General features: G+C 37.4%; 11 protein-coding genes and 1 pseudogene across 12 annotated transcripts; 10 read left to right on the top strand and 2 right to left on the bottom strand.

Annotated features, from left to right (window-relative positions):
- The first annotated feature begins 7893 nt into the window (after positions 1-7893).
- Positions 7894-8850, top strand: LOC123600516 (olfactory receptor 5F1-like). Its single transcript, XM_045482552.1, has one exon. It carries the CDS (start codon positions 7894-7896, stop codon positions 8848-8850), a length of 957 nt encoding a protein of 318 aa, XP_045338508.1.
- Positions 8851-19699: 10849 nt separating this feature from the next.
- Positions 19700-20540, top strand: LOC123602666 (olfactory receptor 5F1-like). Its single transcript, XM_045487129.1, is given in 2 exon segments — positions 19700-20503; positions 20505-20540. Coding segments are annotated over 2 exon segments (840 nt in total).
- Positions 20541-32816: 12276 nt separating this feature from the next.
- Positions 32817-33773, top strand: LOC123602665 (olfactory receptor 10AG1-like). The gene has a single exon (XM_045487128.1). The coding sequence runs from the start codon at positions 32817-32819 to the stop codon at positions 33771-33773; it is 957 nt and encodes a 318-aa protein (XP_045343084.1).
- A 6441-nt stretch (positions 33774-40214) lies between these two features.
- LOC123600515 (olfactory receptor 5T1-like) lies at positions 40215-41222 on the bottom strand. Its single transcript, XM_045482551.1, has one exon. The coding sequence runs from the start codon at positions 41205-41207 to the stop codon at positions 40215-40217; it is 993 nt and encodes a 330-aa protein (XP_045338507.1). The 5' UTR covers positions 41208-41222.
- Positions 41223-52034: 10812 nt separating this feature from the next.
- LOC123602664 (olfactory receptor 10AG1-like) lies at positions 52035-57730 on the top strand. Of its 2 annotated transcripts, XM_045487127.1 has the most exons (2): positions 52035-52056; positions 56820-57730. In XM_045487127.1, the coding sequence occupies exon 2, from the start codon at positions 56837-56839 to the stop codon at positions 57728-57730; it is 894 nt and encodes a 297-aa protein (XP_045343083.1). In that variant the 5' UTR covers positions 52035-52056; positions 56820-56836. The 2 variants fall into 2 exon arrangements, with proteins under 2 accessions (XP_045343083.1, XP_045343082.1); XM_045487126.1 differs by lacking the exon at positions 52035-52056 and having other exon boundaries at positions 56789-57730.
- A 9071-nt stretch (positions 57731-66801) lies between these two features.
- On the top strand, positions 66802-67770 carry LOC123602663 (olfactory receptor 10AG1-like). The gene has a single exon (XM_045487125.1). It carries the CDS (start codon positions 66820-66822, stop codon positions 67768-67770), a length of 951 nt encoding a protein of 316 aa, XP_045343081.1. The 5' UTR covers positions 66802-66819.
- A 14632-nt stretch (positions 67771-82402) lies between these two features.
- On the top strand, positions 82403-83371 carry LOC123602662 (olfactory receptor 10AG1-like). Its single transcript, XM_045487124.1, has one exon. The coding sequence runs from the start codon at positions 82421-82423 to the stop codon at positions 83369-83371; it is 951 nt and encodes a 316-aa protein (XP_045343080.1). The 5' UTR covers positions 82403-82420.
- Positions 83372-95320: 11949 nt separating this feature from the next.
- Positions 95321-97730, top strand: LOC123600514 (olfactory receptor 10AG1-like). The gene is made up of 2 exons (XM_045482549.1): positions 95321-95434; positions 96765-97730. The coding sequence occupies exons 1-2, from the start codon at positions 95321-95323 to the stop codon at positions 97728-97730; spliced, it is 1080 nt and encodes a 359-aa protein (XP_045338505.1).
- Positions 97731-99575: 1845 nt separating this feature from the next.
- Positions 99576-102568, bottom strand: LOC123600513 (annotated as a pseudogene).
- Positions 102569-106207: 3639 nt separating this feature from the next.
- Positions 106208-107176, top strand: LOC123602661 (olfactory receptor 10AG1-like). Its single transcript, XM_045487123.1, has one exon. It carries the CDS (start codon positions 106226-106228, stop codon positions 107174-107176), a length of 951 nt encoding a protein of 316 aa, XP_045343079.1. The 5' UTR covers positions 106208-106225.
- Positions 107177-128366: 21190 nt separating this feature from the next.
- On the top strand, positions 128367-129311 carry LOC123602660 (olfactory receptor-like protein OLF1). The gene has a single exon (XM_045487121.1). It carries the CDS (start codon positions 128367-128369, stop codon positions 129309-129311), a length of 945 nt encoding a protein of 314 aa, XP_045343077.1.
- A 6178-nt stretch (positions 129312-135489) lies between these two features.
- On the top strand, positions 135490-136422 carry LOC123602659 (olfactory receptor 5W2-like). Its single transcript, XM_045487120.1, has one exon. The coding sequence runs from the start codon at positions 135490-135492 to the stop codon at positions 136420-136422; it is 933 nt and encodes a 310-aa protein (XP_045343076.1).
- The last annotated feature ends 322 nt before the right edge of the window (positions 136423-136744 follow it).

Here is a 136744-nt window from a genome sequence, read left to right as displayed (position 1 = left end):
TAATTTTAAATCTTAATCAAAATTATGTTTGAGCCTCCAAATGCAATTTATCTGGCTTGTCTTGTACCATTGTTACAATAAAGGAAGATACAAAAAAAAAAAAGGAAAGAAAAAAAAACCTTTTCAATGATAAATCTTTTGGAACAAAAATTCAAGGAACTAATCATACACTTTTAGCCATTAAATTGCAAAGGAAGACATGCCATTAAAGGTGGTTGTCCACTATTTTCAAAAGCATTATCATTTCACTTTTTTAAGCCACAAATTTGCAGCGCTGATGTTATTACCTTTTGAGAAAGATCAACCTTTCAAAATTAATGCCCAATGGATCTCATCAACAATAACCTTTGGTGCATTTTTTAGCTTAAATTTAAGGAGCATACAGTTCAATTACTACTGAAGGGATAAGTACCATGGTGGTGAATATCATGAGAGAAAAATAATTACTATAGGATAAGAAAATGAAGACTCCTTACTAACTGTTTTTACTATAATGTAATAAATCCCTTTGAAAATTGTGAATTACTACCTTTTGCATTGGGAAAAATATAAGGCTCAACATCAGAATGCTTCCTAATTATGTTATTTCTTATTGAATCTCAAGAGAAATTAATAGACATCACAGTTACTTAATGAATCAACATATTTTTCATTCTTCTAAGTATAAAAAAATCCACTCATGAATTTCAGCAACAGAAATGACTAAATTAATAACCAATTTTCCTACAATATTAATGCACAATTTATTATGTGTATTTGCTTTATTAATTTGAATAAAACTATTATAATAAAATATTAACATTTTGATCCTTAAATTGCACAGATAAACATGTTTACAATCTAGGAAGTGATGAATTATGATTCTAATTATGTACAAAATGACTTAAAGATTTATAATTTTGCAGTTTAAAGTATAATCAAGTCTATTCAAACTTTTTTTATTTCTCTAAAATACTTGTTGAATGTCTACTATATGACGGACACTGTTCTATTAACCTGTCAATATTATAAAGCTTTGTGCTCCCAAAAAATGTTAGAAAAGTAAAAAAGAAAAAATACATAAACCAGTAACTGAAAATGATAAATTTTGTTATTAATATGTCCTGAGAATATAATTGAATGAACTTTAATAATTAAGGGCTTTATTCTACCTTCGATGTTGAAGTTTTAAAAACTATATAAATATCACAACAATCTTATGTAATAACGTCAAGATATATAGAAATCTGAATCAACATAAATGAATACCCTCCTCATCATGTAACTGAATGAATAACAAAAATATTTAGCTTACTTAAAATTATCCTTTCAAACTCCATTTTTATGTCAACCTTTTTGTTTGGTCATAACTGAGTAAATGACATGTGAAAACACAGGACTTACCCTACATCTCATAAACTATAATGGCCCTTTGATGAGTCCAATTTATACTGAGTCAAGAGATAGCAATTATCAAAACACTAGAGTTTATTTCCTAGACACTTTCTGTGAAAGTCTGTAAGAGAATCAGAAGGAATCAAATACAAGTGAATATATCCACACACTGAAAGTTTTCACAGATGTGTAGAATTCTTCAGAGACATTATTAAATTAAAAAGTAAAATAAATCCATTGGATGTAGCAAAAAGCAAGTCACTGATGGCATTGAAAAGAAGGCCACAGTAGCAAAGATACAATATGCAATGTAAGGGTCTCAAACTCTATGATGTCTCTGCTCAAGGATATATTACCCAATCCTCCCTACTTATGGGAAGTAATTCTAACAAACTCAATATTTTAGCCCTTAATTATTTATGTGTATGTAATGGAAATGAGTACATTATAAAAGAAATAACCAAGAACATCATCAGGATTCTAAGCCTGCCTGAGCAGCTCTAGTGTTTTCTGTTTTTCCTGTATTATTACAAGAGGAGTCATCTGTGGCAGGACAGAAAAGTTTGCACCTATGAACATTTAACCCTGTTAAGAAAATGATGCCATGAGAAATTCCCTTTAGGTCTAACCAGGTCATAAAAGTCATGGCTACTTTGACTAGTTACTGTGCAAAAGCAGGCGAATGCAAGCACCACACCACTTACATCAGATTAAAGATCAGGATTTTGGCAAAGTTTATAACACAGAGGTCTTCAGAAAGTAGACCAGACCTATCCCTATCATCTCCTTATTATTCTATAGGGACATGGAAAGCCTGCTAGATATATAGTGAGCTTGACTTCGGGAAGACAGCCCTATCCCTGCGGCTTCCTCTTTTTATGGATTCAGTGTGTGTGTGTGTGCGTGTGTGTGTGTGTGTGTGTGTGTGTGTGTGTGGCCTTACCCCTGAGTGACAAATATTATCAACTCAGGTGCCAAAGCCTGGATTTGAGTCAGTTGTTCAGAGGAGTGCTGAGAAACACCAGTTTCCCAGAACTTGATGACCTTGGAACCCAGGGAAAGATTCAACCCACTGGTTGATCAATTGGACATTAATTCACAGGAAAAAAAATACAAAAAGGAAAGAAAAAGAAAAAGCAATAAAAGAAGGAGAGGAAATGAGAGAGAGAAGGAAGGAAGAAAGGAGGGAGGGAGAAAGGAAAACTATGTCAAACCATATACCCAAGTCAAGGGAAAAGTGATAGACCTGAAGTAAAATTTAATTTAAAAATTCTGGAACAAAACACAGGAGGAAATAATTTCACCTTGAGTTAGGAACATTTCTCTTAAATATTGCACAAAAAGCACAAACACAAATAAATTTAATAAGCTGTACTTAAAAGTATAATTTGTTTTCAAAAAGACACTATAAAAATATAGTTTATTTTAATACAAATATATAATATTATACACTATATAAAATAATATATATAATATATTTTATTATAAGTGGTATTTTATATTTTTATAAAAATATAAAGAGTCAAGCTACAAACTAGAAAACAAATATTGGCAAGTGCATATCCATTTAAAGACTTGTATCCAGAATATATAAGGAATTATTATAACTCAGTAGCAATAAAACAAGCAACCAAATAATAGAATAAGCAAGAGATTTTCACAGATATTTCACAAAGTAAAATAAAGGTAGAAATATGCCCATGAAAATGTTCAAGATGATTAGTCATTAAGGAAACAAATTAAAATCACAATAAGAAACACATTCATAACTATTAAAATGGCTAAAACTTTAAAAAAGAAAAAAAAAAACAGAAAGAACAGGCCAGGTGCTAGAGATTATTTAAAGCAACAGAACTTCTCAGAAGTTGTTGGTGGAAATAAAAAGCAACACGATAATTTTGTTAAAGTTTGTCAGTCTTTTAAACACTTACTATGGATTCTAGCAATTTTATTATTTACTCAGGATAAAAACATAGGTCCACAGGAAGAGGAGCTTTATACATAAGTGCTCTAAATTGGAAACAGACTCAATTGCCATCAATGGATGATGCATATATAGAAGGGACTAGCTTAGTAATATAAGGGGGAACATGGATAAAAGTAACAACATTGTTGAATCTCAAAAGTTACAATGAAGGACAGAAGCCATACTCAAAAGGCTACATTGCTAGGGTTGGTTTGCAAATTGGCCCCAAGCATGGATGGCAAAGAGAAACCTAAGAAAGAGGTAGACCACTCCAGATTGGTGGCAGGTTTAATAAGCAAGACAAATAGGTTGCTACACCTGCTCACCGGAAATTTAAAAGTTTATACAGAGGCCTTACCTGGATTTAGTCATGTTTTCAGTCCAGAAGATCTCAACATCACCTTACTCTCTCAAGGCTACATCCTTGTCATGGCTGCTAACATTGGAATAATGGGTAGAACATGCATTTCAAGGACAGGAGAGGAGTAAGGAGCCTCTGATTGCCTAAGTTCAGATCACAACTCAACTAGAGGTCGCATCCTCTCAATGACCTCCTCCAGCATGATTCCATTTAGATCATAGCCTGCAGAGGACAAAAAGCATGAGATAAATCACATCAATGGTTTCCCCTTGGTTGTCAGAGATTGGAGAAAGGGATGGAATTGTCTATAAAGGGGTATAATGGAATTTATTAGGCTAGCAGCAATATTCTGTCTTGATTTTGCTGGTGTTTGCAAGACTTTCTTGGTCAAAAATCATGAAACTGTGTACTTAAACATGGTGATAATTTCCTGTAGGAAAACTGGTACAGTAAACCTGACTTTAAAAATCTGACAGCTTCCAGGGACATCTGGGTGGTTCAGCCAGTTAAGCATCTGACTTCAGCTCAGGTCATGATCTTATGGTTCATGGGTTTGAGCCTCACACTGGGCTCTATGCTGAGAGTTCAGAGCCTGGATCCTGCTTTGGATTCTGTGTCTCCCTCTCTCTCTGGCCCTTCCCCCTTCACACTCTCTCTCTCTCTCGCTCTCTCAAAAATGAATAAAACACTAAAAAACAAATTTAAAAGGTCACAGCTTCCAACTCATTATTTTACCATTTTTAACCATGTTTTAAATGGAAACATTTTTAAAATTTATTGTCCTTTCTGCTTTTTCTCCAATGAAACTCAAGATTTTCTGTTATAATCTCTTGTTCAATAAATGTCATATATTTTTTAATTTTTTTAACATTTATTCATTTTTGACAAACAGAGGGAGACAGAGTGTGAGCAGGGAAGGGGCAGAGAGAGAGGGAGACACAGAATCCAAAGCAGGCTCCAGGCTCCTAGCTGTCAGCACAGAGCCCGATGCAGGACTCGAGCTCACAAACCGCGAGATCATGACCTGAGCTGAAGTCGAACTTTTAACTGACTGAGCCACCCTGGTGCCCCATTTTAATATTGGTTTTTGGTCTTTGTTTTAAGTTTGGTTGAATAATATTGATCTCTTCTTTGTTCATAACATTATCTCCTTCCCTTGCTCCCATGATAACTCATATACATTTTAAATAAATATTATGGGCTCACCTGGGTGGTTCAGTTGATTAAGCATCTGACTTTAGCTAGGTTAATGATCTCATGTTTCAAGCCCTACGTCGGGCTTTCTGCTTTCAGCATGGAAAGCTTTCTGCTTTCTTCTCTCTCTTCCCCTGCCCTGTTCTCTCTCAACAATAAATAAACATTACATATATATACATATATATACATATATATACATATATATACATATATATATATACATATACATATACATATACACATATACACACATATATACATATACATATATATACATATATACACATATATATGTATACATATATACATATATACATATATACATATACACATACATACGTATATATGTGTATATATATACATATACATATATACATATATATACATATATACATATATGTGTGTGTATATATATATATATATATATATATATATGAATTAGGAGGTAGTTTTTAATGGCATGAGGATGACATCTTTACATCAAGTTATGTTTTCAAGCAATATATTGCATGATGTTAGAGACCTTTTTTTAGAAGTATTCTCCCTGGTCTAATGATTGGAAGATTCTATATTCTGGAAGATACATGCAACATATGTGTGCAGTATATATGTGTGTGTATATGTACATATATGTGCATTTATTTATTTATTTATTTATAATGTTCTAAGTGACTATGATAAAAAGGAACAAGATAAGAAAGTTAGGTAGCTGAATATTCTTTCTGTTGAAAATTGTGATCAAATTGATCCCCCCACTTTCTAACCATTTGTCTACTGAAAAGTCATTTAATAGCTTGAAACCTCAGCTACAAAATGTGTAAAATAATAATGTGAACCTCAAAGACTGGTGTGGAGGACTAATTGGGAATTTAAGTGGACAAATGTAATATATTTCAAGTTCTCTATGCAAATAGACTCTGTGCATACGGATGCCCCATGTATTTGTTGGCCATCTTGTTTTCTTTATATTTAGATATGGAAAGTTGTTTTTTTAACCCGCATCTAGGGACAGAATCACAGACAATAATTGCAAAAAGCCAACACAACTCTAAAATCATAAAAAAGAAGTTAAGTTTTCTCATCTATTGCCTCATTTGCTCAGGGCGTAGTAATTCTTTAAACATGGTATAATGGATTTAGTTTCTCATTGTTATGAAATTCACTCAGGACTCGAGTTGGGTTGAAGGATAAAACTTGCCCAAAAGGAAAAAGTGTGTGTGCTTGTACACATGCACACACACACATACACACATCACAAACATGTACACACAAAGAGAAAGGAAAAGAATAATTCTTTCAATTTTTAAAAAGGCAAGGAGGGGTGCCTCGGTGGCTCAGTCGGTTGGGCGTCCGACTTCAGCTCAGGTCACGATCTCGTGGTCCGTGAGTTCGAGCCCCGCGTCGGGCTCTGGGCTGACGGCTTAGAGCCTGGAGCCTGTTTCAGATTCTGTGTCTCCCTCTCTCTGACCCTCCCCCGTATGCTCTGTCTCTCTCTGTCCCAAAAATAAATAAACGTTAAAAAAAAAATTAAAAAAAAAAAAGGCAAGGGAAGAATAATAAATTGGCGGTTGACCATGTACCCATTTGGGATAAACTACCAATACATAGAGAGAGGAAACAAATAACCAATTAATTTTTTTTTTTTTTGGCAAATGACAATTTTTCAATTTCTTTAAATTCCAGCGTAGTCAACATACAGTGTATAATATAGTGATTCATCAATTATTTTGGCAAGCCCTTAAAGTAACATAGAGATCAATAAGTACTCTGTGGTGAAGGGTCCCACATAATGTTTGAGCCCATAGATCTGCATGTGATCATATTGTGTTCTCCTTTAAGACGGGAGTTTCTGCCTTTAGGGGATTGACTAACAATGAAAACTCATAAATTGGTTCCAATGGTTACCCATTTCTCTTTATGAAAAACAATATAAAAGCATGGAAATGTGTATTTTTCCAGGTGTCTTAAATTTTAACAAAGAGTTAATTCAAATTTGGATTGCATTGCATTGCATTTTAAAAATGAAAATGTTCTTCTTTTCATTCGGAGCTTCAGCTGAGAACTCCTAATAAAAAAGAAAATACTACACTACACAGGTAAGACATGAGGAAGGAATTTATCAGGCTTTGGCACCGTAATGCACTGAGGTGGACAAACAGCATGCCTACTACTGGAAGATGCTAACGGAGGGTGTACTTTGTCACAAGAACAATTGTTTGATTCACTTTTATTTTTTCTTTTTTTTTAAGGTTTATTTATTTTTGAGCGAGAGAGAGAGAGAGAGGGAGAAGGAGAGGGGCAGAGAGAGCTGAAGACACAGAATCTGAAGCAGGCTCCAGGCTCTAAGGTGTCAGCACAGCCCTATGAAGGGCTCAAACCCACAAACCATGAAATCACGACCTGAGCCAAAGTAGGACACTTAACCAACTGAGCCACCCAGACATCCCTCGATTCACTTTGAAAACACTACAAAATCATTCTTAAACTTTTATAAGAGGTTACAACCTATTGGTTGTTTGCAATGGTCAATATATTTGCTCCTTGGGTAGACAAGAATGATTTCTGGCAGGCAATGAATGAATTTTGGTACTAAAAAATATCCAGAGTGGGCCTGAGTGGGAAAAAATACATCTGAGTTAAACTCCCATAAACGTTCACAAAATTAGAGAGTTTTCAGCAAGGATATATTTATCAATTGAATTCAGCTATTAGCTGGAATGAAAGAATAGACCAACACAGATGGCTTTTACAGGAATTGAGTGACATGTCTGTGGCCTTGCACTAGTGACATCACACAGACAATTGCTCATAAAGCTCACCTCTTTGTCTCCCAATTTTCCACTTCCTGTGTCACTCTATTTACTGTGTTGTACTACCCTCGGTTGTTTTTTCCTTTCCGATGCATGAATAACCCCATTCACATTTCTATTTCCCATAAGCAATATTGGCAATATCGACACCTAATGCAAGTTTCAGCAAACTGTATTTGTAACACATGAGCGGCGAGAACGACACTTCGCTGGAGGGGTTCATCCTGTTGGGATTAGCAGACACCATGGAGCTACAGATCATCCTCTTTCTGCTTTTCTTTGGGATTTATGCCCTTACAGTTTTGGGGAATGTTGGGATGATCCTCTTAATCGGCACTGATTCCCGACTTCACACACCCATGTATTTCTTCCTGGCTAACCTGTCCTTTGTGGATGTTTGTTATTCCTCCGCCATCACCCCAAAGATGCTGGTAGACTTACTGTCAGAGACGAAAACCATCTCCTTCGCAGGCTGCTTCCTGCAATTGTACTTCTTTATCGCCTTGGCCACAACCGAAGCCATCCTCTTTGGCTTAATGGCCTATGACCGTTACGTGGCCATATGCAACCCCCTCCTTTACTCCTTGATCATGTCCAGGACAGTCTGCCTCAAAATGGCAGCAGGGGCTTTTACGGCAGGATTCTTGAATTCCATGGTTAACACGAGTTATGTAGGCAGCTTGCCATTCTGTGGTTCTAATGTCATTCACCACTTCTTCTGTGACAGCCCTCCACTCTTTAGACTCTCCTGTGCTGACACACACGTGAATGAAAGTATCTTTTCCACGTTTGCTGGTGCGAATCTGGTCGGGACTCTGCTGATCATCCTCACCACCTACTCCTACATTCTCTTCTCTGTCTTCCACATGCATTCAGGGCAGGGGAGGCACAAAGCCGTCTCCACGTGTGCCTCTCACTTGACAGCGATAACTCTGTTCTATGCCACCGCCATCTATACCTATCTGAGACCTAGTTCCAGCTACTCCTTGGGTCAGGACAAAGTGGCTTCTGTGTTCTACACTATAGTGATCCCCATGTTAAATCCTCTGATCTATAGCCTCAGGAATGAGGAAGTAAAGAAGGCTTTATGGAAAGTAAGCACCAGGACAAGGATCCCTCCATTTTTATGGTTGTTTAGTTGATTCTCTGAACAAAATTGAGTATTTCATTGATTTTCAGAGGCTGCTTCAAGCCTACAGGTTTTTTTTAGAATATTTTCTGAGTAATTACAGTCTATAGTGTTCAAATATATGTAACCATTGAGGCATAAGGTAAATTACCAAACTTACATAAGGCCATAGAACTTCCTTGTAATTATTCCATATTTAACTTCCTTTCATCTCAAAAATTTCCAGCCCTTTTCCCTCTTTGTCTCGCTTTCACTGACACATCAACAGAATAACACATACACACATTCAGCTGCTATGTATTTTAATCCACACATAGTTACAAAGGGAGAGATCAATATTCAATATTTAAATCTGACATATTTTCTTTCCAATAAGCTCATGGATTTCAGCTCAAAAATGTGTCTATCTCTTGCCAATGAAATTAATTTAACCTAATATTTGAAAGTAAGCATTATTAGTATGAAGGCAAACAGGGAATTGGCTACTTAGAAACTGATGGGTGCCAATGCTTGCATGGGGGACGGCCACATGGATAATCTTCAGACAGAGATTACCCATGGCCTTTACCCTTGCCACTAAAGTTGTACATGATAGAAGTAGTGATGTCCATGATAACTGGGACATCACATACATTGTGTCCTGTCACAAACAGGTCATCCCGCTTGTATTCCAATGTTTCCTATGATCCACGTAAGTGACCTTGCCCAGACAGGCATACATGGAGTCATTGGTATGGTCTCTGCACCCATGCACCGAACTCTTCCTCTCCAGGTCTGTAGGGGTTTCCTGGCCTAGGGCACTCTTCAGACAATGACCACATTGTCCTCAGACATAATTTGCTCCTTGACTGAGCAGTTTGATCACATTCTTCTGCACCAGCTGGCTGCTCATTGACTGGACTCTTTCTTTTCTCTGCCCTGGATATTTGGTAGATCCATAGATCAGACAGAGATGTTGCACAAGTAAATGATAATAGTATATTCCTTTCCTTAAATGCTTTAATTTCTATTAAAACTTAGAAATTGAAACAATGGGAGATAAAGTCCAGTTATCATGAGATTTGGCATTTATCTGTCACATTTATACGCATGTGAGGCCATGTGCTCTGCTCTCCAATTCGCCCTTCCTATGTTTCTTGAATCTTCTTCACAGTGTCTCCGAATGCTTGCAGCTTTGGGAAGGATGATAACTTAATTATCTTGCCTGCTTTGTAATTCATTGACTATCTGTTTCCTATCTAAATCTTGATTGCTTCATTAGTTCGAGTTACTTGTAAAACATGTTTATAAATTATTCTAGTTTCTTGCTTATTATTTAATGCATTTATGTAAAAGTGTTCCAAATATTATATATTTTACTTAGCTCAAAATAAATTTAAACTGTAAAAGCATTGAGTCTTCTCATTATTCTACTGAGTGTGTTTATCGTTCCATTTTGTCTTATGTCCTTGACAATATTTACTATATCCTTCTTCGTGAATGTAATATGCTTTTTCCTTGTTCGCTATATACTCTCCACTTTTTCTATTTTTTTTATTTCCCTCAGACTTTTGTTTCAGTTCAATGTTTAATTCAAATTCATTATATAAAAACACAGATGTAATCCTATATTTTGCCTTATTCGATGTTTTTTTTTTTTTTTTGAGTAAGTCATTTACTAAAATTAATGAAGGGTATTTGAAGTGTATGTATTTGGGCTTTGTTTTGGTCAATATTTTCATCAGTGATGAGGTGAATGAATTCAAATAGAACTACCCTTCAAAACCTATGAGCATCACAAAGTTGGAAAAATAAACAAACAAGTTGAAAGGAATGAAACATCAATATTCAAGAATCACATATATCCAAGTAACACACACAAGTAATTTTGATTTAGTTTGTGAAATGTACACTAACATACATAGTGTAATTTTCATTGCTGTAGTAAATATATATATATATGTATATATATATATACATATATATATATGTATACACACACACATATATACATATTTGTTATCTTCTTTTTTTTTTTTTAATTTTTTTTTCAACATTTATTTATTTTTGGAGCAGAGAGAGACAGAGCATGAATGGGGGAGGGGCAGAGAGAGAGGGAGACACAGAATCGGAAACAGGCTCCAGGCTCTGAGCCATCAGCCCAGAGCCCGACGCGGGGCTCGAACTCACGGACCGCGAGATCGTGACCTGGCTGAAGTCGGACGCTTAACCGACTGCGCCACCCTGGCGCCCCTTTATTTGTTATCTTCTAAGTGACAAGCATAAAATAGGATGGGATGGGAAGTTAAGTAGCTTGGCATTATTTTCCTCCAGTATAGCTTGTACTCAAATTGATTACCTTACTTGCTAACGGTTTTTCTATTAAAAAGTCATTTAATAGTCTCAAATCTCCACTGCAACATGTGTAAAATAATAATGAGAACCTCAAAGATGGGTGTGGAAGATTAATTGAGGTATTAAATTGAAAAGAGTAACATGTTATGAGTTCTGTATGCAAATGGGCTCACCATGCATAGGAACACCCAATGTGGTTTATTTCACTTTGCTTTCCTGGTGTGTGTGTGTGTGTGTGTGTGTGTGTGTGTGTGTGTGTGTTTATGTATTTTAATTTTAGAGATATATTGAGTGCGAGCAAGGGAGAGTGGTAGAGGGAGAGAGGAGAGAGTCCTAAGCAGACTCCACACTCATCCCAAAGCCCATTGCGGGCTGGATCCCATGACCCTGGGAATATGACCTGAGCCAAAATCAAGAGCCGGACACTCAAATGACTGAGCCACCCAGGCATCCCTTTTCTTGTGTTTAGATCTGGAAAACTTGTCATTTCATCCCATTTTAGTATCTGAATAATAGACAACAATTGTACACACCAGCACAATTCTGGAATTAAAAAAAAAAAGTTTCCTTATCCATTTTATTATTTACCCAGTGTTTAGTATTTATTTAAACATTGTCCAGTGTAGGAATTTACCGAAGGGATACAGGAGTAATGATGCATAGGGGCACTTGTACCCCAAGGTTTATAGCAGCACTCTCAACAATAGCCAAATTATGGAAAGAGCCTGAATCTCCATCAACTGATGAATGGATAAAAAAATTGTGGTTTATTTTTTTTTAATTTTTAAATTAAAAAAATTTTTTTTCAATATATGAAGCTTATTGTCAAATTGGTTTCCGTACAACACCCAGTGCTCACCCCAAAATGTGCCCTCCTCACCCACCCACCCATCACCCACCCTCCCCTCCCTCCCACCCCCCATCAACACTCAGTTTGTTCTCAGTTTTTAAGAGTCTTTTATGCTTTGGCTCTCTCTGACTCTAACCTCTTTTTTTTTCCTTCCCCTCCCCCATGGGTTTCTGTTAAGTTTCTCAGGATCCACATAAGAGTAAAAACATATGGTATCTGTCTTTCCTGTATGGTTTATTTCACTTAGCATCACACTCTCCAGTTCCATCCATGTTGCTACAAAAGGCATATTCCATTCTTTCTCATTGCCATGTAGTACTCCATTGTGTATTTAAACCACAATTTCTTTATCCATTCATCAGTTGATGGACATTTAGGTTCTTTCCATAATTTGGCTACTGTTGAGAGTGCTGCTATAAACATTGGGGTACAAGTGCCCCTGTGCACCAGTACTCCTGTATCCCTTGGGTAAATTCCTAGCAGTGCTATTGCTGGGTCATAGGGTAGGTCTATTTTTAATTTTTTGAGGAACCTCCACACTGTTTTCCAGAGTGGCTGCACCAATTTGCATTCCCACCAACTGTGCAAGAGGGTTCCCGTTACTCCACATCTTCTCCAGCATCATAGTCTCCTGATTTGTTCATTTTTCCCACTCTGACTGGCGTGAGGTGATATCTGAGTGTGGTTATGATTTGTATTTCCCTGATGAGGAGCGACGTTGAGCATCTTTCCATGTGCCTGTTGGCCATCCGGATGGCTTCTTTAGAGAAGTGTCTATTCATGTTTTCTGCCCATTTCTTCACTGGGTTATTTGTTTTTTGGGTGTAGAGTTTGGTGAGCTCTTTATAGATTTTGGATACTAGCCCTTTGTCCGATATGTCATTTGCAAATATCTTTTCCCATTCCGTTGATTGCCTTTTAGTTTTGTTGGTTGTTTCCTTTGCTGTGCAGAAGCTTTTTATCATAAGGTCCCAGTAGTTCACTTTTGCTTTTAATTCCCTTACTTTTGGGGATGTGTCAAGTAAGAAATTGCTATGGCTGAGGTCAGAGAGGTCTTTTCCTGCTTTCTCCTCTAGGGTTTTGATGGTTTCCTGTCTCACATTCAGGTCCTTTATCCATTTTGAGTTTATTTTTGTGAATGGTGTGAGAAAGTGGTCTAGTTTTAATCTTCTGCATGTTGCTGTCCAGTTCTCCCAGCACCATTTGTTAAAGAGACTGTCTTTTTTCCATTGGATATTCTTTCCTGCTTTGTCAAAGATGAGTTGGCCATACGTTTGGGGGTCTAGTTCTGGGGTTTCTATTCTATTCCATTGGTCTATGTGTCTGTTTTTGTGCCAATACCATGCTGTCTTGATGATGACAGCTTTGTAGTAGAGGCTAAAGTCTGGGATTGTGATGCCTCCTGCTTTGGTCTTCTTCAAAATTACTTTGGCTATTCGGGGCCTTTTGTGGTTCCATACGAATTTTAGGATTGCTTGTTCTAGTTTCGAGAAGAATGCTGGTGCAATTTTGATTGGGATTGCATTGAATATGTAGATAGCTTTGGGTAGTATTGACATTTTGACAATATTTATTCTTCCAACCCATGAGCATGGAATGTTTTTCCATTTATTTATATCTTCTTCAATTTCCTTCATAAACTTTCTATAGTTTTCAGCATACAGATCTTTTACATCTTTGGTTAGATTTATTCCTAGGTATTTTATGCTTCTTGGTGCAATTGTGAATGGAATCAGTTTCTTTATTTGTCTTTCTGTTGTGTCATTATTAATGTATAAGAATGCAACTGATTTCTGTACATTGATTTTGTATCCTGCAACTTTGCTGAATTCATGTATCAGTTCTAGCAGACTTCTGGTGGAGTCCATCGGATTTTCCATGTATAATATCATGTCATCTGCAAAAAGTGAAAGCTTAACTTCATCTTTGCCAATTTTGATGCCTTTGATTTCCTTTTGTTGTCTGATTGCTGATGCTAGAACTTCCAACACTATATTAAACAACAGCAGTGAGAGTGGGCATCCCTGTCGTGTTCCTGATCTCAGGGAAAAAGCTCTCAGTTTTTCCCCATTGAGGATGATGTTAGCCGCGAGCTTTTCATAAATGGCTTTTATGATCTTTAAGTATGTTCCTTCTATCCTGACTTTCTCGAGGGTTTTTATTAAGAAAGTTGCTGAATTTTATCAAAGGCCTTTTCTGCATTGATTGACAGGATCGTATGGTTCTTATCTTTTCTTTTATTAATGTGATGTATCACGTTGATTGATTTGCGAATGTTGAACCAGCCCTGCATCCCAGGAATGAATCCCACTTGACCATGGTGAATAATTCTTTTTATATGCTGTTGAATTCGATTTGCTAGTATCTTATTGAGAATTTTTGCATCCATATTCATCAGGGAAATTGGCCTGTAGTTCTCTTTTTTTACTGGGTCTCTGTCTGGTTTAGGAATCAAAGTAATACTGGCTTCATAGAATGAGTCTGGAAGTTTTCCTTCCCTTTCTATTTCTTGGAATAGCTTGAGAAGGATAGGTATTATCTCTGCTTTAAATGTCTGGTAGAATTCCCCTGGGAAGCCGTCTGGTCCTGGACTCCTATTTGTTGAGAGATTTTTGATGACTGATTCAATTTCTTCACTGGTTATGAGTCTGTTCAAGCTTTCTATTTCCTCCTGATTGAGTTTTGGAAGCGTGTGGGTGTTTAGGCATTTGTCCATTTCTTCCAGGTTGTCCAGTTTGTTGGCATATAATTTTTCACGGTATTCCCTGATAGTTGCTTGTATCTCTCAGGGATTGGTTGTAATAATTCCATTTTCATTCATGATTTTATCTATTTGGGTCATCTCCCTTTTCTTTTTGAGAAGCCTGGCTAGAGGTTTATCAATTTTGTTTATTTTTTCAAAAAAACAACTCCTGGTTTCATTGATCTGCTTGCTCTACAGTTTTTTTAGATTATATATTGTTTATTTCTGCTCTGATCTTTATTATTTCTCTTCTCCTGCTGGGTTTAGGTGGTCTTTGCTGTTCTGCTTCTATTTCCTTTAGGTGTGCTGTTAGATTTTGTATTTGGGATTTTTCTTGTTTCTTGAGATAGGCCTGGATTGCACTATATTTTCCTCTCGGGACTGCCTTTGCAGCATCCCAAAGCATTTGGATTGTTGTATTTTCATTTTCATTTGTTTCCATATATTTTTTTAATTTCTTCTCTAATTGCCTGGTTGACCCACTCATTCTTTAGTAGGGTGTTCTTTAACCTCCATGCTTTTGGAGGTTTTCCAGACTTTTTCCTGTGGTTGATTTCAAGCTTCATAGCATTGTGGTCTGAAAGTATGCATGGTATGATTTCAATTCTTGTAAACTTATGAAGGGCTGTTTTGTGACCCAGTATATGATCTATCTTGGAGAATGTTCCATGTGCACTCGAGAAGAAAGTATACTCTGTTGCCTTGGGATGCAGAGTTCTAAATATATCTGTTAAGTCCATCTGATCCAATGTCTCATTCAGGGCCCTTGTTTCTTTATTGACCGTGTGTCTAGATGATCTATCCATTTCTGTAAGTGGAGTGTCAAAATCCCCTGCAATTACCACATTCTTATCAATAAGGTTGCTTATGTTTGTGAGTAATTGTTTTATATATTTGGGGGTTCCTGTATTCGGCGCATAGACATTTATAATTGTTAGCTCTTCCTGATGGATAGACCCTGTGATTATTATATAATGCCCTTCTTCATCTCTTGTTACAATCTTTAATTTAAAGTCTAGTTTGTCTGATATAAGTATGGCTACTCCAGCTTTCTTTTGGCTTCCGGTAGCATGATAAATAGTTCTCCATCCCCTCACTCTCAATCTAAAGGTGTCCTCAGATCTAAAATGAGTCTCTTGTAGACAGCAAATAGATGGGCCTTGTTTTTTTTATCCATTCTGATACCCTATGTCTTTTGGTTGGCGCATTTAGTCCATTTATATTCAGTGTTATTATAGAAAGATATGGGTTTAGAGTCATTGTGATGTCCGTAGGTTTCATGCTTGTAGCGATGTCTCTGGTACTTTGTCTCACAGGATCCCCCTTAGGATCTCTTGTAAGGCTGGTTTAGTGGTGACGAATTCCTTCAGTTTTTGTTTGTTTGGGAAGACTTTTATCTCTCCTTCTATTCTAAATGACAGACTTGCTGGATAAAGGATTCTTGGCTGCATATTTTTTCTGTTCATCACATTGAAGATCTTCTGCCATTCCTTTCTGGCCTGCCAAGTTTCAGTAGAGAGATTGGTCACGAGTCTTATAGGTCTCCCTTTACATGTTAGAGCACGTTTATCTCTAGCTGTTTTCAGAATTTTCTCTTTATCCTTGTATTTTGCCAGTTTCACTATGATATGTCGTGCAGAAGATCGATCAAGTTAGATCTGAAGGGAGTTCTCTGTGCCTCTTGGATTTCAATGCCTTTTTCCTTCCCCAAATCCGGGAAGTTCTCAGCTATTATTTCTTCAAGTACCCCTTCAGCACCTTTCCCTCTCTCTTCCTCCTCTGGAATACCAATTATGCGTATATTATTTCTCTTTAGTGCGTCACTTAGTTCTCTAATTTTCCCCTCATACTCATGGATTTTTTTATCTCTCTTTTTCTCAGCTTCTTCTTTTTCCATAATTTTATCTTCTAGTTCACCTATTCTCTCCTCTGCCTCTTCAATCCGAGACATAGTTGTCTCCATTTTATTTTGCAGTTCATTGATAGCACTTTTTAGCTCCTCCTGGCTTTTCCTTAGTCCCTTGATCTCTGTAGCAATAGATTCTCTGCTGTCCTTTATACTGTTTTCAAGCCAAGCGATTAATTTTATGACTATTATTCTACATTCACTTTCTGTTATATTGTTTAAATCCTTTTTGATCAGTTCGTTAGCTGTTGTTATTTCCTGGACGTTTTTCTGAGAGGAATTCTTCCATTTCGTCATTTTGGATAGTCCCTGGAGTGGTGCGGCACTTCCCCTGTGCTGTCTTGAATAACTTGTGTTGGTGGGCGGGGCCGCAGTCAGACGTGCTGTCTGCCCCCAGCCCACCGCTGGGGCCACAGTCAGACTGGTGTGTGCCTTCTCTTCCCCTGTCCTAGGGGCGGGATTCACTGTAGGGTGGTGTGGCCTGTCTGGGCTACTTGCACACTGCCAGGCTTGTGGTGCTGGGGATCTGGTGTATTAGCTGGGGTGGATCAGCAAGGTGCACAGGGACGGGAGGGGCAGGCTCAGCTTGCTTTTCCTTTGGAGATCCACTTCAGGAGGGGCCCTGGGGCACCAGGAGGGAGTCAGACCAGCTGGAGGGAGGGATGGATCCGCAGAAGCACTGCCTTGGGTGTTTGCGAGGTTCAAGCAAGTTCCCTGGCAGGAACCGGTTCCCTTTGGGATTTTGGCTGGGGGATGGGCCAGGGAGATGGCGCTGGCGAGCATCTTTGTTACCTGCCAAGCTGAGCTCTGTCGTCCGGGGTTCAACAACTCTCCTTCCCGTTGTCCTCCAGCCCTCCCGTTCTCTGAGCAGAGCTGTTAGCTTATAACCTTCCAGATGTCAAGTCCCTCTTGCTGTCGGAACACACTCCATCTGGTGCCTCCACTTTTGCAAGCCAGACTCGGGGGCTCTGCTTGGCCAACAGGCCGCCCCTCTGCCCCGGCTCCCTCCCGCCAGTCCGTGCAGCGCGCACCGCCTCGTGGCCCTTCCTACCATCTTCCGTGGGCCTCTCATCTGCACTTGGCTCCGGAGATTCCATTCTGCTAGTCTTCTGGCGGTTTTCTGGGTTATTTAGGCAGGTGTAGGTGGAATCTAAGTGATCAGCAGGACGCGCAGTGAGCCCAGCGTCCTCCTACGCCCCCATCTTCCCAGGATTCCCAAGAAATTGTGGTTTATATACACAATGGAGTACTACGTGGCAATGAGAAAGAATGAAATCTGGCCCTTTGTAGCAACGTGGATGGAACTGGAGAGTGTTATGCTAAGTGAAATAAGCCATACAGAGAAAGACAGATACCATATGTTTTCACTCTTAGGTGGATCCTGAGAAACTTAACAGAAACCCATGGGGGAGGGGAAGGAAAAAAAAAAAGAGGTTAGAGTGGAAAAGAGCCAAAGCATAAGAGACTCTTAAAAACTGAGAACAAACTGAGGGTTGATGGGGGGTGGGAGGGAGGGGAGGGTGGGTGATGGGTATTGAGGAGGGCACCTTTTGGAGTGAGCACTGGGTGTTGTATGGAAACCAATTTGACAATAAGCTTCATATATTGAAAAAAATAAAAAATAAAATAAATAAATAAATAAAAATAAAAAAATAAACATTGTGCAGTGGAGTTAGTTTTTCCTTCTTATATATTCTACTCAAGACAGAGTTGAATGGAAAGTTACACTTAACCAGACAAAGGAAGGGGGACATGTGTATATGCCTATGACATACACACCCACGCACACGTGCCCCCCCCCCCATACACACATAAATGCACAAAACACAATTTCACACAACAGGGAAAGAAAAGATTAATGATTCTTTCCATTACTGAGATGGCAAGGGAAAAATAATACTTTGGTACTGAGATATGTACCCATTTGGAGTAAGCTAAAAATAAAAAGGGAGAGGCAATATAAATATTCAATGAGAAAGTATGATTTTTCTTGGCAATACTTTTTTTTTTAAATAACGTAGAGGTCAGAAAGTACTTTGTGATTCACCCCCACACATGGATTCCGTTTATCAGCTAGTGATCATATTGAGTGAGCTCTGGAGACTGCACTGTCTCCCTCTGGAGGACTGACTCACAATTAGCCTATAATCTAGCTCCCAAGGTTACCCACTCCTCCTTCTGAACACAAAATATAAGGGCAGTGATACGTATTTACTCAGAAGAAATCTCAATTTTTGCAGAGGGGTAAATTGAATTAGTATTGCATTTCATTTCCTTTTCAAATGAAAAATTTTTCCTTTTTCTGTAAGCTCCATTTGATTTGAAATCTCCTAATAAAAAAGAAACACAAGACCACACAGGTAAGGGGCTGGGAAGGAAGTGATCAGGATTTCATGCTGTCACTCGCTGTTGGGGACAGCATGTCTGCTCCTACAGGATGCTAATTCGACAATGTTCTTTCTAATGAGAACAATATTGTGTTCCACTTTTAAAACACTACAAAATCATTTCTAAGGATACGATGGAGTCTAAAAATTGACTATTAGAAATGGTCGTGATTGTTGCTGTTTGACATACATAAGAGTGATTTCTGGGAGGCCATGCACAAGTTAGGAGTTGAGGAATGGTCTTCAGGAGAAATTCATAGTCTGGAGGAGAAAAAAACTGAGTTAAACTCATTTACCTGTTCAGAGAATGAGAGGGACATCAGCAAGGACACTTGTATCCTTTGGATTTGGGCACGGACTGTAGACAGAAAATAGTACAACATGTATTGCTTTTACATGAATTGAGTGACATGTCTGTGGCCTTGCACTAGTGACATCACACAGACAATTGCTCATAAAGCTCACCTCTTTGTCTCCCAATTTTCCACTTCCGGTGTCACTCTATTTACTGTGTCGTACTACCCTCGGTTGTTTTTTTCCTTTCCGATGCATGAATAACCCCATTCACATTTCTATTTCCCATAAGCAATATTGGCAATATCGACACCTAATGCAAGTTTCAGCAAACTGTATTTGTAACACATGAGCGGCGAGAACGACACTTCGCTGGAGGGGTTCATCCTGTTGGGATTAGCAGACACCATGGAGCTACAGATCATCCTCTTTCTGCTTTTCTTTGGGATTTATGCCCTTACAGTTTTGGGGAATGTTGGGATGATCCTCTTAATCGGCACTGATTCCCGACTTCACACACCCATGTATTTCTTCCTGGCTAACCTGTCCTTTGTGGATGTTTGTTATTCCTCCGCCATCACCCCAAAGATGCTGGTAGACTTACTGTCAGAGACGAAAACCATCTCCTTCGCAGGCTGCTTCCTGCAATTGTACTTCTTTATCGCCCTGGCCACAACCGAAGCCATCCTCTTTGGCTTAATGGCCTATGACCGTTACGTGGCCATATGCAACCCCCTCCTTTACTCCTTGATCATGTCCAGGACAGTCTGCCTCAAAATGGCAGCAGGGGCTTTTACGGCAGGATTTTTGAACTCCATGGTTAACACGAGTTATGTAGGCAGCTTGCCATTCTGTGGTTCCAATGTCATTCACCACTTCTTCTGTGACAGCCCTCCACTCTTTAGACTCTCCTGTGCTGACACACACGTGAATGAAAGTATCTTTTCCACGTTTGCTGGTGCGAATCTGGTCGGGACTCTGCTGATCATCCTCACCACCTACTCCTACATTCTCTTCTCTGTCTTCCACATGCATTCAGGGCAGGGGAGGCACAAAGCCGTCTCCACGTGTGCCTCTCACTTGACAGCGATAACTCTGTTCTATGCCACCGCCATCTATACCTATCTGAGACCTAGTTCCAGCTACTCCTTGGGTCAGGACAAAGTGGCTTCTGTGTTCTACACAGTAGTGATCCCTATGTTGAATCCCCTGATCTACAGCCTTAGAAATGAGGAAGTAAAGAAGGCTTTATGGAATTTCACTACCAGGAGGAGGATCCTTCCATTTGTCTGATATTCTTTGTAAATTTTTTGAACTAATTTTTCTGCGGGTTGATTGAAGTCTACACTTTTCATGAAGATATTTCTAAGTAATTGCTTTCTGTTAATACTGAAATACATGTCCCCAAATTGGTATAATGTAAATAGTCCATCTTCTCTCTGGACTCAGGACTTCGATCTAATTATTCTCTAATTTTGCTGGGTCCTCAAACATAGGTCTTATTTCTGATAAAATCTTGGTTACAGGAGAAAGGGATTCAGTATTTAGAGTCAAAAGTTACCAAAGTTACAATATCACATGAAATTAGCCACATACAATATTTGTAATTGTTCTCTTGTTTTTTTCCTATGCATTTTTATCCCACCATTTGTGATTTTTAAGGTATCTTTTATATCACCTGTTTAAGACACTTTAAATTTTAAGTAGATTTTCATCGTAATTTATTGGATTATCTTCCAGCAGGATATTTAAATCAAATTTCAAGGCTACAATTTTAATTGCAGTATAAACTCTCCACCTCTTTGTGTTCTGTATCCATCTCCGTGTGCACATATGTATTCACAAATAAAATAAAGGTGAGCTTGAGCAAAAGCACGCTATCAGAAAAGTGCCATGTCATTAGACTACACCAATGACAGCTCTCATATTCCATTCTCTTGTCTTCCAAATTCCTAACCATCCTCTCCTTTTCTGTCTCTTGGACTGACACATACCAGAAAGGCACACACACACATGTCCACGTGTTGCAGAGTGTAACCAGTGCATCGTTCCAAAGGAGGTGGATCAGTTGTTCAGCACGTGAATCTCACATATACTCTTTACAATATGCTCATGAATTTCCTGCTTCTAGGTGTTTATAGGTATCTATCATTTGTTCAGTAAAAATCAATGGAAATTACTCTTAGAGCTAAGCTTTGCTGATATGGAGGTAAACGGGGAGTTGGCTTAGTAGAACTCAGCGGAGACTGAGTGGGGGCTAGCATTTTCCAAAGAATCGACCACACTTAGAGTTTTGGGGGAGAAATTGCCCATGGGCCTTGCTCTTGCAGCTGACTTTGCACCTAATAGAAGCGATGTCCGTGTCATCTGAGATACATCTCCATACATTGTGTCCTGTCACAAAGAAGTCATCCAGCTGGTACATTTAATGTCTCCAGTGGTGTCTGTAGATTACCCCGCCCAGACAGGTGTTCATGAAGTGATTGGTTCTGTGTATGCACCTGTGGGTTGTATCCTCACTCCCCTGGTCCCACGATGGTTACCTGGCCTAGATCCCTTACAGCAAAATGATGGTTTGTTCTCTGAGATAGTTTGTTCTTTCACTGAGTGCCTTGCCTACCTGCCCACTGGTTGTATCCTTTCTCCTTTCCTTGTCCCTACTATTCAGTGGAATCATATATGGGACCATGATATTTCACAGCGAAATTGTAATAATGTATCCCATCCATTAAAAGTTTTATTTCCTAGTAAAATTTAGCAAAAATGTTTGGGAGATGAGTCCAGTTATTCTGAGATTTGGGTTTGAGATGTATCTTATTTGAGGCCATGTTCTCTGCACCCTAATCAACCTTCCTACATTTACTTAATCTTGTTTACAGGGACTACAAATACTTCCAACTTTGGGAGTGATTATCACTTAATTATCTTGTGCGCTTTTTTAATTCCTTAAATGTGTATTTCCTATATAAATTTTGACTCTTTCTTTAACCTATGAACTTGTAAAAAACATTTTTTAAATTATCATAATTTCTTGTTTAATATACAATTCACTTATGTGAAAAATGTCCCAGAAATTATTTATCTTCTTTAACTCAAAATAAATTTTATCTGTGAAACCATTTATATTTCTAATTATTATATTGAGTGAACAAACAAGTTGGAAATAATGAAAGAATCAATATTCAAGAATCACAGAGCTCCAAATAAACAACAAAAATATTAATATTGAAATCCTGAATTTAGGGAGAAATAAATTGATATTATACATTAAAATAATTTTGGATTTAGTTTGTTAAGTGGAAGTTAACAACGGAAACATGTAATTTCCATTGGTCTATTAAAAATGGCAGGTATACCTTTATCAACAATAAGTAAAGGCTAGGTACTGAGAGTACATGAAGTTATCATCACTCTTAATTTCACAGTGCTCAAATGAAAGAAAAGATAGTATGTTAACTCATAATAAGCATCTTTCAAAGAATATAGACAAGCAAAATTTTGTCAAGAAGATGATACCCAAGTGGTTGGCTGTATGGGAAAAAACGGAGATACACATTAGTTGAGTTGATGTGAAAATGTGTAATCTGTAGAAAAGGAATGTACAAAGAACTGTATGGAATGAAAATATAGCTTTATTAAAATATATAGCTTTATAGAAAGAATCTTAAATAGCTCTATGGAAAAATATGTAACACACGTTAAATAGGATGGGTGGCAACACAAAGCAGAAATTGCATTGTTGCTAAACTTAGATATAATCTACTACTTTGGCTGGGAAGTTGGTGCATATTGTCTTTAAGGTTCTCTTTAAATTTTGTGATTTGAATATTAACGCGAAAACATTGCATGCATTCCTGTACCATTCCAAAGTATCAGAAGAATTTTTGGTATATTCTCAGCCACTTAATCAAAATTTTTACCCTCAGATCTGCTACTAAAAAGGAAGGTTCTGAATATTGGCTAAGTAATTTTGAGGTTTTGAAAACGGGAGATCAACCAGATGAATACCTATGTCAAAAACCGAGTTCCTGAATTGTGCTCTGAACCCTCAACCTCCTGACGTCTTATGATCACTTTAACCATGTGTTGTAACCAAACAAAATCAATAAAATATAATGTATTTGTTAAGTTTGTGTTGAAGGTGTGTCAGATTCACTTATACACTGATGAGAGAAACAGAAAGATGAAAAGAAGGTACAGACTTAGAAAGTGTATGGAAACAGAAGTTTTATTTAGCTGGGAAAAAGTAAGCAGTGTTAAAACCATGTGAAATAAAGGTTGAGGTTTGATCTTCCAAGCCAGAAAATTATCATGCCCAAATTGTGCATTACAGAAGTGAACTGTGTGTTAGAATGACCTGAAATGCTAGATTCGGTGAAAGTGGTCAACGGGAACCACACATTTAAGGAGCACATGCTAAAGATATTATCTATGGCTGATTGCAGGGACACAGTTTTATTCTCCAATGGCTGGGGTCAATACAGATGACAAACAGAGTAAAGACTGTGGCAACAGAGATCAGAAGCAGAGTGACAAGACACAAGTTTTATCTTTAAATGGCTACGGCCAGTAACTTTTTTTCTAAAATGTAAACAAAATTGCAAAATATACTGTTTTCTTATTTCTTAATTTTTTTTTTAATTTTTTCCCCTTTAAAAATTGCATGTGTTTTAAATTATCCCATGAGGATTGGCTGATAACCTCATGTGAGACCCGTATGAAGTCGGTATCTACTATTGATCTGTTTAGGTGAACAGATCGTGACAGATTTGAAGTGAAAAAAATCCCTAGTTCCTACCATGATTCTTCAATGGAAAAAAAAATTAATATTTCACCATTTAAAAAGCAATGTTTTAAACTGTCACCAAATAAATGAATAGAAAATCTTACATCCCAATAATACAAATATTGAGACATTTTTAAGGATGATTACTGAGTTGTCCATGGCTTCAAAGCTATAAGGATCTATGTGATAATGAATGATATTACTAAGGAATCCAGGGGTGTCTGGGTGGCCCAGTCAGTTAAGCATCCAGCTCTTGATTGCAGCTCAGGCCATGATCTAATGGTTTGTGAGTGCGATCCCTGTGTTGGGCTTTGTGGTGAGTGTGGAGCCTGTTTGGGATTTTCTCTCTCCATCTCTCTCTGTAATAAATAAACATTTAAAACTGTTTATTAAACACAAAAAAATGTCCTTCCCTCCCCCACTTGAGCTCTCTCTCTCTCTCTGTCTCAAAATAAACAAACACTTTAAAAAAATAAGTGATCAGGATATGTTTTAATGAAAAAAATGAGAAATGGAAGAAATGTGAAGGACTTCTGTAATGGGAGGACCTCTATGAATCTGTCTTCAATAAATCAAGGTAAATACTTTGAAATGATTAAGTCAACTTTTTTCAGAGCTCAGGATATCAACCAAAGGTTTGATACAATGTGAAGAGCATTTACTCAATAAGAATTGATGAATTTTGGTAAGAAAAACAGAATTTATGGTATTGTAACTTGACCTAATCCCATCACAGTTCCCACAGCTATGCAGTAGCCATGAAAACCAGCAGCTTGACAACAATGTGAACAGTTGTGTAGACACTGGATTGTGTAGACTGAATTTGGACTCCTAAGGATGTCCCAACCTCAGATCAATCAATACATCCTATGAAGCATAAGGAAATACAGGCTTTTATATTGCATTATAATTAGATGAAAAGACATTACTAACAATGAGAAATCCCATCTACGTGGATATTAGAAAGTTATCAAAATAATGAACCCCCAATGACAAATTAAACTGTAAATACTGGATCATGCAAACTAAAAAATAAATAGATAAGAGAAATAAATAAACAAATATATAAATAAATATTAAAAGTGATCTAATGGCTGCAAAAGTCTTCATTCCTCTCCCGAAACCATTATTCCACTGTATAACTAACTTGGATTTAAATTTTAGTCCCTGCAAACAATTGGAGAGAACACTATCTATGGTTAGTGACTTGGGAAGGTTAAATGATACAGGTGTGAAATGCTGAGTCCCTAAAAAGCCCCAGAGGGTTATATGCAGCTGGCTCCATACTTGGAGCTGGAGGTGTACCAGTGAACAACACTAATGTCCTGAATCAAGGAGCTACCGATAAGAAGAGAAGGCCAAATTATGGAATAAAAATTAAAGCATAACATCATAAGGGGTGAGCTAAAAGTTTATGGAGGAAGGATGTGAGAGCCTTACAGTAGAAATAGTTAGCTTCACCTGCAGGAATAATGGGTCACTTGTCATGGGATGTGAAACACCAGCTCAGTTCAACAGAGAAACCAATATATGGCAGAACAATCTATAGAGTACGAAGTTTTCTGTGCCTCCTGTAGTATATAGCACAACACCTTATATAGTTAGATGCTTGTTGAATGCTTTAATAAATAGAGAAAAGATGAATGCATTAATTAGTTATTTTGCAGAATTTACCAAAGATTTACAGCCGCAATAAAAATTCACTCTACCTTCCTCTCCTAATAGTGTTAAAGCCCTCATAATGTCACTTTCCCATCTTCAACTTCACAATGCAGAAAACTTGAAATTCAGTGTACTCTATCTTCTTGTCCACATTCTTTTTTGTTCCTTATGTAAGTGTGTGTAACTACAAAAACCCCAGATGATGATGCATGAGCTCTAGACAGTTTCAAAATTGCATTGTTTGAGGCTAAGAAATGGTGTTTTAATACTTTCAAATTTGGTATCCTCCACTTTCAGACATACATACAGAGCAAATTTAACACTGTGAATGTCCTAGCAGGGGAGTTGTTCTATTCTCCAAAGATGGACAGAATGGGGAGAAAGGTAAAGAGGAATAGCCAGGAGGCTCCCGTTCCTTGGACCATACTCCACAGGGAGAGAATCTTCAAGGCAGCGCTGATCCAACCAGAGACAGCCTTAGTTATTTTCTTAGTTACCACCCGGTAAACAGATTATTGAGTTTAAAAACGCAACATCACAGAGAGAAGATGCCCCTGCAATGAATAAGGGGCTCTTTTTCAACCAAAGGCGCACGGATCAATATAAGTAAAGTACAAGTTTCACAGAAAAATAAGAATGGCTGGAATCTGTGCCTTGAGTAATTCAAAACCAAAATTTATATTACATAAGACCACAGTCTTTATAAAAGAGTGACCCACAGTGCTTTCTCCATAATATAAAAAGGTAAGCAGTAATTATTTTACCCTGCTTATTTTATTGCACTGTATTTGTGTAATTTAAGATTCAAAAGTCATTGGGGCGCCTGGGTGGCTCGGTTGGTTAAGTGTCCGACTTTGGCTCAGGTCACGATCTAACGGTTGGTGGGTTCAAGCTCTGCATCGGGCTCTGTGCAGACAGCTCAGAGCCAGGAGCCTGATTCAGATTTTGTGTCTCTTTCCCTCTTTGTCTTACCCTACTCACGCTCTGTCTCTTTCTCTTTCTCAAAAATAAATAAACATTAAAAAATTTTTAAATAAAAAGAATCAAAAGTCATAAAGCAAAACACTTTCTTCTAATCAGATCCCTTTATGAGATAAATCTTCTGAATTTGAAATATAATGACAAGAAGAAGAGTTCTAATTATGGAATAAAAATTAAAACATAGTATCATAAGCGTCAAATTAGTTTATGTAGGAACTATACAATCTATATGTAGGAACTATAGTTTATGTAGGAACTATACAATCTATAACTACAAGTAATCAATCCTTCATTTTCATAACAGAAAGTGAGATATAAAATGGACAAAATCCTCTCGCCACTGTAAAAAGTTTTCTATTTCTTAGTTGTATTTATATTATTAGAATATTAAATTCAAAACTGTGTTTCCTAGAGAATGTTCTATGAAGCCCATTGAGGGTTTTTTTTTCTTCTTTTCAGTATAGTTGCCATACAAATGCACAATGTTGCATTAGTTTCAAGTGTACAACATAGTGATTCAACAACTCTATACCTTATGCTCTGCTCACCACAAGTGTAGCCACCATCTGTCACAAGACAATGCTGCAAAGCCCATTCGTTTTGATTAAGAGAATGGACTCTGGCATTATATGGGTGAATTTGAAGTCTGGTTGCATCCTACCTTCCTGATATTGGGCAAGTTACTTAACCCCTCTATGCCTCTGCCTCTTTAAGCAACATGTGAACAATAACAGTGCCTATTTCATTTAGAATGCAATAAAATGAGAGGCACCCGGGTGGCTCAGTCAGTTAAGCATCCCACTTTGACTTAGATCTCACCATTGGTAAGTTCGAGCCCCACATCAGGATCTCTGCTGTCAGCTCAGGGTCTGCTTTGGATCCTCTGTCTCCCTCTCTCTCTGCCCTTCCCCCCCCCCCAGCATTCTCATGCACTCACTCACTCTCTCTCTTGCAAAAATAATCATTAAAAAATTTATAGAATGCAATAAAATGAAATTACGTGGGGAAAGCCATTAACAGGGTGGTTCACACATAATAAATGTTCCAAACTTGTTAACAGTAAAAAATAGTTTCAAATAATCAGGACTCTCCACTCTGCATAGCTATGCTCATTCCTGCTAAAATAGAAACGTTGGTAAAGGAAGAACTGAACTTCCCATAATAAGACTGCAAAATACCATTACTTGTTTTTTTTTTTTTTTTTTTTTTTTTTGCTTTATTTATTTTTCAGAAGAGAGAGAGAGAGAGAGAGCATGAGCTGGAGTGGGTGGGGGCAGTGCAGAGAAAGAGGGAGGCACAGAATCGGAAGCAGGCTCCAGGCTCTGAGCCATCAGCACAGAGTCCGACCAGGGCTTGAACTCACGAACTAGAAGATCATGACCTGAGCTGAAGTCGGACACTTAACTGACTGAGCTACCCAGGCGCCCCTACCATTAATTGTTAATAAAGAGAACATATCAGTTTCAGAAAGGAAAATAATCAAAGGAAGTTATCTCTGAGGATGCTTTCATATATTAAATAGGATTTGAGTTAGGCTTTCACATTTAATTTTTCTCCTGTATTTACATACACAAGTCTACTTCACTTATTTGCTTAAAGTACAGAACCCTGGAACAGATGGGGGAAAAAACTAAAAATGAAAGCCCATTAAATTAGAATGTTTTTTAAAAATTTTTCCAGGTTTTGCTGCTGGTTTAGATCTATACAGCAGGAAGAGTTCACTAATTTCAAACTCAGTTTTCCTGCCAGAACACTACCCTGTACATTCATTCTCTCCCCCATTAGATTAAGAAAAGATTATTTCAGGGCAGGACAGAAGATGAGCAAAGTTCAAAAGAAAGAAAAAGGATGTATGTTAAAATCATAATAATGAATACAATAAGTATGATCATTATCATAAAAATGCTTAATCAAACTATCACTTATTTTAAGTACAGTGATTAAACTATGTTACTTCATCCACAAACAACCCTTCAAGCTACATGATATCATTACAGCCTATATTTCCAACCAAGGAAAGTTGAGCTCTGATCCTTTATTTTATTTTTTTTTTTTTTAATTTTTTTTTCAACGTTTATTTATTTTTGGGACAGAGAGAGACAGAGCATGAACGGGGGAGGGTCAGAGAGAGAGGGAGACACAGAATCGGAAACAGGCTCCAGGCTCCGAGCCATCAGCCCAGAGCCCGACGCGGGGCTCGAACTCACGGACCGCGAGATCGTGACCTGGCTGAAGTCGGACGCTTAACCGACTGCGCCACCCAGGCGCCCCGAGCTCTGATCCTTTAAATAAAGACATATCACCAGACTATATCAAATTTGAATTGTAGGGCACTCAATATCAAGTTCTTTTTTCAGTGAACTTGAATCTAGTTGATTACAGCTTGCTGAAATCAATGGGAAATCATTTTTGCCATTACCTGTGAGGAAGTATTTAAAAACCATTCACCCATGTAAGCCCTTGACTAGCTACTGGAATATGAAACTGAATAAGCACACGAGGGCATCTTGTTCCTAGAGTGTTTTATTTATTTTTTTCTTAAAAGTAAAAATAATGCAATGATTCTATGATACCTCAAAATCTGATGAGCTCTCACATTGGATGTCACTTCCTTAAGAAATTGTTGGGGCACCTGGGTGGCTCAGTTGGTTAAGCATCCGAATTCGGCTCAGGTCATGATCTCACGGTTCGTGAGATCGAGCCCCGCATCAGGCTCTGTGCTGACAGCTCAGAGCCTGGAGCCTGCTTTGGATTCTGTGTCTCCCTCCTTCTCTGCCCCTCCCCTGCTCATGCTCTGTCTCTCTCTGTCTCAAAAATAAAAACATGGGCACCTGGGTGCCTCAGTTGGCTGAGCGTCCAACTTCGGCTCAGGTCATGATCTCGCAGTTCATGAGATCAAGCCCTGCATCAGGATCTGGTGCTGACAGCTTGGGGCCTGGAGCCTGCTTCAGATTCTGTGTCCCTCTTTCTCTCTGCCTCACCCCTGCTTGTGCTCTGTCTCTGTCTTTCAAAAATGAATGGACATAATTTTTTTTATTTAAAAAATATAAATAAACAAAACCATTAAAAACATTTTTAAGAAATTGTCTTTCACTCTCCTAACACCTCATACTTCTCTCTACATAGATTGCACATTCCCAGGAACACCTGACTGCTGACTTCTGTAGGCTCTGTACAGACGGAAACTGAGCTCATGTTATTTACCATTAGTATCCTCAGTATACTTTGTATTGAATACACTCAGGATTTATTCATAATAAACCACACACACACACACACACTATTATATATATATATATATATATATATATATATATATATATTTGTTCCTGTGTATATTTGTTCCTGTATATATTTGTTCCTATATAATATATGTTCATCAAACATATCTGGGTCACTGAAAATTCAATTCTTTTTCCATTGCAATTTTTTCTGAGGAACTTCTGGAGAAAGAAATATATAAGAAAGATGATATCAAATCATGAAACTTTTGAGAAGATATAAAACGGGGGAGATAACTGCCAAAGTTGTGAAAAGAGGAGAAAACAAAGAAAGAGAGATCAACAAAACAAAGGTAGAGATGATGGCAAGAGAGGATGTGGGGAGCATGTGCTCAGTCCCAGTTTATAGAACATATTATTTGAACTGAAACGTCCAGGTCCTTGTCCCTCCTCTTGACCGCTCTGAGCCATAAACAGAGAGGAACCAGGAGAGGGCTTTTATCTTCAGGGTATGCCGTGAAAAATTAAAGTCAAAATAGAGGATTCACTGAACTAAGGAGGGAGGCACTGAGGACGTGTGAAAAGTCAGATAGGCCAAGCATAAATTGTAAATTGCTTCAGTCTTGTGGGATCTGTCCGAGGTGGGAGGAGCCGGGTCTTAAAAGAAGAAAGGGGGGTTGTATTGGAGGAAAAGCAAGGCAAATTTGGAGTCTGAGAAACTGAGGAAGAGACTCAAAACTCATGGCAATACGGGTCTCGGAGTCTGTGACCATCTACGTAAAAGGTCACAGTCTGGCATTAATGAAGGCTAGCTGAAAATCACAAAAAGTGATGCGGTGTCTCTGGATGCAGGTTGGTGGCAGAGAGAGCAAACTTAGGTGGTCTAAAAATGCTTACTTACTGAAGAAGCGGGGTAGAATCCATCTACAGCGCATTTAGTGCTGTGCTTCCCAGTGGTTAGTCAGCTGTAGATATTTAGAAGACAGCTGACCCCTTGAATTACAGTTTGAACCGCATGGGTCCACTCGTTCACTGTATGTGGGGTTTTTTTGCAGTAGATGCTATAAATGTGTTTTCTTTTTCTTCTGATTTTATTTCTCTAGCTTACTTTATTTTTTAAAATACTTATTTATTTTTGAGAGACAGACAGAGAGTATGCGCGAGGGGGAGAGGCAGAGAGACAGGGAGACATAGACTATGATGCAGGCTCCAGGATCTGAGATGTCAGCACAGAGCCCGACGCAGGGCTTGAACTCACAAACCATGAAACCATGGCCTGAGCCAAAGTCAGACGCTCAACCAACTGAGCCACCCAGGCGTCCCTCTCTAGATTACTTTATTGTATGACTACAGTATATAATACCTATAACATACAAAACATGAGCTAATTGACTGTTTATGTTAGTAACTAAGTTGTGAGGGAGTCAAAAGTTATACCCAGATTTTTGACTGCCTGGGATGGGATTGGTGCATTTTTCAAGGGTCAACTGTATATATTCATAATACACAGTATTTATTCAAAGTAAGCTATAATATATATTAAAAATATGTATCGATTAATATGTTTATAATTTATATGAAAAGTATATTGTATATTAATTATATATTCAGAAACGCATCCTTAGAGGTAAAAGTAAGGTATACAAAAACAGATTTCACATTTTGTCTGGCATTAGATGTGTCAACCCCAAGATCAAATTCCCTCACACCTTTTATTTTCCATTTTCCTTGTTTAATTACTCCATAAAAGCCCTAAACTTATCTGATTATTCCTAAAGTCCTAACATTTGGAATATAAACAGAATTATTAAGATTTTGGAGAGGGGCATGGTAGGGTTAAGGACGTATTACATCAAAATCTTATATAATTTATTTTACATTCCGAACATATGACAGTTACTATGTATGGTACATGATTTCTAACACAACTGTATATGGTATGTTAAATGAAGTCTTTTTCTCTGATGGAATCTGGGCAATATTCCCTATTTTCCTGATCAGATTCTAAGTCTCTTTCCCAGTTAGCGAGCAGCCAAGACTGACCTGAGGCAGGGCCTGGCTATGCAGTCCTACTGACCACCTTGCCCTGTGGTTATCTGAGATGGAGTTCACAGAGGAAACGTCAAACCAAACACGAAAGAATCATACAAATTGACTGGAAGTTAGAAGGTGCTAGGCAGGGACACCTGGGTGGCTCAGTCGGTTAAGCATCCAACTACAGCTCAGGTCATGATCTCGTGGTTTGCAGGGTCTAGCCCCACATTGGGGCCTCTGCTTTCAACATGGAGACCACTTCAGATTTTCTGTCCCCCTTGCTCTCTGCCCCTCCCCCGTTTATGTGTGTTCTCTCTCTCTCACTGTCTCTCTCTCAATAATAAATAAACATTAAAAAAAGAAGGTGTTAGGCAGAAAAAATACAAATAAAGTATGTAGATACCAGATCAATCAGGAAAGAGACACATTCCTCATTAGAGAACGTCCTGTGTTAATTAGTGCAGTTCTTATCCTAAGAATAGGCTACCTGATGCCTTTTGTTTTTATTTTATTGTTGTTTATTTTGCAGTGTTATCCATTTATATATGTTATTAACAGCAGCAGGAAGATTAGTGTTTAAGATTACTTTCTGTTTTTATATACTGGAATTTGGAGATGTTGGATTTGAAATATATCACCAACAATAGAAAACAAAAAACAGAAAAAACTGGATATCTATCCTGTGTCAGTGGATTTGAAATCATCTATTTAATATGTCCCATTCTGCAATGGGCCCAGCAGTTGAAGAGAATTCTAAGCCTTGAAATCATTTTCTTTGTAGATGGAATCTAAAGGACAATATCCTCCACGAGGGAATCACACTACATTAATGGATTTCATCCTGCTTGGCTTTTCTGATGTTCCTGACCTCCAAGAGTTTCTTTTTGGGGTGTTTTTGATAATTTATGTGATTATTCTGATGGGAAATAGCCTCATTATCATAATAACCCAGATTGATCCCTCCCTCCGGACTCCCATGTATTTTTTCCTTGGGAACTTTTCTTCCTTGGAAATATGTTATGTGTCAGTCACTGTCCCCAGATTATTAACAGATCTTTGTAGACAAAGTAGAAGCATTTCCTTTCTGGCCTGTGCTACACAAATGTATTTCTTTCTGGTCTTTGGAGCCACCGAGTGCTTTATTTTGACTGCAATGGCTTACGACAGGTATGTCGCCATTTGCAACCCCTTACTCTACCCTCTCATCATGAACAGTAGGCTGTGTATCCAATTGGCAGCTGGCTGTTGGATCACTGGAATTCCAGTACACATAGGGTTCACTTACCTAATCTTCTCTCTACCCTTCTGCGGGTCCAATCAGTTGAATCACTTTTTCTGTGACATACCTCCAATACTTAAGCTTGCCTGTGGGGATACTTTTACGATTGAGATATTGGTTTATACAGTTGCTGTTCTAGTTGTCACTATTCCTTTTATGTTGATTCTCGGATCTTATGTGAAAATAATCTCAACCATCCTGAAGCTGCCATCAGCCGCTGGGCGAGCCAAGGCATTCTCTACGTGTTCTTCCCACCTTGTGGTTGTGGCTTTATTCTTTGGATCAGGCATCATTTCGTATTTGAGACCAAAGTCCAGCCATTCAACAGGAATGGACAAAGTTCTTTCTCTCTTTTACAGCATTGTGACACCAATGTTTAATCCCATAATATATTGTCTGAGAAACAAAGATGTTTTGGTGGCACTCAAAAAATTCTTACCAAAATGGATTGTAATATGACTCAAAAACATAGCTTTGTAAAATCTATTTTCTTATTTATCACAGTCTCCATCCATTCATGTTGTTTCGTCTCCAATTTTTCCAGGACTCTTAATTATTCTATTGAAATGTTGCCATATTCTTGTCTCATATTAAATAAACTCAGCAGTTATTTTTTAATGTTTATTTATTTATTTTGAGAGATAGAGAGAGAGAGAGAGAGAGACAGCATGAGTGGTGGACAGGCAGAGAGAGAGAGGCAAAGAGAGAATCCCAAACAGGCTCTGTGCTGTCAGCCCCAGAACCTGATGCTGGGTTCAAACTCATGAACCATGAGATCATGACTTGACCCAAAATCGAGAGTCTGACACTTAACCTACTGAGCCAACTAGGTGCCCCACAGTTGTTATTTTTAAACAGTATATTAATCCCACATTTAATCCAAAGTATTGAAATATTTAAAACAACACATAGGAGTTAATAAAGGTGCTGTTGCTGCTGCTTTTTGGTAAGATTCCAGAATATGGCCAACATTTTCTGTTTCACAGAAAGATTATTCATTTTTCTATCTCCAGTCCCAACATATTATATGAAAAATATGAGACATCTAGTTAACTTTGTTACATGGAAAGGATGACAAATAATAAAAGTTGAACTACTGATATTTTATCTGCTCATGATTAGTAATCACCTTCTAATCAGGTGAGGTCATGTAAAGAAAGGAAGGATTTGAATCCAATGGTACTAAGTACAGTTGACGTGTTACAGATAATTCACATTCAATCTGTTTTTTATTGGTGAGTCATCAGCTATTCCCTAAAGCTGAATTCACATATGGAAAAGGGGGCCACATTATCTCCTTTCCAGGATCCAGTCTTCCTCCAGAATGTTACCTAATCTACTTTACTTTTGTCATGTTAATTAGAAGACTTGGTGGTAATTTGGACATATAGATTTTAAATGTATAGAAATGATGCAAATGTGGGGAGAAAGAGATAACAGTTTTGGGTAATTGAAATGAGTTTTATATAAAACTATCAAAATGTTAGCTCTGGTGGGGCACCTGGGTGGCTCAGTTGGTTAAGCATTCAACTGCAGCTCTTGTCATGATCTCATGGCTCCAGAGTTCGACCCCCACGTTGGGCTCTGTGCTGACAGCTCAGAGCCTGGACCCTGCTTTGGATTCTGTGTCTCCCTCTCTCTCTGCCCCTCCCCGACTCGTGCTCTGTCTCTGTCTCTCAAAAATAAATAAACGTTAAAAAAAATGTTAGTTCTGGGCTGTGTGAGTTACATTTCTTATCTCTTCCTCCCTTCTTGAAGTAGAAATCAGCAATTTCCCTCCTTTCTTTTTTTAAAAGAAACTTTCCAGTGTCTTAATGACAAAGAAATAGCTGTGTAGGAAGACAGGAAAGAGTAAATCTGAACATTAAAGAAGCAAAATTTGATAAAACTCCTATTAGTCAATACTGTTCTTCCCATATCTGTTTCCTCCACACCATTCCGGATTCTGTAAACCTCTGGGCACCAACCATTCCAGGCCCTTGGGTATTCCCAGCAGGCCTCCCATAATATTCCTTTGAAAATACAGAATACCTTCACTCCCCCCTTCACCTTCTCCATTACCATACTGCATTTCTCACCAGAGTTCTTTAGAAGGAATAAAAGAGAATATATAACACAACTTCCCTATGATTCCTCCCTGGCATAGAACTTCAACTTAAAGGAAAAAAAGAAAAGAAAAGAAAAGAAAAACAAATGCTAAGAAACAATTATCAAGGTCATCATCGTATAATTTTAACAAAGCTGGGTCACATTTTGGTAACTCTCACAATATTTCAACCTTTTTCATTATTATTACACTTGTTATGGTGATCTGTGGTCAGCGATCTTTGATATCTTGGGGTTCCATGACTGCACTCATGTAAGAAGACAAGTTTAACCAATGAATGTACTGTGTATTCTGAAAACTCCACCGACTGGTCGTTCACGTCTCTCTCTTCCTCTCCTCAGGCCTCCCTATTCCCTGAGACACAAGAACAGTGAAATTAAGCCAGTTGATAATCCTACAATGGCCTCTAAGTGTTCAAGTGAAAAAAAAAATCACACTTTAAATAGAAAGCTTAGAAATGATTCAGCTTAGTGAGGAAGGTGTGCTTAATGCCAAAAATAGGCTGACAGGTAGGCCTCTTGTACCAAACAGCCAAGTTTGTAAATGCAAAAGAGAAGTTCTTAAAGGAAATTAAAAGTGTTTCTCCATTGAACCCAGAAATGATAAGAAAGTGAAACAGCCTTATTGTTGACGTGGAGAAAGTTTTAGTTGTCTGGATAGAAGATCAAACCAGCCACGACATTCCCTTATCCCAAAGCTTATCCGAGAGCAAGGCTCTGACTCTCTCCAGTTCTATGAAGGCTGAGAGAGGTAAAATTAGAAAAAAAGTCCGAAGCTAGCAGAGGTGGGTTCATGAGGTTAAAGGAAAGAAAACGTCTCCATAACATCAAAGAGCAAGGTAAAGCAACAGAAGCTGATACAGAAGCTTCAGCAAGTTACCAACAAGATCCAGCTAAGATACTAATGAAGGTGGCCTCACTGAACAACAGATTTTTCACCGGAGATGAAACAGCCTTCTACTGGAAGAAGATGCCATTTGGACTTTCACAGCAGGAGAGGAGAAGTCAATACTTAACTTCAAAGCTTCAAAGGACAGGCTGACTCTATCTCATTAGGGGCTAATGCAGCTGCTCGCTTTAAGTTGAAACCAGTCCTCATTTACCATTCTGAAAGTCCTAAGGCCCTTAGGAATTATGCTAATTATGCTAAATCTACTCTGTGCTCTAGAAATGGACAACACAGTCTGGATGACAGCACATCTGTTTCCAACGTGGTTTACTGACTATTTTACGCCTACAGTTGAGACCTATCACTCAAAAAAAAAAAAAAAAAGATTTCGTTCAAGCTACTACTGCCCATTGACCATGCATCTGATCATCTGAGAGTTTTGATGGAGATGGACAAGATTAGTGTGGTTTCCATGCCTGCTAAGACAATTTAGCAGCTCATGGATCAAGTAATAATTATAACTTCCAAGTTTTATTATCTAAGAAATGCATTTTGTGAAGTGATAGCTGCCGTAGATAGGGATCCCTTTGATGGACCTTGGAAAAGTAAACTGAAAAACCTTCTGGAAAGGACTCACCATTCTGCCTTTAGTGGAGGAAGTAGTGGGATTCAAGACTTTAGTGTAGGGGGCCACCCAGATGGCTCAGTCGGTTGAGCGTCCAATTTCAGCTCAGGTCATGATCTCATGGTTCATGAGTTCAAGTCTTGATTTAGGCCCTCTGCTGTGAGTGCAGAACCCACTTTAGATCCTCTGTCCCCTCTCTCTCTGCCCCTACTCCATTTATACATGTTGCATGCTCTCTCTTCTTCTCTCTCTCTCTCTCTCTCGCTCTCTAAAATAAATAAACACTTTAAAAAGAAAAATTTAGGGGCACCTGGGTGGCTCAGTCTGTTAAGCATCTGACTTCAGCTCAGGTCATGATCTCGTGGTTTGTGAGTTCTGGCCCCTATGGAGCTCTGTGCTGACAGCTCAGAGCCTGGAGCCTACTTCGCATTCTGCGTCTCCCTCTCCTTCTGCTCCTTCCCCGCTCATGTTCTGTCTCTCAAAAATAAATAAACTTTAAAAAAATTTTAGGGGCGCCTGCGTGGCGCAGTCGGTTAAGCGTCTGACTTCAGCCAGGTCACGATCTCGCTGTCCGTGAGTTCGAGCCCCGCGTTGGGCTCTGGGCTGATGGCTCAGAGCCTGGAGCCTGTTTTGGATTCTGTGTCTCCCTCTCTCTCTGCCCTTCCCCCGTTCATGCTCTGTCTCTCTCTGTCCCAAAAATAAATAAACGTTGAAAAAAAATTTAAAAAAAAATTTTAAAAGAAGACTTTGATGAAGGAAGTAACTGCAGATGTGGAGGGAATAGCAAGAGAGCCAGAATGAGAGGAGGGGCCTGAACGGGTGACTAAATTGCTGCCATCTCATGATCAAACTAACGAATGAGGAGATGCTCTTCATGGATGAATAAAGAATGTGTTTTGTTTTGTTTTGTTTGAAATGGAAGCTACTCCTGGTGAAGCTTTAGAGATTGTTGGATTGACAACAAAAGATTTATAACAGTACATAAACGTAGGTGATAAAGCTACAGCAGGTTTTGTGAGGATTAACTCCAATTTGGAAAGTGGGAAAGTGGGTAAATGCTACCGAACAGCATCACGTGTGACAGGGAGATCATTACTGAAAGAAAGAGTCCATCGATGCAGCAAATGTCATTGTTGTCTTAATTTAAGAAATTGCCACAGCCACCCCAGCCTTCAGCACAGCACCCTGATCAGTCAGAAGCCATGAACACTGAGACAAGAATCCACCAGCAAAAAGATTATGGCTTGTTGAAAGTTGAGATGATGGCTAGCATTTTTTAGCAATGAAGTATTTTTATTATTATTATTTTAATATTTATTTAGTTTATTTTGCTTTACTGCAATATTCAATTCATTACTGTGGTCTGGAACTGCACCCACAATGTCTCTGAGGTGTCTCTATAATTAACTTTGGAGGAGATCTATCCTTGCAATGCAAATAAAGCCTGCTGAAAGCAGGGCTAAACAGGTGCATGGTAGAGACTCTCTTCTGTACCTTGGATCTTGGGCCCGGGCACTGAGAGGTGGCGGCATCTTCAAGGCCATCACAAGGTGGTAGGAAAACAGAGCCAAAGCTGAGTCTGAACCAAGCCTCTAGGGAAACCTATTAGGATGGGTTGGGGCTTAGTGGTGTAAACAGCCAAATCTGCCAGCTGGCTGTATCTTATCCTGAATGGTGCCTGTCTTTTGTCATTCTTGAGTTTAGGTATAATTTTGATTAATGCTAGTGTCTGCTCTCCGTGTTCCATAAGGAAGCAAAAGTAGATTTATGTCCATGCTCTGCATGACGTACTAAAAGGCGGAGAAATGCATCCTCACACACAGCATGGTAGTGCCACCAGGGATTTGAACACATTAGCTGTGGTCCTGGAATCATAGGCTGGGATTAGATTGCCGCCAATGGACAGATTTAAGGTTAGATCAGTGTGCTTGATCTGGACTCAGATGCAAATGAATCCTTGAAAAGCAGATTGGGATTATGCGAGCCGTGGTTTTGCTATGAATAAGGCGGCATTTGCTCAAGCTTGTCAGACAGAAGTATAATGTTTGCTTATAACTGAAACTATGACAGATTATCCAATTTGCATTATAGGGAGAAGGAAGATAATATTATACAATTTAGTGTAAAGATACACATACATGGGATCCATGAGTGTGCACACATATGTGTGTGTAAATAAACCCAATATTTGTATGTTGAAATCTTATCTCCTAATACTTCAGAAGGTAACTGTACATGGAGACAGGATCTTTGAGGAGGTAATTAACTTAAAATGACATTGTATTGCCTATGACTGTTAATCTTACAGGAAGAGATTAAGACACTGACATGAGAAAAAAAAATCACAGAGACAATGAATGAATGAAAACTGTCCACCTACAAATGTAGGAGAGAGGCTTCAGGAGAAGTCAACCCTGGCATCACCTTGACCTTAGGCTTCTCATGTCTGGAGCTGTGAGAAAATAATATATATATATTTTTTTGTTTAAGCAACCTGTCTGTGGTACTTTGCAACGCAGCCCTAGCAAAACAATACAACCAATATGGCATATATACGTGTGTTTACATGCACATATGTGTTTTTCTGTGGATATATACGTTTAAACATAGTGTAATATATATATGTATAATTTTATTAAGAAGTGCTAAACTTAAAAATAAAACAGTCAATTATTTTAGTTGCAAAATGGGTTTATTCAATGTAGCAGAGAATTGTACTTTGGGCCATGCAGGCTATGGTAAAAAAATATTGGTAAGTCCAGAGAAAGAGGAGAAGGACAGCTCTTTTATAAAAGACAGAGAGAGTTGGGAAGGGCTCTTGTAAACAAAAGTCTTTAGGAGTAAGTTGAGAGTTCAAGTATAGTGGCTTTGCATTGTGTGGGTTGTGACAGTCCTTGGCTGGCTGGGCTGTAGTCAGGGGAGGAGGAAACCTTTCTTCCTCTTGGTGGGGTAGTAAAGTCTGGAATTCATCCTTTTGGGAATACAAGATACATCTCTTCCTTTGGGTCTGTTGACCACAAGTGGAAGGACGTAAGTGCTCTCCCTGCTGGCCTCTTGATTCCCATCTTAAATGAGTTTCCCTTTATTCAATTTCACAGAAGCAAATGGATGACAGTTTCTGCTTGTGTAAAAACTGCTTTGGTGGTGAGTTGACTATGATCTTTATTTAAAAATGTCCCAAAATAACAGAAATACACTAATTAATGAAAACAAATCACTTGAATCATAGCTTTTTGTCTGAAGACAGTTCCATTAATTTTCATTTCTTTCAATTTAACATTTAGTGTGAAAAGTAGACTTTATTGGCAAACCAGCTTTTACCAAACACTCTTTTCATTGCATCTTTCACATCTTTGTTCCTCAAACTATAGATGATGGGATTCAGCATAGGAATCACAATCGTGTAAAATACTGACACTATCATATCATGATCCAAAGCATAGCTGGAATTAGGTCTCACATACATGAAGAGAACCGTACCATGAAAAATTGATACTCCAGTTAGGTGAGAGCCACACGTGGAAAAGACCTTCCGCCTCCCTTCAGCAGAATGCATCCTCAGAATGGCCAACAGAATAAAACCATAGGAGACCAGGACTATGAGGATAGTGGATATCTCAATAGATCCCGCAAAGTAAAAGACTAGCAGTTGGTTTATGTGAGTGTCAGAACAAGAAATAGCGAGAAGAGGAGGGATGTCACAAAAGACATGTTTAATTTCATTGGATGCACAGAAGGATAGACGAAAAGTAGCCACGGTGTGTAAAGTAGCATGCAGAAAGCCACCAACATAGCAGGAAATTATGAGCGGCACGTAGACCCTGGGTGACATTCTAACTGAATACAGGAGAGGGTTGTAGATTGCTACATAGCGATCATAAGCCATTGCAGCTAAGATAAAACATTCCGTGGTTCCGAAAGTAACAAAGAGAAACATCTGTGCTGCACATCCAAGGAATGAAATGGCTTTATTCTCTGACAAGAAATTGACTAACATTTTTGGGGTGACAGCTGAAGAGTAGCAGGCATCCAAGAATGATAAGACACTCAGAAAATAGTACATAGGGTTGTGGAGCCGAGAATCCCCAATGACCAATAAAACCATTCCCAAGTTTCCCATCATCGTAAAAAGATAGATTGCCAGAAATAGGAAAAATAGGAAAACTTGCAGCTTAAAATCATTTGTGAAGCCCATCAATATAAATGTCGTGACTTCAGTCACATTTTCCATCTGAATCCTGTATAAATCTAAATCTGATGGCACTGCTGACATTTCAGATTTTATTTATAGGTTTTAAAGACAATACGTCTTTTTTTTTTTCTTGGAAAATGCAATCTACTCAATCACAGCCTCATGTCTATTTCTTAGAAGGACATATTGATACCTTTGGCAGTCAAGGAATAGGCAGCAATGAAGAAGTTGGGTCCAAGTGGATGCATCACCCTGTTCAAACAAATTAAATAAATTATTTCATTTCATTGTTGGCTACACTTGCCATGTGAAAAATAGTGGCACTTCTTGTGCTTTGATTCCTAGTTTATTTTCTGCTAAATTTAATGCCCCTTAGTTTCATATTACATCATCTTAAAATTCAGAAAGATAAATAAATATAGGAATTTTGAATACAAAAAATATTATAAGACGAAGCACAGAGCTGAGTACTCTGAGTACTGATCCCAGATGTTCTACGACATGTATGGAATGCCTTTCCTTAATGTGCACAGTTGGTAAAATGGGAGCAAATACACTTATATCACAAGATTGGATTGGGTTTGAATGACAAAATCAATGACAAAATGTTTCCAGATTACCAGAAAATGGGATAAGTTGGACTTATCCAATTTGTTAGATGAGGCAGCCTCTTCCAAATAACTATTTGATGTTCTGTTTTCTAACTGTTATCTCATTTCATTGGTATTTCTAGAATAGTAGTGAACAGAATGGAAGATCTAATGGAGCTACATGCACTTTGTTTGCAAACAAAACCAGAGTCATGTTGTTGTTGTTGTTTCCTTGTTTGTTTACAGTTTCGTTTCTTGAAACACCTGACAGGAAGTTGCCCAGGTTTGGCTTCCATAGTTTATTTTACTGTTATTGTTTTTCAAATTTTAACTTAATGTTAATTCAAGACTTTTCTCAACACGTATAGTTATTATCCCTGCAAAGTCCTGGAGTTGTGTTTTGAGACACATTCCTATGAAAACTAATTCATGCCCATTCCTTTACCATGTTATAGTTGCTTACATGGAGTCTCTATATTTACTCTAAAATAAATATCAACTGATAATAGATAATAAAATTGTTTATTGAAGTTATTGCTAAGAGAATACAATCACCATGTAAGCCAAAATCTTGTGTTTTATTCCTGCTCTATTTTTCTATGCTGTCAAACTGTTTCTCATTCAGTGAAGTATGAAGAAAGGAAAGTGTAGAACAAACAAAATGCTGAAGAGTCATCAGTATCTGGACTGAAAACCTCCATCACTGAAGCAAAATGAAATAGTGCATCTACCATATTTAGGAGCAAGATTTCAGGATGGTGACTGTTGTTTTTCCTCAGCGTGTCATAGACCAAAATTGATAAAGGAGTGAAAACTCTGTGGTGCAAAGGACTAGGTTGAATTCAGTGACCTACAAATGATCTATATTCCTAACATAAAACACACTATATTTTTGTTATGTTGAGACTATATTATATATTATTATATATTATATCAAGAATATATACTGTATAGTATATACAATATACTATATTATATCAAGTAGAGAATGATAAAATTAAAAGTATCATCAGAAGGAAAAGAAATCTAGATTTCTTTATTTTCCTTAAAGAAATTCCTCCCAGATTCATGTGGAAAAATTGCTTAATACATAGAATGAACAGCTTTTTAAGTGTGGAATTATCAGGGCTGCCTGGGCGGTTCAGTTGATTAAGCATCCGACTTCGGCTCAGGTCATGATCTCATGGTTCATGCGTTCAAGCCCCACATCAGGTTCTGTGCTGACAGCTCAGAGCTGGAGCCTGCTTCAGATTCTGTGTCTGCTTCTCTCTCTGCCCCTCCCCTGTTCATGCTCTGTCTCTCTCTCAAAACTAAATATTAAAAAAATTAATAAATGTGGGTTTACCAGACCAAATATATACACACACACACATATATATACACATATATATGCATATATATATACTTGATATATATACTTGATATATATATACATATATATGTATATATATATGTGTATATATATGTGTATATATATATATATATATATACACACACATATATATATGTACTCGATCCTTAGAGAAATAAAGAGCAAAACAATGTAATTAAGTTAAATATTGACTTCTGTGTTAATTCATACAACTCATATATTACTCATGAAAAAACACTTATGTAGGAATTAAGCAGATAGAAGCATGGTGAAAAGAAATTAAAATACGCAACCAAATTTAGAAAAATGTACGAATAGGTGGTCTAGTAAAAGAATCTATTAAAAAATACATGTTGACCTGACATACATATGGGAAATTCCAACTTCACTACAATTCTAACCTTTACCTATGTGTCTGAAATACCACACTTATGGAAGATAGAGAACATTATATTTGCTTGGACTCTAAAACCCTGAATTAAAATCTCAGATTTAACACCTAGTAAGACCTTAGACAAGTAACTTTATCCTCCTGACTGAAGAATAACTAAGATTGACCAAAATTTCTGTGGCTGTCTTGTTCAACTACATGAACATGATGTGATTGCAGAGTGCTTATGTATAAGATGCACTAAGATATATTTTATTAAATTCAAGTGTTATATGTGAGAGATGCATACATATGAAATATGACTTCTAAATTTTATTTAACTACAGAAAAATAGAGAGCTATAAAACCATTTTTTTTACATTTATTTAGTTTTGAGAAACAAAGTGAGACAAAGCACGAATGGGGGAGGGAGAGAGAGAGAGAGAGAGTAGAGACACAGAATCCGAAGCAGGCTCCAGGCTCCGAGCTGTCAGCATAGAGCCCGATGTGGGGCTCGAACTCACAGACCGTGAGATCATGACCTGAGCCGAAGTTGGACGCTCAACCGACTGAGCCACCCAAGTGCCCCTATAAAATCATTTTTTATCAAAGCATTGAGCAATGAAAGGATCCTGAGTATTTCTTCTTTTCTTAGGCATATATGTGTTATATGACACTTACATATTAAAATACCATTCTCAGGGACGCCTGGGTGGCTCAGTCGGTTGAGTGTCTGACTTCGGCTCAGGTCATGATCTCACGGTTCGTGGGTTCGAGCACCGCGTCGGGCTCTGTGCTGACAGCTTAGAGACTGGAGCCTGCTTCAGATTCTGTGTCTTCTCCTCTCTCTGTCCCTCCCATGCTCATGCTCTATCTCTCTCTGTCTCTCAATAATAAATAAACGTTAAGAAAAAAAATTAAATACCATTCTCATAAGTCTAACCCCAATGAATGCCAATATTCTATGGTATCAGACATCTTAAAATGCATCTCTGTCACTACATTGTTTTTGTTTGTTTCTTTTAAAGTTTATTTATTTTTGAGAGACAGAGAGCACAAGCAGGGGAAAGGAGAGAGAGAGAGAGAGAGGGAGACACAGAATCTGAAGCAGGCTCCCCACTCGGAGCTGTCAGCACAGAGCTCCACATGGGGCTCAAATCCATGAAGAATAAGATCATGACCTGAGCCTAAGTCAGACACTTAACCAACTGAGCCACCCGGGTGCCACTCTGTCACTGCATTCTGACTTTGAGCATATCAGCAAGATAATTGTATGCTGACAATAAATCCCCCTCCTAATTTTGTCCATAATAATTTTCCATAACTCTTGATATCTGATCACATGTGTAGGACAAGTAGGTAGTTTATGAATGAAGTTATATCTTACTCCAAATAATGCTCCATTAGAGCAATTATGTACTTCACCGTAGGGAGCTGGAAGAATGATGGGCAAAAAAATACGAGGTGCATTTACTTCATCCAAGATGGCTCTTCATCAAACAGGCCTTCTGTCAACTATTATTTAAGGAAATAAGAACTGATTGTTTTTACATTTAGCTGATTTCACTTTGAGAGATAGAAGCTTAAAAGACGAAAATATTGGTCCCAAATTAAAAAAAAAAAAAAAAAAAGTCAATCTGGGAAACCAAAATCATGCCATGATCTCACTGTTCATGAGATAGAGCCTCAGGTCCAGCTCTACACGAACAGCACAGAGCTTGCTTGGGATTCTCTCTCTCCCTCTCCCTCCACCACTCCCCTGCTCATGCTCTCCCTCAATCTTGCTCTCTCAAGGTGAATAAATAAACTTAAAAATTGTAGAATCTGGTTTGAGATTTGAGTTCATACCTTCTAAAATATTTTGCAAGTGACGAAAAACTTTTCCTCTTACCTGAGCCGCTCACACAGTTAAGGTGTACTATAAATATCAAGCCTTTGGATTTGTATACCCGGTTCTTGAGCCTTTTTTGAAGTCCACAGTGATGCCCTAAGGACAAAACACACTAATTCTCTTCTGGGACAGAAAAGTAACAAGATGACTTAATTTTTTCCATAATGAACAAGTGAATAGTTTTGGAGTAATTAACTACATGAGAAAAATGATTATATGAATGCACTTTGGCCTCTGGTAAACATCATCCTCAGTGGAAAAAAAAAAATACGCCTAGAACTGGAAAGGAAATCAAATACTACAGGATGTAATCCTGGCTCTGATACTAAATAGCTATGTGCCATTGCGTGGATGACTTACATTCTCTGAATTCCAGTTCCCTTTTTCTGGGAATAACACCTGTTTATTTCTCTCAAAATTCTGTAATATGTACACCATGAACTGATAGAAAGGCACAACCTATAAGAGACTTCGAAATCATTTAATAAAGCTTACTATACTTATTTAATTTTAAATGGTATACTTCTAAGTGGTACGAGAGATATACATGAATAGAAAGTAATTACAAAAGATATGGTGGAGTGTGCAGACAGACCATCTTTTACACAGTATAACATTAGAATATTAGAGATCTGACAGAGATACATGTCGAATTTCTTGCGTTGTTTAATATAATGGTCTTGCATTGTATTGGGGATCCCATATACTAATCTATATATTAGGACCTAGTTCTTTACTTAAAATTTTCTAATTGTAAACCATATATAGATGCCTGAACTGCACACTCAGAGGTTCTAAATTAGTAGTTAATGAATGTTGGCCATGGAATCTGGGTGAGAGAAGGAAAGAAAGAAAGAAAGAAAGAAAGAAAGAAAGAAAGAAAGAAAGAAAGAAGAAAGAAAAGAAGGGAGGGAGGGAGGAAGGAAGGCAGGGGAGGGAGAAAGGAGGAAGAATTTGTAGGCATTCCAATGGAAAAGATGGTATCTTTAGCCAGCCCAGTTATGAACAAAGAATCTATTAAGTAAATGCAATTCCAAAATATCCACACATTCAATGTAACTCTAATTAAAATGAAAAAGGCATTTTTGCAGAAATTTACAAGGTAATTCTACAATTTACACAAAAAGGCCAAGGAAATCAGGTAGTCAAAACAATTTTGAAAAAGAACAGTAGTGTTGGATAGATCAAGATTTATCAAGAAGCCAAATTAATAGACGGTGGCGCTGGTGAAAAGAGAGACATACCCTTGTCTCAAAATAGATTTTAGACCTTAATCTAAAATCTAATACTACAACATTTGTAGAGAGAGCATAAAACATTTGCGTGACCTGTGTTAGTCACCAATCTGTATATAAAACACGAAATTCATAAACTGTAAGAACGAAAAATGATAAACTGTTCATTACAAATAAAATTTTCTGGGGGCGCCTGGGTGGCTCAGTCGGTTAAGCGTCTGACTTCAGCTCAGGTCACAATCTCGCAGTCCTTGAGTTCGAGCCCCGCGTCGGGCTCTGGGCTGATGGCTCAGAGCCTGGAGCCTGCTTCCGATTCCGTGTCTCCCTCTCTCTCTGCCCCTCACCCATTCATACTCTGTCTTTCTCTGTCTCAAAAATAAATAAACGTTAAAAAAATTTAAAAAAATAAATAAAATTTTCTGCTTAGTGGAAGACACTGTTGAGGGAATGAACCAGCCACAGACGTGTACAAAATATTCGCTAGACAGCTACCCAAGAAAGGATGTATATCCAGAATATGTAAAGAAGCCTAAAAAGCCAATAATTTGAAAACAAAGGAAAAATAAACAATAAAAAAGGATATAAACTTAAACACATCATCATAGAAGATATATAGATGTCAACTGAGTGTATGAAAAACTGTTCAACAGCATTTGAGATTAGAGAAATATAATTTAAAACCACAATGTCATCTCATACACCTACTAAAATGACTCTAAATTTTTAGAATGATTAGAATTTTTAAAGTGTGAAAAGAAATGACAAGGGCAAGTACTTACAAGGATACAGAGAAAATGGAGTTCTCATCCATTGCTAGTAAGAAACAAAATGGAAACAATCTTACAATTTCCAATGAAGTGAAATATACACTTATCATATACCCTGGAAATCTCACTCTGTGTTATTCACCCAAGACCAAAGAAAACATACGGACACACAAAGCTTTACCGCAATATTTATAACAGCTTTATTCACTCTATTCCAATAGTAGAAATAATCCAAATGCCCATCAGCTAGTGAATGGATAAACTGTGTACATCCGTTATCCTTACTCATTTCTGAGTTTCTTGTTTTATGCTGGACTTTCTGATATATCCACAGTGGTTCTGTTGCCAATAACAAATGAATTTTTTATCAAATCTCATATTTAGTGAACTAGTCTACTTCCCCCAACAAATTCACTGGTGAGTAGGGACTGTTGTACTGAACAATAAAGTCTCTCTTGTTTGATAGTTAAGGTCCCCATACTATTTCCCTAAAAAATTCTTGTGAATATCCATGTTCCTTTCCCCCTTTACTTAGCTATCATGTACTTTTTATTCGTTTCAAAAAGACATCAGCTATTAAAGAACATTGTATGGTAAGCCTTTGGAAAGTAACCTCTGAATGATTCTAGCTTATACTTTTATAAGTTCTACCATTCCATAAATGGATGTTGCCTCTTTCTGCAGTCAAATGCTGTCTCCCTGAACTATACCCCCAGGAAGATGTTACCTCTTTTTGATTTAAAATTTAACTTGTAATTAATCTAAGAACAGATTAACAATAGAATCTTCACAGAAAGCTATTGTAGAGGTTTTTCAGTGTGGTGATGTATCTTTTAAGTTTTCCACCCCCTAAGACTTTAAAGTAGCTGAGATGGATGGCCCTTAGGAAAAATTGGAACTAGTTACCTGAGCAGGTTCAGGATTTTTTTTTTTTGCATCTCTTTCTTCTGTTTCTGCTTCTCTTTAGCCTTGTTTTCTGTTTATAGAAATGGTTTGACTATATGGCTGAGTCATATTAGTGACATCCCCAGAGATTTATACCTTATTCTGTACTAATGCAAAAAAATATGGGTGCATCCTTGCTTTTGCAGATAAATAATATGAAGAGAATTTAGTTATATTGCTCAAATATGGAATCACCTGTTCTCTAAGATTTCTTGACTTAACTGTTAATTCTTTTGGTGCAGGATATTAATAGAAATTCAAATGAATGTGCTAGAAACTTTCATTGCATTCATTTTGCCAGGTCTTCCGGGTTAAGAAAGATGATACTTGAAAAGAGAATCGTTATGGTGTCTAAGCAAATAGCAAGACGTTATCGTTAAAAAACCAAGTTTAGTTTGTTTCTTTGATTGATTGTATTCCTTCAAATGTTTCCCAGTAAATACCAGCAACTCATTTTGATCCATTTTCAATAGTACTGGATTAATTGATGAGTACTTGTTTGAACTAGTTATTTTTGACACACCTTGATTTGTCCATCTGGGTCTTTTAAAATCTAAATAGGTATGATTCTAGAAATACCATCTTACAAAAACAACATAAATGAGTGAAGACAATAATTTAAGAGCTCAGAATGTTAAAAGATAGTAGCTGATTGTCAAATGTCTATACATGGTGCCAACCTAGAGAAATAATGGAAGAAAAGCTACCAAGAAAGTGGGTTGGGCGTCCAGCTCTTTATTTCTGCTCAGGTCGATTCCAGAGTCCTCAGATCGAGCCCCACACATGGCTCCATGCTGAGCATGAGAGTACTTGGGATTCTCTCTCTCTCTCTCTCTCTCTCTCTGTCTCTCCCCCTCTCTTGCTCATGCACTCTCATGATGTACACTCTCTCTTCTCTCAAAATAAATAAACTTAAAAAAAAAGAAAGTGGGTTTTGTAACAATTATGAAATGCCTCTGTTCCAGTATTCCAGTGCTACATAATAAATTACTCCAGACCTTTTAACATGGAATAACATAACTTTATGGTTTCTCGTAAATGTATTGGGTCAAGAATTCAGGTAGGTCCTATCTAGGTGATTATTTTGTCTCATGAGGTATTGACTGTGGCCATTCAGGGATATTCAGAGGGTTATAAGCCTAACCTAGAATGCATAAAATGACTTGACAAAAATCCAGCTTTGTGTAGCTTTTATTCTATTGTGGAAAAAAAGTTAAAATTAGAAAAACACATTTGTTAAGATCATTTAAGATAAAGTCATGAAATACATCAAATGCAATCGTGTGCAAGATTGTACTTGCAATATTGGGCTGGTCTTTAATTGGATAATCAGAGGTTAAAAAAATATTTTTCATCAGAACTGGCACTTTGCATGTCATTTATCTCACCAATGAAACTTTTACCTAGAGAACAGAATTTTACATGTAACTACATTTTTTAAAAGGAAAAGAAAGGGGCGCCTGGGTGGCGCAGTCGGTTAAGCATCCAACTTCAGCCAGGTCACAATCTCGCGGTCCGTGAGTTCGAGCCCCGCATCAGGCTCTGGGTTGATGGCTCAGAGCCTGGAGCCTGTTTCCAATGCTGTGTCTCTCTCTCTCTCTGCCCCTCCCCCATTCATGCTCTGTCTCTCTCTGTCCCAAAAATAAATAAAAAATGTTGAAAAAAATTAAAAAAATAATAAAATGAAAGGAAAAGAAAAAAAAAGATAATTAAAAGAGGGGAAGCAACATTCTATTTTTGACATGAGAAATTGATCCCAAGCCAGGATTTTTTTGAGAGAGAGAGAGAATGAGTGAGTGGTAGAAAGAGAGGGAGAGAAAGAAAATCCCAAAGTGGGGCTCAAGTTCATCTGATGTGGGGCTTGAAGTCACCAACCGTGAGACCACGACCAGAGCCAAAGTCAGATGCTTAACCAATTGAGTCACCCATGCACACCTCAAGACAGGATTCTTAAACAACCTCAGTTTTGGAAACCATTGTCTTTTCCAGAATGAAAGCCTAAAAGACACCAACTCTCTTCCTGGCATCTTTCCCACTCCCTCAGTTAGAAAATTTAAATAATTTATTATCCTATAACATGTTTGGTAGTGTTTCCACTTAAAAGTGGGTTCACACTTGAAAAGAAATTAGGGAAAGATGTCAAAATGTTGTACTAAAAAGATATTCCCCCTATCAATACTCATATTGGTTCCAAAATTAATTTTTTAAACCAGGTGTAATACAGCCAACATCTAGCTCTCAGCCTGCCTTGGTGCTCGTGAAAAAAAGTCAATAAATTATCAGTGTTATATGTTAAAATACTATTTGTCATCAGGACATTTATGATTATGACATAGGCAGAACGCTGAATATAGATGAAAGGATCTACTATAGCCAAGAGTCTTAAAAAATGGTTCAAAAAAAGAGTGATGGGAGCTAGTTTAATAGAAACGGAAGCTCAGGATGGAGTGTTCCTAGTAGAGTAGGAGTTGGCTGTGTGTCAATTTTGGATGATCCCAAATGATGTTGCTCAGCACCATGTTCATAGGTAAGAAATAAGATGTGTTACACACTCTATTCCATAGAGAGGTTGAAGAGAAAGCGTTTTGGGCAGGGTGAGAGTTTTTGGAAAAAAAAATAAATGTAATAAATCACATAATGCCAAAGTGGTGCTTTTAACTAAAACTTTAAAAGTGTCTGCTTGGAGAGATCCAACAGGGTAAACACAACTTTTACTTAAGGAGCATTTTATTTCAGAAAGAACAGAACAACTGAAAGGCAGTTGAATGTCTTTGATGGAATAAGTGATTTCACCTAAAGTAATATAAATATTGAAAACCCTCTACAGTGAGAAAAAAAATCAGCATCATCCTAAATGAGAAAGGTAAATATGTGTTATTTCCTATTTTTATAAGTTTTAGTTCATCATATACTCAAATTTAAAACCTAATATTTAATATATGATAGCAAATGTGTCATATTAAAACAACTATTATATAGATTATATAGTTCTGATATTAAATATAATTTACAGTTGAATAATAATATTAAATAGTAATATTAAATCTCTTTGAAATACTGAAAACTTCAATAACAAATATATAAGTATGGTAAATAAATAATAGAGAAAACATCATTTTGAACCAAGAGCTAGTAAGGAGTACACATTTATTCTTTAAGTTTGGTCTTGGGAATATTTTAATAAGACTTAAAATAAAACAATCCAGAGGCATCTGGGTAGCTCAGTCAATTTCCATACTGACAGCATGGAGCCTGCTTGGGATTCTCTCTCTCTCCCTCTCTCTCTCTCTCTCTCTCTCTCTCTCTCTCTCTGCCCTTCCCCTACTTGTGCCCATATTCTCTCAACCCCACAAAATAAAATAACCATTTAAAATAAAGCAATAAATTGGGGCATCCAGGTGGCTCAGTCGGTTAAGCGTCCGACTTCGGTTCAAGTCATGATCTCGCGGTTCGTGAGTTCGAGCGCCGCATCAGGCTCCGTGTTGACAGCCCGGAGCCTGAAGCCTGCTTCGGATTCTGTGTCTCCCTCTCTCTCTGCCACACCGAGCTTGAGCTCTGTCTCTCAAAAATGAATAAATGTTAAAAAAAAAAAAAATTAAATAAATAAATAAGTAAAACAATCCAGTTAATAAAATTACAACTTTAGAGGAATCCAATGAACATTTTACTCTTTAAAATAAAGAAACATAAATGTTTTTAAAATTAATTACAAGGTTTAAGCTGCTAATTAACATTAAATATACAAACATAACTGAAGAAGGTATGAAAATGTTGATATGACCAATATCAAACTGATTTAGAATAATATCACCCAGTCTCTCAATCATTTGGATTTTTCCAGGGAACAGAGGCTTGAGTTTTTAAAAAATAGCTGTATTAGAACATTTTTATTTTTCTTGTGTAAATACTTAAATATTTACAAGAAAGAAGAATAATATAGATAATTTTGTGAGAGCACACAGCGTGAAAATTTGCTCTTTCTACTTTGTTCCTTTATGAGAATAACGTGAGCAAATCTTACATGTTTCATCTTTTACCTTGATGACTGTCAAAAAGTTGGGTTTGTTCAACTAGAAATTATGTTTTATTCAGCACTGGAGGGTGTGACATTAAAGTCATTAGAGTGAAATTATTTTTTTTTTTTTAATTTTTTTTTTCAACGTTTATTTATTTTTGGGACAGAGAGAGACAGAGCATGAATGGGGGAGGGGCAGAGAGAGAGGGAGACACAGAATCGGAAACAGGCTCCAAGCTCTGAGCCATCAGCCCAGAGCCCAACGCGGGGCTCGAACTCACGGACCGCGAGATCGTGACCTGGCTGAAGTCGGACGCTTAACCGACTGCGCCACCCAGGCGCCCCTAGAGTGAAATTATTTAAACTAAATACTGTCATTCTTAAAAGTGATACATAAACCTTAGACTCGTTTGTTCTTTCTTGTACTAATTCTCCCTACCGCCCCCCCCCACCTTTAAAACTGATTGTTCCATTTAGAATTAGTTCATTGTCGAATCAAATGATGAGCCCTATGTTAGGTATATTGTATTTTTGTTAGATCGATATGGATCCCAAGTAAGAAAATAATTACAGCCCTTACTGCTCACATAATTTAGTGTCAGTGAAGGAAAGAAAACGAAAGGAATTTAGCAAATTACATAAGAGAGACATTAAGTCTTGAACAGTGATGTGTCCTGTAGGTAAAAATAATAGTACAAAAAAAATATATTGGCAGAGAATTCACGGAGCGTTTACAACTTGAGTGTTGAATGGTTTGGGATTTTTATAATATTTGATGACTGCTTTAAAATCTCATCGTGTTTGTATAATAATTGTGTGATAATAGAGAAGGTATTCACAAGGTATTTCTTCAAGTTGTGCAGAACTCGGAGTAAAATTCAGTAGAATAAAACTTCGTTTTTAATTATAAAAATCATCACTAGCACTTGTGTAAACTTGTAAAAATACCCAAAACTTGTATAAATGTATAAATGTGTAAACTTGTATAAAACTGCTTAAAGTTTTTACATATATGAAATGATTTGATTCGCATAACCTGAAGCATTGGGACAGCAACTGCCTCACTTTTAGCTGAGAGAACTGAGAAACTGGCCTGAGGTCACACAAGTAACTTCAATCCCTTCCACCTGCGGAGGACTGTACTCCTTACCTACATCATTGCCCTGATGCTAAATTTGGTAGGTAATGTCCAGTCCCATTAGGATGGAGACATGAGAACGGGCTGGGTGGGACTCGTGGTGAGCCAACAGACATGGGGGTATGATATCCAAGGAGACACTCACATGAGATATATCTATACGAGCTCAGGGTCATACCTGAGTATGATGGATCCCCTCTTAAATTCACTCTCTAGAGCCTCCTTCTCTTCACTAGTCCTGGCTCCAATGAAAAAGAAGAATGGACAAAAGTGACCACCAACAAAGGGACACAATAACGCTATTACATATCATTTTGCTAGGCAATGCACTATAACCCTGGAGAGTACAAAGAACAAAATATAATCATAATTGTAATCATTTAATCCTAGCTAATAAGTGATCAGTGTGAGTTGATAGGTAATAACGTTATCAATATTGTCCCATTCATTTCTTTAAAAATGAAGCAGCAAAAATTAGAAAGTTTAAATAATTGTTTAATATCATGCAGATAATAACTCATGGAGGGCACCTGGGTGGCTCAGTTGGTTAAGCATCTGACTCTTGATTTGTGCTCTGGTCAAGATCTCAGTCCCTGAGATGAAGCACCATGTCAGGCTCTGTACTGAAAGCATGGATCCTGCTTGGGATTCTCTCTCTCTCTCTCTCTCTCTCTCTCTCCTGCTCTCAAATAAGTAAATAAACTTTAAAAAGTTTCATGAAAATAGCATTCAGACATAAAAAAAATTGCTAGCTTGCAATCACAAACATTTGTGCAATTGGTCAACTATCTACCTTTTCTGAGATTTGATAGCCTTATCGTTAAAGAATGGTGAGTTTAAAAACAGTGATTGAAGAGTATGTTTTGGAGGAACAACAAAGAGAGTGGAGGGTAAAACTAGACAGACAACCAACATCTTTTCTCTCTGCGCCCACACACCTTGCATACTACGGGTAACGAACACACTCTTGGTTGTCCCGATTTCCCAGGGTCAACCTGCTTTAGAGTTTTGTTTTGTTTTGCTAATCTGAATCAATGTTCTCAAGTTAATTTTTCTGAATAAAACCCTCTCACGTTTTCCACGTAGTAACCTTCTAAAGGATATTCTTATGGGCACGATAACAATTCTAACATATCTTTAAAAACCATATAGTGATTTGGACTGAATAATAGGGACATTTATGCTCAAAATCAGCAAATAAGGACAGAGGAGTGAAAACCTGAAGTAGGTAGCTGAAAATATATGTGAAAAGACGCTTTAAGATAAAGTGCTACTGCATGGAGAATTCGTGGAATGTACAAAGGGTTGTGAAGAAGTACAGTTAAGTAGAAAACCAAACGTCAAAGTAATAGGTCTGTCCTCAGTGTAGTCAATGTTCCAGAGCCTGTGCTGAGTGGGGTATAATTTTTTTTATCCTGGGCTGTGTTCAGAAAGTATCATGGAATGGCCCTGAAGCAAATTTCAAGGGAGTTTGACAGTGATAAGCCACAGGATCTAAACTGGAAGCATGGGACACATATAAATGGTAGCATCCTTAAATTGATAACAATGGCAATGATCACGAAAGCCCATCTGGACATTTTGAGTCAGTCTAAAGAACAAGCAATGTCAAGGCAGGCACAGTAAAAAGCACAGGCTAGATTTCTCCTTCCACAGGTGAAACACCAAGAAAAATGCCCAGACAAAAAAATCTAACCAAATTAATGGAATGTGTTCTCTTGGATTTTGCAGCTATCCCCATCTCCAGTGGTTTCTATTTGGATTGTACTTGGTTGTCTATATCATTATACTGATGGGCAATGTCACCTTAGTTCTGACAGAATTGGATCCTGATCTCAACTCCCATGTAGCATTATATTTGCTTGGCAGTTTTTCCTTCTTGGAAATCTGCTATACAGTGTTATCTATTACCTTCCCCAAATGCTTATGAATCTTAGGACCCAAATAGAACTTTTTTTTTATAGTTTAGTCATGCAAATCTTTGATCCTAAGTACCTCCATCTATAATATACCATGAAGAAATCGACACTCAATTCAAGAAGATTATTTTAGACTAAATGAGAAATCTTATTGCAAGCACTTGATCAACACAATGATAACTTAGTTAAAATCATTTTTGTCTTTTGTTTTTCCAGACATTATGTAATGGTATAATTGCCTTTTTTTGTTTAAATTTCTATATTGTCCACCTATATCTCAATACATGAATAGATAATTGAGTCTCTGTAGGTCTCATTAATTCCTCATGATCACAATGTACTTGCTCACTTGCTAGCTAAAATATATATTCTCTGCCTTTGATGTTTCTGGAAACTGTCTCACAATGATATTTTACAATAATCTATAGTGTTCTATTATGATTTTTGTTTTTCAGTTCCGATATATTATTAAAATGAGAATTTTTCAATGAAAGTGACCAATGGCAGTGAGCAAGTCATTTGAGGATAAATTTGCTAGGCAGAGTTTCAGAAATCATATTATCCATGTAATTCCTTCAATATTGCCATTATTAATAAGGAATAGTTCAGAAAGCATTTATCAAATATCTACTACATGTTTGGACAAGATAAAGAAAAGATCTTGCATTATAACATCTGATGACCATGTTGTTTATTTTATATTGATAAATAAATGAAACCAGAATGGTTTCAAATAAAGTGCATACACAAACAGTAAGAGCTACAGCTGTGAGGTATGGAATGGAAGGCAAGCTTGTACTTATAAAAAGCCACATGGGGGCATCTAAGTGGCTCAGTTAGTTAAGCGACTTACTCTTGACTTTGCCTCTGGTCATGATCTCACAGTCTTGAGATAGAGCCCTGCCTGGGTCTCCACGTTGGGGCATGGAGCCCACTTAAGATTCTCTTTCTCTTTCCCTTGGTCCCTCCCTGCTCATGCTCGCTCTCTTTCTCTCTCTCTCTCTCTCTAAAAAAAAAAAAAAGGCTTCCTGGAAGAATTGAGAAGTAACAAAAAAATATATCTCAAAATTTGGTGGTAACATACCACAAGGAAAAAGTGATGTAAAGGTTTTTGTCTCAGGATTCTGTTTGTCAACATATAAGGGATAAAATGGATTAATTTGCTCTGGACACAAACATACAAAAATTGAAAATTAACAATTCTACAACACATCATTTTCAGTCAAATTCTAACCTTGTATTACATATTAACTATGTTGATATATTTCAAATTTCTCCATTAGTTGTGTTCTTTATGCCCAGGATATGAAAAGCTGGAAATTAGTAAACAATAGAAATTTTATGTACTAATTTCCCCTAAGTTCCTTTGGTCCATAAAATTAGAAAACAGCCCCCAAAAGATAAATAACTAATTTCACTATTTTCACAGATGGAGAAAAAAACAGCAGAAGTAAATCTCACTTCAGTGATGGAATTTGTTCTTTTGGGATTTTCTGATATTCCCAATCTTCAAATGTTTCTTTTTGTAATATTTTTCTTTGTCTATGTGATAATTCTGATGGGAAATGGCATCATTGTTCTCATAGTCAGGGTTGACCAGGCTCTTCAGACGCCCATGTATTTTTTCCTTAGTAATTTTTCCTTCTTGGAAATCTGTTTTGTATCTGTCACTCTTCCCAGAATGCTCACAAACCTTTGGACTCAGAAAAGAAATATTTCTTTGTTTGCCTGTGCAACACAAATGAGTTTTGTCCTTACGCTTGGAAACATAGAGTGCCTCCTTCTGACGGTGATGGCCTATGACCGCTACGTGGCCATTTGTAACCCTCTGCACTATCCTTTAGTTATGAACCACAAGGTCTGTGTCCAGATGGTAGTGGCCTGCTGGATCACTGGAGTTCCAGTGGAGACAGGGCAGACATACCAAATTTTCTCTCTGCCATTTTGTGGGTCTAACCAAATCAATCACTTCTTCTGTGACATCCCTCCACTACTCAAGTTGGCCTGTGGGGACACATTCCTGAATGAGATGTTAGTCTTTACAGTCGCTGTGCTGTTTGTTACGATCCCCTTTCTGTTGATACTTGGATCCTACATCAAAATCATCGCCACCATTCTGAGGTTGCCATCAGGAACAGGACGAACCAAAGCTTTCTCCACCTGCTCGTCTCATATCACAGTTGTGGCGATGTTCTTTGGATCTGCAATCATCACATATTTACGGCCCAAGTCTAAACATTCTTCCAGAGCAGACAAGTTTCTCTCTCTTTTCTATACCATTGTCACCCCAATGTTTAATCCTATGATATACACTCTGAGAAATAAGGATGCCATGATGGCCTTGAGAAAATTGTTACCTTAATGTTCAATGTATTAGCTTCCGATTTGAGCTCATTTTCTGTTTTCTTATTTAAGTCTGCCATATTGTAATCAAAAATTAATGTTCAGTTTGCTTTCCTACATTACTATACATTGATTATGTTTACTCATTGCTGAGTTTGTTTTATGCTGGACTCTCTGATATCAGGATTGTATCCACATGGTTGCCCTGCTGATAAGAAATTAAGAAGCTAAGTATCCATCCAGCCAATCCCACAAGGCACCACTTTACTTCTCCCCCGGAGTTACTAGTGATGGCACTTTATATTTTTCTATAGCTGACTTGAGCAGTAGTTATAGGATGTTTGCTTTGTAAGGACTCACATGGCTGATAATTTATAAATTTTTCTGCAGGCATAGGATTTAAATCAAACACAACTATGTTTAAAAAGATGGAAGAAATACATCAAAATGTTCACACATGAGAGACAGTTTTGTTGTTTTAGTTTTTTTACTCTTTTGTCTAAATGTTCTTTAGTGAACACATTTTGCTGGTAATGAAAGCAAAAAAAAAAAAAAAAAATACTGCTTTTTATTCCTTTAATGTCATCCTTCTGTTTTAACCTGAAAGCAAGCCAGTAAAATCAATCACTCTTTGCTTCAAAAAATAATTGACCAAAAATCATGTGATCCAACACTGGAGATACCACTGAATTGTTTTGGATAAATGACTCAAACAAGTATAATGGGCATACTTAAAACACAGTCACAGGGGCGCCTGGGTGGCGCAGTCGGTTAAGCGTCCGACTTCAGCCAGGTCACGATCTCGCCGTCTGTGAGTTCGAGCCCCGCGTCAGGCTCTGGGCTGATGGCTCAGAGCCTGGAGCCTGTTTCCGATTCTGTGTCTCTCTCTCTCTGCCCCTCCCCCGTTCATGCTCTGTCTCTCTCTGTCCCAAAAATAAATAAACGTTGAAAAAAAAAAAAAACACAGTCACATATGATTTCCAACATTTAAAACAAATAAAAAATAATCTCCATTTCTGGTGATAATGTACATGGTCACAGCAAGCCCATTTTCCTGATGAAACCACTAAAATTTGGGTAAACTATAAAAGTCCTCTTTGGAATGCATCAGATAGCTGTGGAAGGAAAAAAGAATAGATGACAATATCAAAATGAAGGCTCATTAAGTCAGAGTGAGACAACCCACATGATCCCATTTAGTTGGCTTTCTTTTGCAAGTACAATGGTGTTATCAAACTCAAAACTGCCTAAACTCAGGGCACCTGGGTGGCTCAGTCAGTTAGGTGTCTGCCCCGTCCCAGTTTATGATCTCAGAGTTGGTGGGTTTGAGCCCCACATTGGGCTCTGTGCAGAAAGCTGGAAGCCTGCCTGGGATTCTCTGTCTCTCTGTCTCTGTCTCTGTCTCTCTCTCTCTCTCTGCCCCTCCCCTGCTTGCACTCTGTCTCTCTCTGTCTCTCTCTCTCAAAACTAAAATAAACATTATTTTTTTAAACTGCATAAACTCATACACATGCAAGCTGGTTTGATTCACCATGAACACAACTGAGTTAGGGGTCAATGGCTGGTTCCTGTCCACAGAACTTGTGCATTTCACCTGTACAATCAGTGTAAATAATGTGTTGTCCTAATTGACTGCATAAAACTGTCAAAAAAATTTTTTAATAAACTGAATCTCTACAGTTTAGTTTTTTTTTTCCTTTTTCATAAACAAATTTGACCACCTTCTTATACAGTTAGAAGACGTTTCTTCATCTAGTTGGCCCATTTTTTCTTTGCTGCTGTTTTGTTTTTTTGTTTTTTTTTACTTCTTGATATTTGAAATACTGAAAACTTGAATACTTGATGAATTTTTGTCAAATAGTCAATAATGAAAGAGGAAAACTTCATTCGGAGCCAAGATTGTAACAAATAAGCATGATATTTATTCATTTTCCTCTTAATGATATTTCAAGAAGAGACCTAAAATAAAACAATCCAGGGGTTCCTCGGTGGCTCAGTCGGTCTGGCTCTTGGTTTTGACTCAGATCATAATCCCAGGGTCATGGGCTCAAGCCCCATGATGGACTCTGCACTGAGCATGGAGTCTGCTTAAGATTCTCTCTCTCCCTCTGCCCCTCTCCTTTGCTTGGGATCTTTCTCTGTCTCTCTCTAAAATAAAAAATTAATTAATCAAAATAAAATAAAATAAAACAATCCGGCTAATAAAATCACCAACTCTTAAGAAATCCAAGAAGCATTTATAAAAAGAAAATAAAATATTTTATGAAGTTAAAGTTGTGTAAAATAGCGAAAGTGAGTTTTCAGTGTAATATTGGTTTTGAAATAAATTCCGAGGGGCGCCCGGGTGGCGCAGTCGGTTAAGCGTCTGACTTCAGCCAGGTCACGATCTCGCGGTCCGTGAGTTCGAGCCCCGCGTTGGGCTCTGGGCTGATGGCTCAGAGCCTGGAGCCTGTTTCCGATTCTGTGTCTCCCTCTCTCTCTGCCCCTCCCCCGTTCATGCTCTGTCTGTCTCTGTCCCAAAAATAAATAAACGTTGAAAAAAAAAATGAAATAAATTCCGAGGTTTCAGTAGCTAATTTATATTAAGTATACATCTTCATGGCTGAAGATTAGGTCCAGATGTGGATAGTGACTAGTATCTAACTGATTTAGAATATTGTTACACATTCTGTTAATTATTTGAGTTTTCCCAGTAATTGATGCTTGAATTTAAAATAGAAATATTAGCTTACTAAATTTTATTTTCCTAGATTAATAAGGACTTCAACATTCAAAAGAAAGAATAGTAATATAGAAAACTTTGTGGCAGCACTCAGGATAAGTTTGCTTTTTCCACCTCATCTTCATGTGGAGAAAAAAATACACAAATCTTATGTATTTCATGTCATACGTTAATAATTTGATTACCAAAAACTGGATACAATTACATTTCATTTAAATATTTTTTCTTTCTCTCTCTCTTAAAGAGAGTGAGAGAGAGAGCAAGCAGGCAGAGGGGCAGAGGGAGAGGGGGAGATAGAATCTCAAGCAGGCTTCATGCTATCACCAGAGCCCAAAGTGGGGCTCAATCCCACGAACCGTGAGATCATGACCTGAGCTGAAATTAAGAGCCAGATGGTTAGCTGACTAAGCCACCCAGACACCCCACAATTACATATTATTTAACATCAAGCACTATTTTATTTAATTATTGAGTGAAACTATTTATCTTAAATGCTACCATTCCTAAACGTGATCCATCAAGACGATTTTTTCTTTCGAATATTAATTTTTTCCCTTCTAAGAACCAGGATTATCAATTTAAGAGACTTTTATTTTAACTCACTTCAGAATCAACCTGAGCATTGTATTAGGTGAAAACATTCACCATATGTACTTTTGACAAGGAATTTGTATCCATAATACGTAAAGAATACTTGCTATCCAATAATACTGACAACCAAGGAGCGGGGAGAAGAGCAAATGGACTGAATGAGCACTTCATCAAAGAAAACCTACAAACAGTCAATAATAACATAAAAATAGGCACATACTTAGTCACAAGAGAAATGCAAATCAAAACCATAACGAAAGACCACAACCCATCCATTAGTACGGCAAAAAGTGAAAACTTCAATGATGCCAAATGTTGGGGAAGGTCAAGCTATTATCCTTCCCCCACACTGCTGGTGGAAGTGCAAAATGTTGTAACCATTTTGGAAAATATTTTTACAGTTTCTTAAAAGGCAACATCACACCTACAACCCAACCCAACCATTTCACTCCCATTTACTCCAAATGGAAATATACGCCCTACTCCAAACTTGTTCAGAAATATGCACAACTCTCTATGCGATAGAAACAACTAAAATCCCATCCCCAGATGAATGGATGAACACACTGAAGTGTATTTATCCAAGGGGAATTCAATTCTGCAGTGAAAATCAATGTGATATATACAACACAGATGAATTGAATCTTAAAGTTTTACACTAAGCAAAGACTCCAGTAAAAAACAGAGGACATTCGAATTGATTATGAATGATCTAAAGCTACAGAAATCTGATCAGTGGTTCCCTGGAGTTGGAGGTGAAAGGAAAACAGATTGTGAAGCTGCACAATGGAATGTTTCAAGATGATGTGAATGTTCTGTATCTTGATTGTGGTAAGAGTTTCACAAGAGTATATGCTCATCAGATTTCATCAAATTTCAAATTTCATTGAATGTATTTTAGAAGTTGTACTTTATTTTATGTAAACTATGCCCCAATAATGTTGCTAATTTAAGAATAAAATTGGGGTGCTGGGGTAGATCAGTTGATTAAACATCCGACTTATGATTTCAGCTCTGATCATGATCCCATGGTTCCTGAGATTGAACATTGAGTCTGCTTGGGATTCTTTCCCTCCCTCTTCCTCTAACCCTCCTCCACACTTTCTCTCTCTTTCTCTAACTCACTCATTATCAAAATAAACGAATAAACATTGGAAACAAAGAATAAAATAATATTATATTGGATTAGACATAAAATATATCTTTTTAAAAAGGTAAAATATAGATATGTACCACCAATAATTACTGTTATGTAAATGTCATGCTAGAACTTCAGTCTAAAGGCTTACATATGGAGGTATCTGGGTGGTTCAGTTGGATAAGCATCAGACTCTTGATTTTTGGCTCATGTCATGATCTCAGGGTTGTGAGATCAAGCCACACTTCGGGCTCCACACTGAGTGTGGAACCTGTTTAAAATTCTGTCCCTCTCCCTCTGCCTCTCCCCCCTGACTTGCATGTGTGAACTTTCTCTCTCTCCCTAAAATAAAAAAAAAAAAAAAGATTAAAGGTTTACAAGTTATAGCATGATACAGCACATTGTTAGTGTGAACACTGTGGCAGAGCCTGGCTTATTGCTTTCCAAATATATTCCCATTTCTTTGATATATGATAAACAGTATTCCCTAGCCCTCTCATATCTACATTAGACCATGTGATTAGTTTCTACAATAGCACAAGGAGAGAAGTGATGCGATTATTCTGTGTTGAGACTCTTAAGAGTTTATTTGTTTCCTTATTTTCTGTATATCTTTAATTCTCAGCTGTGTGAATACTGAAGATCCAATAGGGAACTCCAAAGATAAACAAATTAGGGGGAAATGGGATTCATAGATAAAAGGAACCAGCTTCTTCTTTTTATTTTAAGTGTATTTATTTTGAGGGAGAGAGAGAGAGAGAGAGAGAGAGAGCAAGTACATGAACAGGGGAGGGGCAGAGAGAGAGGGAGAGAGAAAATCTCAAGCAGACTCCATGCTGTCAGTACAGATCCCAATGTGGGGCTCAACCTCAGGAACCATGAGATCATGACATGAGCTGAAATCAAGAATCACATGATTAAGGGGCGCCTGGGTGGCGCAGTCGGTTGAGCGTCCAACTTCAGCCAGGTCACGATCTCGCGGTCCGGGAGTTCGAGCCCCGCGTCAGGCTCTGGGCTGATGGCTCAGAGCCTGGAGCCTGTTTCCGATTCTGTGTCTCCCTCTCTCTCTGCCCCTCCCCCGTTCATGCTCTGTCTCTCTCTGTCCCAAAAATAAATAAACGTTGAAAAAAAAAATTAAAAAAAAAAAAAGAATCACATGATTAACCAACTGAGCCACCCAGGTGCCCTGAGGAACCAGAGTTCCTCAATTCCTGACCACAAAATTGTACTGTGGTAAGAGTGGAAGATGCTTCTTTATTTTGTTAAGCCACTGACATATCTACGGCATTGTTTCAGTTTTAAATTAAATTTTTGTGTGTGTGTGATGATGATATTTAGTTGAATAAAAAAGCCCTCAATTCTCTGTCTTAAGAATAAGACAGGATAGGGATTAAATTGGTCTACTCCAATAGGAGACACAGATTCAATTCGTCCCAGCCTATAAGTAACTGACATCTTATTTGAGGCAAATCATGAATGGACGTCCTATTTGTATATAAACATGAAGTCCCTCAGCTATACCAAATCAGTTACAATAATAGGTACAGAGGGTTACTGTATAAGAAGCATGCCATAGTGAAGATAAGCAGGCTTAAAATACGGAAACAAAATGCAGTTTTGGAAACGTACTATTTTGACAAATAGAAAAGCACTATTTTGACACGTAGTCGAAAAGCTCCGCAAAGGAAGAAACAAACGTAATTGCAAGTACAAGCAGATATTGGATTTGCAACTTTATGCATGATAATTTTATTGTCATACCTACCTAGAAGTAGGTGAAATAAGAAAACGATTTTGACAGGAAATTTTGATTTTTTTCTCTTTCTTTCCTAAATAATTTAGTTGAAAATGATTATTTTTGAGGTGGATCCCATTTGGAAGTAGCTAGATACTTTCCCTGATGTCTGAGTGGACACCATAATATGAATCGAACCATCTAGATTTTTGTCAGCAGACAGGACACGCTTCAGTTTCCACAAAACTTAATCCAGGAACCGAGCTCTCCACTCCTGAAAAGGGATCGCACCACCTAATGTATTTAAGAACCAAGCATACCATGGTCATGTGATAAAATATATGACAGATTTTTCTAAGGCTGTGGATGATCCAGATTTGAGTGAGTTATGGGAATAAAGGTAAGAAAAGCAAATCCACACCAATTATGAAGGATCTGAAATGCAATAGATAGAAAGATTTTTTAACTTTTTTTTTTCCTGAAAGTAATACTAAACAAGTAAGTGGAATTTTTCCACCAGGGGACTCCCCCTTAGCGAGGGAGCTTTGTGCCAAAAAGGGTTATCTACAGAGAAGGAAAGAGAAGAAAGGGTTATCTACAGAGAAAGTTAAAAAAAAAAACAAAAAGAACTATAATGACCGCAAAGCAGAAGCAGTCTCCTAGAAATCAAAATGATACACGAGAGATGTCCCCCAGGACGAGCATGACTGCTTCCTATTTAAAAGCACCTAATGTTGGAAGGTAGCAAGAGTACTGGAGAATTACAGCCACTTACTGGCACAAAAGAAGAGCTGAAAACATTTACAGTTTACAAAACACCTAGAGTCACATAAATAGCCTCATGAAAATCCATAAAGGTAAGCTATAATTGTGCTACTAGACTCTTTTATTTAAGGATACTTCTATTTTTTTTTTTGACATTTATTTATTATTGAGAGACAGAGTGTGAGCAGGGGAGGGGCTGAGAGAGAAGAAGACACAGAATGTGAAGCAGGCTCCAGGCTCTGAGCTGTCAGCACAGAGCCAATGTGGGGCTCGAACTCACAAACCGCAAGATCATGACCTGAACGGAAGTGGGAGGCTTAACCGACTGAGCCACCCAGGTGCCCCATTAAGGATCCTTCTAAAGTTGAGGCTCAAGATACAAAGAACAAAAATAGGAAAGCATAAAATTCTGAGATTTTCATCTGAAAATCAGCTAACTGCTCTTGGAGAGGAAATATCTTCCGTACACTTCAAGATTCTCCTGGCTGGTCTAAGCATTAAATTAACACGACACAGATTGAGAGAAGAAAATGAAGTTTAATTATGTGTGCACAGAGGCCCGATAAAAAAAATTAAGACTCAAAAAAAAAACATAGTCACATTACTTTTATACATTTTTAAAAATGTTTTACTTTTATTTATTTTAAGAGAGAGAGTGAACACAAGTTGGGGAGGGAGAGAGAGAAAGAGAGGGAGAGAGAGAATCCAAAGCAGGCTCCATGCTGTCAACGTGGAGCTGGATATGGGTCTTGATCCCACAAGTATGAGATCATGATCGGAGCTATAATCAAGAGTCAGTCACTTAACAAACTGAGCCACTCAGTTGCCCCATTTTTATACATTTTAGACAAAGGAATTCCAAACAGTATTTGGGCTCGGGTAGTGAATTGCCAAGTGTAACAAGGTTTGTTCAAATAGATTCACTGTGCCCTGAATTTCCTATTTCTGAAGACAGGAATGTCTCTCTAACTTTTTGTGCAAGGAGGGTAGCTTTCACATCAGAAATGTATTTCCTAATGTCTAGAGACAAAAATAGGGGATTTCAGCCAAACTATTAAGGCAAAACATCAGCCGACAAGGATATAAGATGGAGATGGGAGTAGTAGATGTGATGAAGTAGGAAAACACATCATATTTGTTTTCAAAAGTTGGAGAACAAATATCAATAATATGTAACACAATTGTTAAGCAATGTTGACTGCCTGATGTTAGATGACATATTAAGTGAAGTAAGGCTGTGTGTGCATATGTGGTGTGTGTGTGTGTGTGTGTGTGTGTCCCATTATTGTACTCTAGCCATTTGCATGCCCTGAATAAAAAATAATTAGGTTTAACCAAGGTTGCACTTTAATAGGTAAAATTAAGAAAATAATATAAAGAAAGGGAATTGCAATTGACTGCAATGAAATTAATGACAGTGGATCATAGACTCTTACTTAGATAAAAAGGAATATATGGAAAATACTGTGAGGAATGGGGGTTACTTTTCTTGATTGAATTAAAGGTTAAGTGATACTTATCATGCATTGCATAGGATGTCTTAATAGGGAAAGTTATGGATGGGATGGGATTAATGCTTTCAGTATTTAGCAGTATTTAATGGGAAAGGTACATAAAGTAGAACAATAACCTCACATATATTTGTTCCCACAGGAACAAGGATTGGTTTAACTAATTGATTCTCATTAGAATAAAAATGGGAAGACAATACTCATTTTGAATAAGAATTAAACAACCTTTTAAGGGGAAAGGCTTGAATTGAAAGAAGATGGAACAACCCAACCAACACAGGGGGAAAAAAAATGATCCAGTCAAAAACAATAGAAAAAGCCTGTCTCATAATTCTACTCATAATAGGGGTGCAATAATACATATTAGTTCTGCATGACATACTAAAGAATCAATGCATATTTCTCATTATCTCCATTATTACATGCAAGTATAAAACATATACATTAAGATTGTCCTTCTTGAATTGATTTTAAGTGCACATCAATTCATTTTTGGGATTTCACATCTCATTTTCTGGAAACAGAGTCAAGAAATAATTTAAGAGATTGCATAAATACATTAATGCATCTACTGCAGTTAACAGGAAGGAAAATGTGGTTGGAAAATGTTAATGGACTAACCCTCTTTCATTTACTATGTCTGCAGATGGAGAATCGATTAAAAACAAGAATTTCAAATGTTACTACACTGATGGAATTTGTTCTCTTGGGGTTTTCTGATATTCCCAATCTCCACTGGACTCTTTTTGGGATATTTTTAGTCATCTACCTAACTATCCTGATGTGCAATAGCATCATAATATTGGTAACAAGAATTGACTCTGCTCTCCAGACGCCCATGTATTTTTTTCTTGGCAATCTCTCCTTTTTAGAAATCTGTTATGTAACAGTCACTATCCCCAGAATGCTCATGGACTTATTGACTCAGAAAGGAAATATTTCTTTCTTTGCTTGTGCTGCACAAATGTGTTTTGTCCTTATGTTTGGAGGCTCAGAGTGTCTTCTCCTGACAGTGATGGCCTATGACCGCTATGTGGCCATTTGTAACCCTCTGCACTATCCTCTAATCATGAACCACAAGGTCTGTGTCCAACTGGTGACTGTCTCCTGGATCAGTGGAGTCCCAGTTGTAATTGGGCAAACATGCCAGATTTTCTCTCTGCCCTTTTGTGGGTCTAACACAATTAATCATTTCTTCTGTGACCTCCCCCCAGTACTCAAGCTAGCTTGTGGGGACACATTTGTGAACGAGATAGCAGTCTATGTAGTTGCAGTGATATTTGTCATGGTTCCATTTCTGTTGATTGTTGTCTCCTATGGCAAAATTATCTCCAGCATTCTGAAATTGTCATCAGCCAAAGGGAGGGCTAAAGCCTTCTCCACCTGTTCTTCTCACCTGATAGTTGTCGTCTTATTCTATGGAACGGCTACCATCACGTATTTACAACCCAAACCAAATCAATCTGAAGGAGTTGGGAAATTGATCTCTCTTTTCTACACCGTTTTGATCCCAACTTTGAATCCCATTATATATACTCTCAGGAACAAAGACATCATGGTGGCACTGAGAAAATTACTAACGAAGATTTTAATATGACTCAAACACTTGAAATTGTGGAAAGAACTTGCTTATATGCTTGTCATGCAGAGACAACAGAAACATGTCTTCTAGTTTTATTCCTCAATAATGTTCATTAATAACATCAATGCAACCTCACACTATGTTAAGGAATCTTAGTTTCATAGGATTAACTTAAGGACTTTTGTAAAAAGTACAAATTATTCCAACTGCAGCAATCCAATCTGAAGATCCATCTTTCCTCTACTGTGAACTAGTGAGTTAAGAGATTGCCTGAGTAGGGGCGCCTGGGTGGCTCAGTCAGTTAAGCGGCCGACTTCGGCTCAGGTCATGATCTCACAGTCCGTGAGTTCGAGCCCCGCGTCAGGCTCTGTGCTGACAGCTCAGAGCCTGGAGCCTGTTTCTGATTCTGTGTCTCCCTCTCTCTGACCCTCCCCTGTTCATGCTTTGTCTCTCTCTGTCTCAAAAATAAATGTTAAAAAAAAAAAAAAGAGATTGCCTGAGCAATACGATGATAGTTTAACGCGGTGTATCTTATAAACAGGGATTAGAGCCATGTGTTGCGATCAGTTTTTTAACCTTCCCATTTCTCCAGATATATTTGCTGCCCTTCTTTGTACCTGTGTTTGAATTTAGCCAATGACAAACACCAACAGCAGGCAAGATGGAGGAAGCAGGAGTATCTTCATGTTTTCTTTGCATTACTGTTTCTTTCTATCATTTGTCACTGGTCATGCTGCTTTAAGACTACAAGTCCTAAGAATCTCCCCTTTACCATCCCATTACCCACTGTTTTCTGGTGACATCATTCCCTCCCCTGGTAGCTTCAGGTTTTTCTCTGTTAATATCCATTCAGTATTACATTTGTCTGGAATTTTCACTGTAAACTATCAACATTAATGTGTAGCAGGTTGAATGTGGGTCCATCTAAAACATATGGCCGTTTAGAATCTGCAAATGTGTCTTCTTTGGAAAAAAAAATACTTTGTAGATGTAATTAAATTAAGGAAATGAGATCATCCTGGTGTAATGTGGGCACTATATCCTCTGAGCAGTGTCCTTATGAGACAGAATGCTAAGAGGACGTTTAAAAAATAGATAAAGACGCTGAAAATAACATCTTTTAAAGGTGGAGACAGAGGGGCGCCTGGGTGTCTCAGTTGGTTGAGCTTCCGACTTCGGCTCAGGTCATGATCTCACTGTCTGTGAATTCGAGCCCCGCGTCGGGCTCTTTGCTGACAGCTCAGAGCCTGGAGCCTGTTTCAGATTCTGTGTCTCCCTCTCTCTCTGACCCTCTCCCGTTCATGCTCTGTCTCTCTCTGTCTCAAAAATAAATAAATATTAAAAAAAAAAGGTGGAGACAGAGACAGGAATGATACAACCAAGAACAAAGAAAGGTCAAGAGCCATTCAACACTGGAAGAAGCAAAGAATGATTCTCAGAGGCCAGAGTGAAGAGAGGCTGACAACATTGTGACTTTAGACTCTGGATTCTAGAGCTGCGAGAGATTCCGTTTCTGTTGTTTTAAGCCACTCAACTTGTGCTATTTTGTCACAGCTGATCGAGGAGGATAATGCACCACGTAAATAGTCTTTTCATTGAAGTGCTTCTATTTGAATCCTCTGAAAGAAATTGTCCTTCTCAGGCAGTAATTTGGCATTTTTTTCTTTTGATAGAAATTTCATAACGCTTTCCCTTTTATTTTAAAAACTGTATCAATGAAAACTCATCTCGTAGAAATATTTGTCCAAGAATGATTATTACCTGTGTTTGTTTAAGAATTTTTATTAACTATGTTTGCGCAAGAGTGTTCTTTTCACAGTGCAAAAGAAAGCAGGAAGCAAAGGGAAGGCGCTGTCAGTCGGCACATATTAAGACAACGGAGCACATCAACACCATATAATGCAGCACAGCCACTCAAGACGATGTTTTAGAGCCCCTTCACTGAAGAAATTCCAAGCTTTCCAGACATGTGAGAGAGAAAGTAAATCTATGTATAAAATGTAGCTAGGCTTAGAAAAGAAATATTGGCTTCCTGACGGTGTTAGGATTTCAAATGATTTCAGATTTTTAATTATTTTTTTGTAGTTTGGATTTATTACAAAAAGAATGTATCACGTAAATTACAAGAAATAATAACTTCTTAGGCAGAAAACATAAATGTTCCCAGTAAAGAACATTCTTGAATCACTCCCTTTCTTATTGTTACCGGATGTCAAATAGAATATGTATCAGCCAGCAGAGAAATTTCAATATCTGCCAAATCATCTTTTATTTTTGATATGTACGTGATGCATCACTAAATTCTATTGCTGAAACTAATAGTACACTGTACGTTAACTAACTGGAATTTAAATGAAACATGAAACAAAAAAGAAAAGAAAGAAAGAAAGAAAGAAAGAAAGAAAGAGAGAGAGAGAGAGAAAGAAAGAAAGAAAGAAAGAAAGAAAGAAAGAAAGAAAGAAAAGATTTTTGTTATGAACTAAAAGGAATCGGGAGGCGCGCTTGGTTGGCTCAATTGTTGAAGGTCTGATTTGGGCTCAGGTCATGATCTCAGTGCTCCTGGGTTTGGGGTCTGTGCTCACAGCTCAGAGCCTTTGGCCTGCTTAGGATTGTGTCTCCCTCTCTCTCTACCCCTCCCCCTGCTCATGGTCTGTCTCTCTCTACCTCAAAATTAAATAAACATTAAAAAGAATAAAAATAAAAGGATTCAGGATATATAATATTTAGAGTAATTTCTTCATAAAACTAACTAAAAGGCCTTGGGACACCTGGGTGGATCACTGGGTTATTTCTGATTCTAGATTTTGGCTCGGGTCAGGATCTCATGGTTTCTGAGTTTGAGCCCCATGTTGGTCTCCATGCTGATAGTGTGGAGCCTGCTTGGGAGTGTCTCTCACTCTCTCTCTCTCTCTCTCTCACCCTCCCCTGCTGTCTCTTTTTCTCAAAGTAAATAAATACACTTAAAAAAAACTTATTAAAAATAACTAAAAGGCCTTCAACAATAGACACAAAAATGGATAAATTTAAGATTATAAAAGTGGACATAGTTAAAATGAATGCCTGTCAGTGATTATTGAATGATGGTAATCTTCAAAAGCAAAAAGGAAGGAAAGAGAAAAATGTCAATGAGTGTAGAATTAATGAATGGATTCTAGGATTTGACAAATCAGAAAGATAATATAGAATATAAAAAATATACAAATATTGATGAATCGGATTTTTTTTGGATTTTACATATTAAATTAAAAAAAGAATGTGCATGATTATCAGATTTATGTAAATGGCAAATTTATAAATTGGGCATGTCTCTCTTTCAATTCCAAAAAGTATGTATAAAGATGCTTTTACTTACTTGCTGACAATATTAATCTACAAATTAAAAAATAACAGAATAAAAAAGCAAAAATTTAAATACTTTAAAAACACAGAAATTTAAAAACACAGAAAATGTTGGAAATTAAATCCCATTAAGTAAGGCTTACATGAAATAAATGAAGATAAATCCAAAGTTAACTGTACTAAAATAAATAAGTTAATATTTGAAATTTCACCATATTGATCCAATTATGAAAATATATATGTCTGAATAGGCCAAATCATTAATCAAATATGTTCTACCTATTAAAAATAGTATTATTAATCCTAAAAGAAAATAAACACATTTGCATTGTTTTCTCCAGTTTCATTTTGGAAAAATTGATCAGACGCCACAGAATGTGCTTCCACAAGGATTTTATTTAAGGCAACTTAACACAAGTTTATTATTTCACAGTCTCTATTTTTTTGTTTATTTATTTATTTTTGAGAGACAGAGAGAGAGAGAGAGAGAGTTGAGGAGGGGAAGAGAGAGAGGGAGAGACAGAAAATACCAAGTGGGCTCCACACTGTCAGCATGGAGCCCATCGTGGGGCTCAAACTCACAAACCCTGCGATCATGACCTGAGCTGAAATCAAGAGTCAGAAGCTTAACCGACTAAGCCACCCAGGCGCCCCTATCTCCCAGTTTCTCTAGGTCTGAAGCCCAGCATGGTGTGGCTTGTTTTCTCTGCTGAGAGTCCCAGAGGCTGAAATTCAGGTACTACCTGGGTGACATTCTTGTCTGAAGCCTCCAGAGAAAAATATTTGATTCTAAACTCTATTAGGCTACTGGAAAAATCCAGCTTTTGGTCATTGTGAGTCTCAGGTCCATCTTTCCTTACTGCGTGTCAGCTAGGAACAACTGTCAGTTTCCAGAAGCCAAAGGCAGTCCACACTCTCTGCCTTCTTCCACTTCACTCACCTCGAATCTCTGATATTTGTTTCTGTCTCTGGCTGCTCTACATACATACATACAATATTTATGTCATTAGGTCAGGCCCAGCTGAGCAACCTCCCTAATTTAAGGTCAATAGTCAACCCCTAATTATATCTGCAAAATGCCTTTACAGTTACTTTAGGGTCTTAATGATTAGTTTCTTGCAATAATAACACAAAGAAATAGGCAAAAGATTTTATTGAAAAATATTGAAAGTCGGTTGAAACTATATCTTGCTTTCATTTCAAATCTTAGAAACTAGGGGCACCTGAGTGGCTCAGTCGGTTAAGCGACCGTCTTCGGCTCAGGTCATGATCTCAGGGTTTGTGAGTTCCAGCCCCGCGTCGGGCTCTGTGCTGACAGCTCAGAGCCTGGAGCTTGCTTCCTATTCTGTGTCTCCCTCTCTCTCTGCCCCTCCCTGCTCACGCTCTATCCCTGTCCCTCAATAACAAATAAACATTAAAAAAACATATTAAAATCTTAGAAACTGAGGCAAGCCTGGGGAGTTAGAGAGAGAGTGAGCAATGGGGAAAAAAAAAAAAAAAAAGAAAAGGATCAGTGAACCAAACATTTCATTGCAAATCAGAGTGTGATACAGGGGTAAGTTTGCACATCTCAGTTATAGCTACCAAACAATTTTCACAGGGATTAGGGAAGTAGACTGGAAACAATAGCAGTCACTGTAGGGTTTTCTAATTCCAGTCTGATATATTTTCCTTGTAAAATATTTATTTTGAACGTAGATTTGAGGTATTACTTGCAATCGATCCCATTTTGTCTGATGGCAATTAAAAAAATTAATTAATATTCCTTTCAGGATTGTGTTAGTGTTAAAAATTAAAAAAAAAAAAAAGGAAAATAAGCAGATCACAATAAAGAAAGCCTGCACGTGTAATGATGATAGAAGTCTAGGGTTGCTACATTCAAAGTCCCAGGTGGAAGATAGGAGAGAAATCTTAAGGAAAGTGGAGATAGGAAAGGGTCCCACGTGCACTATTTTCTGTTTGGATTTTCTCCAGTAATATTGGGAGACAACTATTGCTGCTTTCTCAAGAGCATTGTTGCTTCCTGTCCAGATCTGATGTGGGAGGGGGGTGAGGTGGATGACCAGGGGACCTGAATTCCATAGGGTGATTGTCCTCAAAGATGTTCCAGAATGTCTGGAAAAACACAGAAGAGAATGAGTGGCAAACAGAGGCATAAAGTTGAGGTGATACATGGAAAAGAAATAAAACCAGTAGAATCGGGGGGATATTTTCATTTGAAGGGAGCTTGCTATTTTTAAGGCATATATTTTGAAATAAATATGACTTTCCATTATGAAAAAATATCAACTTGTTTTCTTTTCTCAATGTTTATTTATTCTCAGAGAGAGAAACAGAGACAGAACATGAGTGGGGGAGGGGCAGAGAGAGAGAGGGAGACACAGAATTGGAAACAGGTTACAGGCTCTAAGCTGTCAGCACAGAGCCCAACGCGGGGCTCAAACCCACGAACAGGAGATCATGACTCGAGCGGAAGTCGGATGTTTAATCGACCTGAGCCACCCAGCCCCTCAATCTCTTACTAAAACAAAAGTTTCTTGCACATATGATTATATAATCGTTGTATATAGAAATATATGCATATTTATTGTACATAAGCACTTGTACTTACACTGTTCTACAGAGGGAGGAAAAACAGCTATAACACAACCCAGAAGAGAACGCAAGAATTATTTTATGTTAATATGATTTTGTGTTAATATTCTTCACTTATTTTAGAACACTGTAAAATTCTGAGAACCAAGACTTGAGCAATAGTCAACATGTACTGAAGAGTTTTTTAAGCACAAAATTTGCACTCCTGTCAAAGCCTAGAATTTGTATTTGTCACTTTCATCATGGTAGAGAAAATTGAAGCAAAATTGGTAGTAAAATACTTTGGAGATCACAGAACACTACATAAGTACAGCATGTTTATGATAATAATCCGTGACATAAATAACTGAAGTATATTGAAAATAAACCCTTTTTAATGAGCAAAGTACTGGTTTATCTTAATATATATGCTTCTATGACTCACTGTAGAAAAAGATATACGCTCTGTTAAGGGAGATTACATTTATAATTTTTCCTTAAAGCATATAATTTCTTAGAACTGATTTTCTCATTAAGAACTGTCGAATTAAAATAATAATCTTCAAACATGAGACTTCCCACATTTAGTTATTAAAAAAATATTTTTCTCCTCATAAGATGGTTCTTTACATCTTAAAAGGAGAACTAAAACTTTTTTTATTATTTTTATTATTTATTTATTTTTGAGAGAGAGAGTAGTGTGAACTGGGGCAGGTCAGAGAAAGGGACAGAGGATCCCAAGTGTGCTCTGTGCTAACAGCAGAGACCCTGATGCAGGGCTGGAACTCACGAACCGCGAGATCATGACCTGAGCAGAAGTCAGACACTCAACCAGCTGAGCCACCCAGGCACCCCAGAGAACTGACAACTTTAAGCTAACACCTCACCATCTGCTATTTTGGGTCAGTGTCTAATAGTTATATGACAATAATTTAGGCTATGAAATTTCCATAAGCTTCATTCCAGATATATTATTAAAATAAGAATTTTTAAATGAGAACAACAAATCACAAATCACAGATAGCAAGACACTTTGAGTTATATGAGGTAGACAGAGTTCCAAAGAGCATATTATCTATACGATTTATTTCATAAAGACATCTTTAATTAACCAACCAATGGTTTGGAAAACATGAATCATGTATCTGTTGTATGGTGGGTTATGGTAAATGAAAGATCTTGAAAGATCTGGTAATAATGATTTTGATTTTGATAGATCAATTAAACAGGAATAAATTTCAAAGCAATGGAACACACACACACGTACTCAACCAGAAGCAAATTTCACTTCAATGATGAAATTGAAAGTTTCAGAATTTTCTCATATTTCCAATATCTGAATGGGTTTTTTTTGTGATATTTCTCTTGTCTGTGATAGTCTTGACTGGAAATGTCATCATTGCTCTCATAACTAGAGTTGAACAGGCTCTTCAGACACCCATGTGTTTTTTCCTTAGTAATTTTTCCTTCCTGAAAATCTGTTATGTATTTGTATTCTCTCTAGCATACTCCTAAACTTTTGGACTCAGAAAAGAAACATTTATTCTTCTACCTGTGCTACAAAAATATTTCCTTCTCTTTATGCTTGCAAACAGAGACGATTTTCTCCTGACAGTGATGGCCTATGATCACCACATGGCCATTTGTCATGTTCTGCATTGTCCTCTAGTTATGATACTTGGATCCTGCAGTAAAATTGTCTCCGCCATCTTGAAGTTGCCATTGGCAACAGGACCAGCCAAAGCTGTATCCACCTGCTCATCTCACATCATAGTTGAAGCTTGATTCTGCAGATCCAAAATCATTACGTATTTTTTCACCCAAATCCAAACATACTTTTCAGAACAAATTTATTTCTCTTCCTTTACGAGTGTCATTCTGATGTTTAACCCCATGATATACAATCTGAAGAATAAGGATATCATGATGGTCTTGAGAAACTGGCTACCTGAAAGTTTACTGCATTAGCCACTGATTTGAACTCATCTCTTTTTCCACTTAATTCTGCTGTTGTCTAATCTGAGGTTGTTTTGCAGTTTTCTTTCCTGCTTGAATATGAATTGATTATCTTTACTTATTCATTAACTTGCCATTTTATGCTGGACTTTCTGGTATCAGGATTATATCCTGAGTGACTGTATTCAAAACAAGAGAGTGGAGTACCTGGGTGGCTCAATCAGTTGAGCATCAAACTCTTGATTTCAGCTCAGGTCATGATCTCAGGGTTTGCGATATTGAGCACAGAGTTTACTTCAGATCCTCTCCCACTCTCTCTGCCCCTCCCCACCTCTCTGAATAAATAAATAAAATTTTTAAACAAACAAACAAAAAACAATAAAATAATATATTCCACCAGACATAAATGTATCTTTTTTAAAAAGCTAAAATATAAACATGTACCACAAATAATTACTGTTATGTAAATGTCATGCTACATCTCCAGTCTAAAAGGTTTACATGTTGGAGCATTTGGGTGGTTCAGTCCTTTAGTGTCAGGCTCTTGATTTTGACTCAGATCATGACATCAGGGTCATGAGATCAAGCCCCAAGTTGGGCTCCACATGGGCATGTGACCTGTTTAAGATTCTCTCTCTCTCTTTCTCTCTCTCTCTTTCTCTCTCTCTCTCCCTCTGAAATCAAAAAGAAGATAAAGATTTACATGTTATAGCATGCTATAAAACACTCTAGTGACTGAAAATGAGCTCTGTGGCAGAGTCTGGCTAGTTGCTCTCCGAATATATTTCCATTTCTTAGACATACAGTAAACAAAATTCCCTAGCACTCCCATATCTACATTAAACCATGTGATTAGTTTCCACAATAGCACAAGGATAGAAGTGATGTGCCTATTCTGTGTCGAGGCTCTTAAGATTGATTTTTTCCCCTTATTTTCTATTTCTAATTCTCAGCTGTCTGAATACTGAAGGACTGATAGGGAACTAGAAAGATGAACACACTAGGGGAAAATGGAATTCTTAGATGAAAGGAACCAGTTTCTTCTTCTTTTTCTTTAAGTTTATTTTCAGAGAGAGAGAAAGAGAGAGCATGAGCAGGGGAGGGGAAGAGAGAAGGGGAGAAAAGAAATCCCAAGAAGGCTCCATGCTGTCAGTGCAGAGCCCAATGTGGGGCTCAGTCTCAGGAACCGTGAGATCATGACCTGAGCTGAAATCAAGAGTTAGATGGTAAACCAACTGAGCCACCCAGGTGCCCTGAGGAACCAGGGTTCCTTAATTCCTGACCACAAAATTGTACTGTGGTAAGAGTAGAAGATGCTTCTTTATTTTGTTAAGCCACTTATATATCTAGGGCATTGTTTCATTTTAAAATTAAATTTGGTTGGGGGGAAGGGGGGCGCCTGGTGGCTCAGTCAGTTAATTGTCAGACTTCAGCTCAGGTCATGATCTCACAGTTTGTGGGTTCAAGCCCTGAGTTGGGCTCTGTACTGACAGCTCAGAGCCTGAAGCCTGTGTCGAATTCTGTGTAGCCGTCTCTCTCTGCCCCTACCCCACTTGTGCTCTGTCTCTGTCTCTGTCTCTCTCTCTCTCTGTCTCCAAAAATAAATAAATGTAAAAAAAAAAATTAATTAAATTTGGTTTGGTGATGGTGATATTTAATTAAATAAAGAAGCACTCAATTCTCTGAATTAAGGAGAGGATAGGGTTTCAATCAGTCTACTCCAATGGGGGGTGGACATTCAATTTGTCCCAGCCTATAAGTAACTGACATCTAATTTGAGGCAAATCATGAGTAAAGTTCCTATTTGTATATAAACATAAAGGAAGTCCCTCAGCAATACCAAATCAGTTACAATAACGATTAGAGGGCCAATTTATAAGAAGCATGCTATAGTGAAGATAAGCAGCCTTAAAATACAGAAATGAAATGCAGTTTTGGACACATCCTATTTTGACAAATAGAAAAGCACTATTCTGACAAATGGTCAAAGAACTCCAAAGAGAAAGAAGCAAATGTAATTGTAAGTACAAGTAGATACTGGGTTGGCAACTTTATGCCTGATAATTTTATCGCCATACCTACCTAGCCATAGTTGAGATAGGAAAAAGGATTTCAACAGGAAACCTTCCTTTTCCTTTCTTTCCTACATAATTTTTTTTTTCAACGTTTATTCATTTTTGGGGAGAGAGACAGAGCATGAACGGGGGAGGGGCAGAGAGAGAGGGAGACACAGAATCCGAAACAGGCTCCAGGCTCTGAGCCATCAGCCCAGAGCCCGACGCGGGGCTCGAACTCACGGATAGCGAAATCGTGACCTGGCTGAAGTCGGACGCCTAACCAACTGCACCACCCAGGCGCCCCATCTTTCCTAAATAATTTTGTGGCAAATGCTTATTGTTCGAAGTGGTTTACATTTGGAATCAGCTGGATACTTGCCTTGATGCCTGAGTGGAGACCATAACATGAACAAAACCGTCTAGATACTTGTCAGCACACAGGACATGCTTCAGTTTCCACAAAATTTAATCTAGGAACCCAGCTCTCCACTTCTGAAAAGGGATCTCACCACCTAATGGGTTAAGAACAAAGCAAACCATGTTCATGTGATAAAATATAGGGCAGATTTTTCTTTTTTTTTTTTTTTTTTTTAATTTTTTTTTTCAATGTTTATTTATTTTTGGGACAGAGAGAGACAGAGCATGAATGGGGGAGGGGCAGAGAGAGAGGGAGACACAGAATCGGAAACAGGCTCCAGGCTCTGAGCCATCAGCCCAGAGCCTGACGCGGGGCTCGAACTCACGGACCGCGAGATCGTGACCTGGCTGAAGTCGGACGCTTAACCGACTGCGCCACCCAGGCGCCCCTAGGGCAGATTTTTCTAAGGCTGTGGATGATCTAGATTTGAGTGAGTTATGAGAATAAAAATAAGAAAAGCAAATTGACGCTAATTATGAAGGATCGGGAATGCAATAGAAAGATTTTTTTAACTTTTTTTTTTCCTGGTAGTAATACGGAACAACTAAGTGTGATTTCTCCACCAGAGGACATCCTCCCACCCCAAGTGCCAAGAAGGGCCTAAAGAGAAGGAACGTTTATCTACGGAGAGAGTTTTTGAAAAAAAGAACTGTAATGACTGCACAGCAGAAGCAGTCTCTTAGAAATCAAAATGATGCATGAGAGATGTCCCCCAGGACAAGCATGACTACTTCCTATTTAAAAACAGCTAATGTTGGAAGCTAGCAAGAATACTGGAGAATTACAGTCAATTACTGGCACAGAAGAAGAGCTTAAAACATTTAGGTTTACAAAACATCTACAGTCCCATAAATAGCCTCAGGCAAATCCATAAAGGTAAGCTATAATTGTGCTACTAGACTCTTTTATGTAAGGATACTGTAAATTTGGGGCTCAAGATACAAAGGACAAAATAGAAAAGCATAGAATTCTGAGATCTTTATCTGAAAACCCGCTAACTACTCTTGGAGAGGAAATATTTTTCTCTACCCTTCAAGATTCTTCTGGCTGGTCTAAGCATTAAATTAACAAGAGACAGACTAAGGGTAGAAAATAAAGTTTAATTTTATGTGCACAGAGGTCCGATAAAAAAAAAATTTGAGACTCAAAGAAAACATGGTCACGTTGCTTTTACATATTTTTTAATTGTTTTATTTTTATATATTTTGAAAGAGAGAGAGTGAGAGAGAGGGAGCACACACACACACACAAGCATCAGAGGGACCAAACAGAGAGAGAGAAAGAGAGAGAATCCCAAGCAGGCTCTACACGGAAAGAAGTTCACAACAAAACATGAGATCATGACCTGAGCTGAAACCAAGAGCTGGTTACTTAACCAACTGAGCAACACAGGCACCCTGCTTTTACACATTTTGGACAGAGGAATTCCAAATAGAATTTGGGCTGGGGTAGTAAAATAGCAAAAGGTACAAGGTTTGTTCAAACAGGTTTATTCCACCCCGAATTCTCGATTTCTGAAGATAAGAATGTCTCTCTATCTTCTGGTACAGGGAGGGTCACTTTCACACTGGTAATTTATTTCCTGTTTCTGGAGACAAAAGGAGGAAGTGTCAGAGGGTTATTCTTGCACTGGCTGGTTCTTTTTTTTTTTTTTAATATAACTTATTGTTAAGTTGGCAAACATACAGTGTACACAGGGTGCTCTTGGTTTTGGGGGAGATTCCTGTGATTCATCGCGTAAATGCAATACCCAAAGCTCATCCCAACAAGTGCCCTCCTCAATACCCATCACCCAATTTTCCCGTCTCCCCCGCCCCACCCCCACCACCATCAAGCTTAAGTTCCTTCTCTGCACTGAATAGTTTCTTACGGTTTGTCTCCTTCCCTCTCTGTTTGTAACGATTTTTCCCCTTCCCTTCCCTTCCCTTCCCGTGGTCTTTCTGTTAAGTTTCTCAAGTTACACATACGAGTGAAAATATATGATATCTTTCTCTGACTGACTTATTTCATTTAGGATAATACCCTCCAGTTCCATGCACGTTGCTGCAAATGGCAAGATTTCATTCTTTCTCGTAGCCAATTAGTATTCCATTGTATATATAAACCACATCTTCTTTATCCATTCATCAGTTGATGGACATTTAGGTTCTTTCTGTAATTTGGCTATTGTTGAAAGCACTTCTGTAAACATTGGGATACATGTGCCCCTACGTGTCAACACTCCTGTGGCCTTTGGATAAATTCCTAGTAGTGCTATTTCTGGGTCGTAGGGTAGTTCTATTTTTAGTTTTTGAGGAAGCTCTACACTGTTTTCCAGAGTGGCTGCATCAGTTTGCATTCCCACCGACAGTGCAAGAGAGTTCCTGTTTTTCCACATCCTCACCAACATCTGTTGTTTCCTGAGTTGTTAATTTTAACTACTCTGACCAGTGTGAGGTGGTATCTCAATGTGGCTTTGATTTGTATTTCCTTAACGATGAGTGATATTGAGCATCTTTTCATGTGTCTGTTGGCCATCTGGATGTCTTCTTTGGAAACGTGTCTATTCATGCCTTCTGCCCATTTCTTCACTGGATTATTTGTTTTTCATGTGTTGTGTTTGGTAAGTTCTTTATAGATTTTGGATACTAACCTGTATCCAACATATCATTTGCAAATATCTTTTCCCATTCCATCAGTTGACCTTTAGTTTTGTCGATTGTTTCCTTTGCAGTGCAGAAGCTTTGTATTTTCATGTGGTCCCAACAGTTCATTTTTGCTTTTATTTCCCTTGCCTTTGGAGAAGTGTCGAGTAAGAAGTTGCTGTGGCCGAGGTCAAAGAGTTGTTACCTGTTTTCTACTCAAGGTTTTGATGGTTTTCTGTCTCACATTTAAGTCTTTCAACAGTTTTGAGTTTATTTTTGTGTATGGTTTAAGAAAGTAGTCCAGTTTCTTGCTTCTGCATATTGCTGTCCAGTTCTCCCATTTGCTAAAGAGACTGTCTTTTTTCCATTGGAGACTCTTTCTTGCTTTGTCAAAGATTAGTTGGCCATGAATTTTGGGGTCTAATTCTGGGTTCTCTATTCTATCCCATTGGTCTGTTTGTCTGTTTCTGTGCCAATACCATACTGTCTTGATGACTATAGCTTTGTAGTAGAGGCTAAAGTCTGGGGTTGTGATGCCTCCCACTTTGGTTTCCTTTTTCAACATTACTTTGGCTATTCCAGGTCTTTTGTGGTTCCATACAAATCATTCTTTAGGAACTTTAATACAAAATCATCATTTTACCATTGTGGCATGTTTTGAGGCAGACTGCCCTGAACCCTTGCCCTACTGAACATAATCCATATAGTTCTTGCCTTTCTTAATGATAAAGGAAAGTAAAATTAGACATATGTCAAATAACAATAATATTGATACTTATAATAAAATGATTCACTTAATGTCATTTTGAAAACTGTTTCTATTATTAGATTTGATGAAGTAGGAAAACATAATATTTTGGGGGGAAATCTGGAGACCAAACATCTATAAAGTATAGTAGAATTGTTAAGCATTGTTAACTGCCTGATGTTAGACAACAATATTAAATTATATGACAGTGGATCATAAAATCTTACATAGATAAAAAGGATTATATGGAAAGCAGTGTGATGACTGGTTTATTTTTCTAGATTGAATTAAAGGTTAATTGATATTTATCATGCATTGCATAGGATGTGTTAATAGGGAAGGTTATGGATGAGATAGGATTAATGCTTTTAGTATTTAGCAGGAGTGATGGAAGAGGTACATAAAGTTGAATAATAATAATACATATATTTATTCCCACAGGAACAAAGGGTTGGTTTAAGTAATTGATTCTCATTGAAATATAAATGGGAAGACTTAAAACTCATCTGAATGAGAATTAGACAACATCTTAAAGGAAAAGATTTGATTTGAAACAAGATGGAATACACACACACACAAATGAACCCAGACAGAAACAATAGAAAAAAGCCTGTATCATAATTCACTCATAAGAGGGGTGCAATAGCTACATATTGTTCCTGCACAATATGCTATAAGTCTCAATGCGTACTTCTCATTGTCTCTAGGATTCGTACATGCAAGTATAAAATATGTATGCTTGGATTTTCTTTCTTGAATTGATTTTACGAGATTATAGGTTCATTTTTGAGATTTCACATATCATCTGCTAGAAACAGAGCAAAGCAATGGCAGAAATAACTTAAGAGATTACATAAATACATTAATGTATCTACTGAAATAAACAGGAAGGAGAATGTGGTTGGAAAATGTTGATGGACTAACCCTCTTTCATTTACTATGTCTGCAGATGGAGAATCGATTAAAAACAGGAATTTCAAATGTTACTACACTGATGGAATTTGTTCTCTTGGGGTTTTCTGATATTCCCAATCTCCACTGGACTCTTTTTGGGATATTTTTAGTCATCTACCTAACTATCCTGATGTGCAATAGCATCATAATATTGGTAACAAGAATTGACTCTGCTCTCCAGACCCCCATGTATTTTTTTCTTGGCAATCTCTCCTTCTTAGAAATCTGTTATGTAACAGTCACTATCCCCAGAATGCTCATGGACCTATTGACCCAGAAAGGAAATATTTCTTTCTTTGCCTGTGCTGCACAAATGTTTTTTTTCCTCACATTTGGAAGCTCAGAGTGCCTTCTCCTGACAGTGATGGCCTATGACCGCTACATGGCCATTTGTAACCCTCTGCACTACCCTCTAATCATGAACCACAAGGTCTGTGTCCAGCTGGTGACTGTCTCCTGGATCAGTGTATTTCCATTTGTAATTGGGCAAACATGCCAGATTTTCTCTCTGCCCTTTTGTGGGTCTAACACAATTAATCATTTCTTCTGTGACATCCCCCCAGTACTCAAGCTAGCTTGTGGGGACACACTTGTGAATGAATTTGTGGTCTATGTAATTGCAGTGGCAGTTGTCATGGTTCCATTTCTGTTGATTGTTGTCTCCTATGGCAAAATTATCTCCAGCATTCTGAAATTGTCGTCAGCCAAAGGGAGGGCTAAAGCCTTCTCCACCTGTTCTTCTCACCTGATAGTTGTTGTCTTATTCTATGGAACGGCTACTATCAATTATACACAACTGAAATCAAATCAATCTGAAGGAGTTGGGAAATTGATCTCTCTTTTCTTCACCGTTTTGATCCCAACTTTGAATCCCATTATATATACTCTGAGGAACCAAGACATCACGGTAGCACTAAGAAAACTACTAACGAAGATTTTAATATGATTCAAATACTTGCAACTACAGAAAGAATTTGCTTATATGCTTGTCATGTAGAGACAACAGAGAAAAGTGTCTCCTAATTTTATTCCCTAATAATGTTCATTAATATCATCATAGCAACCTCATATCGTCTCAAGGAAACTTCATTTCCACTGATTAAGTTGAGAGCTTCTGACAAATCGAAGCGCAAATTATTTCAATTGCGACAATCTCATTTATAATATTAATCTAATTTGTAATTGATAATCTGATACCTGTGTTTGTTTACGAATTTTGGGGAAACAGGTTTCTTCAAACGTGTTTCTTAAAGGTTTCTTCACAGTGCAAAAGAAAGCAGGAAGCAATGGGAAGGCGCTGTCAGTCGGAACATATTAAGACACCGGAGCGCACCAACACCATACAGTACAACACAGCCTCCCTAGACCATGTTTTAGAGCCCCTTCACTGAAGAAATTCCAAGCTTTCCTGACATGTGAGAGAGAAAGTAAATGTATGTATAAAATACAACTATTTTTGAAAAACAGAGAAGGTAAGCATTTCGTAATGTCATACAACAGTTTGCATGTGCCAGTGGTAGTGATTGTGATGCCCATTAGCCCACTTAGTATCCAGGAGGCTGTGGAACAGAAGAAAATATTGGTTTCTTGACAGTGTTAGGATTTCAAATGATTCCTGAGTCTTAATCATTTTTTTGCAGTTTGGATTTATTACAAAGAGAATGTATCATGTAACTTACAAAAAAATAATAACTTTGTAGGCAGAAAACATAAAAGTTCACACAAAGAAAATTCTTGCATTACTCCCTTTCTTATTGTTACCGGATGTCAAATAGAATCCAGCAGAGAAATTTCAATATCTGCCAAATCATCTTTTATTTTTGATATGTAAGTGAGGCATCACTAAATTCTATTGCTGAAACTAATAGTACACTGTACGTTAACTGACTGGAATTTAAATGAAACATGAAACAAAAAAGAAAAGAAAGAAAGAAGAGATTTTTCTTATGAACCAAAAGGAGTCGGGAGGGGTGCCTGGGTGGCTCAATTGTTTGAATGTCTGACTTGGGCTCAGGTCATGATCTCAGTGCTCCTGGGTTTGGAATCTGTGCTCACAGCCCAGAGCCTTTGGCCTGCTTAGGATTATGTCTCCTTCTCTACCCCTCCCCTTGCTCAAGGTCTGTCTCTCTCTATCTCAAAATTAAATAAAAATTTAAAAATTAAAAATAGAAGGATTCAGGATGTATAATATTTATAGTAATTTCTTATAAAACTAATTAAAAGGCCTTGGGGCACCTGGGTGGCTCACTGGGTTACTTCCAATTCTAGATTTTGGCTCAGGTCAGGATCTCATGGTTTCTGAGTTTGAGCCCCACGTTGGTCTCCATGCTGATAGTGTGGAGCCTGCTTGGGAGTGTTTCTCTCTCTCACCCTCCCCTGCTGTCTCTTTCTCTCAAAGTAAATACACTTTAAAAAAAAAAACTTATTAAAAAGGCTTTCAACAATAGACACAAAAATGGATAAATTTAAGATTGTAAAAGTGAACAACGTTAAAATAAATGCCTGTCAGTGATTATTGCATGATGATATCTTCAAAAACAAAACTTGTGTCGGTAGTCAGAGGCAGAGATCAATATGTATTTCTTATTCATATCATAATGTCACAATGATACACTCATCAAAAAGACAAAAAAAAAAAAAGACTAATTCTGTCCCATGTGTAGAATATGTGGAGCCATGGGACCTGTCACCCGACGCTCAGATGCGAATGGGTCCACTATTTTGTCAGACAGCTAAAGAATCCTTCTTGGAGAATTGTACCCCTAGGTGTGTACCAGCAAAACTCCAACCGTATGTGTGCCAGGGAACATCTCCAAGAACGCTCATCTTTGGGGCGCCAGAGTGGCTCAGTTGGTTAAACGTCTGACTTTGGGGCAGGTCATGACGTCACAGTTTGTGGGTTTGAACCCCGCATCAGTGCCTTTAGCAACAGCGTCTGTGCTGTTGGCAAGGAGCCTGGAGCCTGCTTCAGAGTCTGTGTCTCCACCTTCCTCTGCCCCTCCTCCACGTGTGCTCTCACCCTCTCTCTCTCAAAAATAAATAAACTTAAAAAAAAAAAAGATGCCCATCTTTGCATCATTCATAGTAGCAAATTCTTATCAAATTAAATTGAGAAGTGATTCTGATTCTTAACACAGAGGTAAACTAGAAAGAGATAAAAATGAATAAAACACAATTATATACAATACTGATGAAGGATATTGCGTAAAACCAGTCGTAATCATTTCCTATACAACGTTTTAGTTAAGGTTAAAAGATAGTACTTAGGAAGCCCATCATTGTTTTTAATGTTTTTTTAAGTTTATTTATTTGTTTGTTTATTTATTTATTTATTTATTTATTTATTTTTAAATGCAATTTATTGCCAATTTAGCTATCATAAAGTGTATACTGTGTGGGCTTAATTTTGGTAGTACATCCCCGTGATTCATTGCTTACATACAATACCCAGTTGACAACAAGTGCCCTCTTCAGGGCCCATCACCATTTTCCCCTCTCCTACACCCCCCCCACCAACCCTCAGTTTGTTCTCTGTGTTAAGAGCCTCTCATGGTTTGACTCCCTCTCTGTTTGAAACTAATTTTCCCCTTTCCTTCTCCCATCATTGTCTGTTAAGTTTCTCAAGTTCCACATATGAATGAAAGCATATGATATCTGTCTTTCTTTGACTGACTTATTTCACATGGCATAATACCCTCCAGTTCCATCCACATTGTTGCAAATGGCAAGATTTCCTTCTTTCTCATTGCCAGGTCATATTCCATTGTATATACGAGTCACATCTTTATCCATTCATCTGTTGATAAACATCTGGGCTCTCTCCATGAGTGGCTATTGTTGAAAGCACTGCTGTAAACATTGGGGTACACTTGCCCTTATGAATCAGCATTCCTCTGTCATTTGGATAAATTCCTACTAGTGCTATTGCTGGGTCGTAGGGTAGTTCCATTTTTAATTTTTCAGGAACCCCCACACTGTTTTCCATAGTAGCTCTAACAGTGTGCATTGCCACCAACAGTGCAAGGGGGTTCCCATTTCTCCACATCCTCACTAACGTTTGTTGTTTCCTGAGTTGTTAATTTTAGCCACTCTGACTAGTGTGAGGTGGTGTCTCAATGTGGTTTCGATTTGTATTTCTCGGATGATGAGTGATGTTGAGCATCTTTTAATGTGTCTGTTGGCCATCTGGATGTCTTCTTTGGAAACCTATCTATTCATGCCTTCTGCCCATTTCTTCACTGGATTATTTGTTTTTCATGTGTTGAGTTTGGTAAGTTCTTTATAGATTTTGGATACTAACCCTGTATCCGATATGTCATTTGCAAATATCTTTTCCCATTTGTCAGTTGGCTTTTAGTTTTCTCTATTGTTTCCTTTGCTGTGCAGAAGGTTTCTATCTTAATGAGTCCTCAATATTTCATTTATGCTTTTATTTCCCTTGCCTTTGGAGATGTGTGGAGTACAAAGTTGATGCAGCTAAGGTCAAAGAGATTGTTGTCTGTTTTCTTCTCTAGGGTTTTGATGGTTTCCTGTCTCACATTTAGGTCTTTCAACCATTTTGAGTTTATTTTTTGTATGGTTTAAGAAAGTAGTCCAGTTTCATTCTTCTGCATGTTGCTGCCCAGTTCTCCCAGCACCATTTGCTAAAGAGACTGTCTTTTTTCCATTGGAGAATCTTTTCTGCTTTGTCAAAGATTAGTTGGCCATAACATTTGTGGGTCTAATTCTGGGTTCTCCATTTTAGTCCATTGGTCTGTGTGTCTGTTTTTGTGCCAATACCATACTGTCTTGATGATTACAGCTTTGTAGTAGAGGCTAAAGTCTGGGATTGTGATGCCTCCCACTTTGGTTTTCTTTTTCAACATTACTTTGGCTATTCAGTGTGTTTTGTGGTTCCATACAAATTGTAGTGTTGTTTGTTCTAGCTCTGGGAAGAATGCAGATGCAATTTTCATGGGGATTTCATTGCATGTGTAGATCACTTTGAATAGTATGGACACTTTAAAAGTATTTGTCCTTCCAATCCATGAGCATGGAAAGTTTTTCCATTTTTTTGTGTCTTCTTCAATTTCTTTCGTAAGGTTTTTTTATATAAATTTAAGCACACAAATCTCTTACGTCTTTTGTTATGAATATTTCCTGGTATTTTATGGGTATTGGTGCAATTGTAAATGGGATCGATTTCTTGATTTCTCTTTCTGTTGCTTCATCTTGGTGTATAGAAATGCAACCAATTTCTGTACATTGAATTTATATCCTGTGACTTTGCTGAATTCATGTAGCAGTTCTCACAGATTTTTGGTGGAGTCTTTTGGGTTTTCCATGTTGAGTATCATGTCCTCTGCAAAAAGTGAAAGTTTGCCTTCTTTGCCTATTTGGATGCCTTTTCTTTCATTTTGTTGTCTGATTGCTGAGGCTAGGACTTCCATCGCTAAGTTAAACAACAGTGGTGAGAGTGGACATCCCTGTTGTGTTCCTGATCACAGGGAAAGCTCTCAGTCTTTCCCCATTGAGGATGATATTAGCTGTGGGCCTTTCATATATGATTTTTATGATGGTAAGATATGTTCCTTCTATCCCGACTGTCTTGATGGTTTTTATTAAGAAAGGAGGCTGTATTTGGCCAAATGTTTCATCTACATCTATTGACAGGATCATGTGATTCTTTTCCTATCTTCTATTAATGTGATGTATCACATTGATTGATTTGTGAATATTGAACCAGCCCTGTAGCCTAGGAACTAAGAAATAGTCACGAGTAATTAAGAAATAATGTAAATGAGATGCAAAATAAAATGAGGTGCAGTGACATCAAGGATGGAGGAAGCAGAGGGGAGAATAAGTGAAATAGAAGATAAAATTATGGAAAATGATGAAGCCAAGAAAAAGAGAGATAAGAAAATACTAGAACACGAGGGAAGAATTAAAGAACTAAGTGATTCAATAAAACATAATATTCATTTAATAGGAATTCCAATAGAAGAGAGTGAGAAAAGGACAGAAGTTTTACCTGAACAAATTATAACTGTGAACTTCCCTAATCTGAGGAAGAAGCAGACATCCAAATCCCCGAGCCACAGAGAACTCTATTCAGAATCAATAAGAATAGGTCTCCACAGTATCTCATAGTGAAACTGGCAAAATACAAAGATAAAGAGAGAATTCTGAAAGCAGCTAGGGAAACAAGGGCCTTAAACTACAAGGGTAGACACATAAGGGTAGTAGCAGAACTATCTACTGAAACTTGGAAGCCAGAAGGGAGTGACAGGAAATAGTCTATGTGCTGAATAGGAAAAATATGCAGCCAAGAATCCTTTATCCAGCAAGGCTGTCATTCAGAATAGAAGGAGAGATAAAGGCTTTCCCAGACAAACAAAAACTGAAGGAGTTCATGACCACTCATCCAGCCCTGTAGATCCTAAAGTGGCTCTGTGGGTGGAATGCTGCAAAGACTGGAAAAGCCTAGAGGTATCACCACAACCTCGATACCTACAGATAACACAATGACATTAAGTCTGTATCTTTCAAGAATCACTCTGAATGTAAAAGGACTAAGTGCCCCAGTAAAAAGTCATAGAGTATCAGAATGGATAAAAAAAAAAAAAAAAAAAAAAAAAAAAAAAAAAAAACAAGATCCGGGGCACCTGGGTGGCTTGGTCAGTTGAGCATCTGACTTCAGCTCAGGTCATGACCTTGTAGTCCATGAGCCTGCTTCAAACTCTGTGTCTCCCTCTCTCTCTGCCTGCCCCACAGCTTGTGCTATGTCTCTCTCTGCCTCAAAAATAACTAAACATTAAAAAAAGCCAAGATCCAAGTATATGCTGTCTGCAAGAGACTCATTTCAGACCTGAGAACACCTTCAAACTGAAAGTGAGAGGGTGGAGAACACCTAACATGCTACTTGAAATCAAAGAAAGGTAGAGTAGCCATACTTACATCAGACAAATGAGATTTTAAACTGAAGATTGTAACAAGAGATGAAGAAGAACATTATATCATAATTAAAGCATCTATCCATCAAGTAGAGCTAACAATTGTAAATGTTATATATTTAGGGAGCACCCAAATATATAAATGAAGTAATCACATCATACACATACAATTACCATGGTAATTGTAGGTGACTTACAATTATTCCACTTACAGTGGAGTGACTTACTCCACTTACAACAATGAACAGATCATCTGTGAGAAAATCATAAAGGAACAGTGGCCTTGAATGATACACTGGACCAGATGGACTTGACAGATATATTCACAATTTTTCATCCAAAAGCAGCAGAATACACATTCCTCTCTAGTGCACATGGAACATTCTCCAAGATAGATCACATACCAGGTCACAAAAAAGTCCTCAATAAATATAAAAGAATTGAGATCATACCATGCATATTTTCAGATCCCAATGCTATGAACCTTGAAAACAACCACAAGGAAAAAAGTTTGGAAAGTCTCCAAATGCATGGAGGTTAAAGAACATCCTACTAAAGAATGATTGGGTCACCCAGGAAATTAATGAAGAAATTTTAAAATATACAGAAGCAAATGAAAATGAAAGCACAACAGTCCAAAGCCTTTGGGATGCAGAAAAGGCAGTCCTAAGAGGAAAATACGTTGCAGTCCAGGACTGTCTAAAGAAACAAGAAAAATCCCAAATACAAAACCTAACCTCACACCTAAAGGAACTAGAAGCACACCAGCAAAGAAACTGCAAAAACAGCAGAAGAAAAATTGTGAACATTAGAGCAGAAGTAAATAATATAGAATCCAAAAGAACAGTAGAACAGGTCAATGAATCAAAGAGCTTATTTTTTAAAAGAATAACAAAATTGATAAGCCCCTAGCCAGACTTCTCAAAAAGAGAAAAGAGAGACCCAAATAGATAAAATCACGAATGAAAGAGGGGAGATCACAACCAACACCACAGAAATACAAACAATTATCAGAGAATACTATGAGAAATTATATGCCAACAAACTGGACAACCTGGAAAATGTGGACAAATTCCCAGACACCCACACACTACCAAAACTCAAATGGGTAGAAATAGAAAATTTGTAGAGAGCCATAACCAGTGAGTACATCGAATCAGTTATCAAAAATCCCCCCCCCAAAATAAGAGTCCTGGGCCAGATGGCTATCCAGGGGAATTCTACCAGACATTTAAAGCACAGTTAATATCTATTCTTCTCGAGCTGTTCCAAAAAAATAGAAATGGGAGGAAAGCTTCTGGACTCATTCTATAAAGCCAGCATTACCTTGATTCCCAAAACAGCCAGAGACCCCACTAAAAAGGAGAACTACAGGCAAATACCCCCAATGAATAGGAATGCAAAACTTTTCAACTACATAATATCAAATTGAATTCAACAGTATATTAAAAGAATTATTCACCATGATTGAGTGGGATTCATTCCTCAGTCAACACTTCTATAAATAGAAAACCAAGCCATGTACAATTTCAAATGCTGAAATCAAATAAGTAATTTCCCTTCCTGTTTAAGATGTGATGGGTCACAGCAGGCCAGTCTTGTAGCCAGCCCTGGAAAAAAATGGATACATTATAAAATTCATATTTTAGATGCATCATAGAGTTGTGAGAGAAAAAACTAGAGGAAAATATCAAAATTAAGTCTCCTTAAACAGAGGATAACAACTCAGAGAATTATTCACACTTAGGTGGCTTACTGTCTTTTGCAAGTACACAATTGTTGCAATATCATGCTATTGTGTAACTCCATGTATGTACATATATTGTTGATTGATACAAAAAAGAAACACAGTCATGTTGTGGGTCCATGGTGCCCATTTCCTCTCCATAGATCAATGCATAGGAAGATGTCTCTAACTTTTTAAACTAAATCATTATTTAAATTAATTTTTTTCATAAATGAATATATATCCTTGTTTAAGGTATGTTTTTTTCCTTTCTTTATTACTTCATCGGTTTAGTATAGTTTTCTAATTATATTTTGGACTTTTTTATTGATATTTAAGAACAAAACAAGAGCACTTCATTTGAGACATCATGTGTAATTATTTTTCTCATTGTATAAATTCTATTTGAATTTACTTTGGGCTCTTGTTTCTTTTATCATGCAGAATTATTTATTTTGATAGAGTATTTTTTTCTATTTTTGTGTCCTGCATTTTAAAGTTTGAGTCGTGAACTTTCCATTACTCCAAAACATAAGACCTTCTTCTCAGAATGCTCACCTCACTTCACTCTCTTAAGTACTTGAACCTGGATAGCATTGGGAGTTTTCTTGCTGTAATGTGCTTTTGACAAAAGTTAAACTTTTTTTTTTCCTCTATGGCTGCCTAACTGTTCCAAGAGCATTTATATGTCCATATTTGGCCAATGTGGTAGACTATCTTTACTGAAAGACAAATTATCATTTGCATTTGAGTATTTTTTTTCCTCAAGATTCTACTTAATGGCATCAGATCTCTACCCATGCCTAGTACTCCGCCTTACTGATGATGAGGCTTTAAAGTCCTCAGCAGATGCTTCTTGGATGCACATCCTCAGGAACTCCAGCCTGGACTGCCTCTCACTCCCTTGCTGAGCTCTGTCACATCCGGCTCCCCTGTACATTCTCTTCCATGACCTTGGGCACCTGCTCCTGATATATTGTAATTATCTTTCCTAATCACTCCCTGTTATCACATTGCTGTAGGAGTTTCTTATCTCAGAAATATTTTGTCTTCCTAATCATCAACCCCTAGTAATCACTATTTGCTAAATAACAGGAAGCAATATCCTCTTTTTGACATAAGAAATTGATCCCAAGCCAAGATTCTTAAACAGTCCTTTGGGGGTGGGTGTGGGGGAATGCCTTTCCCAAAATTGGAGCCTAGAATTCACAGACCATTTGCTCAAAGTCTTTCCCATTATCTCAGCTGAACTTATTTCAGATTCTCATTTGATCCTAAGTAAAGCTTGAAAATATTCACACTTTGAAAATGTGACATGAAACTGGGAAAAGACAGTGAGGGATATGCTGCAAAAGAAACAGTTCCCCCACTTCAGATTAACCTTGGGCTAAAATTTTAATTTTTGAACCATGTGTAGTGCATTCACCTGCTAAATCTCAGGTTGCAAAGGTGGCCATGAAGAAGTAGTATAGTAGTTTTGTATGTAATTGTAACACTTGTCATCAGAACACTTAATACAATGGTCACATAGGCCAGCCTCTAAGTAGTGACCAAGGAAGTTATTCTACAGGAGAACACAAGATAAACAGTTCAAGATCTCAATCTAATAGGAACAGAGGCTCCATACAGAGCATTTATAATAGATCAAGTGAGAATTGGATATGTGTCGATTTTGGGTGGTCTCAGGTGTAATGCTCAGCACCCTGTTCATGTCTAAGAAATCAGATGTGCTATGCACACTATTCCAAGGAGCTGTTGAAAAGAAGGTATTCTGGGTAGACTAAGAGCTTTGTGGAAAAAAATAAATATAACAAATCAGAGAGTGGCAAAGTGATGCTTCTAATTAGAAATGTAAGTTTTCCAGGTGGAAGAAATCCCTGGAGTAGAGATAACTACTTTTATTTAAAGAGAGTTTGTATTTAGAAAGCACAGAATATTATAAAGGTGGCTTGAGTACCTTTGATGAAACAAGTGGTTTTCAACCACAGCAATCGAGTTGAGTCATTAAACCCTCTACAGTGAGAAAAGTCAACATCCCAAATGAGAAAGGTAAATGTAAACTAATTTATACTGATATTAGGCTTTAGAACCTACTTTTAAACATAAAATTAGTATTAAAGTAGCAAATATGTCATTTTATTAGAGTGATTATTTTATATTTCTGATTCTATTAAATAAAATTTACAATGAAATGATGATAATAAATAATGGTATTCAGTCACTTTGACATACTGAAAACTGTAATAATTGAAGTATTTTTCTAGGTATAGATAATATTATAGGAAAATTCATTTTGAGCAAACACAATGAACAAATAATTGTCACATTTACATATTCAACCTGATACTGTAATCAGAAATGTGAAGCAAAACAATCTATGAAACAATGTTATAACCACTGGGGAATCCAAAGAACATTTATTTTAAGGAAAAATGATAAAATTAAGAATTAGTAAAATAATGAAAAAGAGTTTTAAATTCAATATTGTTTTTAAATTAATTTAAGGTTTAAGTAGCTAATTTATATCAAATACACACATATAGCTGAGACTTGGTTGGCTCCCAATATTTAAATGACCTAGAATGTTGTTATACATTTTCTTAATCATTTGAAGTTTTTCAGAGAGTAGAGGCTTGGATTTAAATAAAACCGTATAACTACATTAAGTTGTATTTTCCCTTTATCAATAATAATGTAAACGTTTACAAGAAAGGAAGTATATAATTTTATGAGAACACCCAGCAGAGCAAATCTCTGCTCTTTCTACCTTGTTCCACTCTTGAGAAATACATGCACAAATCTTACTATTTCATGTTATGCATAGATGATATCATCACCAAAATGTTGGGTTTGAACAATTAGGAAGTATATTTTACTTAACACTGAAAGTAATTTTATTCTAATAAGAATCATGGGAAAAAAAGAATCATGAAATAATTTATATTAAATATGTGCCATGTGTAAAAAGTGACACATGAAGACTGGACTTTTGTATATTAATCTGTTTCTCCCCTTTAAGAGTAATAACTTTATTTGAAACATGTTTGCTGCCTTACTTAATTTCAGAATCAAATACTAAGCACCACCATAGGTATACAAGCATTTTATAAGATTTATATTGATCCTAACTGGGAAAATAGTCACAGTCCTTACTTCTCAAGAGTATTAATGAAAGAAAATGCATATGAAAGATATTTAGCCAAATTGCGATGCTTTTAGTTGAATGCTGATATGCATTCTTGGCATTAGGTTCACAGAGCAGAGATAATAATGTAAACACAAATATTGGCAGAGAATTCATGGAGAATTCACACCTTAAGTGGGTGACATTTTTATTACATTCTGTTGATTGCTTTTTTTTTTTTTAACATTTATTTATTTTTGAGACAGAGAGAGACAGAGCATGAACGGGGGGAGGGTCAGAGAGAGGGAGACACAGAATCTGAAACAGGCTCCAGGCTCTGAGCTGTCAGCACAGAGCCCGACGCGGGGCTCGAACTCACGGACCGCGAGATCATGAGCTGAGCTGAAGTCGGCTGCTTAACTGACTGAGCCACCCAGGCGTCCCCTGTTGATTGCTTTAAGATCTCATTCCATTTCCACATTAGTCATGTGATACATAGAGAAAGTAAATTAGAGAATTTTTTACATGCCGCATAAAACAGAGAGTACAATTTAGAAGAATAAATTTTAATTTTCTTTTTTTTTTTAACTTTTTTTAACGTTTATTCATGTTTGAGAGACAGAGACAGAGCATGAGTCGGAGAGGGGCAGAGAGAGAGAGAGACACAGAATCTGAAGCAGGCTCCCGGCCCTGAGCTGTCAGCCCTATGGTGGGGCTCAAACCCACGAACTGTGAGATCGTGACCTGAGTGGAAGTTGGACGTGTAACTGACTGAGCCACCCAGGCATCCCATAGAAGAAATAATTTCAGTGTTTAGTAACAGTAATAACTGCAGCCTTTAAAGACACTTTTACGAGCTCCAGAACTTCAAGTTGTTTGACAGATATGAGATCAATTAATTAATATAAAAATCCGAAGTGTTGGTGCGGTATTTAGCCAATCACGGAGTTGACTGAACCACAGCGCAAGGAGATTAAGCATCTCTCATGAGGTCACATGGCTCGCAGGTGGTGGAGCCATAATTTAAATCTGGCCCATCTTGGCAGGACTGTATTTTTTATCCATGATACTATATTATGCTGTGTTTGGTGGACAAAGTCTAGACCCACCGGAATGGAGAGGCGAAAGGCATGGCTCGGACCCATCTTGAGCCAAGAAGTTCCAAGGGTGCAATATCGAAGGAGGCATTCACTTTCTGGATTATGCAACACAGAATCACCCCTGAGAGTGAGTGAATGCCTCTTAAATTTTGTACCTGAAGAGTCTCACTCACTTTACCTTAGTAGTCCTGACCCTGATGAAAGGAAAGAATGAAAACATAGCAGCGATCACCCACAAGTAACTCAATAATTCTAATGAATACCATTTCTCTAAACAACGTGGTACAGTCCTGGGGACTAAAGACTTAAGAGCATAATATCATATCCATAGCATTTTCCTGATTACAGTTATAAAACCGTAACTAATAAACAAACCGAATAAAATTGTTAGGTAATTTTACCAATATTATCTCATTTAATTATGACAAATAAGGAAGCAAACCCTAAAAATTTTGAACAGTTGCTTAATGTCACACAGATAATAAATCATGCAGTCAGGATTCAAACGTAAGCCCAGTAAAAAAAAAAAAAAAATAGGCAATAACTTGTAATCACAAAACCTATGTGCACATGATCAAATTATCAATCACTGGTAAGTCGCGATGTTCTTGCCTTCAAGAGAAGTGAGTTTAGAAACTGTTGCTTGAAGCGTTTTGTGAGGAACAATAGAGACAGTGGAAATACAAGTAGCACACAGAATCGTTTCTCCCCCTGCCCACTCACATACCCACAGGTAATGAACACACTTCCCGCCATCCCTACTTTCCCAGGGTTCACCGCTTGGCTGTTTCTCAATCTCTATCTACACTCCCAGGCAACTTTTCCCAAATAACCGTGCCCCCCGCCCCACCCCGCTCTCTCCACCTTGTTCCACTCTTAATGTTCCCCACTTAGTATCTTACCAAAAGGTATTTGTTGCATTCCCCTATGTGTGATAAAATATTCCTTTTTGGGGGTAATTTGCCTAATAATGTGAACTGTATAATAAGAAAATGTATGATCAGGATCAACAAGTATTGTAGGGTAACGACAGTGTTCAAGCAGGCCGTTGAAAACGTACGAGGAAGACAAAGTCTGATAGAGTACTATTGAATAGTGGTGGAGAATAATCATAGAGAACAATAGGACTGCCAAGGAATGAAATGAAAAGTGGGACCAAATGGCAAAGCTGGAGATCTGTCTTCAGTGATTGCCAATTTTTCCACTGTCTGTGCTGAGTAGGGCATAGTTTGGTTTATCCTGGGCTGTATTCAGAAAGTGTATGGAAGAATCTTCAAGGACGTTTGAAGGGAGTGTATACAGTGATAATCCATAGGATCTAAACTGAGAAAGTGAGAAATACACAGATAGTAACATTATTAAATTAGAAACAATTACAATGGTTAAGAAAATCAATATAGATATCCTAATGCAATTTAGAAAACAGGTATTGATTTGTTAAGGTAAACTAAAAGTAGAAGCTAAATTTGCCCCTTTCGCAGACGCAACACAAAGAAAAACCACCAGAAGCAAACCTAACTGAACTGATAGAATTTGTTCTCTTGGACTTTGCTGATGTTCCCCATCTCCGGTGGCTTCTATTTGGATTATTCTCGGTCATCTATATCGCTACTGTGATGAGTAATGGCATCATATTTCTAATAACAAAATTGGATCCTGCACTTCAGACTCCTATGTACTATTTCCTTGGCAATTTTTCCTTTTTAGAAATCTGCTATGTGTCAGTTACTCTCCCCAGAATGCTTATGAACCTTTGGACCCAGAGAAGAACAATTTCATTAGTTGCCTGTGCCACACAGATGTGCTGTATTCTTGTGTTGGGAGCCACGGAGTGTTTCCTGCTGACAGTGATGGCCTATGACCGCTACATGGCCATCTGTAACCCTCTGCACTACCCTCTAGTCATGAGCCATAAGATCTGTATCCAGCTGGTGGCTGGCTCCTGGATCAGTGGAATTCCAGTCCAGATAGGGCAAACGTTCCAGATTTTCTCTCTGTCCTTTTGTGGCTCCAATTTAATTGACCACTTCTTCTGTGACATCCCCCCAATCCTCAAGCTTGCTTGTGGGGACACATTTGTGAGTGAAATGTTGGTCTACATAGCTGCTGTGTTGATTGCCACCATTCCCTTTCTGTTGATACTTATCTCCTATAGCAAAATCATCTCCACAGTCCTTCAATTGCCATCAGCCACAAGTCGGGCCAAAGCCTTCTCCACCTGTTCTTCTCATCTTATTGTCATGGCGTTGTTCTTTGGATCAGCTGTTATCACTTACTTAAGACCCAAACACAGTCACTCAGCAGGAATTGACAAAGTACTTTCTCTTTTCTACACAATTGTGACTCCCATGTTTAATCCCATGATATACAGTCTAAGGAACAAGGATGTCATCATGGCATTGAGAAGATTGCTATATAAGTAATTCACTTCATTAAAAATGTTATACTTATAGGAATTCATTTCTTATATATTGGTACTGCAATTTCAACAGATATTTATATCAAACTGTAATATTTGTCTATACGGTGGTAGCTTTTTTCCAAATTAAATATTACTTGTAATGTGTAATGCATCAAGTCATAATGTATGTATGTGTTATCAAATAAAAAATAATTCTATTGGTAATTTTATAGTTTCATTGTGTTTTATTTTCCTCTCTCAGTAAGAACTCTTGACAAAGATTGATATCATAGACTTAAATGTAATATAGACACAGTTATATCACTTATTGGAACCCATGTCATTCATTTATATAGAATTGTAACAGTCATTTTAAGAACCAGGTTGACAATTAATATTAATATATATATATATATATATATATATATATATATATATATATATAGCAACGACTCTACAAGAAATAATTTCTTAAGGAAAAAGAGCATCTTTCACTGAAAACATAGTTTTATAAATGATTTTGGTACACTAATACCAGTCAATAGTAAGCATGATATATACTAATATCAGATTAAATATATGTATATAGTATAGTCCTATGATTTGACAAAAGTGAATATTATTATTAAAATGTTTGCTTCTAATTAAAAGAGGGGAGAAAGTCATAAGAATGTATTTTTAATATACTTTTCTAGAGATGATAGTGTGATGGGAAAATTAGGGAAATGGAAATAAAGTTTCACAAAATATATGTACTATAAAAACACAGACATTGCACATATAACTAGTATGCCACATACACACAGACCCTGCAAATGATCAATAAAAATATGATAACCAGTGTCAACTGTGGATATCTCAGAGAAAAATATTCTATCATTTTCTCCTTCGTTTTACTGACAGTTACAGTTTATTGCAATAAGTTTGTGTTGTTTGTATAATCATGAAAATTGCATATGTATTCATAAATATGTATTTATTATGTATCAAGATAATCATTATGATCAGTTGCTTGTGTTGTTTCTCTGTTTGTACTTATACAAATAACTTTATTGATTTTCAATATTTATGCCTATCTAATAAATCCTTTGTAAATGTAGGCAACGGATCTCTAAAGAACCATTACCTGTCAGAAATGCTTCCTTCTGATTAAAAAATATGTGATGAAACTTGCACCTTCTTAGCCCATAAGTCAAAAAGTCTGTTCTACTCACTTGCATATGAACATATCAAAACTATAAAAATATAATAGAAATGAAATGGAAATTTAAAAAAATAGAAACACAGTACCAACAATAAAAAATAATCCCAGGAAAATTTCCAAGCAGAAATCAGATAATTCCTGAAGCTATTATACACAGAATGGAATGAGACAGCTATAAAAAATTCCCTTCATTTTCATTGTCCCTCCTGCCTAATAGAGAAAAAAAAAGTTGAGATAGAAGAGATAACTAACAAGAGGAAAAACATGTAAACCTGTTAACATGTCTAATAGATGTCAACTCATCTAACTTTTGTAGAATGGAAAATAAGAGATATGTTTTGGAGCACCATGATTATTTTTAGCTAGAAAATGATGTTCTAGGGGCACCTGGGTGGCTCAGTCGGTTGAGCCTCCGACTTCGGCTCAGGTCATGATCTCACGGTTCATGAGTTCGAGCCCCGCGTCGGGCTCTGTGCTGACAGCTCAGAGCCTGGAGCCTGCTTCAGATTCCGTTGTCTCCCTCTCTCTCCCTGCCCCTCCCCCATTCATGCTTTGTCTGTCTCTGTCTCAAAAATAAATAAACATTAAAAAAAGAAAGAAAGAAAAAAAAAAGAAAATGACGTTCTACACTCCACCCCCAAAATCTGTGAAAAGTATTAACAATCATATTTTCACATATGAGTCAAGAATCAGTAGAAAAGGAATCATGGCAAATAATAGAGCCGCCAAACAGACACACATTTCATTCCGTGATGTATTCCCACAGGCCAGCTTGCTCAATGTGGGGATGTCACTGAAGAAGCGGTTGATTTGATTAGAGCCCAAGAGAAGCAGCGAGAACACCTGGCATGTCTGCCCTATCTCGACTGGAATCCCACCGAGCCAGGCACCAACAGCCATCTGGAAGCACACCTGGCACATGGCTAGAGGGTAAGGCAGAGGTTACAAAGGGACACAGAGCGGTCATAAGCCATCACTGCCAGAAGAAATGCCTCTGTGCCTCCCAGAACAAGGAAGAAGCACATTTGAGCGGCACAACCCAACGAAGAGATGTTTCTATCCTGAGTACAATGATTAACCAGGATCCTGGGGAGAGTGGCAGACACATAACAGATCCCAGAGAGGAAAAATTTGCAAGAAAAAATACATGAGTGTCTGAAGAACACAGTCTACCCTCGCAATCATTATGACAAGACTATTTCCTGTTAAGATGAATAGGTAGATGAGAAAGAAAATTCCAAATGGAAGTCCCTGGAAGTTTGGAAGGTCAGAAAAGCCCAGGAGAACAAATGCCGCGACTGAAGATAAATTGCCTTCTCCTCTTTGGTCTCCAGGTAACACCTGTGAAAATAAGGTCTTGTTTAGTTTTTGTCGTCTTTTTTTTTTTTTGTAGTAGATACGACTTTCCTCATAAAATGGTATGAGGAAATCATTTTAAGAAGAGTTTGTGAGGGGGGACGCCTGGGTGACTCCGTTGGTTGGGCGTCCGACTTCGGCTCAGGTCATGATCTTGCAGTTCATGGATTCGAGCCCTGCATCGGGCTCTGTGCTGACAGCTCAGAGCCTCCAGCCTGCTTCGGATTTTGTGTCTCCCACTCTCTCTCTACCCCTCCCCTGCTTGCACTCTCAAAAATAAACAAACATTAAAAAATTTTTTTTTAAAGAAGAATTTGTGAGGGATTGGTATTATTATCATTACTACTACTATTATTATTATTTTATTATTTTTTTTAATTTGGTAGAGTTCACCAGTGAAGCCATCTGGTCTCTAGCGTTTTGTGCGTGTAGTGGTATTCAAACTGCTAACCCAGTTACTTTAATCATTATAGGTCTGTTTAAATGTTACATTTTATTTTGTGTGTCACCTGGGGTGTTAACTCTTTCTGGAAAGGCTTCCCTCTGTCTTGTCTGCGTCTAATTGGTTGCTATAAGTAGTTCATACCGTCCGTTGTAATTATTTTCCTTTCCTTAGGATTCATCATATGAGCACAAAAATACAGTTTTTTATTATTATCTTTAACTTTTTTTTAGTTTATTTATTTATTTGGAGAGAGACAGAGACTGCGTGAGCGGGGGAGGGGTACAGAGAGAGAAAGAGAGAGGGAGAATCCCAAGCAGACTCCACGCTGTCTGCCCGGAGCCCAACGCGGGCCTGGATCTCACAAAACCTGAGCAGAAACCAAGAGTTGATTACTTAACCCACTGAGCCACTCAGGCCCCCCTAATTATTGTTTTTAACCTGTTGTCTTAAATATTTGTCCCTAAAATATTTGAAAAGGAAGATAGAAAAAAATATATAAATTTGTACTATGTTATACAGTTATCTATGCAATCACTCTACTAGGGCATCTGTTAGATTTTTGCGAATTTGTGTCACTCTATGGAAATCTGTGCCATTGATTTTTGACAAAAATGCAAATGATTTTCAGCGGAAAAAAATGTTTGTTTTAACAACACTGGAACAGTTGAACAAACATCTAAAGTACTCGCACCTCAAGTTCATACCTTCTACAATCATTTATTCAAAATGGACCATAGACTTAAATGTAGAATGCTAAACTATATAATTATTATAATAAAATATAAGATAAAATCTTTGTGATCTGGGGTTAAGCAAGAGATCTTAAATATGTCATAAAAAAAACCAGAACCCATTAAAAAAAAAGTTTGTAAATCAGACTTCTCTGAGATTGACATGTCCAGAGAACTAAAACACAAGCCAAAGATGGAAAGACTTGCACATCACACTTCCAAAAAGAAAAAAAAAAAAGGTTTGAGAATATACAAAGACCTCCCAAAACTCAATAGTAAGACAAGAAACAGCCTAATTAACAAATGTGCAAAAATTTGAATATATATTTTGCTAAAAGGGATATACAGAACTCAAATAATCATGCAAAAGGTGCTCACCATCCTTAGCTACTATTAAAATGCATCTTAGGGGTGTCTGCTCTCTCTCCCTCTCTCTCTCTCCCTCTCTCAAAAGTAAAACAAAATTAGATTAAAATTAAAATGCAAGCTAAAACCACAATAAGAGTATGCTACACATATATTTTAATGGCTGGAATTGAAATAAAAATATAACTCAAAATTGGTGAATAAATATATAATCCTTGAAAATACGAGCTTTTATTTTCTTGATGTTTCTTTATTTTTGAGAGAGAGAGAACATGAGTGGGAGAGGGACAGAGAGAGAGAAGGAGGCACAGAATCTGAAGCAGGTTCCAGATTTTGAGCTGTTAGCAAAGAGCCTGACACAGGGCTCGAACCCACAAACCATGAGATCATGACCTGAGCCACAGTCAGACACTTAAAAAACTGAGCCATCCAGGAGCCCCAGATAAGAGCTTTTCAATGCACAGGACTTGATGTTTCCAAAATCTGTTTTCCATCCCTCTATTCATTAATATTCATAAACATATGAATCTCCTGCTTCCTTTAGGGGGACCTAATACCCCTTCCAATGTATTTTGTGAATGTGTGTCTATATGTGTTTGTTTGTAGCGGGTGTTATAAAATGTTTTCTCTTGTTTTATAATTACTGCACTGAGAGGAGCCACAATGAAAATATCCTTGGTTGAGAAGCGGATGCCGCAACTCAGCATTTTAGGTTTTGACAACGGAGGGGAGTTGATGATAGTCTTAGCTTGTCCCATGGCAGTACCTAGAGAAATATTTTCTAGCTTCTCTTCCAGTTTGGAGAAGGGGTGTCTTATGACTAAATTTGACATAAGGGATTATGCCTGGAAATTCTGCATGGAGTTTTCAGTTTGCAAGTCTAAAAAGGAGTGAGTGCTTACCTCCAGCCCCCTGCCCACCTTCTGCAGTGTGGGAGGAGGCGACGCGGCCTACTTAGCTAACTTGAACATAGAGATGGGAGATTCACGCTGCAGGTGACATAATGGTCCCCACAGCCCTTGACTTCTTTCTTCTGAATTTTTATTTTTATTTTTTTAAGTTTATTATTTATTTTGAGAGAGAGAGAGGCAGAGAGAGACAGAGAATTCCAAGCAGGCTCTACACTGAGAGCTTAAGGGCTTGAACTCACAAACCATGAGATCATGACCTGATCTGAAGTCGGACGCTTAACTGTGTGAGCCACCCAGGCCCCCCTTAAGCTTGCACCTTTATTAGAACATCTTCGTTTATAAGCAATATGTAATTTATGTAATTTAATAAGTATAATTTATAATTTAACAATTTAATATTACATATTTAAATAAAATTATATTCATATAAATAAATATTTAAATGAATAAAAATATTTAAATATTTATATAAATAAATGTTTAAATATAAATATTTATATATTTATATAAATAATACTTGAATACAATTATTAAATATTAACGATTTAATAATTTATGTAAATTTCTGATTGTACAATGCTTATATTTCTTAATGATGACAAAAAAAGTAAGAGACATTGAGAATTTAAAGAAAGAGTAATGTGGCCAGATATGCTTCTGGTTATTGTACCAAATTCCTTGAGTGGCGGGCAGAATGGTTTAGTTCAATTAGAAAGTGACACGGGAAAGGAACTGATCCCAAGGGCAAAGAATGAGTCCTCCTTAAAGAGCACAAGGTGTTGTGACAGTAGACATATTTTACCAAGTGGTTGACTTCGGTTTCAAGTAAAAGTAAATTACCTGCCAAAACTACCGTTCTCATTCTCTCTCTTTTTCAGTCAATAAAGGTAAGCATTATATTTAACCTCAATCCAAACAGGTAAGCATGAATTTTTGTCTGATACTAAGTTCAGCTTTACTAACAATTGTATTTTTGGGGCATCAGCAAACACTGATTTAAGAAAATTTAAAAAGGAATCTGTTTTTGTTATCGCTACTGTGGTTTAATTACAAAACATTGATTCAGATAGTCTGTTTGCTTTTCTGACTTTCATTATTGTAATAGAAAGGAAAATGCAAAGTGCTTTGTAACATAATGGACAAATATACCAGAGATGATTGACCTTCTATTATCATCAACATAATCATCACTGTTACCATCTTGGATGCCAACATGTAAAACTACTGTGTGTTAAGCATGTATTTAAGTAGTTTGAATGCATTAAACCTGGAAATCATATCCCCTGAAAATTTAATTATACATAACTAAGGAACGAGATAGTAACTGGACCTTATGGAAATGGGTTTACATCCTACTAATACCAAAGGTATTCTTTGCTTGTTAAGAGTTAGGTTCCATGATAAATGAATCTGAAGATGCTACAGAGATATCGGCATGTTTTCACTTTAATCTTTAGAGACTTCTAAAGGAAAAAGCCTTCTGAATTGCATTCACCAAATTCTGATTGTTTCTTACCTCCCATTTGATTTTATAAACTTGTTCTGCATATAAGCATTACATACATTGCAATGATAGTTGTAATTGATATCACGAGCTCTCTATTAAAAAAAAAAAGTCATTATTTCAGTGGGAAGACCAGAGAAAGAAACAGAAAACGTCTGAATTAAAAACAAAGTTGGCTAGGGGGCACCTGGGTGGCTCAGTTGGTTCAGTGTCCAACCTTGGCTCAGGTCATGATCTCACGATTCGTGGGTTCAAGCCCCATGTCAGGCTCTGTGCTGACAGCTCAGAGCCTGGAGCCTGCTTCCGATTCTGTGTCTTTCTCTCTCTCTTTCTCTGCCCCTCCCCTGCTTATTCATTCAACAAACAATTTAAATAACTGTTCAAATACTGGATTGGACTTTATGTTGACTGAAACAGGTGAATAAAATATGATTTGTGGTTAAAGGTGTGTAGGATGGCATAGTGAAGACAAACACACACACACACACACACACACACACACACACACACAAACAAACCCTGGCTGTGTCATCTTGTATGCCACCTAACAGCTACTAATTTCTGACCATCTTACAGACTCACCTATAGCATTTTTATATTCCTTGGAACCAAATTTACATTGAGAGAATTGTATAATAGCAGGGCAAGGTCTACACGCCTTTATCACTTTAAACATGTAGTTTGGAATATTGTAGATTGTAAAAGAAATTATCATTTAATTTTCCTTTTCTCAGCCACAGAAAATCCTCAGTATTGTCAGGTTTTGCATGGACTATTGTTCCTGCCCCATTTCTGCCTACATTTTTGTACTGACATTTTGACTATTGTCCATATTCAATACCCTTAGATTATGGTTATAGGTGTGTATTTTCTTTGCAACGAGTTAGTCTCTATTGGCTTTCAAATTAGTTAACTCATTATATGGAAGTTATCTAGGACACATTGAAAACAATGAAACAATTTGCTATTTCTACAAGACTGAATGAAAAGAGTATAATTCACACACACACACACACACACACCACAGAAAACATGCTTAATCTATATATACCAGGAGGGAGAGAGGCAGGGGAAGTCTGCATTTTGGGTAAGAACCCATGCTTACACCGGAGAGGCTATTCCAAAGAAACAACCAATTTGACTCCTTTGTATTGGAATCAGCAGAATAATTGCAATTATTGAGGATATGGGTAATTTAGAGAGATCTCAGAGATGAGTTTTGATCGATATTTCTTTTATATGGGAAATGTGTGAGGGGTATACATTGTAATTGGGATTGCTTTTTTGAACAAAAATGCCTCTGAGTATTTCTGAACACATAGACGATTTTAGACCTCATTTTCTCTCCACTGCAAAATATGAAAAAAAAATATGACTGCTTATTTCGTGGATCTTACACCGAAACACACATTTTTAAAGATTAAATAACACCCCATAATATTTAGCGGTCAGCTCATCAATTTTGTCTTATAGTAAAACACCTGAAATATGCAGAATGTCAAAGTTAAACCCACAAAAACCCACTACTTTGAAAAATGAACTACATTCGTTCATAAAACCTATTCAGGTGACTTACAAGATATTGACTTGTGAAGTGAAATTAATTTTGAAACTGATATTCACAGAAAACAGATTTGAGAGGAAAACACAATAGAGTGAAAGCATGAAATCATTGTCAGGATTGAAGATAAATTCAGATTTTGCAATTTCGAATGTTCAGATTGAGAGCAAAATTACAATGACATATCTTCAGAAACAAAAAAAAATGATAATTCATAGCAGAAAAAAAAGACTAGGGGGATTTTTCTTCTTACAAATACATTTAATAATAATGAAAAATATACCTCACCACACTTTAGAGCGCTGGAAGTTATAGATTTGTTTTAATAGGTAACTGGGAAACTTGGGAAGCATGCCATCCATCCTCTTTATGTATCAGAAGAAAACAAGAGCCAAAGGAATCGGAGTGACCTGTACTTCTGATTAAATCATTCCCACAGATGAAATGTGAAGAGGTGAAAGCAGATGATAATACTTCCACCATAAAGCAGTTTGTGCTCTTGGGATTTTCTGACCTTCCAAACCTCCAACGGTTACTATTTGGAGTGTTCTCCACCATTTATGTTACTATCTTAATTGGAAATAGCCTCGTAATAACAATAACCAGGCTTGACAAGGCACTACAGAAACCCATGTATTTTTTCCTGGCGCATCTTTCCTCGTTGGAAATCTGTTACGTGTCCGTCACTCTCCCTAGGATTCTGGTGAACCTTTGGACTCAGGATAGAAGCATTTCTATGCTGGGCTGTGCCTCCCAGATGTTCTTCTTCCTTGCGTTGGGAGCCACTGAGTGTTTCCTCCTGGCAGTAATGGCCTATGACCGCTACGTGGCCATTTGTAACCCTCTGCACTACCCTCTAGTCATGAACCAGAAGATGTGTATCCAACTGGCTGTTGGCTCCTGGATCGGTGGAGTCCCAGTCCAGATAGGACAAACATGTCAGATTTTCTCTCTGCATTTCTGGAATTCTAACCAAATCAACCACTTCTTCTGCGACATCCCCCCCATCCTCCAGCTAGCCTGTGGGGACCTCTTTGTACATGAGATATCGGTCTATGTAGTAGCTATGTTGTTTGTCACACTTCCTTTTGTGTTGATACTTGTCTCTTACAGCAAAATCATCTCCACCATTCTCAAGTTGCCAACCGCCAGGGGACGGGCCAAAGCTTTTTCCACCTGTTCTTCCCACCTGCTGGTCGTGTTTTTATTCTTTGGATCTGCTACCATTACCTACTTAAGGCCCAAGTCCAATCATTCCGCAGGAACTGACAGACTGCTCTCTCTTTTCTATACCACAGTGACACCAATGTTTAATCCCCTGATATACAGTCTTAGGAACAAGGATGTGACTGCAGCCCTGAGAAAACTATTACTTAAAAAAATGGTGTGATGAGTTTAGCTGTCCACGTTTTAGCCGCTCGCCACACGGGTATCAGGGAAACATTTCAAATCTCTACGCTCCCTTTAAGGAATTAACCACTTCCAGCTTATGATAGACTTCTAGATGCAATAAGTTGTACCCAGCCTACAATTTATTGTGCTTGGACACATACCGGGCAAATTAATCTGTCTTCAGTGCTCCAAGCCTAACGAGTAATCCCAACCCAGGAATAAAATAGTAATGTGCACCACAGATTTCATATGAAATTAGAACATAAATGAAATTCATATAAAATAGAACTCCATCTTTCAAGATTTTTCACTTGATTACGCTAAACAATGTATGAGATTATTTACCTAAATCATTTCTTCAACCTTCACACTTGTATTTGTTAACATTCTTTGATTCTAGAGGTGCCTGGGTGGCTTAGTTGGTTATAAGTGCCCAACTCTTGATTTGGGTTCAGGTCGTAATCTCATGGTCATGAGCTCGAGCCCTGAGTCTGGCTCCGTGCTGAGAACAGAGCCTGCTTAAGAGTTTCTCTCTTTCTCTGCCCCTCTTCCACGTGCATGCTCACCATCTCTCTCTCTCTCTCTCTCTCTCTCACAAAAAAAAATAATAAATTTAAACAACAATAATGAAAAAATGTATTTGATTCTATAGTCAGAGACTGGAAATGGCACGTAAACAATAAATGTGGAATGAGTGAATCTACTAAGTGAATAGGTGAATTAATATGGTTGTGATATACCTCAGATTTTTGGCAAAATAAGAGATTTCAGAGCATCAGCGAACATTGAAAGCATATTTATTTAACCTACTATGCAGCAATGTGGAGTCACTCCAATCATAATACCAAAAGAAAATCTTACATTCAGTTCACTTTCTTCCTAGTAACTTCCAGCCAGAAGTTATTGCACATATTTCTTAATGTATATTTACTTTTTAAGAGAGACAGAGTGCAAGTGGGGGAGGGGCAGAGAGAAAGGGAGACACAGAATCTGAAGCAGCTTCCAGGCCCCACCCTGTCAGCTCAGAGCCCAACTTGGGGCTTGAACCCACGAACCGTGAGATCATGACCTGAGCCAAATTCAGGTGCTTAACCAACTGAGCCACCCAGGCACCCCTGAACATATTTCTATGTTTAACTCAATAATTTTCAAAGTAATTTGCTTTTAATTTTTTTCATTTATTCTTTAATAGAACTCTGAACAGCTACTCCTATGCCAATTCATATTTTAAAAGTAAGGTATCTGTGGGGTGCCTGGGTGGCTTAGTCCGTTGGTTCAGTCAGTTAAGCGTCCGACTTCGTCTCAGGTCGTGAGCTCACAGTTCATAAGTTCGGTTGAGCAACCAGCTTCAGCTCAGGTCATGATCTCGCAGTCCGTGAGTTCGAGCCCCGCATCGGGCTCTGCTGACCGCTCAGAGCCTGGACCCTGCTTCAGATTCTGTGTCTCCCTCTTTCTCTGCCTCTCCCCTGCTCTCTCTCTCTCTCCCTCTCTCTCTTTCAAAAATAAATAAACGTTAAAAATTTTTAAAGAAAATAAAATATCCAGGAGTTTGAAAGTGAAGGAATGTGTTACAGGTTATTTCAGATTTATGCAAAGTCCTTACAGTAGCATTTACCTTAGTGTGCCTATTCTTTTATGCCTTCCACCCTTTCTAAAATGTTGGAAATTTTTAAACCTTTGAACTGGTTTTATCAAGGAAAGGGATCACCTGTCAATAGAACCACGAAAGCCTGTCTCCCAATCCCAGATCTCAAGCCAGTCACTGGCATGAAGAGATTGTTGAGTGCATCTGTCTCTGAGACTTCTGTTAGTAGTTCTTTGACAATTATTATGTTCAATAGTTTTAGCTGTAATTGTACATATACTTATAAAACAATATTAGCTCCCGTTCTTTATTTTTTAATGTGTTTATTTATTTTTGAGAGAGAGAGCATGAGCAGGGGAGGGGTAGAGGGGGGGCAGAGGATCCGAAGCAGGCTCTGTACTGATAGCAGTGAGTCCGATGCAGGGCTCAAACTTATGAACCATGAGATCATGACCTGAGCCAAGTAGGACAGTCAACCGACACAGCCACCCAGGTGCCCCTTGCCTCTTTTTTAGATGGCTGTATTTTATGTCATTAACCTTTTACATCTTCTGCAATCTAACATAATGTACTACCTTTATTTATTTAGGTATTTTATCCATGAAGTATATGTGTTTATATCCCTTCCCATTAATGTTTTATATACCAATTTTTATATGGTTATGATAAAGCCCATGATGGTGATAATTATGGTGATGATAGTGATGATAAAGATACGAGTGGTGGTGTTTTCTGTTTCTGACATTTAGCAAAGCTCAAATCACAATATGAAGGAAATAGTGTTATCCCAAGAGTTCAGACAACTAAATTTTAATCTTTGCTTTACCCATATCTTGAGCAATTCATTTAGCTACTTTTTCATTACATTAAAGAACAGCAATTCAACTGAGTACATCTTAAAGTTATTATTGGCTTTTGTCAGTAATTCATGAATTGGGTAGTATTCAATTCAACAGGTAGGAAGGAGCTCCAAAGAGCTACACAAGGCAAGGGGACTTTACAGGCAGGAAGAAGCAGGAACAAGGAAGTTGTGCTAGGCAAAAATTGAATTGGTTACGGCAAAATTACTTTCCTTATAAGGCATGAAGGGATATATCAGGCAGATTACCAAGCTTGATTACCTTGATTGAGTGGTTTTAGATTACATTTTTGGGAAAGCCAAAACTGGAGCTAAGTTTTCATTTGGTGATGTGGGGCTTAACATAAGCGACTCTATTTTGGGCCTGATGTCTTTAACAATTCACAATTAATAAAATGGCAAAAACACACTATTTTCTATGAACTCCCAGGATTATTATAAGGATCAATATATACCTGGCATGGAGAAGCATTTGGAAGAGTTTAAAGCACCAAAAATGGTAGTGTTGGCTGTTTTTCTCAGGGAAATCACTAGCTGTGTTGTATTTTATATTCAAATACATAGAGATAATCAATCTACGGCTATTTTTGAGGGAATGGGATATTCCACAACATGAATTACCTAGGGAATAAAACCTATTTATGTACAAATTAGAATTATTTTCCTATTACTTTATTTATGTTCAGTTTTTAAAAATGTGTTACTTAATTCCTTGCTCATCTAAATAAAGATTATGGAACAGAGCTAAATATACATTAACACTCAAATGAAATATAACATTTATCTCATTATGAACTCAGTGTCAATTAAGAATTGTATGATTACAACTTCCTTAATACTTTTACAAAATTCCTTGAAACCTTTGTTTTTTTCTCTTTTTGTATCCCTTGGCTTCCCAATCTGTTAATTCACAATGAGACAGACTCTGGAAATTACTACGTGGATTCGTTTAATTATATATGATATCCCTTATGGCTAATATAATTGAGGCTGATTGAAATTTATGAGCCACAAACTATATTTAGCTTATAAAATCGATAATCTGACCTTACACATAATTCTCTGACTAAACCATGATTGTTAGTGAGGGCTCCACACATTTTTTTGATATAAAGACCAAGAAATTATTCTCATGCACCTTCCTTTTTTTTTCAGATTTTTATATTATACCAGTCTTCTAGATAGTGCCATTTTCTGACTTCTGGCCACTCAACATATGGGGAATGCAGTATATAACTTGGTGCACCATTTGCTAAAGATTTACATTGTTATGTCAAAATAGGTGTCAGTATATACATCATCAAGAATATGTATATTTAATGAGAAAGGAAACATGCACATTCCTGTCTAAACTTGTATTGGATGAGTGTTACTATTTGTAGAAGATTGCCTCTTCCCAAGGGCTATTTACACATTGTTTTCTCAACAATGTGTTTTCTCACATTGCTATTTACACATTGTTTTCTCAACAAAGTGACAACTTTGACATAATGTTCCTCTGAAGAAAACACTATTAAAAAATAAGCAGAGAGACACCTAGGTGGCTCAGTCAGTTAAGCAACTGACTCTTGGTTTCGGCTCAGATCATGGTCTCATGCATGGTTCATGGGATTGAGCCCCACATCGGGCTCTGCGCTGACAATGCAAAGCCTGCTTGGTATTCTTTCTCCCACTCTCTCTGCCCCTTCCCCTCCTCCACTCATGTGTGTGCACGCACACACACACACACACACACACACACACACACACGTTCTCTCTCTCTCTCTCTCTCTCAAAATAAAGAACTTTGAAAAATAAGAATAGTTACCTATAGGAATGTAGTAGTTATATTTTACAAAAGCTTATTTTACCAAAGGATGGTATGACATATGAAAAATATGTGCCTTTACAGGATATATAAAAGATTTTGACATACTGCTTTCAGTCACAAAGTACTACGTGGCCTATTTTCTCTAGTGACTTCTAGAGGCTAAGCATACTACTTGGCTGGCCAATGGCCAGGAAGGAAACAAGTTCTTCAGTCCTGAAACCTCAGAGAACTGAATTCTGTTAATAGTCTAAGAGAGCAAGGAAATGGAGTACTCACAGAGCTCCAGAAAGAAGTGCAACCCTGCCCATACCTTGATTTTTACTCATTGAGACCCATGTAGCACCTACGATCCACGGAGCTCTAAGATAATAAGTGTGTGTTATTAGGGACACCCGGGTGGTTCAGTCAGTTAAGCATCTGACTTCATCTCAGGTCATGATCTCCAAGACCCACATCAGGCTCTCTGCTGGCCATGCAGAGACCACTTGGGATCCTCTTTCTTGATCTCTCTCAGCCCCTCCCCCACTTGTGCGTTATTACAAGTCAACCCATTTGTGATAATTTATTACAATAGCAATAGAAAACGAATACGGAGATTCACATATAACCTGGGAGATGTTGTAGCCTGCCTCAGAACATACTGGTGTAAATCTTCTATCCTATAACCAATGTAACTACAGAGTTTGAGGACTTTAAACGCTCAACCTCCCAGCCCCCTTCCAGCTAAGTATGAGCGGATGACTCCATGTTGACTGAGGTGATAAATGTAGATCTCAGCGAGTGGCTCTATCTTCTGCTTCCATTTTCTTTCCTTCCTGAAAGGTTGCAGACATCATATCTAAGAATGGAAAATCAGGAAGATGAGAGAAACAGGGCTTTCTGATATCATGTTAAAAGCCCTGGACTATTTCCCCCATTCCCCAGAAATTTTGATGTGTGAAGCAAATAAATATGTTTTATTGTATACGCCTAAATACAACCCTAAAGGAGAATACACCTATAATATTAATGTTTCGCAATGTTTGGCGGTGAATAGTACCTCTCTCATTTATTCTCGGCTTGTGCAGAAGTCCTTTTTGTGGTAGGCAATGTTTCTCAGAAATGCAAATTCTTGGTACTTTTAATGAGTGTGATAAGATTGAACACTTCGGGTGTTTAAAGGATGCTTTTCTTCACTTCGCATGTATTTAAGACATCTTGTGTTGTACGGACTTCTGTAGATATAGAAGGTTGGGAATACAAACACATTTTATTAGTACTTGGCAAAAATTTAATATACGACAAGTATCAATAGGAGAGTAGCAAAAAAAAAGTCTAAGAGTGACCCATTGAGATTTCAAAGAAAAGATGTGTGTATTTCTCTAGGTATGGCTCTTCCAATTAAATCATATGCCAGACATTGGATGATTTGGAAGCAATTCCTTCACAAATCTGTCACATTAAAAGAAATATATTTCATTGTGTCTAATATCAACTTTGCTCCACTCCTGGATGATTTTGGCATTAGAAAAACATTGCTAAATCTGTGGATTTTACAGATATTCTTTATTCCTTGGCTTCCAAAGAATATGACGTCTTCACCATTATTTGAAAGAGTATCCCAAAGTAAGGAAAACTATTTCAAGGTCTTATGATTAATAGTACCTCTATCAGGGGCACCTGGGTGGCTCAGTCGGTTAAGTGTCCGACTTCAGCTCAGGTCATGATCTTGCAGTTCATGAGTTCGAGCCCCGCCTCAGGCTCTATGCTGACAGCTCGAGGCCTGGAGCCTGCTTCAGATTCTATGTCTCCCTCTCTCTCTGCCCCTCCCCCACTCACACTCCTTCTCTTTCTCTCTGCCTCTCTTTCTCTCTCAAAAATAAAGATTAAAAAATTTTTTTTAAATAGTACCTGTATCAGTACTGACTTGTGGTTACTTTTTAATCTATGTTTCCTTTGAGCATTCATGCAACCATGATAAGTTCCTATAACTAATATTTCATCATCAAGATAAAGTCTGCTAAATACTGACAAATGGTCTCATAAGGAAGTATGATTTATCGTCTTGACTTGATGGTCTTCAATTTCTTGTATTTGAAATATAAGACAAATTTAACAGTTTGTGCAAATGTTTTAGTAATATTTGTGACATAAAAGCCATATGTGCTCTGTTCTATCATTCACCATGGTCTGTGCCCATTTCTACAGGCTCTGTTGACTACTTGAGAATGTCCGTGACAAACAAAAGTCAGTTCTGGGGAGCAAGAAAGACCTCCTTCCAGTAGCTGAGATTATTTTTAAATATGCAGGCTGACATTGGAAAGAGTTTCTTAAATGGAGTTTCCAAGAGAGATTGTTTGTAAAATGGGGTTAAAATATAATCTTTAGACTGGATCAAGGAAATGGAATATACAGCCTCTTAGTGATGCCTTTGTCAACTGGTAGCATTATAAGATTTATTTTTAGTTTACACACAGTAAATTTTAAATTTATATACAAAGTAAAATTCTTTCTTTTCAGTCTGAGTTCTCTGAGATTTGACACATTCATGGAGGTCTATAATCACAAACATGATTAAGGCTCAGTCCCAGCACTCTCCAAAATTCTCACCTGTTGCCTTTCTGCAGTTGACAATTCCCACCAATGGTATCACCAGGCAACCTTCCTCTGTCCCTATAGCTTTCTGTTTTTCAGAATGTCGTATAAATAGAATCAGACAGTAAAATCTTTTAAGTCTGGCTTCTTTCACTTGGCATAAAGCATTTGGCATCTACAATGCTGTTGCATGCATTAATAGAGTCTGTTCATTTTAATTGCTGAGTAGTGTTCCAATGTATGAGGTACTGAAGTTTGTTATCCATTTCCTAGATGGACAGCATTCGTGTTGTTTCCACTTTTTAGTTGTTTTAAACAAAACTACCCTGAATGTTTTGTCTATATATATAGTGTGTGTGTGTGTGTGTGTGTGTATGTGTGTGTGTGTAAACACAAATTTTCACTTCTCTATGATAAACACCCAACGGTGGGACTTCCGGGTAAATACATAAGGTAAATGTATAGTGAACTTTAATTTCAATTTAATGAAATACAATTTCTTTTTTTCTTCCTTCATGATTCATGCTTTTGGAGTTGTGTTTATGTATTTTTTGCCTAACCCAAGGTCACAGGGTATCTCCTATGTTTATTCTAAAACAGTCACAGTTATACTTTTATATTTACATCTATGATCCATTTTAATGATATTTAGAAAAAAAACAAGCTTTTTATTTCACTAATTTTCTCTGCTCTTTTTCTGTTTTCAATGTCATTGATTGCTGCTCTAATCTTAGTTATTTTCTTTGGTCTGTTTACTTTGGATTTATTTTTCTCTTGTTTATCTAGTTTCTTATCATGGAAGCCTAGATTATTGGGCATTTTTTTCTTTTCAAATGTAAGATTTATTTAATTCTTTTGTTATAACAGATAAATTTTTATCTTAGTAGGATATTTTTTATTATGGTAGGATTTATATGGCAGCTTTCTGGTGTCGTCAGGGAACAGGATTGCAGGAATAAGAAAAGGCAGATGTCTCCATCCCCCTACCAATATTTTAAATTGAGAAAATTGTAGAATCACATGAATTTATGAGAAATAACACAGGGAGCTCATTTTTATAATTTTCCCAATTTCTCCTCTTGGCATATTTTACAAAATTATAATATAATATCAAAACCAGAATACTGACATGAATACAATATTGGTCTTATTCCAATTTCCCCAGTTTTTAAAGAATTTTTCTTTAACGTTTACTTATTTTTGAGAGACAGAGAGAGTGCAAACAGGGGAGGGACAGAGAGAGAGAGGGAGACACAGAATGTGAAGCAGGCTCCAGGCTCTGAGCTGTCAGCACAGAGCCCAACCTGGGGCTCGAACTCACAGACTGTGAGATCATGACCTGAGCCGAAGTCGGATGCTTAACTGACTGAGCTCCCCAGGCGCCCCACACCAATCTCCCCAGTTTTACCTGTACTCAGTTGTGTGTGTGAGCACACACATACACCTGTGCTCCATGTTTCCCTCTTATATCATCTCCTTCATTCTGAAGAGCTGCCTCAGTATGTCTTCTGGAGCAGGTGCACTGGTGATAGATTCTAATACTATTCCCTCATCTAAGAACAGTGGGGATGTTTACATCATGGAAATTATCAAATGCTACAAATCAGGGTACCTTTTACTTTTCTTTCTTCCTTTCTGGGTATGTTTTTATGTCTCTGTCTCTATCATCTCTCATCTCTCTCTCTTTCTCTCTCTCTCTCTCTCTCTCTCTCTCTCTCTGTCTCTCTCCATCATTATCTTTTCTATTGGTTCTGTTCTGATGGAGACCCCTGTCTAACATACCTTCAAAACTCTCCGACTCCAAATACCATCACATTGATCACAGCTTCAATGTATGCCTTTTTAGGGGTACACAATTTTCTTCATAGTACCCACACATTTAAAATAGTTAAAATATCCCAATGCAAAATAAAATGAGATCCTTAAGGATTTAAACTTATTATACAAGACTTATTTAGAGAAGGAGTGATTATCCCCACTACTTCTCCATCTTAAAGCCTAATTTGACCTATTTTTAAACTTGGAAATAGGGGCGCCTGGGTGGCGCAGTTGGTTAAGCGTCTGACTTCAGCCAGGTCACGATCTCGTGGTCCGTGAGTTCGAGCCCCGCGTCAGGCTCTGGGCTGATGGCTCAGAGCCTGGAGCCTGTTTCCGATTCTGTGTCTCCCTCTGTCTCTGCCCCTCCCCCGTTCATGCTCTGTCTCTCTCTGTCCCCAAAAAAAATAAATAAACGTTGAAAAAAATTAAAAAAAAAATAATAAACTTGGAAATAATGGATGCCATGATATTACCACAGCCTTAATACTGTGCTCCCCCTCTTTAAGGTCCCCATGTGCAATATTATTGAAATTACTTACTCAATCCAACAACTACTGTTAAATATTTTGAAGCTGTAGTTTTGGCTAATATGTTCTGTTTAGTGCCTATTTTGACAGTCTCTTAGAAACAGTTTGCCCTCAACTCTAAAAGGATATAATTCCCTTTGCTTGGCCATCCGTGGGGTATCTCAATAGCCCTGCCATCACATACAATTTTTTCGGGCAAGATTTTAACAACATCCAACTGTCTCTGCAAACATAGGTATGATATTATGTATAAAGTGTCCTCCTCCAAAGAGATTCATTTGACAGAATAATTTAGGACACACAAACATTTACTAAGGAGCTCATGAAAAGGGGGTGGACCATTATCCCTTACACAGTAAAAGACCCCACCAACTCAGTTAAAGCCTTGAAGATTATTTGGTAGACCAGAGATTATTCTATCCATGCCACTGTAAAGAAATAGCTATTAATCACCTTAGCACTCACAATATTAAAACACAGATAACATCTTATAGAACTTTGGGGATTCTGGAAGCAATATATGTTTGATTTTACTTAAGACAATTTATGCGTTTACCTGCTCATTGTTAACAGGGCTTCTTTAAAAAAAGTTTCTAAAATCCGTCCCAATCACGATACATCTGGCTGTCCTGTTAGTGCCTCCCAGAGTGTCCTTCATTTAGAGGTTTTAGCAACCTCTTCATTGGTCCTAGAAAGTCCGGATCACCGATGGTGGCCATAAGTGTCCCAAGGACTTCTGATACAAGAAACTGCCCTCCTCAGCTCTATGCTCTGTACCATTAAAGTGGCCATTGTGGGTGCATAGTTACCTGGGTTTTCACAGGCCCTATTCCCATGTCCCTCTATATTTAGCTGCTCCACTTTGTTTTGTGTCATGGAAACAGTACCCCCACAAGATTAGGGAAGCTGCTGAGGCCTCCCTGCTACAGGATAAAACCAAACTTGGACCCACAGGTATATATCCCACTTGCAGGAGTATGTGGCCTCCCGTGCTCAGTCCCTTGGCAGAAACCATGGTGCTGAGTGAGTTATTTTGGATAACTTAGGGGCAACCGGAGTCAGCTGGATGTACAGGAAAGGGACTTTTTACACTTAAAGACAACATCTCAACCATTGCACGTCATGGAGCTCCCCAGAACAGTTGCTTCTTGTCCCTTGTCAAGACATCCCTGATCACAGATGAGAACTCGGAATGGGCACAGCTGCTCAAACTTCAGGCAGTCAGTCATCTTAGTACTCTGGCCAATCATCAGTCCCATCTTTACCTTTTTACAAACTCTTGGACCACTGCCAATAGTTCGACTGTCCAATCAGCGTAATAGCAAGAAAATTGATTTCTTATCTGAAGTTGCCACTGCTTCTGGCAAATAGCCAACAAGGAAATAGGCCCTTTTATTGCCATGGTAAATAAATTAGTTTTGCCAGGAACTTGAATGATCATAAACATAAATCCCTCCCCAGTCATGCCCCAGCTCCAGCCAAGGCTTTTTGTTCACAGCTTTCTGGGGGACCCAGCTAAACCCTGTTCACAATCCTGTCCCATAGAGACTGTGAGATGGTAAACAGGCACTGACTTAATCTTCTACGTTTCTGGTAATTTGTTATGCAGCAATAGATGAGTAATATAGATATTCTTTATCAGCTTGAGGAAGGCTTCTTTTTCTGATTCATTAAGATAATTTACTCTGAATGTACATTCAATGTGTCACATTGTTGGAGTTATTTTTTCCTCACTTATTGAAATAATCCTCTGGCTTTTCTCCTTTAATTTGTTCACACAGCTAAATAAATTGATTTTTAAATGCTCATCAACACTGAATTTCTGAAAGAAACTCTTCTTGGTCATGTTATATTATCTGTGTTAAGTAGCATTGGATTTGATTTACAAATATTTTGTCAAGGGCTTTTTGTATCTATTTCTAAAAGTCATATCATATTAGACTATAATATTCTCATTTTTTAAATGTTTATTTGTATTTCAGAAAGAGAGAGAGACAAGCATAAGTGGGGGAGGGGCAGAAAGAGAGAGAGAGACACATAATCTGAAGCAGGCTTCAGGCTCTGAGCTGTCAGCACAGAGCCCAATGCAGAGCTTGAACCCACAAACCATATCATGACCTAAGCACCTGAAGTCGGATGCTTAACCAACTGAGTCACCCAAGTGCTCCTATTCTCATTTTTGCAAATTCTTCTAAGGTTTTTTTTTTTTTGAGGGGGGTGTCTTATTTGTTTGTTTGTTTGTTTTGAGAGAGAGAGAAAGCTCAACTGGGGGAGACGCAGAGGGAGAGAAAGAATCTCAAGCCAGCTCTAGGCTCAGTGGACAGCCCAACGCAGGGCTTGATCCCATGACTGTGAGATCATGACCTGACTTGAAATCAAGGGTGGACGTTTAATTGACTGAGTCACCCAGACGCCCCTAATTTCTTCTCAGGTTCCTCATTTTATGGTTATTTTGGTTTCATACAGAAGGTATGAAAGTGTGCTACAGCTTTCTATTTTCTGAGCTATTTTGCATAATTTTAAATTATTTCTTGCTAAAATATTTAGAATTCAGCAGATAAGCCCTGTGGGTTGGTAACATTTTTGTAGGAAAGTTTTGAGTGTTATTATTTTCCTGAATTCAGAATAATGGCTTAAATTTTTAAACTTCATCTTTCTAACGTTAGTGTTCAAATGTCTTTTGTCTATTTTATAATTGTTGTTTTGTTGTTGTTTTGTTTCATTTCCTTTTACTTAACTTTTCTATGCCTAGATTTGATTCACTTTGCATTCAGCATATGTTCACCAAGATTATAAATCTGAATATCGATGTCACTTATCTATGTTCCTAAGGTATTGATTTTTTCTTTCTTTTTAGGGATCACATTTTCCTGCCTCTATACATGTTCCATTATTATTTTTTTTTAATTTATTTTACACTGGATTTTTTTTAAACTTATTTTACACTGGATATAGAGATTTAAACAGATAGTATTTGCCTTCAGAATTATGAATGTTCCTCTGCATAACTGCTAGGATGAGGTGCTAAGTCAATCAAATCTATAGTTGAGCTTGGTTTGGACTTTGCTGCCACTTTAATTAGATTCATTTTCCCACTCTAAATAGTTCTTTTATTTGTATGTAGTACTGTGATGGGGATTTTTCCTTCTTTAGTGCTCAGTTTGAGAAAAAGTAGAATTTCTTGACTGTTCTTTGCTGCTTTGTGTAAATTTAAAATAACTTCATTCTTTTATTTCAGTATAATGGATGGTCTGAATATCTTAGGCTGTCATAGTCCCAAAAGAAGAGTCTAGTTTCTTATTAAATACTTGCTCATTCATGTAAACTAGCTTTTCCCAAAGTTTTGACAGTTTTTCCAGGACTCATTTATGAGTTATATTTTATAGATTATAAAATATATATTATGTTATATTATATTGATTTAATATATTATATTTAATATATTATATATTATTATATATATTTAATATATTTTATATATAGTTAATATATATTTAATATATATTTAGTATATTATTATATATTATATATATTTAATATATTAAATATATTTTTATATATTTAATATATTATATATTAATTCAATATATTATGTTTAACATATTGAATTAATATATAATATTAATATATTATATAATTAATTAATTATTAAATCATTAATATTAAATATTAATATTAAATTAATATAACCTATTATATTTTAGCTGCTCTGCCACAAAAATCAGTTCAACCTATTGGGGTATTGATACAAAGGATGGGAAACCATAGAATCAGGATTTACTGTTTGATGATGCTTTATGGGGAGCTGAGGGTTGGAATATCAGGTGCAGAGAGAGAAGATATATATCTTACCCAAGTAATAGAAATGTTCCTTAAAAGAAAATAACCAGGTCTGAAAAACACTTCCACAGGATGAGAAATCAAATACTGACCAGCCAAATGAAGTAACAATTACACCAAAGATCTGTAGGAACTTTGAAACATTAGGAGTCCTTACTACTGAGGTGATTACATATTTGTCTCTGGTGCCATCTCGTGTGTGGAAGATGTAACAACTCTAGATTCTGGGGCAAAAGGAAAGCACTAAATTCATGCACTCCCAAGCAGCCCCAGGGTGAAGAGACTTGCTGGGGAAGTCTGATTTCTTAAGAGCTGGTTCAAGGTGGGTATTCTAAGTATTTGAGTGACAGAGCATATATTTTTCTGATTACTTTCTCTGCCACATTGGTTTCAGTTTCTAAGCAAAGATCCTAATATACGCTCACTGACCCTCATCACTTTTCATCCATTTCCGTTATCTAATATTCAATGCACTGCTCATTAAGTTAAATTAGTTCAATAAGTTGATCATTATAAATATATTTTTTCAATCGATTTAATTTTTCTATGGATTCCAATTCCTCACTGAATTTCTCCACTCCTTTGCCATTTTCCAGTTAAACACAATTTTTAAAGCTACTTTTACAATTATTTTAAAGTTCTTACTTGCCAACTCCAATATGTGGTGCAATGTGCATTTGCTTTTAGCCTGTTTTCCCCGTGTTTGTTGCTCATAATGTCTTGCCTGTTCTCTGTGTTTGTTTATTACTTGCCTTATAGTGACTACACAGAAAAATGTCCCAGATGATTTCACCACCAAAGAGTTTTCAATCATTCCTCCGATGAAGTTAAAGCTGAAAATCTCAATGCAATCAGAAACTGATCTGAGTTGATTCTCCCTTACAGTTTTGACAAGATGCAGTGTACCTCCAGTTCACCCCCATTTTTAGGGCATGACAATCCAGGACTTTTACTTAAGAACTTAGACTCTGTCTCTTCTGCAAGAAGAGAATGAAAAATTTCACTCCTGTGTTTCAGAGATTTCTGGTTTATATCTTTAAATTTTCTACCCCAACCAACTTTAGAATCGGCAAGTGCCATGAAAAAAGGATCACTATGTGTTTGAGTCCACACAAATTTCCAATGTTGCACTAATCGCATGCAATTAACAAAAGTTCTGAAAGTTTTTCTAAGTCCAGCTGAAACACTCTTCCAGGGACCATACCTGTATTCTCAAATGCTTTTGTGTGCCTAGCTTCTCAGAGAAACGTGGTTTACGATTGTTAGATCAAATGACAAATCCCAGGGCGCCTGAGTAGCTCCATTGATTAAGTGATGGACTTGGGCTCAGGTCATGATCTCGCGGTTCACAAGTTTGAGCCCCACAACCGGCTATCCGGCTCTGTGCTGACAGCTCAGAGCATGGAACCTGCTTCAGATTCTGTGTCTCTTTCTGCCCCTCCTCTTTTCTTCTGTCTGTCTGTCTGTCTCTCTCCCTCCCTCAAAAATGGTCTCTTGTAAACAGCACAGAGATGGATCTTGTTTTCTTATCTATTCTGTTATCCTATGTATTTTGGTTTGAGCATTTAGTCCATTGATGTTTAGAGTGAGTACTGAAAGATATTAATTTATTGCCATTATGTTGTTTGTAGAGCTAGAGTTTCTGGTGGTGTTCTCTGGTCCTTTCTAGTCTTTGTTGCTTTTGGTATTCACTTATTTTTTTCATCTTTTCTTCCCTCAGAGAGTCTCCCTTAAAATTTCTTGCAGATCTGGTTTACTGGTCATGAACTCCTTTAATTTTTGTTTGTGTGGGAAACTTTTAATCTCTCCTTCTATTTTGAATGACAGCATTGCTGGATAAAGAATTCTTGGCTGCGTGTTTTTCTGATTCAGCACATTGAATATACCCTTCCAATCCTTTCTGGCTTGACAAGTTTCTGTGGATAGGTCTGCTGCAAACCTAATCTGTCTCCCCTTGTTGAGAAGGACTTTTTTTCCCTTGCTGCTTTCATGATTCTTTCCTTGCCTGAGTATTTTGTGAATTTGACTATGATATGCCTTGTTGATGGTCAGTTTTTGTTGAATCTTATGGGAGTCCTCTGTGCTTCCTGGATTTTGATGTCTGTCTCTTTCTCCAGGTTAGGAAAGTTTTCTGCTATGATTTGCTCCCATAACCCTTCTCCACCTTTTTCTTTCTCTTCATCTTCTGGGACCCCTATGATTCTGATGTTGTTCCTTTTTATTGAGTCACTGATTTCTCTAATTCTTAAATTATGCTTTTTTGCCGTAGTCTCTTTTTTCTCTGTTTCATTATTCTCCATAAGTATGTCCTCTATATCACTGATTCTCTGCTCTGCCTCATCCATCCTTGCCGCCGTGGCATCCATTTGAGGTTGCAGCTCAGTTATAGCATTTTAAAAAGTTAAAAGTAACAGCCAATATCATACTTGCTCTATATCAGCTGATCTGATGTGAAAAAGTTAAATTTCAACTGCAATCATTTGCTTAAGTGTTTTCCTAGAGCACTTGAATAATGAGTACAATTAGCTTATCTTTATTAGAAAGACTCCCCTCATCCCATCTTGCCTTCTATCTCTCCTGAATACGATGGGAAGGACATTTAGAATCATAATAAAGAATGGTGCAAAATCCCAGGAATTATGGAGAGATTACAAATGTTTGCTACAGAAGCAGTGCTACTGCTACATGTTATAACAATCTTAAAGGCTTGGACCTCTGCCTATAGGTTCAAATAGATCACTCAATTGGTGTTAGGTTATCATTCTTGGAAATGTAGGAATAGGGAAAGATAACAGGTATTTTTTAGCTTTTAAGGGATGAAAGTCTAAATAATTTCAGTTTAAAAATGTAAATCTGTATATTTAAAAATGTAAATTTGTATGTAAAGCATATATGGGAAATTGGTTTTAATAAAATAATTTATTAAAATTTTATTTTTTTTAATTCATGTTTTTTAACTCACGTTAGTTAACCACAGTGTAGTATGGGTTTCAGGAGTAGAACCCAGTGGTTCATCACTTATATAGAACATCTAGTGCTCATCTGAGCAAGTGCCCTCCTTAATGTCCAGCATCAATTTAACTCATTCCCCGCCCCCATCCAACACCCTTCCAGCAACCCTCAGCTTGTTCTCTGTATTTAAGAGTGTCTTATGGCTTGCCTCTTTCTCTCTTTTTATCTTATCTTATTTTTCCTTCCCTTCCCATATGTTTATCTGTTGATGAGTGAAATCATATATTTGTCTTTTTCTGCCTGACTTGTTTCCTTTAACATAATACACCCTAGCTCCAACCACATTGTTGCAAATGGCAAGACTTTCATTCTTTTTGGATGTCAAGTAGTATTCCATTGAATGTGTGTGTGTGTGTGTGTGTGTGTGTGTGTGTGTGTACCATATCTTGTTTATCCATTCATCTGTTGATGGACATTTGGGCTCTTTCCATAATTTGGCTATTATTGATAGCCAAATATTGCATTGTTATAAACATTGCAGTGCATGTGCCCCTTTGAATCAGCATTTTTGTATCCTTTGGATAAATACCTAATAGTGCAATTGCTGGGTTGTAGGGTAGTTCTATTTCCAGATGGTTAACAGATACATGAAAAGATGCTCAGCATCACTCATCCTCAGAGAAATACAAATCAGAACCACAATGAGATACGACCTCACGCCTGTCAGAATGGCTAACATTAACAACTCAGGGAACCACAGCTATTGGTGATGATGTGGAGAAAGGGAACCATTTTGCACTGTTGGTGGGAATGCAAACTGGTGCAGCTACTCTGGAAAACAGTATGAAGATTCCTCAAAAATTTTATTACAATTTTAAAACCTTTCTCAATGTTTTTCATTACCGTCATTATTATCACAGTAATTTTTTTTCAATTTTTAATTTTTTACAGTATTTTTTTTACATTTTTAAATTCTCGGTATGACCATATTATGCTAAAATGACTTCCATTTTTGCTTAAATTGTTATTCCGCAGTCCATCACACCTGCCACTAAACTGTCCCCAATCACAAAATAATTTCAGCATGGTTTACATATAGATAGGAGGATCACACTGCAAACAAAGAGGAAAAATAAATTCAGATCTGAGTTCACTATAATGGAGAAATTTTTAACTGTTAGAACATCCACAGTGAATTGAAAATGTGAAACTCTGGCCCTTATAAACAATTAAACTGAAGTTGTGTGACCATTTTTCAGTCCTGAATAAGAAGTAGATCTTGGCATTGGATACAAGTTTTAACAAGATTCCCTTAAAGATTCTGCAAATGTAGGAGTCATTTATAAACCCATTTTATACTGTGAAAACAAATGTAGTTTATAACATAATTAGTGGAGCTCCACTAACTACGACTAGCCCTTAAATATCATTGTTTTAGTAAAACTGTCAGACACTCTGTATGTAAGACTAATTAGCTGATGAAAGCTTGCACTTCCTAACTGGAATGGTTCTGTCATTTTTGATGCTTTCAGCACAAGATACTCATCTAGGAGTCCTTCCATCTACCAAGATCTACAGAAACCTCTACTGTGCTCAGCTTCTGATGACAGGAGAAAGACAATTATCAGTTTTCAGCACTTATAATAATAAGCAACAATGTTTGAGCTTCCATGGGGTTTTTGAAAAAAAAAATTAAATGGTTATAGTTAACATTCACAAATATTTGAATTATTTCCAAAGAACCTCCACAATAGAGGATGCTTTGGGATTCCAAGTGTCAGTACAAACAACCCCAATATAACTGAGAGTAAAAACCGCCTATTCAAATTAACATTATCAGAATATCTGTTATAACTACCCATGGGTTTTTAGAAACATGACTCGCAATGGCAATGACTTGTTAATTATTCTCTAGGTGCCCCTTGGAAACGAGCACATTTGGAATCCTTCATTTATGAGGTCCCCAATGACATGAGAATGCATGTAAAAGTCATTGGTGCTTCTGGAAAAATTATCGATGCAGGTTATTGGAAAACATTTCCTTCCTTGGTAAGTGGTTTCTGTGCTTTAATAGAGAAAAGACAGGCTTTTGAGTTTCTGAGAGCAAGAACCACAGAATTGCATCTAAATGGTTCAGAGACCACATTCATCCATTAGTGTTAGACCCACAAGGTAATCTATTACGTAATGTATCTTGGGTCCTTATTGCTTATATAGCTTCTCCAGGCATCTAAAACACTTTTTGGTTTAAATAAGCTTTTTTGTTACCGATAAGAGAAGAGAAGCTTGGTTGCTACCTGATAGATTGAATTAATTTCTTTTCTTTTTTTTTAATGTTTATTCCTTTGGAGAGAGAGAGAGCAAGTGGGGGAGGGGCAGAAAGAGAAAGAGAGAGAGAGAGAATACCAACAGGCCCTGTACTGTCAGCACCAAGCTTGATCACATGAACTGTGAGATAATGACCTAAGCCTAAATCAAAACTTGATTTAGCTCACTTAACTGACTGAGCTACCCAGGAGCCCCTGAATAAATTTATTTTCTATACCAAGATAGTTTTGTTATAGATTTGGGAATAATTTAGTGAATCACAGTATTTTGATTCAATCTTTGTGCTCGTTACCTTTTGAAGCAAGAATTTAACTTTCACTATCTTTTCCTACCTTTACCCTCATTCATGCTGTTCTCTTTTTTTTTTAATGGAAAGGATGACCAATTGGAAGCTCTCAAAACATATGCCCTGCTTTTTCTGTAAACATGTGAGAATTTATTCCCCTTTTCAGCAACTCTCGGCACCTCAGCCTGTCTTACAGTGGCCACCCCCCTTAATATTCCAACCACCTTCATGGTGGCTGTCATGAGCTTTGGCTTGGGACACACCCAGACTTGAGCTACGCCTATAAATGAGTAGCTGAATGACATGGTGTATTACTCTAAACCTCAGTGTTCTTATCCAAAATATGGAATTAATAAGAATGAAGCTTTGTAGAGGGGCGCCTGGGTGTCTGAGTTGGTTAAGGGTTCGACTTTGGCTCAGGTCTTGATTCCACAATTCGTCAGTTTGATCCCCCTGTCGGGATCTGTGCTGACAGCTCAGAGCCTGGAGCCGGCTTCTGATTCGGTGTCTCCCGCTCTCACTCAAGCCTTCTCTCTCTCTCTCTCTCTCTCTCTCTCTCAAAAATAAATAAACATTACAAAAAATGATTTAAAAAAAAAAGTATGCAGCTCTGTAGAGAGCCAAGGCTTGGGAGTCAGAAGCTTGGGATCCAATCTTATTTCCATCACATCTTACCTGTCAAGCCCTGATCACATGTGCCTTAGCTTCCTCACCTGCAAAAGAAAGACTGCAGTGAGGGTAACTGCATTGTGATTTTGTTAGTAAATGGTGTGTGTGACCAATTATATATAAAGTGTTTAGACTATTGCATTGCATGTAGTAACCATTATATAAATGATAGTCGTTATTAGTAAGACCTTGCCACCTGGCACTGCTCATAAGCCAAGGATGGAAGAGAACAATAGAGAAATTAACACTAATCTTTGTTCTTTATATACCATGTGTCAGTCTCTCTAAACTGTGACCACATAGAAAGGTAAATAAGCAGATAAATGATAGATAAATAGATAGATGATGATAGATGATGATAGATTCAGAGAGGGACATATTTTTCTAATACATGCAACGACCTTGTGATATACTTGTCATCTTTACAGTATAGATGATATAGATAGATATAGATATAGATATAGACATAGACATAGACATAGACATAGACATAGATATAGATATAGATAATTGCACTAGGTCACAGCCCACATGGGGCCAATATGAGATTCTAATCAAATTCTTTCCAACCCTGAAATAAAATCTTACCCTTTCCATATATCCTGATGAATTTGAAAACAGACAAAAGAATACATTAATCCTTATCCCATTATAGTCCTTCATCTCATTCACACTCTGAGGTAATAACATGACAGTATATTAACCCTTCAGTCTCTCTCAGGCTTCTCCGTGCCTGTGTCTTAGGGTGTTTGAATGATTCGATGACCTAAACAAATGAAGCTCACACCATTGTCACTGATAGAATATGTTTTACATAAATGAGAAAACAATACAAAACAATTTTGTTCCCTTTTTGGTAACACTACCATAGTTCACCGAAAACTGCTTGTTTGTTTTATATATTTTCAAATACACACTCTAAGATTAAGATAAAACTTTTTGTACTTCAAGTTCGGGTTTATTTTTTTCTACTTCTGGAAAAATTCAGAGACCCCAGAAGCAAGTATTGACATAATTTTTAGACGCAACACCCTGAATTAAGCTAGCATAAAAATAAAAGAGAGGTGACTATTTTTACTTGCACGGAACATATAATGCGTGAAAAGGCCATATAGTATAATATTATTTAATTAGAAATCAACCTGCAACTAAATTCTTTCCCCACTTTATCCAGTTAGTCAGCTAATATTCATCAGGCTTTTTCTAGAAGCCAAGTATTCTAATAAATGCCAAAGCTTAAGAAATGATTTGTTTAATCATTTTGGTTTAGTATCTTGATGGGATATGTGGAATTACCCTAAACTCTTTCCTGTCAAAAATATACTCAGAAGTGATGTTTACTGGCATTTTCCCCCCATTTCATTATTATCATTTGGACTTTACATTAGAAAAATTAACCAGCATATGTTTCATAACACCACTGTACCTGCTCTCTCAACAATATAGCATGCCCCCTGTCTATTAAATCCTGGACAGAAAAAGCAAATTGGTCTACAGTTATCATTGTAAGGCAGACTCTAAAGTCAAATTGATGTTTAAGAATATGGATATTTTTCTTCTCTTCATATCATCATTAGTCCATTAATCCATTACTTCCTTAATCCTCTACACCAGCTATTGTGCTATCCTTGAGTACAAAAAAGGTAAGCAAAACCAGATCCTTGCATGCAGAAGCCAACTATCCAATGGAAGAACTCATCAATAATCAAGCAAATAAGATAAAACTAGCAACCATGGAATCTGATAGCTACTAAATCCTGAAATCTATTTCTCAGAGTTTATTTTTGAAAAGGAGTTTGCGTTTGGTTCTTTATTTGCTTGTTTGTTTCTTTGTTCACGGAAACAATAAAATAACCTTGTAATTTTATCTGTTTTTCTCTTTCCATCGATATACCATTTTAGCACGTTCGAATTCCTGTAGAAAGAAAACAACACAGAATATGGAATTGATAGATGGAAACTACACTTTGGTGACTGAGTTTATTCTTTTAGGGTTTCCGACCCGCCCTGAACTGCAGATTGCCCTATTCCTCATGTTTCTGACACTGTATGGTATGATTTTAACAGGGAACATTGGACTGATGATATTAATCAGGACTGATTCTCACCTTCAAACCCCCATGTATTTTTTCCTTAGCAACTTATCCTTTGCAGACCTCTGTTACTCCTCAGTCATTGTTCCCAAAATGCTCATCAATTTCCTCTCAGAGAACAAATCTATCTCTTATTATGGCTGTGCCCTCCAGTTTTATTTTTTCTGTGCCTTTGCCGATACAGAATCCTTTATCTTGGCTGCCATGGCATACGATCGCTATGTCGCCATCTGTAACCCTTTACTGTATATGGTTGTGATGTCTCGGGACATCTGTATATGGTTGATTGTCTTGTCCTACATTGGAGGCAACCTGAGTTCCCTGGTTCATACGTCCTTTGCATTTATTCTGAAATACTGTGATAAAAATGTCATTAATCATTTTTTCTGTGACCTCCCCCCACTGCTTAAGTTATCCTGCACAGACACATCAGTTAATGAGTGGCTTCTCTCTACATATGGCAGCTCAGTGGAAATTATCTGTTTCATCATCATCATCATCTCCTACTTTTTCATCCTTCGCTCAGTCTTAAAGATCCGTTCTTCCAGTGGGAGGAAGAAAACCTTTTCCACATGTGCCTCTCACCTGACTTCAGTGGCCATCTATCAGGGGACTCTCCTCTTCATTTACTCACGGCCCAGCTATCTATATTCTCCTAATACTGATAAAATTATCTCCGTGTTCTACACCATCATCATCCCAGTGCTGAATCCATTGATTTATAGTTTGAGAAATAAAGATGTCAAAGATGCCGCTAAGAGAGCTGTACGATTAAAGGTAGATGCCTCGTGAGCTATAAAGTTCGGAGATTCACCTAAATCCCCAATTACAAACTCTGACTGGGAACCTGCCACACATATCAGCAGATACACAAGGGATATTTATCAAACATTTGTTTTTCATACAGCCAAATTCAAGTCATAACCCACTATGTAAGAAAACATTTAGAACTTTCAAAATTTCTGCTAAAGAAGAGACTACTGTTCGATGATCGCTAGCTTGGAGTTAATACTAAAGTGTGTTTTATCAGGCTGTCTTAAGGTATATAGTAAATACCTAAGAAAAGTGAGTGTGCGCACATGTGTGTCTGTAATATATCTCATTTATATGATAGATTACTGGATGAAGAAGGAGGCCAGATTCTATTGGTTCGTATGGAAGCTCTGTACTTGGCTAGTGAGAGGCATTTTGAACAAGTTACTTCATTTTCTTTTTTTTCAAGTTTATTTATTTATTTTGAGAGAGACAGAGAAAGTCTGAGTAGGGAAAGGGCAGAGAGAGAGAGAGGGAGAGAGAGAGAGAGACCCCAAGAAGGTTTGTGCTGCCAGTGCAAAGCCTGATGTGGGGCTCAAACTCACCAACCATGAGATCATGACCTCAGCCGAAGTCAAGAGCAGGGGGCCTAACCAACTGAGCCACCCAGGTGCCCCCAAGTTCATTCATTTTCTGTGCCTGTTAACTTATCTGAAAAATGGGGAGAATAAATTATGCATGTCAGTGATTGTTGGATGAATAACTGAGCAAATGCTGTGAATAACACCTGTAATTTTTAAGTACTTGACAGGTGTTAATTATAAATATTTGTATTATAGCTAACATTAATTCAAATGTACACTGTATGATGAGATGGTGAGAGGCAGGGATGTCATAGAAGCATTAATACAAAATCAAGTACACTTTCTTAAGTTCAGTTCAATAATACGCTCCTAATCTACCCCCATTCTACTCCAAAGCAATTTGAAAATTTTTTCTAAGTAGCACTTTGAAGAATATAGGTTAACTGCAAGGCAAACTTTTTGTCTTCCTATATTTTTCTTTTTTATACACCAAAGTATTACTAGAGGTATGGAAGGAACATCTTTGTCTTCTCAAAAACAGGATTGGCTCTCCAATATATATCACCTGTATCCTCTTGGGAGATCAACCCATATGCCCTGGTGGGATGTTTGAAGGCTGAAATTGGAGGCATGTATCATGCAAAATGTATTTCAGTAGCTGATGTGTTTTTTTTTCTGTATGTTATTTTTATTATTTTTTCTCTACATAATAAATATTTATAAGCTTTGACTCAGAAGTATTAAAGTTTATAAGTACATTTAAACCCATGTATTCTTTGTTGTGAAAGTCCACAAGATCCAGCCCAAATCATTCTCAGTTTTAAATTCCTCTAAGAATCGTTTCTTTAGATTTCTGACCAACAATGCTTCTCTTGAGCATGTCTGTTGTTTTATTTGCTAAAAAGAGAGCACAGTCACTCACAGCTACATACCCACCACCATACTCTAATATTAAGTTTATATTTCCTTAGCCAAGGATTACTTGGCCAAGGCTATAGAGAATCACAAAAAGCAGTATTAGATAAGTATATCTCAATGGCTTTTCATGTTCACTAAACACTTAACATATGCAAATATCTGGGGCACCTGGGTGACTCAGTCAGTTACGTGTCTGACTCTTGATCTTAGCTCAGGTCTTGATCTCAGGGTCGTGAGGATCTCGGGTCCCACGTTGGGTTCCATGCTGGACATAGAGCTTACTTAAAACAAACATATGCAAGTATCTATTAGTAATATATCTACAGCGCAATATTACATATCCAGATGCCTGTGAAAATCTTATTTTTCCTACATCACTATGTTTTGGTGCTCAACAGTTATATCACCAAACATTATGCCACTTATGAGAAAATTTCCAAGTAAAGGAATAACTAAAAATACAGGGTATCAGTATGTTTTCAAGGTCCCCAGAGCTGCTGTTAATTGCTGAGCTTTCTAGATGGCCTACACTGGTTTTCCTACTGGTAACATACAGTATTTCATTACCCATAGGCCACCTGCTAAATCCCCAAGACTGTATGATAGTCAGCAAGGCCTGAATTTATATTTCAGGCCCGGAATGGTCAAACTTTCCATGGCAACCCATTTAGCTAAGCCTTCCTCTGTGGTTTTTGCTGAAGTCTATGTGGTCCTTGTGCTATTACTGAAGCTGCTTAATCATCATTTCAGTAATAAAAACAGAACACTGTAAACATTATGGAAACAGGAGATTTATGCCCAACCCTCATGTAAATTCCTATTTTGTACCAATTCCAACCTGAAACAGCATTGAAACAATTTAGAAAATGCATCTATAGATACACTGACGGCAAGATCCCAAATAATCCACTCCTTTTCAGCATGCCATTCAGGGACTTTCTTATAATCACATTCAGCTTTCAAATAAGACAACAGCAAACACATGCTTGCTTTTAACAGATTCACTTATACAACTGAAAGAAAAAAGAGGCTACACAAAGTTTCATGTGCCATTTTATCCTTACGGGGGTGACCTAGGGTTCTTCTAGCTAAGTCACACACCTTTGACAGCCTATAACTTGTGAAAATTTTGAGATAGAAGTCTAAACCTTCTCACGCTATCTTATGGAAGGAAGTAGGGGAATAGGTGAGGTGGGAATATTAGTTAACATATTTACCTCGAAACAAAAGGAAAACACAATCATAACTCCTACGGTGTTGCTTTCATTACTGGCCACGTGATCATTGTTCAAACATAGAATTTCCTTTTCTCTGCAACCTCCTCCGAATTCCCCTTAACTTCAACAAGCACCCCGTTGTCTTGCTTTCTTGCCTTGTAAAGTGGCCCAAACCTATATCCCTCAAGTATAGATATCATTGCTAGTTCTATTTGGGACGGTTATGGTTTTCTATCAACATTCTAATAATGGATTTGAGCATTCTAAAAGGTGCCCCGGAGGTTCTCATGCATTCCAGGAACACTCCCTGCTACCTTAGCTCTATAGTAAACATCACATGTTCCCTTTATATTCAGGAACAATCACCCCAACTGGTAGAGAAACCCCTTTTGCCTGTTCACTAAGGAGCATGAGGGTCTTAAGTGACCAGATAGCTGTCTTGGCATTTGGTTCACTGGAACTAATTTGTGTTACCTGTTGGAAGAATTACTTTTTTTCTTTTTAAACAAAGACCAAAGACCCTAAAATTACAAGGGAGGGAAGCAAAGTTTTTGTTAATGGACCATTAGAAATAATAAGAGAAGGGCTACATCTTTTTCTCTGATTTTTTAGAATTATCAGCATCTATGTGAATTTCCTTAGATGCATTATCCTTGTACATAGCAGGTATATTAATAGAAAAAAATACCCAAACCCAAATCTAGTATATTACTAATATTTTCACTTCACCTTCCATTTTAAATAGCCAGAAACACCCAACAATAAATATTTAGAAAGCCATGACTTTTGCAAATCCCTATACTAGATAGTTTAGAACACAAATACAAACACTGGTCTTATTCCTGAAGTCTCAAATGTAGTAGATGAATTTTCATATGAATAAAAGGAACAGAATTTAGTAAAGAATGTACTAAGTGTAGAGAATGTGATGGAGTCCTAAAGTCAATGAAATGGTGACTTGCATGTGGTCAGGGGATGGGAAGAAGACCAGGTTCCCTGAGGAAAGCAGCCCGACAAGCCAAGTACCATGGACAAGAATATTTTTAGCATCGTTATTCGCAATAGCCAAAATGCGGAAACAACCCAAAATGTCCATCCAACTTATGAATGAATCAACCGATGTATTATATCCAGACAGTGAAGTATTATTCAGTCATAAAATGAAACAAAATTCTGAACCATGCACCAACATGGATGATCCTTAAAAACGTTAGGCTGGAGGAAAGAAGCCCATTTCGGCACAACACAACTGATGTTGTTTATTTGAGATGTCCGGAGTGGGCAGAGTAGAAAGTGCATTAGTGTTCTGATTGCTGGGAGAGAGGGCAAGGGCTGTGGCAATGAACATGTATGGGTTTCTCACAGGTCTGGCGTTAGATACTGGTGATGGCTGAACAGCCTTGAAAACATGTTAAAAACCAAAGAACTGCATTCTTTGAAAGGGTGAATTTTACAACGATCAATTATATTTCAATAAAAAGAAAATGTTATCAAATTATGCTAATATGCCTCAATACAGTGGGAAGAAGAATATTTCAAATACGGAAGAAACAAAATGAACAATCAAAAGGAGCTAGAAATGATTAAGGAGGGGTTTACTTGGGTTTTATTAGATTTCCTCTTTGACTGGAGAAAAATGATGCAAATTCTGAGAAGCTGAAGCATACTATAAAAGTAATTTGGCGTTTTCTTCCCGGCAGAGATCAATTTGGTAACAGTAGTGAAGCATTAAAGTTCAGCCTTTGCTACAGTTGTTTCCGAATTCACAGAGGGAATATACAGAACCAGGAATATAATTAATGATATGTTTGCCTAACATCAAAGCCTAAGGGCAGTAGCTACAGATTTAAGTCCCAAATGCACCTGCTAAAATAAAATGCCCGCTGCCTATTGTTCAACCACCAAAGACCTGCTCATCTCAGGTAGGCTTTTAGGTTGTAATTTAAAGAATATAGGGTTAAAAACTTAAATTTTTAAGAAAAAAAGTTTGTTTGTTTTTTTTAAAAAGCATCTTTTTGCCTGCTTACTCAATGAAATAAACTCTGCAGTTTAATGGACAAAAATATTTTCTTTTCAAAACTGAACATGTCTGAGCTTAGTATTCACAATATAACTTTTTAATTATTTTACTTGGATGTTGGTTGACAGGAAAGCTTCTATTACTTTTATTGCTGGGTAAGTATATACATGAATTTAAGCAGGTTTTTTTTTTTTTTGGTTTTACTTAAAAATAATGTAGGCACCACTTTACAAATAACAACATACACAAACGCATCTCCATGTGAACCACATGCCATATTTACTTCAGTCTAAAGAGCAAGTCCATTGTCCACTTTCTATTCTTATGTACGAGAGAGACATATATACACATGCAAATACGTGACACACACATAAATACACACACAAGGAAGAGAACCTGTATCACTCAGAAGCGTTTATCATTCTTCATCTTACTTTCGTTTTTTAATATAAAAGTCCATTCAAAATCCAAAGACATGCAAATGTATGTGTTAACTTCTTTCTTTTTTTTTTTTTTTTTTTTTTTTTTTTTTGCCCTTTTCTTTGGTTAAAGACTCCTCCTTTGCATCAGACCACTCCACAAACCGGTAATGAGTATGTTGGCAAACCAATAATACATTTCCTGAAAAAAGTCAATAATTCTTACTCCTTGTCCTAGCAAACACTGAAGACAACTCACCCCCGGATCAGGAATATAATTATTTTCATTGTTCTTAGTGTGTGATATGCTCATTGTTTCTGAAAACTAATATAAAAAAATCTTTTAAGCCGATCATGTTTTTTTTAAAGAATAGAATAGTTATCCTCATTTTGTGTGTGTGTCCATGGAATACTTTCAAGCAGAGAAAAGGCTTAGTCCTCCATCTTATGGCCTAACATTGGTGCTTCTTCAGGTTATTTTGAAGATATACGAGATATCAATTCACCCAAATATCATCCTTGATAAAAGGAAGGTGATATTTGGAGGAATTAAAGAGCTTGTTGAAAGTTGCATCCCTCATAAATGACATCTGTATTTATACAGTTTATTTATTTATTTACTTGATTATTTTGAGAGAGAGAGAGAGAGAGAGAGGGAGACAGCAGGGGGAGGGGCAGAGAAAGAGAGAGAGAAGCCCAAGCCGACTCTGCACTGACAGTACTCTTCACAATGTGGGGCATGAACTCGCAAACCGTGAGAAACTGAGCTGAAATCCAGAGTTGGACACCTAACCGGCTGAGCCACCCAGGTGCCCTAAATGACATCTAGATTTATATCAAAGTTGCTTAACCACCTATCGTAGATATTTTTATTATTGCCATAGAGGTAGCGATGCCTCTTTAAAGAATTGACCAAGTAATTTTATGAGTATAAAAGACAGTTGAGGGAAGAAATTGTGTTCTGCCTTACAGGTATTTTGTGGCTGTCAGAAGAGTTATATGTGTTATCTATCATCGTCTTGGTCATGTTCTCAAAAGTTTAGACAAGGATATAGAAGAATGGATGGAGGAAATTGTTCATCCTTGACTGATTTCATTTTCTTGGGAATTACCAATAACCCTGGGATGAAAGCAACACTATTTACAATGTTTCTTGTTATTTATCTCATTAATCTTTTTGCAAACCTCGGAATGATTATTCTAATTAGAATGAATTCTCAGCTGAACACACCAATGTACTTTTTCCTTAGCCACCTCTCTTTCTGTGACCTCTGTTATTCCACAGCTATTGGGCCCAAAACGTTGGTAGACCTTCTAGCCAAAAACACATCAATCCCTTTCGTTGGCTGTGCTCTGCAATTCTTGGTCTTCTGTACGTTTGCTGATTCCGAGTGCCTACTGCTGGCGGTGATGGCCTTTGATCGGTACAAGGCCATTAGCAACCCCTTGCTCTACACGGTCAACATGTCCAGCAGAGTGTGCTTCCTGCTCATGGCCGGGGTTTACGTGCTGGCAACGGCAGATGCTTTGATACACACGACACTAACATTCCGGTTATGTTTCTGTGGATCAAAGGAGATTAATCACTTCTTCTGTGATCTACCTCCACTCTACCTTCTTTCCTGCTCAAGTACAGAGATCAATGAGTTGGCATTATTCACATTTTTTGGCTTCATTGAACTGAGTACCATTTTAGGAGTCCTTATCTCTTATTGTTATATAATCCTATCCGTCCTGAAGGTCCACTCTGCTGAGGGGAGATTCAAAGCTTTTTCCACCTGCACCTCCCACTTAACTGCTGTTGCAATTTTCCAGGGAACCATTCTCTTCATGTATTTCCGGCCAAGTTCTTCCTACTCTCTTGATCAAGACAAAATGACCTCCTTGTTTTACACCCTTGTGATTCCCATGTTAAACCCACTGATTTACAGCCTGAGGAACAAAGATGTGAAAGAGGCCCTGAAAAAAATAAAAATTAAAAGATGGTTTTAAATATCACATGCACACACACACACACACACACACACACATACTTTGTGGTTATAGTTTATATAAAATTATATTGCATAACAGAAGAGAAATAAAGTTGTCTCGAAAACTTTAATTGAATAAAATGAGTTTGTTTTGAAGCCCTATCACAATAATATTGCAGTGCCTTATATATATCATACTTTATTATGCATCTAGATTTTGTATACGGTACTCCTTCTTTGTGGAAAACTTTTCGCACTTTTCTCATTTTGCCAGATTTTTATTTGTTCATTCTTTCATTCATTCAAACATTAATTTATTATACTTAGAGTGAGTGTGTGCT

Source organism: Leopardus geoffroyi, chromosome D1 (assembly GCF_018350155.1).
Source record: "Leopardus geoffroyi isolate Oge1 chromosome D1, O.geoffroyi_Oge1_pat1.0, whole genome shotgun sequence".
Classification (NCBI taxonomy): domain Eukaryota; kingdom Metazoa; phylum Chordata; class Mammalia; order Carnivora; family Felidae; genus Leopardus; species Leopardus geoffroyi.
Note: the sequence above shows the minus strand (reverse complement) of the source record. Positions and strands in the feature narration are given on the sequence as shown.

Excerpts from the sequence above, each read along its gene's own strand:
- LOC123602663 (XM_045487125.1), top strand. The coding sequence starts at position 66,820 with ATGGAGAATCGATTAAAAACAAGAATTTCAAATGTTACTACACTGATG.
- LOC123602664 (XM_045487126.1), top strand. The coding sequence starts at position 56,798 with ATGGAGAAAAAAACAGCAGAAGTAAATCTCACTTCAGTGATGGAATTT.
- LOC123600514 (XM_045482549.1), top strand. The coding sequence starts at position 95,321 with ATGGAGAGGCGAAAGGCATGGCTCGGACCCATCTTGAGCCAAGAAGTT. Across the intron at positions 95,435-96,764 it reads ACACAGAATCACCCCTGAGA|AAGCTAAATTTGCCCCTTTC; the intron begins GTGAGTGAATGC and ends AACTAAAAGTAG.
- LOC123600516 (XM_045482552.1), top strand. The coding sequence starts at position 7,894 with ATGAGCGGCGAGAACGACACTTCGCTGGAGGGGTTCATCCTGTTGGGA.
- LOC123602659 (XM_045487120.1), top strand. The coding sequence starts at position 135,490 with ATGGATGGAGGAAATTGTTCATCCTTGACTGATTTCATTTTCTTGGGA.
- LOC123602665 (XM_045487128.1), top strand. The coding sequence starts at position 32,817 with ATGGAATCTAAAGGACAATATCCTCCACGAGGGAATCACACTACATTA.
- LOC123602662 (XM_045487124.1), top strand. The coding sequence starts at position 82,421 with ATGGAGAATCGATTAAAAACAGGAATTTCAAATGTTACTACACTGATG.
- LOC123602661 (XM_045487123.1), top strand. The coding sequence starts at position 106,226 with ATGAAATGTGAAGAGGTGAAAGCAGATGATAATACTTCCACCATAAAG.
- LOC123602660 (XM_045487121.1), top strand. The coding sequence starts at position 128,367 with ATGGAATTGATAGATGGAAACTACACTTTGGTGACTGAGTTTATTCTT.
- LOC123600515 (XM_045482551.1), bottom strand. The coding sequence starts at position 41,207 with ATGTCAGCAGTGCCATCAGATTTAGATTTATACAGGATTCAGATGGAA.